Raw genomic sequence first — 121,896 nt, 5'->3', positions numbered from 1 at the left:
ACAACAACAAGACATAATAATGACAGAGCTGACAGTGTAGCTGAGCTGGGGACAACATTATATAGTTAGTGAAATTCTATTGCACCAATGCCCGTACAGTTATAAAGTGCATGTGCTGAAAATTCATATTAGGAAGTCCATAAAAAAAAATCCACAAAAATTATTTTTGAAGGCAGTTTTACATCACTTCCTGTTTTAATCCAGTTTACTTGACAGAACAGCTGGTTTTGGTTCTGTTTCCGTTTGGACCAAAATATTCAGTTGTCCACACACTCGTCTCTTTATCTGAAGGATTTCCTGAACAAACACTTGATATCAAAAGAGTCCAACTCAAGATAAAGTGAAATAAACAAACATTAATTCTAAAACGGTCACATTTTTTTTCATCATGTGTGATTGCTTGGTTATTTTTATTTTTTGCTTTTCATTCAAACCTAAATCAATAAAAAATATTCTGAAATATATCCCAGTAAAATATTAGTAATTGTACACTCCATATCATGTCACAATTAACTTCCATTATGTTTTATTAAAGACTAACCTACATCACAATATATCATCTCTATGTTTCTATTAGGCTATGTCAATTATTACCTAATTACATGCATATTCAAATATTATATACACTAGGACTATTCCACAATAATATAATGCCTGTAATTGATGAAATGTGATATCAGTTTTCCGTTTTAATAATTCAAACCAGATGAAGAAATTCTGAAACTGACAACGTGAAGGAAGTGGAGACAGAGCGCCTCCCAGTGACGGACAAAGGAAATGACAGATGAGAAGAAAGGAGGGATATGAGAAGGGAGGGAAAGGGAATGTAAAATAAAGGAACAGGGGTGTGGAGATGAAGGCTGAATCCAAATGTTCGTACTTCACCACACTTACAGACTCGCAGACTTTGCAGGCGCGTTACCGTGAAGTAGTGCTTAGGGCTGTCCAAATCCACAATTCAACCAGTCCACAAGGGGACTTAAGCAGACTTTGTGCAGAGTCCCAGAGAGTCTGCTTGGGGTGCAGACTTCAGCAGACTTCACTGATTTAATAATCCACAATTCATTGCAACATGGAGGTGATGTTGTGGGTTTTTCAACTGCCGAAAAAACCTCAACATATCTTCTTCTTTCGGCTGTTCCCTTTAGGGGTCGTCACAGCCAATCATCTGCCCCCATCTAACCCTATCCTCTGCATTCTCCTCTCTCACACCAACTGACTTCACATCCTCTTTCACTGCATCCATAAATCTCCTCTTTGATCTTCCTCTAGGACTCTTGCCTGGCAGTTCCAACCTCAGCATCCTTCTATCGATATATTCACTATCCCTCCTCTGAACATGTCCAAACCATCTCAGTCTGGCCTCTCTGACCTTATCTCCAAAACATCTAACATGAGCTGTCCCTCTGATGTACTCATTCCTGATCGTGTCCATCCTCGTCACTCCCAAAGAGAACCTCAACATCTTCATCTCTGCTACCTTCAGATCTGCCTCCTGTCTTTTCCTCAGTGCCACTGTCTCTAAACCAAACGACATCGCTGGTCTCACCTCCTTCTTGCACACCTTTCCTTTTAATCTTGCTGGTACTCTTCTATCACACATCACACCTGACACTTTTCTCCACCCGATCCAACCTGCTTACACACGTTTCTTCACCTCTTTTCCACACTCTCCGTTGCTCTGGACTGTTGACTCTAAGTACTTATAATCCTCAACCTTATTTATTTCTACTCCCTATAACCTCACCGTTCCACTTGGGTCCTTCTCATTCACACACATGTATTCTGTCTTACTACGACTAACCTTCATTCCTATCCTTTCCAGGGCATACCTCCTCCACCTCTCTAGATTTTCCTCCACCAGCTCCCTGCTCTCACTACAAATCACAATGTCATCTGCAAACATCATAGTCCATGGACATTCCTGTCTAACCTCATCTGTCAACCTGTCCATCACCATAGCAAACAAGAAGGGGCTCAGAGCTGATCCTTGATGCAGTCCCACTTCCACCTTAAACTCCTCTGTCACACCTACAGCACACCTCACCACTGTCCTACAGCTCTCATACATGTCCTCCACCACTCTAACATACTTCTCTGCCACTCCAGACTTCCTCATACAATACCACGGCTCCTCTCTCAGCATCTTGTCATATACTTTCTCTAGATCTACAAAGACACAATGTAGTTCCCTCTGACCTTCTCTGTACTTCACCATCAGCATCCTCAAAGCAAATACTGCATCTGCAGTACTTTTTCTTGGCATGAAACCACAATGCTGCTCACAGATGCTCACTTCTGCTCTTAGTCTAGTTTCCACTACTCTTTCCAATAGCTTCATTGTATGGCTCATCAACTTTGTCCCTCTGTAGTTGCCACAACTCTGCACGTCTCCCTTGTTCTTAAAAATCAGCACCAGCACACTTCTCCTCCATTCCTCAGGCATCCTCTCACTGTCTAAGACCTTGTTCAAAAACATAGTCAAAAACTGCCACCTCTCCTAGACACTTCCATGCCTCCACAGGTATATCATCGGGACCAACTGCCTTGCTGCTCTTCATCCTCTTCAATGCCCTCCTCACTTCATCCTCACTAATCTCTGCTACTTCCTGCTCCACAATGGTCCCCTCTTCTGCTCTTTGTTCTCTATCATTTTCCTCATTCATCAACTCTTCGAAGTACTCTTTCCATCTTCCCATCACACTTGTGGCACCTGTCAATACATTTCCATCTCTATCCTTAATCACCCTAACCTGCTGCATGTCCTTCCCATCTCTATCTCTTTGCCTTGCCAACCTGTATAAATCAGTCTTTCCCTCCTTACTGTCCAACCTATCATACAAGTCGTCGTGCCGTATGCCCTTTTTTGGTCTTTGCCACCTCTACCTAAACTTATGAATGTGTAAAATAGTTATTGATAGTTAGGCTTATTAAAAAGTTACTTCAATTGTGTAGGCCAGAAATAAAATTCAACCACATCATGATACAGAGATACGTGGAAGTATAGGCTGTAGATGGACTAAAAATGCCTTTTATTATTGCGGCCTATCAGGCTGTGCAGTGTAATAGCCCAAAAAATTGGCCAAAAAAACAAAACAAAAACAAAAGAAGATTTCCAATGTAATTAATACCCAATTTATTGAATTATAGTCCTGTCTTATTTACAAACATTTATGTTTCTGAACGCGTGTAGCCTGTTATATAGAAATGTATTAATACATTTTTGTTTGGTCACAAAAAATGCTATACATGGGATTTATATCTTGTTATCCCCAGGAACAGATGAGTAGGCACGGTAAATCTTGTATGAATATGATTGCAGCGATAGTTGAACGTTTCCATGGCAACGGGTAAAACGGTCTCGAGGGCTGTCTATCAGCCGCTTGCAGTCTCTGCCCACACAGACTTTATGTGATAACAGTAAATACGTCACACTGCGTAAACCTGAAGTCGGCGAGGGCTCAGTCTGCAAGTCCAGAGGGTGGACATTTGGATGCAGCTGAAGGGAGAGAAAAAAAAGAAAGAGATGGAAAAGGAAGGAAAGAAAAAACAAGAAGTAACAGAAGGAAAGGAAAACAAGAAATGCTGAGAAAGAAAAAAGGAAAGAGGGAAATAAAAAAAGGGAAAAGGAAGAAAAAAGAAAAATAAAGTGGGAAATGACAGATGAAACTAAAAGGAAAGGAGAAGGAAGGCAAAAGAAAAAAGGACAGGGAAAGAAGTAAATACAAGGAAACAGTCAAGAAGTGAAGGGAAAGGAGGTGACAGGAGAAGGAAGGAACTACATGAAAGGAAATTAAAGTAAGGAAAGGAAGTGACAAAAGGAAAGGACATGAAAAGAAATAAAGACAATCAGTGAATAGAAATGAAGAGAAAGAACAAATGAAAACAAGAAGAAAAGACAGGGGAAAGAAGTAAAGAGGAAAGTAAGAGAAAGAAATATAAGAAATTGAAGAAAAACAAAAACAAGGAAATGAAGTGACAGAAGGAAGGGAAAACAAGAAAAGCTGAGAAGAGAAAAAATGAAAAAAGGGAAATAAAAAAATAAAGTGGGAAATGGCAAATGAAAAAAGGAGAGGAGGAACGCAAAGGAAAAAAGACAAGGAAAAATGTTAATAAAAGGAAAGGAAGACAAGAAGCGAAGGGAAAGGAAGTGACAGAAGGAAGAAACTACATGAAAGCAAATAAAAGTAAGGAAGGAGTTACAAAAGGAAAGAAAGCCACAGAAGGGCATGAACAGAAATGAAGACAATCAATGAAAGGAAATGAGAAAAAAGAAACTAACAAAACACAAAATGATGAAGAAAAGAAATGAAACAAAAAAGAAGTAAAGAAGAAAGTAAGAGAGGCAAAAACCAAGGAAAAGAAGGAAAGCAAAACATGGAAATGAAGCAACAGAAAGAAAGGAAAGGAAAACAAGACAAGAAAAGCAGAAGAAAATGGAAGAAAGTAAAAAAAGAGAGGGAAATATATAAAACATAAAGGAAGAGAGATTAAACTGAAAATAAAAAGAGGAGGAAGGCAAAGGAAAAGGGGACATAGAAAGGAAGGAAATGACAGAAAAGGAAAAGAAGCAAAGGGAGGAGAAGAAAAAAGGAGGAAGAAAAGGAAGTGACAGGAGAAGAAAGAAACTACAAGAAAGGAAAGAAAAGGAGGCGACAAAAGGAAGGAATGAATGAAAATAAGGAAAATGAGTGAAGGAAAAGGAAGAAAAAGAAAAAAGAAAATGACATGAAATAAAACAAAAGGAAGAAAAAGGAGGAAATAAGAGAAGGAAAAGAGGACAAGGAAGGCAAGAAAGACAAAAACAAGGAAAGGAAGCAACAGAAGTAAAAGAAGAAAGGAAAAGCAGAAAGGAGACAGAAAAGGTAGGACTGAAAGAAAAGAAGCGTCAGAAAAAGACTCTGTTTTCTGCCAGTGAACATCACTTCCTTTATTCCAGTCAGTCAGCGTAGGAAAATAGATTCACATTAATGTTCTGGCTTCTGTCCTCCATCACTTTACTGTTTCTCTTCAGAACAAACAAACAAACAAATAAATGAAACAGGCTCCAGGAAAACAAAGTGGGGTTGAAGCAGTAACTCACACAGGTAAAGTAAAGGTGCATTTCACTAATTATTATTGCGGCTTCCAAACCAAAAGGCAAACAGGGGAGGTTTTTTTTTTTTTTGGACTGATGTTGACGCCCCAGCCTTTAATTTAATTGAGTAAAGTGCCAAAAAAACAAAAAACAAAGTAAAAACAAAAACAAAAAACACAAACGCCAGCTGACAAAAATGAACTTTTAGCGTTAGTAATATACAAAAATAGACAGTCACAGGGAAAACCATGCAGGAAGCTGACAACGTCTTTGAAAAAGCAAAGATACTCTGAAAAAATCTTCATAGCAACAGTAAGAATAATAATAATAAAAAATCTGCACAACAACAAGCCGTACAACTGTATGAAAGAGCAAAGGCAGACGAGAACAAAAAAAATTATCAATATGAAAATCTTTTTTTTTAGATTTAGTAGAAACGATGGATAAACTACTTGATTGTGATTCTCTTATTTGCACAAAGGGAACATAAAATGGCAGCATGAATGCTGCTGTTTGATGTCTGAATCCCACTCCGGTTCGCATCTAGGGACTGCTGAGAGGACTTCATTACCGAGAGTTCCCGAGTCCGAGAGGTAGCAAAAAAAAGGTCAGGGCTAAATAAATCTAATGATTCCTTCTCATCTCAACATAATCTGGTGTATTCTGTTGAATACTCTGAACAGGGATGTCAACGGTTAACTGTCAGTTGGTTAACCACCAAGAAATTTTTTGAGAAGCTTCTGCATGCCTGTCTGTAGGTTAATTCTGCTACTCTTTAGTTTACTGCACTTTGCTCCACCCGGATCTGGTGGGAGACAGACAGTCAGCTGCCCACTTCCCACTCTCCGGTCTCCACTGGTTAGGTAGCCTTGGCTGCTCCGCACTGCGCACCAGGTGGTTCAGGTGGGAGTTAACTATCGGAAACGCTCATTCTGCAATTACTAATGTGGTCCCAACCCAACAGCGGTGCCATGGAAACATTGTGCTCACCCTCCAGATTTTGAGCCACAACCCCCGTTTAACATCACTCTAAGATTCACGATGAGATGAGTTGAAACAAGCAACTACTTGCAATCAGCCGTTCTGCAACATTGTAAAAACCTGCTGGTTCACACCATGGCAACTAAATGAGACGGTATATGATCTCTATGCAACAACTCTCTGTACTTGTTAGGATTTACAGCTTTTCAGGCTTATTTTGTGGCTGAATATAATTTGTGACTTCTTAAAATATGAATGAGAATAGTGATAGTAAGATAGTGGCTACAGTTGCATTTGTAACAGTGATGAAACGATAAAAAACAGACACAAAACCGGCATCAGATGGACTGAATTCATAATTAATACTCCACATAAATATAAATAACCAGCGCCAATTAATAAGTCAGTAAATGTGTGTGTGTGGGCGCGGCATAAACACATACAGTGAGATGCTGCAGCGACCCACCATCCAACACCGGCACATCGTGAGGATGGAAGCAGAGGGCTAGGCAGGGATGAAGCACCTGCTGCAGCAAGCGAACATGCCATCAGCGATCATTTTGACTTGACCAACAGACTTCACTACAAGCTGACTGGCTGTTCAAACAGGTGACGTGCTTTACATTCTAAAACCAGCTGCCGGCGATTTGACCAGCTGAGTTGCAGGTAAAATCATCAGTGTCGAGCTCAGACCTGCCAGTTAACACTGCTGCAACTTTTCTCTGCAGCGTTCTAAAACACTTTTGTCTCATTGCAAATCTTTGATCTGAACTGGGCTTAAGCTCTGTTAGCATAGTTAGCAGCATCAACACAGTTAGTGGAGCTAACATAGTCAACAATGCTAAAGGGGTTTCGCGGCTCAAAATGATGCTGCTACCTGGGGGGAGACCGGAGGCTGACCACAATATTTCCACAACAATGTCATCCCACTACAGGATGGCATTACAAGTGGTAATCAAGAGTGAGCAGTGGAACTCGCTAACTTGGCCCCCACCCAATTCGGGTAGTGCGCAGTGTAGAGCAGTCAAGGCTAATGTTAGCTAAGCAGTAAAGACCTGAGGGTGGGCAGTTTCTGCATGTTTACACAGCTAGCCAGTTGTCAGTCAGCAAAGCCAACAGAAAATAAAAGGCCAGACATTTAAATTACATAACATTAAAATTTCATCACCTCTAAATGGTTAGCGCTTTAAACTAAAGCACTAAAGCTCACTGAGTCAATGGAGCACTGTAATAAAAGGAAATTAACTGGTAGTTGCCGGTTAATAGATATCGGGCTGGCACAAAATGAACCAAAACTGACATCCCTGATTCAGAACATCAAATGTCTCAAAATCAGTTTGAAAATGAGAATTTAGTAACTGAAGTCAGGAAATTAAATAAACACTTTGAGTGGGTTTCTGACAGGAAACAAAGCTACTTTCAGTTTAGACTGGGAGTTAACCATCATCGCACATCGCACTCACTGCTGTGTTTGACCAGGATCAGCTCGGTCGTACAAATGTCTCGTCATCACGTCACCAGAACTGTTGATTCTTTAAACAGCTCATCAGACTTCATCAACTCATTTAATTAATTTGTTTTGGGTTTTTTTTAGAACAACAGAAGTGCTTAAAAATGTTTTTTTTTTAATTTTACTTTGCGAACAATAAAATTAAATCAAAGGGTACTGAACTGAATCTATTTTATTCTCTAAATCTGATGTGTTAGTGAGTGCTCTGCACTTTCAACCCGTCTGGGTCATTCACATGTTGACTTCATCTGAGGCTCAATCAGGTCACATGACAGTCAAGTGAGAGTCATAACAGCTAAGTCAATCAAGTTGATTTGATTAATGTGACTGTAAAGACTCTGTTGACCTCAATGACCCTCAGCCAAAAAGAGGTTAAAATGTCTGAGAGCCTGTTGACACCTGGTAATAATACATGTTTTGGGTGATCCGATCACAAGTGGACGACGCTAAATACAAGCATAAACAACCACCAAGAGGTCTTATGATCAGATCACTCAAACTACTTGCCGAGGTTGTCAGAAGCATTTGACCACATATCTTTTTTGAAGTAAATGCTAATGCTTCCAAAGTGTTGCATTACCATCCATCGTTTTGTCCTATGGAAGGAGACATGCTGGATTCTGCTGACAGCAATATCTCCAGCTGCACCCACACAAATGCTAACGTGTCTTGTCAGACTGTGGATGTAAATGTTTGCAGGGGCTTATGACTTTCTAGTGTAAATGATGTAGCCACTAACAAAATCTGAATACAAGTTGGAAATGCATGATAGATAAGAGGTGAATGCTTGTTAATACCAGGTGGAAAAAGGCTCTCTGACTCCCCACCAGTCAGTACAGAAGAGCTAAGAGGCGTCTTACAGAATAAAACAAATCTTTGTACGCTCAGAGATCTCTTGACCTGGACGACTGAACCTACATGTTTACAAGCTGAATAAAAACATTTGCAGTAAACTGTTTTGTTGAAATAATCTTTGATGAGTCCTGTGGTTGAATTAAAAGGAAATGAACGACACTTAAGGCTGGTCTGCGCATCATTTTAAAATCAGCAAATCATGTTTATGTAACTTAAAGATGAAGTGAGATCAAACAAACAAATCAGTAAAAGTGATGTATGTAGCACCCTTAAAAACCACAGCACAGGAAGTGACATCAGAGGACGCTGTGTCATCGAGTCTGATCCTTTAAGGTCAAAACACCGCTACCCGAATCCCGATCCTTTAATCTTTGATTATCTGACCCGTTTCTGGTTTTGTTTTTGAGCAACATTGCTCCACAGTGAAAGATTCCCACCACCACCTTTGCTTTCAAACCAGGGTTCCTACTGCAGGTCCAAACTGGGCCGAACTGGAGTTTTCCCGCCTTCACTGGCTGGATCTGAACCATTTCCCAACTCTTTTTAGATTTGGACTTTCAGAGTGCTGTGAAACACTCTGCATGGAACTCCACATGCCCAGTTCATCCACTTAAAGCAAGCCAAACTAGGCTTTCTTGTTTTCACATTGACTGGTTTTACTTTAAGATCTGGACTTTCATAAGTGCTGCTGACCTTCCAAGCTTCTTCCAAATATTCCCACTGATTCTGAAGCAACTGCTTCGGAATGCCCAACTGGCCCTGTCAGTCCAGTTTAAGGTATACACTGGGGCTCTCAAATTCATTTTAGATGTTGACTTTTAAATTTAAGTTGCTACATGAGCATATAGCCCAGGACGTAAGACAACCTGGGGCTTCATGCCATCTCCGACTGCCCATGAACCATTTCCTGGTCTTTTTTTAAATTATTATTCTGACATCCACTATGCTGATGAACTTCCAAGCTTCTTCCAAATATTCCCACTGATTCTGAAGCAACTGCTTCGGAATGCCCAACTGGCCCTGTCAGTCCAGTTTAAGGTATACACTGGGGCTCTCAAATTCATTTTAGATGTTGACTTTTAAATTTAAGTTGCTACATGAGCATATAGCCCAGGACGTAAGACAACCTGGGGCTTCATGCCATCTCCGACTGCCCATGAACCATTTCCTGGTCTTTTTTTAAATTATTATTCTGACATCCACTATGCTGATGAACTTCCAAGCCTCTTTGAAAGTTCACACAGATTCCAAAGAAAATTCCAACTGGCCCAGTCAGTCCAGTTTAAGGGCCAAACTGGGGCTACTTGCGATCATGGATTTTCTCTAACCTCAAACTTATTTTACAACTTAACTTTTTCAGTGCTGCTGAACTAACAGACTTCTTCCAAACCCTGTTCTGCAGGGAACATCCACTTAGCCCAGTCCTGCCCATTAGTGGACCAGGGTCCCATCTTTGACTTTCCAGATCTAGATTGGATCTTAACTTCAACAGTGTTGCTCATCTTTCAAGTTCCTTCCAAACATCTGCACAGTACAAGTAGCCCAGTTTACCCAGTTCAAGAGCCAGACTGGGCCAAACTACGGTTTCATGCCAATTACGACTTCCCTTTAAGAATTTTTTGAAACTCCTTTTGAATGTAGATTCCCACAAAGCTGCCGGACTTCAAGTCCCTGTTCAAACTTCCCAAACCTCCATTGTCCCCAGGAAATAGAACATGTCCAGTTATCCCGTTAAGTGGTCCAAACTGAGGCTTCCTATTGCTGACTTGCACTGAAGCCTTTCTTGAGTTTGTTTTAGATCGCTCTCACAACTTTTTATGCCCAATATATTTCCAGTTTGCAGTTTGCCCAGCTTAGCACAGCAGATCCTGCAGAAGTAACCTCAGGTTTCACTCTGAACTTTTTCTATCAACTCTAGATTTCTAACAAGACGCTGAAAGCATTACTTCACTTTGATATCAGGGCTGAGATACACTGCATCTGTGTTATGTCTTAGGTTTCCGTAATGTCACACCTCACTGCAACTTTTCAAACAAATTGTGGAAGTCTGATGTTAAAAAGCCAATCTGACCGTTAGAAATTAGAAATCCAGTCAGAAAGTGAGGACTGCAACCTGTTGGACAACATGACAGATAATTTTGCTCTCATTTCTTTGACCGTGCAAGGGTAAGGCTTCAGTGTGTTTCAAATGAAGTTCTTATCAGCTCATCAAGTCAACAAATCTGAGATAAAGACCGGTGTCAGGACCAACAAGTCCCACATTAAAAACAAGTTCTAAGTCAAAACCAACACGTCCCAAATCAAAGCAAGTGAGTCAAGATTCAGAGTCAAGGGTCAAGTTCAAATAGAGTGGCTGTCGTATTATCCAACAGCATCTGAGACCACCTTTCCAATGTCAGAATGAAGTCAACTCCAAAGTCAAGATCAAGTTTCTTACCAAGTTCCTTGTCAAGACCAACAAGTCCCACATCAAAACCACCAAGTTCCAAGCCAAAAATATGTTAAGACAAACAAGTCCAGTCTAGAGTCAAGATCATCAACCTCCAAGTAAAGTTCAAAGTGCTTTTTGTCTGGCGAATGGAGCGGGAAAAATTGTCCAGATTTACTACAAGCTATAACAACATCCAAGAGCTGTATCGAGCCCTGAGCAAACCTCAGAAGCAGCTTGCTGTTGCTCTGAAAATAGGTTGGAGGAGTGTGAAGCTTTGCTAAAATAGAGCCAGGGTGAGCTGTTTTTCAAACAAATGACAAATTGCTTGGCCTACTTGCTGACACACGGAGCAGCTTAGGACATCTTCAGTGCGAAAAACGGAACAACCTGATGTTCACTCACTTGTTTGTTTGCATCTCGTACAGTTAGGAGGAGCTGACCAACTTTCCCCAGTCAGAATTAATTATGAAGTCAAAACCAACAAGCTTAATGCGAACAAGACAAGATTCAGTCAAGAGTCATATTCAGATAAAGTGATTGTCATATTACCCAACAGCACCAAAGAACACCTTTCTAATTTCAGAATTATATATACAGTCAACTCCCAAGTCAAGAACAAGTCCCTAATTGAGTCCCAAGTCAAGACCAATAAGTCAAGATTCAACACCGAAAGTTACATTAAAAAAGTGCTTGGATCATCCAACAGCACCATCGACCACCTTTCCCATGTCAGAAGTATGAATAAAGTCGACTCCCATGTCAAGAACAAGTCCCTTACTAAGTCCCAAGTCAATACAACTAAGTCAATATCAACAAGTCCAGAGTCAAACCAACAAGTTCCAAGTCAAAACCAACAAGTCAAGATGCAGAGTCAAGTTCAAATGAAGTGCTGTTTGTATCACCCAACAGTCCTATGATCACCTTTCCCATGTCAGAATTAATAATAAAATCAACTCCCAAGTCAAGAGCAAGTCCCGTACCCAGTCCAAAGTCACTACCAACAAGTCAAAAATACAGAGTCAAGTTCAAATTAAGTGCTTTTTGTATCACGCAACAGTCCTGAGACCACCATTTCCATGTCAGAATTAATAAAATCAACTCCCAAGTCAAGAACAAGACCCTTACCAAGTCCCAAGTCAATACCAACAAGTCCAGAGTCAAAACCAACAAATTTTAAGTCAAGACTAACAAGTCAAGACACAGAGTCAAGTTCAAATGAAGTGCTTTTTGTCTCATCCAACAGTCCTAAGACCACTTTTCCCATATCAAGTCAAGAACAAGTCCCAAGTAAAGACAACAGGTCCACAGTCAAAACCAACAAGTCCCAAGTCAAGACCAACTAGTCCAGTCTAGTTCTCATACGAATTAGTTAAGTAGAGGTGTACTGATGCCTTTACAGAAGTGCTTCTTGTTGCAGTTGCCCATCAAGTGAATTGTTGCTTTAAACGTCTAGTTCAGTCTCTCCAAATCCCTCCAGTTACTACAACTTTAATATAACAGAGTGTTTCTCTCTTTATTCATAAACTCTCTGTTGAATACTTTAAACAAGAATTATTATTCTGACCAATAAAAATAAATCTGACACTACTGAGTCAGCCTCCAGCCAAGTGCAAGGATGAAGCAGAAAGTTACAGAAATATTTGTCAATGTATTTTCTCAACACATATCACAATAATTTCATAACATACAAAGACTTCCTCTTTCTCTTTTTAAATTTTAACAGTGCAACTTTTCATTTGTTTCAGTTCTGTCTGAAAAGGGCTGAGGCTTGGCGGTTAAAGGGAGACCAAGACATCTTAGTTGAGATGTTTTTCTACATTTTCGCACTTCACTTAAGTGATAAAAAATGACTTATTAGCATCATTAGTGCTCCTTTTAATTATTAACTACAAGTAGTGCTGTAAGCTAGGCTGCACTCACGTGGCAAAAGACAAGTGGTTAGACTCACTTTCCCATCATGCAACAGATATTGTTTTAACAGTCAATTTTTTTTCTGGCCACCCTTTAAACGACCTGAAGCTCTCGTTGTCACAGGACGGAGGGAAACGCACACACACACACACACACACACACACACGCACATATTCACACCTTGATGTGTGAGCATTGACAGAAAAAACGCTTTTTTTTTTTTTTTTGTATAGATCTGCGATCACAGGATGGAAAACAGTGAGGGCCGAGCCCTGCAGTTTGTAGCACCAACAATGAAGAAGATGCCCTCGGACGGAACGAGAGGCAGTTTGGCAGAAGGTGAAGAACAAATGTCAGCAATGTGACGTTACCATGAAGATAGAGGGTCAAACTCCACCAATGAAGAAGAAAAAAGGAGGAGAAAATGATTTAAACAGTTGGAAAAGTTAATTTTTCAGAATATTCCTGGTTGACGAAGGAGGTTAGGAATTAAAATTTAAGGTGGTTTTGTGGTGGTGGTTCTGTTGGTTCTGTGCTTCAGTTTTCTTAGTGTGTTCTTTACTGTTTGTTTCATGTTTCATGTTGTGTCTTTATGCTGTCTTGCTGCAAAAAGAATTTACTTTTGTGGGACAATCACAAGATCTGATCAAGATTTTATTGAAGCTGCAACAATTATCTTTTAATTTGTACTTTTATTTTAAAAAACTCATCATGTTTTATTGGTTGGACGTTGGATGCCACTTTCTGGTACAGAAATAAATGAACTCTGCAGATGTTTAGTCAGTTAAAGTTACAGGAAACTTATGAATGTGTTTTTATTTCACCACAATCTATACAAAGAGCTTATTCCAAATGGAACAGAAGAAGCAAATTTGTGTGTAAATAAAAAACAGGTAACCATTTAAACTCCTGTTTTTCTGTAACTTTAAATGGTTGTAATAATGAATCATATGTATAACAACACACATTTATGGATGGAGCACAGATCTAAAAGATTTAACGCAAAATATTTTTCCTAAAGAAACAGCAATTTGGTTGAGATGGAAATAAATGCATTAAATTCTAATAAAAATGTAATTTTTTCAGTCTTTGTTGCTTTCGGGTCATTTATTCACCCAAAACATTCCATCACAAACCTGTCCCAGCCAGACTGAAATTCCTGCTTTGCAGGGGAAAAATTGTGATGTTATGACTACGATACTACATTTTATCTTTTATAAGGAGCTGTTTTTGTTTCATATTCTGAGGATGGGTCACTAAGGTATAGCTCCATCGTTGTTAAAAGTCAAGAACCATACTTTATGTCAGTTTTAATAAATAAATGAATTAAAATAACAAAATAAAAAAAATAAAACCTTTTAAAAATCAAACAAGTTTCTCTTGCATATCTGCTTTTTTGGACTATAATAAGTCTACAAAACCTACTCTGATCACTGCTCTCAACTCTGTCAACGTCATCTAGACAACAAAAATCAGTCCTTCACCACAGTGAAAAGTGAGTGTCTTTGAGCTTGAACTAAACATTAACGTCACATTCCAAAAATGACTTCAAGGTGAGCAGAAAGGTGAAAGGAAAGTCCGAAAGACCGAAATCAGAAATGAACATCTTAGATCTTCAGACATGGTAACGTCACACTGCTAACCCAGACAGTGCTTCAGTGGTGAGTGAGAGAAGGTGGTCAAAGAGTTAGTGCAAAGTGTGCATGGCAACATACAATAACAGTTAAGCTAGGCTAGCAGGCTAATCCTGTCCACTCAGTGCTACAGAAGCTATTTTTCTGCAAATATTCCTCATCATTAACACATACTGGAATTCTACTGCATGTCTGTGCAGATGACTTTGTGCTTTGCTCTCTGTGCCTGAGCTGAAGCCATTTTCTTCAGAAGGAGATGACAAACTTCTGCATTTCTGGGTTTGTACCTCAGACATTTGTGTCCTAGGGGTGGATAAAGCTGGAGGCATTTTGTGGACAAGTAAGTGCTAATGTCAGACATTTAAGTTTGGCATCTTGGGAGATGAGGAAAATGAAAAATTATAAAAACACTGTCGGTTCTTGCTGTGGTCGGTGGGGCTGGGTATCAAACCCCAATGCATGAGTCACAATGAGTATTAAAGACTGTAAAAGTACCTGGTCAGATTTATAATCTTGTTGATGAAGCTGTTGATCAGATAGTTCCTTATTTGTTTATCCAGCTTGAGACTGCATTTAATTCAAGGGTTTTTTTTGTATTGACACAAAATTCAACATTTGAGAGTTCTGGCTTTCTTTAGGTGCAGGTAATACGATGATGTACATGTTTTCTGTCATCTGAGATTATGTGGGAAATGTACAGTACAGGCCAAAAGTTTGGACACACCTTCTCATTCAATGCGTTTTCTTTATTTTCATGACTACTTACATTGTAGATTCTCACTGAAGGCATCAAAACTATGAATGAACACATGTGGAGTTATGTACTTAACAAAAAAAGGTGAAATAACTGAAAACATGTTTTATATTCTAGTTTCTTCAAAATAGCCACCCTTTGCTCTGATTACTGCTTTGCACACTCTTGGCATTCTCTCCATGAGCTTCAAGAGGTAGTCACCTGAAATGGTTTCCACTTCACAGGTGTGCCTTATCAGGGTTAATTAGTGGAATTTCTTGCTTTATCAATGGGGTTGGGACCATCAGTTGTGTTGTGCAGAAGTCAAGTTAATACACAGCCGACAGCCCTATTGGACAACTGTTAAAATTCATATTATGGCAAGAACCAATCAGCTAACTACAGAAAAACGAGTGGCCATCATTACTTTAAGAAATGAAGGTCAGTCAGTCCGGAAAATTGCAAAAACTTTAAATGTGTCCCCAAGTGGAGTCGCAAAAACCATCAAGCGCTACAACGAAACTGGCACACATGAGGACCGACCCAGGAAAGGAAGACCAAGAGTCACCTCTGCTTCTGAGGATAAGTTCATCCGAGTCACCAGCCTCAGAAATCGCAAGTTAACAGCAGCTCAGATCAGAGACCAGATGAATGCCACACAGAGTTCTAGCAGCAGACCCATCTCTAGAACAACTGTTAAGAGGAGACTGCGCGAATCAGGCCTTCATGGTCAAATAGCTGCTAGGAAACCACTGCTAAGGAGAGGCAACAAGCAGAAGAGATTTGTTTGGGCCAAGAAACACAAGGAATGGACATTAGACCAGTGGAAATCTGTGCTTTGGTCTGATGAGTCCAAATTTGAGATCTTTGGTTCCAACCGCCGTGTCTTTGTGAGACGCAGAAAAGGTGAACGGATGGATTCCACATGCCTGGTTCCCACTGTGAAGCATGGAGGAGGTGTGATGGTGTGGGGGTGTTTTGCTGGTGACACTGTTGGGGATTTATTCAAAATTGAAGGCACACTGAACCAGCATGGCTACCACAGCATCCTGCAGCGACATGCCATCCCATCCGGTTTACGTTTAGTTGGACGGTCATTTATTTTTCAACAGGACAATGACCCCAAACACACCTCCAGGCTATTTGACCAAGAAGGAGAGTGATGGAGTGCTGCGGCAGATGACCTGGCCTCCACAGTCACCGGAGCTGAACCCAGTCGAGATGGTTTGGGGTGAGCTGGACCGCAGAGTGAAGGCAAAGGGGCCAACAAGTGCTAAACACCTCTGGGAACTCCTTCAAGACTGTTGGAAAACCATTTCAGGTGACTACCTCTTGAAGCTCATGGAGAGAATGCCAAGAGTGTGCAAAGCAGTAATCAGAGCAAAGGGTGGCTATTCTGAAGAAACTAGAATATAAAACATGTTTTCAGTTATTTCACCTTTTTTTGTTAAGTACATAACTCCACGTGTTCATTCATAGTTTTGATGCCTTCAGTGAGAATCTACAATGTAAATAGTCATGAAAATAAAGAAAACGCATTGAATGAGAAGGTGTGTCCAAACTTTTGGCCTGTACTGTATATATTACTTTGCAGGATTTGCTTATACAACCACGTGTTAAAGTACTTCAATTTGTCAGGTATTTTAGAACAAACATTTCTGTCTGGTTTGTCTTTCAAAAAGTGTCTTATATCACAATATACTAAAAAAAATTACAACAGATTTTATCCATGTGCCTGACCTCAAGCTTCCCTCATAGATAAAGTCTTTTACAGTAAAATATGAGAGTAAAATAGCAGAAAAAGTTTTGTTTTAGTTGCACGAATCCAATTCTGCTTGCATGCCCTCAAATGTTGCAGATGGAGTGATGCTCAAACTTGTTTTGTGTTTTTCAAGATCTTTCATCGTCAATAATCTTCCACACACTCCTGATTGTACAGTTTCTCAAGAATTTCTGGGGCTGTTTTTTGGAATTGTTGCGGCCTGGAATGCCTGATTTCATGACAGCTTCAAATAAATGTTGTTGTTTTTTGTGATGAAATTGCAGGGGCAAGGGAAAATTTCAAAAACAGTTGTACACTCTGGGGCATTGGTGGCTTAGTGGTAGAGCAGGTGCCCCATGTACAAGGCTGTTGCCGCAGCGGCCCAGGTTCGAATCCAGCTTGTGGCCCTTTGCTGCATGTTATCCCCCCCCCTCTGTTTCCCCTTTTCATACTTACCTGTCCTGTGCGTTAAAGGCAAAAATGCCCCAAAAAATATCTTCCAAAAAAAAAAAAAGAAATTGTTGTACACTCCACTCTGTCATTAAACCTGTTAATATCTGGTAGTGTTAGCTAGTTAGCCATCTCCTTGTATGTGTGACTCTGTGTTAGGCACAGAGCTCTGGTCGGCAGCAGCAGTCTCATGATAAAGAGAGAGAGGGTTGCTAACTTTCCGATAATCTTCCTCTTCCTTGCCTGTGTGCCCCTTGTGTTTGTAACCTCTCTAAATTCAGATTTTTTGCAGTACCATGAATGCACACTTATTGTGTGCACGCTCTGACATTGTGGAGCACTAAACGGTTTATATATTCCAAAAAGTCTCCAAATAAACAGTCCAGCTCGGAAAATTAAAAAATCAAAATGTGGGGCAGGTGTTTTAATCGCATGCGGGGGAGCTGGGTGAATCGATGCACTGCACACAGCTCTACAATGAAGTGAGATTTTAGCCGTTTCAAATAGTGAAATTTGCTGTAAAGTTACTGTAAAGTTAAACTTTTAAAGCAACAATAAAAGGTTTGATAAGAGACTGAGGTAAATAAGAACCAGGCTGAAGGTGCCTTTTTAGGAAAACAGGCCTTTAAACTACAAACATGACTGCCCCCCACCACAGACTTGAACCCGACATTAAGTGTTTTTCATTAGTTTTAAACGATTTCATTAACGACCTCACTAAAATACAAAAAAACAAGTCTGAATTAAGGTTTTGATAATTAGCCTCGACTAAACAAATGATTGACTTTCATGTGAACGTTTTTCTGTAGCTGATGAGGGCCTTGAAACTCTCCCTGTCTCACACAGACGCAGACACAGACAGACAGACAGACAGACAGACAGACAGACAGACAGACACGCAATCAGAAACATCTACTAAACCAACACAAACACAACAAACCAAAGCTGTTTAGAACAGAGGAACTCTTTAAAGAGGAGAGCGGAGCCGAGCTTCAATTCACATTCAATCCAGGACTTTGTTTTCATTTCCACTTACTCTTTGTTGACTTAATTAACTTTTACAGGCTTGAAAACATCCAGATTTATTGTCCAACAGTTGCAGCACAGCATCCTAAAATCTTATTTTGTTTTATTTGTATGAAGTGAAGTGAAGGTGAATTGAGGCAGAGCTCCGTTAAAGAGGTCATTTTTTCATATTTAGCACAAAGAACCTTTACAAGGTTCTGACCCGTAGTACCTTCTGTGTCTATCCACTCCAGGCTGAACTTCATCTGGGGCTTGATTCAATCCTGGAGACATGTCTCCTTCCCCTCTTCCTCTTCTCTCCTTCCTTTACATCACTCTGTTCTTTTATCTGTGTTTTTTTTTTTTTTTTTTTTTTTTTTTTAATAAATCGACTGATCTGAAGCAACGCAGCAGACGACCAAACCTCAGCACAGAAAATGACAAGTCTGGAGATAAAGGATACAAGGAGGCAAGGAAGGAAGAAAGGAAGGGAAGATGGGAGAGGAAGAGGTTTGATTTCAGGTCAGGCCACCTGAGGAGTCGTTCTGCTGGTTTCAGTCGACACACAGACAGACACACAGACAGACAGACATGCAGATAAAGATTCACTGGTTTCTAACAGCATCCAGTCTGTTTACAAGTGCAATGAGAGCCGATGGAAGGACAGAGTGTTGAGGTTTGGCTTCATTTATCCTCCTCGATTGGCTCTCTGCTGTTGCCAATCTGGGATTTCCACCAATAAGGGAAGAGGGGATGTAAGGGGGTGGGGTTTTGTCGCAGGTGAGGTAAAAGCTGAGTGAGGGCTGATACAAAGGATGAGGAAGAAGAGTGATGACAGCTAGTGTCCCTCTTTCTTTGAGGAGGTGCTGCTGCCCTCTCCTGCCTCCTCTTCCTCACTCTTCCCTGCTGTGATGGAGCAGATGGAGGAAGAGGAGGCAAGAGCAGAGGAAGAGGTGGAAGGCAGCGGCGGGTTGACGTGCAGCTCCACCGGCGTCAACGTTATCTCAACCTCACCCCGCTCCTCGTGCAGTGTGGGCAGAGGAAGAGGGGGAGGAGGAGGAGGAGGAGGAGGAGGAGGAGGGTGGAGGTGTGCTGCAGGTAGAGGAGCGGTGCTGCTGCTGTTATTGCTTGGCCTAGGAGCTTTTTGGATGACCTCCACCATTGGGGTCCGTCCCGACGCCGCGAGCTCCCAGCTGGGGTTCCCTGGACTCTGGAACAGCAGCAGCGGCCTGCTGTGGCGGTCAGCCTCCACTGCGCCACCTGGCTGACACTGCACCACTACCCCGCGGTGCTCCACCAGCTGGTGAGCAGGGTCCGACACTGCTGGTAGCTGACTGACAACTAGCCCCGGCTGGTCCTGGATCACCAGCTCCAGCACCTGCTGCGAGGAGGAGGAGGAAGAGGTGGAGGAGGAGGAGGAAGCTTTCTGGATGACGCCACCGGTGAGGGAAGTGATGATGGGAGGATGGGAGGGAGGGGCAGGAGGGGGAGGCTTCGGAGAAAGAGCAGCAGGAGGAGGAGGAGGAGGCAGGGTGTCTTCCGGTCGAGGTTTTCTTGGTCTGCCACGTTTCCGTTTCACTGGAGGAGCAGCAGAACCACCAGACACACCCACAGGGCCACCGCTTGATGCCACCACCTCCAGGGGGCGCTTGCTGGCGTTCCCTCGTGCTTTCTGGACCACTGAGGTGGGGGCTGCAGGGGTGTGCTGCTGCTGCTGCTGCTGAGGAGGAGGAGGAGGTGGAGGAGGTTGTGGCGGGGGCGCAACCTTCTCCCGCTCGTACGACAGACAGCCCTGAGGCAGGATCATCACTGGGACGGGCCCGCCCTGCTGCTGGGGCAGCGTCGCCATGGCAATGACCTTCACCCCACCACCACTAGCGGCAGCAGCAGCAGCTGGGCCTCCGGGTCCAGAAGCCCCCCCGACACCTGAGGCGTCTTTGGGAGCCAGTGAGGGGGGAGAGGAGCGGACCGATAGCTGGGTCTTATCAGGGATGGAGCTCCGAGGGAGGATTCTGGGTAACTGCTTCATGAATGCCTCCACCTGTATCACATCATATCACAGGTAATCATATTACTAAACGAACTGTTTATTGATAACTGTGGAGAAAAAACAGAGTAATAAAGTCTGAATGGTGCTTTCTGATAATTCTACCTACAAAGATTGAAATTAAACAGCACACAAACACTTAATTACAGCTGCAAGCAGTGATGGACGCACCCATAAGCCTTCCAGCATGTCAGGGTTACTTGTGGGACGCCAGCCGACGTGGCTGTGGGACACTGCATGCATGGCATGATTTAAGGCCCATTTATACTCTCATTATGTACAAAAATAGATATGTCCATTTCAAAGCTTGTAAACATCACTGCCCTCATACTTCCACGTGTCCTAGAAGTTGGCATTGATACAGCCAATAGATGGCTTTAGAGAGCGGAGTCAAAAATTTCACACAACAGCAAACGAGTCGACAGTGGAGGAGGTGGCAATAATGAACCTTTAACCTTGTTAACTCCATTTGGACGCCGCCGTCCGTGCTGCCTCCCTCCTCTGTTAAATGAGATCTCACAGGCGCACTACGTCATCAAACCATGTGATGTTTGGTATCACCAGATTCAGGGAGCTCTCGGCTTCCTGAATCCGGCATCGTTTTTCTTTTATTCCTTATGGTTTTCGCACCAGAGCAGCCTAAATACACAAAGTCCAAAATCGTGATGAGTGGTGACAAGCCATGTCATGCCGTTTTTCGCGGGGAAAAGTTAAAGGATTACTCGCGATCTCATGCCAAGCCGTCTAGGAATACATAGCTGGTTTATAAAAGGTGAGATCTCAATCCTACCACTAATTTTTGGCTGAGATATACCGCCTAGAAAGTTTGATCACAACTTTCACATTTCAAATGGCTTTATTTGGTGATATTTTGTGGTGTTTTTGTCATAAACAACATCAGCTATCATAATCACACCTGATTTCAATAAGTTACGATGTTTGAAGCTGGCTGAGTATTGTTTGATCACTGACAGTACTGTTTTGAAGCGGAGTGAGCGCTCTGTCATTTGGAGCTCCGCCTGGATCTTTTCATGGAAAAAACACTGTAGAATGGTCATACTTGGAGCAATCTTCTTCAAACTTAAACAAATGTCCATTTATAGTGTGCCTACAGCCTCACAGTGTCATTTACCTGCTCAGATGAAGCCACAGACAGTTATTCATCCTGAAAATCATTTTTTATTTTAGGCAAAATCTTCATCTTTTTACTGACTTCAGAGGCCCATTACTCTGTCTCTGTATCACCTAGAGTGTTTCTAACACTTTCACAAGAAACTTCAGAGAGTTTACTTTCTGGCAAGATCTCATGCATGCATGTAGTCAGAGCGGTTCAGAGGCTACAGTCATTTTAATTTGGGTATGTCATTTTAGGCGTTATCGCTAAAAAATGGGGGTGGAGTGCAAGAGGTTTTAAACGGGGACAGCGTTGTAGACAGCAGTATGTGGATGGAGAATTCTTTTCACTATATTATGGATTCATTCTGTTAAATTTCTTTGTCGTCTCCTACAGTTGTGTCTGGCTTGAACTACACTACTCTGCCTACAGGATCTGCGGTGGTACTGCTACATTTTGTCTGTATCTTTAAGCTCTCAGAAAACGTATACAAATACAGACGAAATGAATGCAGAGTATGAACACAAGGCTTCATCCATCTGTATAACTAACATTAAATGGGCCCTTAACTGTGTGGAGTATGTGGCACTGGCAATGAGGTATTGCAAATTGTGTACACTTCCACTTCCACTACATATCGCTAGAAAACACACACTGATTATATGTCATGTTGCTGTACATCATGTGTTGACCACACCATGTAAATCAGATGATCTTCACATTACACTGACATATAAAATTTTCTGTTGCGAGTTGGTGGCACTCTGACTATAAATAAATAGGCATGCAGATGTCTTCAGACCAGGACTCCTATCGAACATGTTTGTTCTTTATTCTGCGTAACATTGCAAATATTAGGACCTATCCTGTCCCAAAAAGATGCAGAAAAATTGGTCCACGCTTTTGTTACCTCTAGGCTAGTTTACTGCAATTCCCTATTATCAGGTAGCTCTAACAAGTCTTTAAAGACTCTCCAGCTGATGCAGAATGTGGCGACACATATACTGCCAGAAACTAAGAAACGCGATCATATTTATCCTGTTTTAGCTTCTCTGCACTGGCTCCCTGTTAAATCCAGAATTGAATTTAAATTCTTCTCCTAACTTACAAAGCTCTACATGGGCAGGCTCCATCATTCCTTAGAGAGCTCATAGTGCCCTATTATCCCACAAGAACAAGAGCGCTGTGAGAATGCAGGGTCACTCGAGGTTCCTCAAGTCTCCAAAACTAAACACAGGAGCCAGAGCCTTCAGCTATCAGGCTCCTCTTCTTTGGAATCATCTTCCTGTTTCAGTCTGGGAGGCAGACACCATCTCCACATTAACACTAGACTTAAGACTTTCCTTTTTCATAAAGCTAATAGTTAGGGCTGGCTCAGGCTTGTTTTGGACCAGCCCCTAGTTAGGCTGACATAGGTCTTGTCTGCTGGGGGACCTCCCATAATACACAGCGCCCCCCCCCCCCCCTTTCAGTTTCTGAAAAGTTGGTTCTTCCTCATATGTTAACATCCACATCCTATTACTGCATATCGCTAACTCGGCTTAACTGCATGTCACTAACTCGGCCTCTGCTCCGGAGCCTTTGTGCTCCACTGACTGGCAGGTTACCTCGTATCGCAGCTACGCCTGGATGGTGTGACATGGTTGGGCTGCTGCCGTGGTCCTGCCAGATGCCTCCCACTGCTGCTGTTATTATTAGTCATACTTATACCATTATTATACACATGATTATTATTATCATACATATACTATCATATATTAATATATAATAACAACATATGATACCGCAATTACTGTTATTATTATAATATTATTGCTAAAATTAATGTTATTGTAAGTTATTGTCATTACTGTCTGTCCTGCATCTCTCTCTCTGGCTCTGTCTTTCTCTGTCTCAATTTCTCTCTGTCTCTGTCTCTCTTTCTGTCTCATTTTGTCATATGGATTATTGTAAATTTATTATGTTGATCTGTTCTGTATGACATCTATTGCACATCTGTCAGTCCTGGAAGAGGGATCCCTCCTCAGTTGCTCTTCCTGAGGTTTCTACCATTTTTTTCCCCGTTAAAAGGGTTTTTTTTGGGGAGTTTTTCCTTATCTGCTGTGAGGGTCTTAAGGACAGAGGGATGTCGTATGCTGTAAAGCCCTGTGGGGCAAATTGTGATTTGTGATATTGGGCTTTATAAATAAAACTGAATTGAACTGAATGAATTGGGGCAGACTGGAGCATGTACACTGGAGTTACAATTCACTTCCTGTTTGGTGGCAAGACATGGAAATTTGACGCCTCGACACATGGGTCAACCAGGACTCAAGCCAATCGTAACTTTTCATCTCGAAGGTCTTTAGATGGCACAGACAAAATTAGATAGGGTTCCTTAAAGCATAACAAAAGCATAACAAAAAATACACTAAAATTGCAGAGTCAATATAAATTGGCTGACTTCCTTTTGGGTTCAGGGTATGGCTTCATGAGACTTTTTCTCAAGTCCTGGGATGTTACGTGTGCCTCCTAATTGACGTACATCTAGGTGAAAGGTATTATGGGGACTACTGAGCCACTTAGTCAAACCCGATCATGAGACCTGTAAAATATTATATTTTTCACCAGCGCTGATGTACGTGCAAAGTTTCATGAGTTTTTGAGCACCTCTAGAAAATAAGACACACACACACATATATATATAAATACATATATAAAATAAAAAATTAAATTAAATTAAATTTAAAAGTAAGATTCACTGCACGAAATAATAATAATTCCTTCACTTTCAAGAGGGTCCTACAGTTATCAACCTACCGCAGGACGCAGAGAGGAGGAAGAGGACGAGGTGGGAGGAAGAGGAGGAGCATCCAAGGAGGAAGGTTTGGCTGCTGCAGCTGATTTATCTCCAGGCAGGGGCTTTAGTGAAGAGGAGGAGGAAGATTCAGTGTGTTCCTTCTACAGACAGACAGACAGACAGACAGACAGACCAACAGGAAGTAGTGAGCAGCAGTGACAAATTATCAATAAGTGATCAGTGTTTGAACAGAAACACATGATCACCTTCTGATCAGCAGCTAGGTCGCTCTCAGCTTTGGAGATGACGGGTGTTTTCTTGATGACCTTGTGGGGTTTGGCTGGACCTCCTGCAGACAGACAAACAGACGACTCAGCCGTCAATCATCCCTGAACAAACATCAGTTTTACAACGATTCTCTTCTAATGCTATTTATTAAACTACCTTTTAAAACAACAACAACAAAAAAAAACTTGTAACACAGTCTTCTTTACAGTGTCAGTGTTTCCCCATTCCCCATTTCCCCATACCATTATATCAGGGGAGCACCCCGCCCCCCCTTGAAGGTCAAGTTAATTTTATCTAATTAAATTTTCTAAATAGCGCCAGGTCACAACATAAGTCATTTAAGGTTACCTTTCCTATAGAACAGGTCCATACTAGTGCTGCACGATTCGATAAAAATGTGCGACTGCGATTTTAGTGGGCAATATTGCGATTTGAGATTACGATTACAGTAATAATAAATAAATGCTATCATGAGTCTTGCTTGATGCAGTCAATCAATCAATCAATCAATTTTATTTATAAAGCCCAATATCACAAATCACAATTTGCCTCACAGGGCTTTACAGCATACGACATCCTTCTGTCCTTAAGACCCTCACAGCGGATAAGGAAAAACTCCCCAAAAAAAACCCCTTTAACGGGGAAAAAAAACGGTAGAAACCTCAGAAAGAGCAACTGAGGAGGGATCCCTCTTCCAGGACGGACAGACGTGCAATAGATGTCGTACAGAACAGATCAGCATAATAAATTAACAGTAATCCATATGACACAGAGAGAGAGAGAGAGAGAGAGAGAGAGAGAGATGCAGGTAATGACAGTAGCTTACAACAACATTAATGAAAGTAATAATATTATAGTTATAATTCTGGTTACTGCGGTACAATATGTTGAAAGTATGTATTAATACCTGGCAGTATACATGTGTGACAATAATCATATGTGTATAATAACAGAAGAAGTATGACTAATGACTAATGATGGCAGCAGCAGCAGGAGGCATCTGGCGGGACCACGGCAGCAGCACAACCACACACGTCACGCTGTCCAGGCACCGCTGCGATATGAGTTAATCTGAGAGACAGTGGAGCACAAAGGCTCCGGAGAAGAAGCCGAGTTAGTGACATCCAGAATGGCCGGGTTAGCTAGATGCAGTAATAGGATACGAGAGAGAGAGAGAGAGAGAAGGAGAGAAGGGGCCCGGTGTATTAAGAAGGGTCCTCCGGCAGACTAGGCCTAAGTCAGCCTAACTAAGGGCTGGTACAGGACAAGCCTGAGCCAGCCCTAACTATAAGCTTTATCAAAGAGGAAAGTCTTAAGTCTAGTCTTAAATGTGGAGACGGTGTCTGCCTCCCGGACCGTAACAGGAAGATGATTCCACAGGAGAGGAGCCTGATAGCTGAAGGCTCTGGCTCCTTATCTACTTTTGGAGACTTTAGGGACCACGAGTAACCCTGCGTTCTCAGAGCTCAGTGTTCTGGTGGGATAATATGGCACTATGAGCTCTCTAAGATATGACGGAGCTTGACCATTTAGAGCTTTATAAGTTAACAGTAGGATTTTAAATTCAATTCTGGATTTTACAGGGAGCCAGTGCAGAGAAGCTAAAACAGGAGAGATATGATCTTGTTTCTTAGTTCCTGTTAGTACACGTGCTGCTGCATTCTGAATTAGCTGGAGAGTTTTTAAGGACTTACTAGAGCTACCTGATAATAGAGAGTTACAGTAATCCAGCCTTGAGGTAACAAAAGCGTGGACCAATTATTCTGCATCTTTTCGGGTCAGGATAGGCCTAATTTTCGCAATATTACGCAGATGAAAAAATGCAGTCCGTGAGGTTTGCTTTAAATGAGAATTAAAAGACAAATCTTGATCAAATGTTACTCCGAGGTTTCTTACGGTAGTGGCAGGGGCCAGAGCAATGCCATCTAGAGAAACTATGTCATCAGATAAAGAGTCTCTGAGTTGTTTGGGGCCAAGAACAATAACTTCAGTTTTGTCTGAATTTAACATCAGGAAATTGGTGCTCATCCAAGTTTTTATGTCTTTAAGGCAATTATGGAGTTTAGTTAATTGATTGCTTTCTTCTGGCTTCATCGATAAATACAACTGAGTATCATCCGCATAACAATGGAAATTTATAGAGTGATTTCTAATGATGTTACCTAAAGGAAGCATATATAGAGTAAACAGGATTGGTCGAGCACAGAACCTTGTGGAACTCCAAAACAAACTTTAGTACGTAAGGATGGTTCATTGCGAACGTCAACAAATTGAAAACGATCAGATAAATAAGATTTAAACCAGCTTAGTGCTGAACCTTTTAAGCCAATTAAGTGATCCAGTCTCTGCAGTAGAATTTGATGGTTAATTGTGTCAAACGCCGCACTAAGATCTAATAAAACAAGTACAGAGACGAGTCCTTTGTCTGAAGCAATCAGAAGGTCATTTGTAATTTTAACTAGAGCTGTCTCAGTGCTATGATGCACTCTAAATCCTGACTGAAATTCCTCAAATAAATTATTATCCTGGAGAAAATCACACAGCTGGTCTGCGACTACTTTCTCAAGGATCTTTGACATAAAGGGAAGATTAGATATTGGTCTATAATTGGCTAACACCTCTGGATCCAGGGTGGGCTTTTTAGTAGAGGTTTAATTACAGCTATCTTAAAAGACTGTGGTACATAGCCTGTTAATAAGGATATATTGATCATATCTAATATATGAGTGTGAACTAAAGGAAAGACCTCCTTAAGTAGCCTAGTTGGGATGGGGTCTAAGAGACACGTTGATGATTTGGATGAAGAAATCACTGCAGTCAATTCTTGGAGAGAAATTGGGGAGAAGCAATCTAAATATATATTAGGTTTTACAGCTGTGTTTGAGGTTAGATAGGTACTATCTGAGGGCAGGAGGTCATGAATTTTGCCTCTAATAGTTAGAATTTTGTCATTAAAAAAGCTCATAAAATCATTACTGCTAAGGGCTAAGGGAATACAAGGCTCAATAGAGCTTTGACTCTCAGTCAGCCTGGCTACAGTGCTGAAAAGAAACCTGGGGTTGTTCTTATTGTATTCTATTAGAGCTGAGTAATAGTTTGCTCTGGCATTGCGGAGGCCCCTCTTATAAGTTTTGAGACTGTCTGTCCAGATTAAACGAGATTCTTCCAGTTTGGTTAATCGCCAATTCCTTTCAAATTTTCGCGATATTTGTTTTAACTTACGGGTTTGACAGTTATACCAAGGAGCGAACTTTCTTTGCTTTTTTAACTTCTTTTTAAGAGAAGCTACAGAGTCGAGCGTTGTTCGTAGCGAGCCTACGGTGCTATCAACAAAATGATCAATTCGGGAGAGGTTAAAGTCGGCACGGGAAACCTCTTTTACTGAAGGTATTGGTATTGAATTTAACGACGAAGTAATCTTTTCCTTAAGTTTGCGACAGCACTATCTGATAAACATCTAGTATAGTAACTGTTGCTGAGTGGCGTGTAATCGAGTAAAAAGAAATCAAAAGTAATCAGATAATGATCCGATAGCGAGGGATTCTGTGGAAAGACTTTTAGGTTATCAATTTCAATTCCATACGTCAGAACTAGATCGAGGGTATGGTTAAAACAGTGAGTAGGTTCATGTACACCCTGACTGAAGCCAATGGAGTCTAATAATGAGATAAACGCGGTAGCCAGGGAGTCATTATCAACGTCGACATGAATGTTAAAATCGTCTACAATAATAACTTTATCTGATTTAAGAACTAAACTGGATAAAAACTCTGAGAATTCAGATAAAAATTCAGAATACGGGCCAGGAGCACGGTACACTATAACAAATAAAAGTGGCTGCGAGGTTTTCCAGGTCGGATGTAAAAGACTAAGAACGAGGCTTTCAAATGAATTATAATCTAGTTTAGGTTTAGGACTGATTAACAGGCTACAGTTAAAAATGGCTGTAACTCCCCCTCCTCGGCCGCTGCCTCGAGGAATGTGGGTATTATTATGTGAACTCATTTAGACTGACATATTCATCTTGACACAGCCAGGTTTCAGTGAGACTGAGTAAATCAATATGATTATCTGATATTAATTCGTTTACTAACACTGCTTTAGACGATAGAGACCTGATATTCAACAGTCCGCATTTAATTCTCCTGTTTTGTCTTTCTGTCACAGAAGAAGTTTTAATTTTTATGAGGTTGTTACGCACAACTCCTCTTTGTTTAATTTTAGATTTAATTTAGGCGGTCGGGGGACAGACACCGTTTGTATAAAACTATTAAAACTATGGCTGGGTAACATGTCATCACTGGTCAGATTTGGGAGGGGTCCAGAGAAAACTACAGAGTCCGACATCGTTTTTGCGTATTCACACACCGAAGCAATATTAATTTTAGTGACCTCCGATTGGCGTAACCGGGTGTCATTGCCGCCGACGTGAATAACAATCTTACTGAATCTACGTTTAGCTTTAGCCAGCAGCTTTAAATTTGATTCAATGTCGCCCGCTCTGGCCCCGGGGATACATTTGACTATAGCCGCTGGTGTTGCTAACTTCACGTTTCTCAGAATAGAGCTGCCAATAACCAGAGTTTTATCCTCAGCGGGTGTGTCGCTGAGTGGGGAAAAGCGGTTGGAAACATGAACAGGCTGGTGGTGAGCCGTGGGCTTCGGCTTGGAGCTGTGCTTCTGGCGGACCGTGACCCAACCTCCCGGCTGAACGGGAGTTACCGGAGGACAGTTAGCAGAGGCTAAGGCTATGCTATGTGGCTCCGCACCGGCTACAGGGGACTGGCTAACTACCGCAGCTGCTGAATGGTTTTCCATGGTGCGGAGCCGCGCTTCTAATTCACTAAGCCTCGCCTCCAACGCAGCAAATAAGCTACACTTGTTACAATTACCACTGTCGCTAAAGGAGGCAGAGGCATAACTGAACATTTGACACACCGGGCAAGAAAGAGCAGGAGAAGGAAAGGCCATGGCTAAGCTAATGTAGCTAACAAGGCTAAGAGCGTGCAAACAACAGCTAAGAGATTAGCGAGAAAGTCGTAGAAAGGAGGAGAGCTATAGGTGCTTAAACAGAACCAGTGTGGGTTATGACTTGAAGTAGACGTAAAAGCAGCGTTAAAGCAACTGAGGTGAGAAAGCAGGCAAGTGGAATTCACCAGAGCAGTACAGAGATGCTGTCACAGAAACAGCGGAAATGACACAACTCGCTTACCGCAATACGTCAGCACGTCATGCAATAGACAAGAGATAGTGGAAGTAGCATTAAGCTAGTTAGTCCTACAGACTCAGTGTTTCCCCTACCATTATATTAGGGGGTAGTAGGGATGGGTATCGTTAGGATTATAACAAAACTACTACTCTTATCGGTACTGCTTATCGATCCAGTATTTTAATGGTACTCTTATCGATACTTTTTAAGAAGAAAAAAACAAATCAAGAACATAAATTGCTTTATTTTCTCAATTCTCATTATGCAACAAAATAGTTTTTTAACAAAACATTTTACTTTTTACAACTTGAAATGTAAAATACATAAAATAATAGTGTTGTCACAGTACAAAAATTGGGACCCACAATACGATACCAGTGAAAGTATCACGGTTCTGAGTAGTATCACAATACCACAGCAAAAATTAGGCAGATGTGCCTTTGTTATTTATAAAAAGATAAATCACTTTTCTATAATACATCACTGATATTTCAATGGAATAAATTACTTACTGACTTATTCATATTTCAAAAACAGCATCAATAAGTGATTAACATAGGGGGGATCGAAATAAAATAAATAAATAAATAAAATAAAAATCATCCAAAAATCAACCAGCCACCCTCATCCCCTGACAAGTTAAGAACAGTCCCTTAAGTGCGGTGAGGTTTGTGTGCCGTTACCTGCCACAAAGAGAGAAACGTAAACGGCTCGTTTCTCCTCTGACATGTCACATACCAGTGTGCCGCCACGGCTCGGCTGTCCAGGTACTTTTGGACAGTCATGACATCAACAAAGAGGAAAATATTGGACCTGGAGCCAGGCTTCTCCGTCGCTGGTAAGCCGTACTTGCACCGCGGAGCACTATGGCTGCCGTATTTGACAGGAATATGTATTCCTGTCTGTGTCTGTGACCCCCGTTCAACCCACAACCAACAGGATTTGCCTGCTGCTGGTTGAAATCTGTACTTGCACAGCGTGCTCCTGAATGATTTCTTTTACTTGCACAACACTATTTGTAGTCGCAAATGCAGTAAAATGCTCCCACCGTACAGCTCTCTCGAAAACAAATCACTGTAGCATATATAAAGAAATCTAGCCTACAAGTAAAAATATTAGGTATTCTAGGTATGTTAGGTATTAGGTATATGGGGGGTGGGGCGATCCCACGCACCCAGCCCAGGCTATAATTGTGGTTATATTCATGCATTTAGAAGTATCTGAAAAATACACAAATAAAATCCCAAATTTGAAACCCTATTAAGCAAATATGGTCGCAAAATAGCTAATTGTTATTAACTCCACGTGTTGGCTGCTAGCATAATGTTACAAACCTGGACTGGACGTAGATGAACTAGCTGTGCTAGGGCAGTCAAACCCTGTACAACTTTATGTCTGAATATGATGCACTTTCGCAAGGTGTTTTGACAAATTACTAGTGTTGCCGCCCTTACAAGCAAAACATTTGTCACACTTGTGACAACGCGCTGTGTCTGCATCAACTCTGGTAATGTAAAGCCACACTTTTGACCGTTTGGCTCTCTCTGCCATCGTTATCAATCTAAAAGTAGGATACGATCTTGAGTTGGTGTATGCGCTGTCTTGTGTGTGTGTGTGTGTGTGTGTGTGTGCGTGTGTGTGTGTGTGTGAGAGTGCGTGTGTCACTGGAACAACAGCCCCGCCCCCTGCTCTCCACTCACACACAGCAGGCAGCCAGGGTGAGCGAGACAGATCTCTTGTCTTCAGGGAGAATAGCGAAAATCATGATACAATGACAGATAATTGACGAGTTGGTGAGATAAATGTGCAAGATAAGGTTTAACTTGTTAAAAAAAAACAAAAAAAAAACGCGACTGCTCCAGTACCAATAGCAGAACGGTTAACGTCAGAGCTTATCAATACTACGGTCTTGAAGAATGTAGCCCCAGGGCTCGTTCAATACCGGGGTTCGGTACCCATCCCTAGGGGGTAGTGTTGCATGGCTGGTACCAACGATAGACCGCGGTACTAAAACACCACGGTACATATGATACCATAATGTTGGAGTACCGTAGTACCACGGTACCTCATGGTACCACTACTGTGGGATAAGTTCAAACAGAGATACTGGATAAAGCGAGATACCCCACTCAGCTCACTTCTTGATCCAGTGACGTCAGCACCACGCCCCCGTAGGAGACTTGCGGCAGCTCTGAATGTATTGTCGTCAATGAGGAAAATGAACGTGATCACAATTTATGGTCAATTCTTTCGCCCTAAAATCACTAAAGTAAATATTGGATTCATTTTCCACAAGCCACACATCTTACCAACATTCTGACACTAAAGCTGCATTTTTCATCCGCACAGATCAAGAGAAAGTTAACTTTGCTTGAGTCTCAGAAAACAAGTTCTCGCGAGATCTCGTGATCTTGATGAACAGGCAGTAAAATAACAGTTAGCTTATAAACAGTTACTTACTGCTAGTAATAAATAAAAAAATGCCCAAGCTTTGTGCAGCAACAGGCTGCAATAATAGGAAGAATGTATTTTCATTACACCTGCTTCTCGATCCGCATACACAGACATCCACAGATCCTCTGTTCAACACGGTGGTTGTGGTGGTGGGGAGGGGGGGAGGCTCTGATTGGAGGGAGAGCTAACCACGCCCACTTAGGAGACAGGAAGAGTAACTGTTTTCTTAACATTGGATAAGCCTACGGCGGGGTATCTCCTTTATCCAGTATCTCTGGTTCAACGTCCAATCGCAAGAGGGTGGGTGTCCATGCGCCGTCCAATAACAGCGCGCGCTGGCCACCTGGCACTCAATATGCTGCTGCAGTGGTTTGTTTTCCAGTGACATTTCAGGTATTAGCTGAGCTATTGAGAATCTTTAAGCAGTGAAAGTTATTATTTATTTCTTTTTACTTGTAGGCTAGATTTGGTTATATGATACAGTGATTTCTTTTCCACTACAGAGCTCTATGGTGCGAGTATTTTACTTGCATTTGCAACTAAAAATAGCTTTGTGCGAGCAAAAGAAATCATTCAGGAGCACGCTGTGCGAGTACAGATTTCAACCAGCAGCAGAAACGAAAGGCGAATCCTGCTGGTTGTGGGTTGAACAGGGGCCAATACGGTGGAGCACTATAGCCACCACAAGATAACGGCTTACTGGCGACCGAGAAGCCCAGCTCCAGGTCCAATAATTTCCTCTTTGTTGATGTCATGACTGCCCAAAAGAACCTGAACAGCCGAGCCGTGGCGGCACACAGGTATGTGGCTTGTCAGAGGAGAAATGAGTTCGGTTGAATTCGGTTCGGTACTCTGTCTTGGACCGGGTTTTTTTTTGTGTGAGACCGACCGGACCGCAAATGTCATTTTACAGCCTGTGTCTGCCTCTTCGCCAAGCGCACAGCCAGCAGGAGAGAAAGGGGGGTGGGGGTGGGGCGGGGACTGAGCTAGGGGGTGCGAGTGCGCATGCGCCAAGGCCTCTACTGTAGCCTGGAGTTTGTTTAACAGTGAAGGGGAATCGGACAATTTAGTCTCTAAGAAATCAAAGAATGCACCAATATGGCAACACTTTGGCTTTGAGCCAGACGAAGGAGGCAACCCTTGTTTGCACTGACTGAGTAAGCTAAACCTGCAAATTTATTTGTAAGGATTAAAAAAAAAAACGTGTTACCGTCACTCTGTTGTCCTATGGTCGTTTTTTATTTTAAATGAGTCAATTGCGCCTCAAAGTTGCGAAAATTGGGTATTACCGACTTGATGTGGCTTTTCACAAAAACCTGACCATTTTTTTTCCCCTCATACTGACCCAACCCTGCTGTTCACATTTCTCTCTTTGTGGCAGGTAACGGTCCACAAAACTCACCGCACTTAAGGGACTGTTCTTAACTTATCAGAGGAGGAGGGTGGCTGGTTGATTTTTATTTTATTTAGTTATTTTATTTTGATCCCCCCTATGTTAATCACTTATTGATGCTGTTTTTGAAGTATGAATAAATCAATAAGTAATTTATTCCATTGAAATATCAGTGATGTATTACAGAAAAGCGATTTATCTTTTTATAAATGACAAAAGGCACATCTGCCTCATTTTTGCTGTGGTATCGTGATACTGCTCAGAACCGTGATACTTTCACTGGTATCGTACTGTGGTCCCAATTTTGGTACCGTGACAACACTATTGGGGGAGCTAATGCCGGCCGCATTTTTCTGACCAAACCTGATCCGAGTACGAGACAATTATGACTGAGCCCGGCCCGAACACGACAGGAAAGACTTTCTGATTTTTAAGTCCAAACCTGTCCCAAACCCAACGCAGTTTGTTATCTGACATAGTTATTGTTATGGACAGTGTGTAAATGACCATCAAAAGGCTACTGTTACCCACAGTCATACACGCTGCTCACACAGCAGCACAGCACGGCACTGTACACACACTCAGTTGGAGCGGAGCCTGTGTTGCATTCAGGATCTGTCACGTAAATAACAAATTCTACCACTTGAATAGGCCATAGCACAACACAGCAGCATGTCAAGTGGGCCAGCCACATTTTCCAGACCGAACCTGACCCGAGTCCGAGACAATTATGACCAAGCCTGGCCCCACCCCGACAGACTTTCTGATTTTTAAGTCTGAACCCAACGCAGTTTGTTACCTGACATAGTTAGTGTTATGGACAGTGTGTAAATGACCATCCAAAGGCTTATAATTACAGTCTACTGATGTATAAGACTCTCCACAGTATGAACAGTGGTTACATACAAGCCTCAAAACTAGCCACAACTCAGCCCTGAGCAGAGTGACTGTCCACTATTAACCAATCAACAGACTGCAGTGTTCACAGCTCCACCTTTAAGTACCAGATCTGTGTGCTAGGTACCCCAACAGAGGGGGGGGACCAAAAATCGGTACGATACGGAATGGTTCCATGGGTACCATCCACAACTTTTCACAGTGGAAACAGAAAAAAAGCATACCGAACTGAACCGTACGATACTGCTCGGTGGAAACGGGGCTATATACGCACCAATGGCACTTTATAAACAAAAACAATGACATGAACATGTCACTAACAATCATTTACCGTCCCTGTTATATAGCAGCTGATATTGTCCTCTGCTCTAAAGGTACGGAACTCCTGGACCTCATTGTTTTCACTATTTGTGGATACTATGGTCGCTGTTCTTCTTCTTTGAGTTAGCTGCTAACTGCTGCTAATCTCCTATGATGGGTCGCACACATAACACATCACCAAAACGTCACACTGTCCATGGTTGCATCCTGCTAGGTGTCCTTTTTACAGAGACATTGATTTGCTGCTGTAACTACCTCTGCTGCCAGCTTGAAGTTAGGACGACTCTGTTGCCCCATTTCGCAATCACACCTTTACATAGAATGACAAGGCGGAATAATGGTGAGACATTCCTGCCATGAAGAAGCAGTGGAAAAGGGGCTGAAAACACACACACACACACACACACACACACACACACACACACACACACACACACATTCTTTCACTTCTATCTTTGTGAGGACCCTCATTGACATCATTTATTCCGTAATCCCCTCACCTACAAATTGTTACCTGAAACCCTAAAACCAAGTTTTAATCCTCAAACAGGTCTTTAAAGAGGTGAGGGTGGGCTAAAATGTCCTCAATTTTCCAAAAAATTTCCCCACTCAAAATACATATTTTGGCCCTCATTATGTGGCATGTACAAGTACAAACACACACACACACACACACACACACACACACCCCCCCACACCCACACATACAGACTCACCTGCCAGCGCTGCGGAGGTCACCAGCTCGGCCTGGCTGCAGCGAGGGTTGACAATGTGCTCCTGGATCAGGTAACGAGCGATCTCCACCACTGTGTCGAATGAACGCTTTAAGATCTTCTGCGCCCAATCACAGATCAGCTCACATGCCGCCTCTGTCACTTCCTGCTTGTACGTCTGGACCAGCTCAGTCAGCTCTGCCTGGAAACGAAGAGAAGGAAATGTTAACTGTGTTGTTACATATGTGTGAGGAACAGTTTCTACAGGTGAAGCTCTTTTCTTTGTCTGTTCAGCCATTACGGCCAATCTGTAGTCCAGTTTAAATCTCTTCAGCCGAACCTCTGATTCGAGACGAGACACTGCAAAGAACTACCTCAATACATAGAGCCTAGTCACTCCACTGTGGTTTAATAATGATCGGTGGACAATGAAAACAAATTAAACATCCAAGTTTACACAGCATTCTCCAGTCAAGAGAAACTGTGGGACATCCACTCATTTCATTCTTCTTCTCTTGTTCAAATAGTTAAAATTGAAGGAAAAAAGAAGAACATCAATATAACAGCTGATTATAAACTTTTGAGGTGCGTGTTAAAAAAGTATCAGAGAAAGTGTGTGTGTGTACCGGGTCATTCTTCAGGTCCAGGTTGGGCAGCAGAGGCATGTTGAGAACTGTCTTTCTCCTGATACCGCTGTAACAGTATGTATTAGCTGGACAGGTCAGGGAATTCAACCAGCAACCTGGACAGACTCATAAACCACATCACCACCACGAGTCTCATATGATTCTATATTAATACACACAAACACTCAGTATCATCACTTAAAGGTCCAGTGAGTAGGATTTGGTGGCAGTGAGGGTGCGGAACTGAAACTCTCCAAGCGTGTGGGAGAGCTACGTTGGCCAACACAAAAACATGAATGGCCCTTTCTAGAGCCAGTCTTTGGTTTGTCTGTTCTGGGCTACTGAAGAAACCCCCTTGGCGGACTCCATGGAAGAGGACCCACTCTGTATGTTGGCTCATTCTAAGCTAAACAAAACATAAAGATTGTTATTTTCAGGTGATTTTACAATTAAGAAAAAACACTATATTCCATTTCTGCCATTATAGCCCCCTAAAATCCACACACTGGACCTTTAATCATATTATATATTACTCTTTTATTACTTGATGCCCCGCCCGCACTGCCCCGGGTGATTTTGTGGATCTCTCCTCTGTCTCTTTCCTGTCAACACGGCTTTGACATCCCTTTTGAGAAAAAAAATGCAATGACATTCTGGATACTTATTGAGCAACATCGAATGAGACGATGCATACATCACCAGTGGGGGGTTTGATTCAAGCCTGGCATGAACTGCTCGGACAGGCTATAATGATAGTTTGACACCAGTCTCTCACCGGCCAACCAGGAGACTTCATCAAACGCCCGGGCAGGGATCGGTACCGAGATCTGGTATTAAACAACCCAAGGTAAATTTAATCAACACCGTAATAACAGTAAGCTCTGCCATTACTGGCGTTACTTTTTAAAGTTTCAGTTTCAGATGAAGGGAATATAACTTCAAGATTGCTCTAGTTAACGACAGCTGCGCTTGTTACTGTGGGTAAGTGCGATAAAACCTCTGTCAGCCAAGCCAATACTTTATCAATACATGTGATCAGCATGTAGAAAGACATAGGACCCTATTTCAGTCTACTCTGTCCACAGTCTCTCATTCGTGCTTGCGGGGCTAACAGCAAAGTGTTAAAGACAAACTAAAATGAAAACTGTCTGTATGTAGGCTAACACTTTATCTGAACATGTACCCGAGGCAGCCGACCTGCAGACAGTGAGTGTCCTCAGTAGAACAGGGACAGAGAGCAGGATGAATGACTGATACTGATGTTTGTCTTCATGCTGAGATAACGTGACTTTCTTCACTCAGTATTGTGATGTCAGGAGGAATATTTATATTCCAGTGAGGTATTATTGAGTTTATATTGTGACTTTGTTGTTGTAAACATGACTGTTACTGCCATGGACTGTATAAAACTATATCCTGTGTATCTGACCTATAAGGAAAACGTCAGGAGGTGGGGTGTGTGCATGTGTGTGTGTGGAGGAGAGGAGAGAGGGAGATGCTGGTAGAGAGATAGTGTGTGTTATTAGATACTGTTAATGTCACTTATTACGCTTCTGTGCATTGATAGCTCTTTTTAGTCTGTTTCTGCATCATGCTGAGGAGGACCATGCCTGTATATAAATATATATATATGTATATGTATGAAAAAAAAGGTGGATCGCTTGCTTGCTGCTAAAAATGTGGCCCATCGACATGATCTGGTTTTGAAATGCGGCCCAGTTGAAATAGTAATTGAATAGCCCTGCTGTAGTTTGTTTGTTTGTTAGCTATCTAACAACACATCAAAAATAATTGTAAGCCAGTCTTGTTCAGTGAATCAGTTTATCATGTACACTCAAAAAATATTTAGGCCTAATATTTAAGATTGTTTGCTTATAAATACATAAACCTGGTTGTTCTATATTTAAAACACATTGGGTTTATTAATGCTATTAAATAAATAACATTACTACTTATTATACTCATTATTATTTCTTGAGTTGGTTTATTTATTCATTTCACAGCTAGTTATACATCCTTAGTCCTTAAATTAAATTCATTATGGACGTGGACTTGATAAATCATTGCTTTATTTTATGGCCTTGCTGCCCTGGCTTTTGGCCTTTGTGCCCTCAAAAAATTGACAACAGGAAAGGCCTAGTGGCCTTGCCCCTAAAATGATGAAATTCCAGGCCTGCACAGCACGTAAAAAAGAAGCAAAAATAGCCGGGCAAAAACCAAACAAGAGTGAATCTGGAGTTAGCTTTTACTCGCTGGCAAACATGTTTACAAACAGTAACCGAAAATCCTGCAAACTTTACCTTTGTGCTTGCAGTGGAGGTGACAGCAATGAATCAGCATCTGTGTAAAAGTTGGCAGGACTGCAAGGTTGAGACGTTTGACAACATGTTATGCATGTGACCCACTGAGGGAGACTTAAAAAAACATTAATAGCAGTTAGCAGCTAATTTAAAGAAAAAGAACATGGGCCGAAAATGTCCGCAAACTGAAAAGACAGTAAGGTACAGGAGCTCCTTACCCTCTGAGCAAAGGATGAGATCAGCTGCCATATAAGAGGGATGGTAAATAAATGTATAAATGTTATCGACATGTTATACTGGTGTTATTGCTTATAAAGTTCTGCCAATACTTATGGTAGTTATATATACATATATATACATACATACATACATACATATATACATACATTGATTTTTTTGTTTTTTTTTGTTTGTATTGTAAATTGTTTGCTTTTGTATTATTATTATTTATTTATTTATAGATTATTTTTCTAATTCAGTGGCTTTACACTTGTTCTTGTTACAAATAGTTTTTGTTTTGTTTTCTTCTGCTATTTATTTATTCATTCATTTCTTTGCGTGTTCAAAATAAAGATTACTAAACTAAACTAAACTAAAACTAGAAGCTGACACTGTTGTGTTACCAGAGAGTACTTTGATTACTTTTTGCAGTAATGAGTAACCTAACATGTTAGTTTGCTGTTTGAGTAATCAAATACCTAAGTACATTTTCTACAAGCCATCAGTTATTTCCATTACTTGTAGAACACGGGTCCTACAGTTCCGAAACAGCAACGACTGTCTTTTGGTTCTAATAACGGAGATAATGTTAAACCTATCAGTCTGAAAGAAGCCACAAAGCTTGTGGCTCGCTACGTGGTAGAAGAAATACTGCAATTGTCTATGGTGGAGTCTAAAAACAGGTGGAGGAGGACTCGCTGACAGACAGGTCAGACTCAGGACTTGCATTATGCCTGGTACAGACTACACGACTTTTCTGCCCGTTCTGACAGTCACTATGTCACATTACACAATTGTGGAGTCATAAAATCGTCCCGTGACTTGGCCGACAGACATGACACACTACACGATAGTACTCACCAATTATCCCCGGTCATCTTTGACAGCGTGTGTGATGTCATTGGGTTATTCTTGTCCTGTTTTTATTATTTTGACTATTATTTCAGTCACTGTGTCTGTTCATGTGCCAGCTGAAATGTTGTTGTAGTCACCTAAAAGCGTCAGCAGATGGCAGGAGCTACATTTGAAGCACCATACGTAAACATTCAAGCTACTGTATCCGCCACAACCAAGTTCTTACATATATTTCACAATAAAAGCCTATTTAGAAAATTGAGGGATTCTCTCAGCCAAGGTTATAAGGGGCTTTTAATTTGAAGGAAAATCAGGAAGTGTTGAGTTTGAAATGACGATGCAACGCGTTAACTTTATGAAGACAACGCAAGCCGATAAAAAGTAAGAACACAAAGATACAGAGGGATTAATAAATAACGGACCGTCTATAATGTAGTTTGTTTCAAATGAAGCTGGGAGCCTCTGCAGTTGTGGTGAGTAAAAGCCCCGCCGCTATTTGTTAATGTTATTACTTTATGTCTGGCATGAGGATGTACCATTGTTTGCTAGATGGATACTAATGACAGTAACATTAACTCAGCGGGTTGACAAAGTGCCTCTGCTGTTTCACACCATCATTTCCCCTTTTTACTCTGTGTGGTAACATCCCTAGAGGAAATATTAAAAATGCTGGGGTGTTGTTGTCATACAGTTGTCTATGGCAGCAGATCGTTCTGTGTTTCTACTGGTCAAAGTGACGGCTGTGATGGGAGAACTGGATCTCAGTGAAGGGCAAGTGGTCCATAACTTTAATTTTGGAGACAAAAATGTAGGCTTAGCGCCCTGTGGTCCATTGCCCAATAGGAAATGTAGAATACTCAAAAGTACTTTAAAAGTGCTTGAGTTATTTTTCTCAGGGAGTAACATTGAAAGTACTTTTAAAGTAACTGAGTTACTTCACTCAGGGAGTAACGCAGTAAAGTAAGTGGTTACTTTTTTAAAAAGTAACGCAGTAAAGTACTTTGATTACTTTTAAAGTAACCCTTACCCAACTCTGTGTGTTACACGGTATGCTTGTCATGCCTGTTTTGCTTTGAGAACACCAGCGACACACTAGGGCAACATGACACCGCTATTATTTGGTTCTGTATAAAAAAGCAAAGCTGGCATGAAGGAGGGACTCCATCATGTCCCTATTGCATAATCTCTGTGTATTTGTACTTCTATTCTTATTTTAGTTGTATGAAAACTCATTGGCAGCACAATGGTGTGGTGGTTAGCACTGTCGCCACACAGCAAGAGGGTTCCTGGATCGATCCCAGGAGGGAGACCTTCTGTGCAGAGTTTGCATGTTCTCCCCGTGTCAGCGTGGGTTCTCTCCGGGTACTCCAGCTTCCTACCACAGTCCAAAGACATGCAGATTGGGGATAGGCTAATTGGTGGCTCTAAATTGTCAAGAGGTGTGAATGGTTGTCTGTGTCTTTGTGTTAGCCCTGTGATACTCTGGCGCCCTTTCCAGGGTGTACCTGCCTCTTGCCCAATGTTAGCTGGGATAGGCTCCAGCCCCCCACCCCCACCCCACCCTCAAGAGGATAAGCAGTTACAAAAATGGATGGATAGAAACCCTTATTTTACTTTTATTTACTTCTTTGTTTTAAGGGGTCATGGTATATCTTGTGCGTCCGTCCAGCAGGTAAAAGGATATTTGGACTGTCCTCTGCCGCCGAGCCGTCGGGCCTTGATGTTGGGGAAAATGTCTCTGATGATTTTCCCAAAGTTGGCGGCGCTCAGAGGGCGATGCTGCAGGTTCTCACAATATCTCCTGACATAGACAGGAAGACAGTCAGAGATTACATGACCCAACCAAAAAACTCTGATCTGATGATGATCTGAATGTGTGTGTCTCTGACTTGTATGTCTCGTAGACATCCTGTTTAGGCAGGCAGGTGTCTGAATGCTCCTCCAGGTGACTGCGGATCCAGTTACAGGTGTGAAGCTGATCAGCTGTGTTGAAGGAGCTGGAGTCGCCACCACTACACACACACACACACACACACACACACACACACACACACACACACACACACACACACACACACTCAGTATGACACACACTTCAGTATTCATGTCCTTTAGTTAAGCCTTTGAACTCTGCAACAGAAATGGTCCACCAGTGCCTGGTGCCAGTGATTATTCTAACGCTTGGAGAATTAATATTTAGCACTACAAATGAGTAAGTAGTCTTTGTCTGCTTTGTATTACTAGCCTTAGCACAATAAGCCCATTAGTCTCGGTGTCTATGGTGGTCGAGAGAGGTCACAACACATGCAAACACAAGTTTTTTGTTGAATACAGCGACTCACGCAAAAAATTGGCATCTCTTCTATTTTCAAGCTTGCTTGCCAAAGCAGCGTGACTCGAGCAGCACGTAGAACGGATGTGGTGTGAATGCTCTAACCTGTCAACATGCTCGCCAAAATGAAAATGCTGGTAAACAGCGACTGTTTGCCATTGCTATGCAAAGCATCGCTTGCAGTGTAAATAAGGCCTCAGTACGCCACAGTTTATTCCACACTTCTGAAGCTGCTCCTCTTTTTGTAACCACGGTGGAGTCAGTAAAAAATTTGCTTTCATCCATACTTGTTGTTGCCGTGGGCAGGGGCGAAAATCCCATTTCATAGTTGGGGGGGAACACTAAACAGTAAACTTTTAGAGAATAATTCCAGGGGGGGACAAGGAAAAAAAGTTGTAGCCTGCCTGTCTTTTATACAGCATCTTTTCAGGTGTGTGGAATGGATCCTTCCTCTCTGGCTGGCTACAGGAGCAAACCGTTTTTTTTTTTTGTTTGTTTGTTTTTTTACCGACTGTGAGATCATAACTTTATTAGTAATTTACCAGCCCTTAGTTAGGCTGACTTAGGCCTAGTCTGCCGGAGGACCCCTCTATAATACACCGGGCCCCTTCTCTCCTTCTCTCTCTCTCTCGTATCCTATTACTGCATCTAGCTAACCCGGCCATTCTGGATGTCACTAACTCGGCTTCTTCTCCGGAGCCTTTGTGCTCCACTGTCTCTCAGATTAACTCATATCACAGCAGTGCCTGGACAGCGTGACGTGTATGGTTGTGCTGCTGCCGTGGTCCCGCCAGATGCCTCCTGCTGCTGCTGCCATCATTAGTCATTAGTCATACTTCTTCTCTTATTATACACATATGATTATTGTCACACATGTATACTGCCAGGTATTAATACATACTTTCAACATATTGTACCGCAGTAACCAGAACTATAACTATAATATTATTACTTTCATTAATGTTGTTGTAAGCTACTGTCATTACCTGCATCTCTCTCTCTCTCTCTCTCTCTCTGTCATATGGATTACTGTTAATTTATTATGCTGATCTGTTCTGTACGACATCTATTGCACGTCTGTCTGTCCTGGAAGAGGGATCCCTCCTCAGTTGCTCTTCCTGAGGTTTCTACCGTTTTTTTTCCCCGTTAAAGGGGTTTTGTTTGGGGAGTTTTTCCTTATCCGCTGTGAGGGTCTTAAGGACAGAGGGATGTCGTATGCTGTAAAGCCCTGTGAGGCAAATTGTGATTTGTGATATTGGGCTTTATAAATAAAATTGATTGATTGATTGATTGATTGATTGATAACTTTGAAAAACGCTTGAAAGAAAAGTAACCAAAGAAAATGTGTAACACTGAGTATTTCGTTTGTTTACAAGGTTTTTTGAATTTTGAAACCTGTTTGATTGACCTGTTCGTAATAAATTACTTTTTTTGGACTTTAAACATTTATCTCAGCATTGCAAGTTATTGATAATGAGAGAGTCAAGACTCAAGCCAGCAGCAGCCACATGTGGAAAAGTGGATATACAGTGAATGTCTATACTTATGAGAAATGGCTTAACAACTAAACATTTCCTGCAATTAAACTTGTAAACTGGTTTATAAACAGTGTGCTGTGAGATCTGCCGCTGCGCACCTCACAACCATGCGTAATAGTCACGCGTAATGACCGCTTCTCGTCGGTTAAACTGCATGTCTTTCATGTTTGTCTCACTAACAGGTGGAGAGCCTACAGACAGGTACCCATTGGCTACGAGCCGCTCCGTCACAACCGTGCGTAATAGTCGCACGTTATGACCGCTCCTCATGGGTTAAACTGCACGTCTTTCATGTTTGTCTCACTAACAGGTGGAGAGCCTACAGACAGGTACCCATTAGCTACAAGCCGCTCCGTCACAACCGTGTGTAATAGTCACGCATAATGACCGCTCCTCGTCGGTTAAACTGCACGTCTTTCATGTTTGTCTCACTGACAGGTGGAGAGCCTACAGACAGGTACCCATTAGCTTCGAGCCGCTCCGCCACTGACTGCTCTTGTCCTGTCCTCTCCCTCTTCTTTCTCTCCTGTCCTCTCTGACTATCACTAAACTCTGGCTTTTGAACAATGCAGGAGAAATGTTGCAGACATTTTATATTATCAGCCTGGGCCTGGGGCTTGTTGTAACAGTAAATGGGATGTGTTGTAACTTGTGTAAGTTAAACTATGTCTGCGTGAGTGTACATCTTACCCTGCGATGCGCGATGTGGGCAACCGGGTCCAGCCACACGCTGCTACTGCTGCAGTTGCTAGCCCCGCTTGTTGGAAAGAGTGTGGGATATACCACTACTAGGAATGAGAGGGGGGGACTAAATCTTTTAAGATTTAAATAGCACTTGCGTGATTATAATGAGCACTGCTTACATTGTGCTTTTAATAAATACTACTGCATTGTTCAAAAATTATTAATTGTGTCTCAAATTATTCTAGGGGGGTACAGCTTTACTTGTGATGGGGTCATGTCCCCTGTTCCCCCTGGGATTTCCGCCCCTGGCCGTGGGTAATAGTATGACGTCAATATGTCAACAAGTTGAAATATTATGAGTATCACAATATTAATTTTTCATATAATATTAAAAATTACACCGGTATTATTGTGAGTGAGATGATGGCACACTCCTAGCTCTTACATATCAGCGTATCATGCATCCGTACTTCTAGGAACAGGAATTTCCTGAGGCTACTAATAGAAATCCCAGCATAATTACTGCAAATGACATTTGCACGGCACAGGTAACAAGGCACAAGGTAATGAAAGATCATGGCATGACAGGGAAGAGAGAAGCCTTAGGCTTTTGCTGTAAAAAGAATGAATGTTCTGGCTACTATGGTTCTTATTTTAGATTGATATATACAGAATTACGCAAACAGCAATCTCCTCTGGCTATTACGGGGAAATTCCTGGCAAAATTCTGCTGCAATTATGGCAAAATTGCACAACACGTAAGGTAAGGTAACGAATTAATGACTTGATAATGTTGGAGAAGACAGAAGTCTTTGCTTTCTGCTGCTAAAAGAATAAATGCTCCATCTGTTATGGTTCTTATTTTATATCTATTTAAACAGGATCATGCAAACGACGATCTCCCAGTCCATTTTTAAAGGGTTAACCAGCAGTAGGTCTGACCTTTTGTCTCCAGAGCTGGGTCCAGAGGGCAACTGGAGGTACAGGTACAGCTTGTCATTGTCGGAGAAACGCTGAACATCTTGCTGTTTAAACAGAACAGAACAAATCAGACCTGTGCTCTGATGTGCTTCCTCTGCACACCTCTCCACTGCACACGTCACTGATGTCATGCTTAATCATCAACTGTTGGCTCTTACCAGGATCTGATCCACTTTGGTCTGAACACTCTTCCTGCAACACAGAGAACACAGCAGTCATCCACACAGCGAGGGCGTACAGAACAAATCTTACATCTGTGACAAAGGTCATGATCTGATGGACTCTGAAACATCCTTAGCAAATTTACACTTCTTGTCCTGAAGCAAAAACATCATTCAGTTTTAGTCAGAGCCTACTGACAATTCATGTAAATCAGGAAGTTTCCACAAGACAGCAGCCAAAAACAGGAATTTATTCATTTTAAAAATCCATTCGTTTCTTTAAGACTTTGAATTTTTTATGTCAAGGGTAGCGGTGCTGCTTTGTCAGGTGTTGCTGCCCTCTCCATAGACAAACAATGGGACAGCCAGCGCAAAGCGGTTTTACAGCTGATCACATGTAGAGGCCTTTAGGGACCGTTCGCCACGGTACCCCTGCTGGGCAGGGTGGAAATAAAGCACTTTTCACACAGAGCGTGCAAAGCACAGACCTCCGCCAACGAACCCATTCATTGTGTATGTGCTACTGCGGTGCAAGAGCACACTGCTCTGCCGCCGAGCTGAGTGGCACGCGCCGCCAGCCTGTGCTCGAATTGAAATTTTTTTAATTTCACCACAACGCGCTGTGACGACACCTCGGCGCCGCGCGTCCAATAGCAGAGAAGAGCCTGACGTAGACCTGAAAGCAGTCACCATGGAGCTGTAGCTCCTGAACGAGCCTGTTCTCGCCCAAATCCTGTCCTCTGCGCCCCCGCGCCGCGAAAGCTCTGTGTGAAAGAGGCTTAAGCTTAAGTCCTGGAGAGTTTCAGAGGACCTGGAGAATGTTTTAGGATAGTAATAACATTATATAAGATAATCATATTACAAAGATAATATATATAAGATAATAACATTAAACACAAAATTAAATTGCAATACTTCTAACTTGATGATTTTACCTTTCTGTACATTTTGTATACAAATTCATTAAATAATTTTGCTTGTAGATGTCTATTTGCATCACATTTATTACGGAAAACACATTATTTGATCAAATTACATTGTGCCCCTGAAGTTCTTTGTGCGCTCCTTACTTTTTCAACTTAGGAGCACATGTGCTCCTTGGGAAAAAAGTTAGCGTCAAGCCCTACCCAGGGGTGTTTTTGGAGGCCACATCAACATCAGAAACATGGTGTCTAAATCTGAACAACTTGTAAAACTCCTTGTTGATTCCAATCTTGATTACCTGGGGCTCTCAGAAACATGGTTGGCTCAACTACATCCGCAGGCATTATGAATGTTGCAGGCTATAACACATTTTGGAGGGATCACACACAGGGTAAGGGAGGGGGGTATGTTAAGAATACTCTTAAATGCAAACAAATTGAGTTTTACAATAATGCCCTGGAATGTGTTGGAGTAACCATTACACTCTCTCCACAGATGTTCTTCAATGTTATTGTATTTTATACAACAGTTAGTTCCGACCGAGTGTGATTGGATGAGAGGCATTCCGTGAGTGCTGATATAGAGTATAACATCACTGGGACTTGTAACAGTAAAATCACTCTGGTCACAGGTGTTATAAATATAAATACAACCGTTAATTAACCAACTGTCACATTCGCTACACTGACGCAAACTTACACTATAGCGTTACACCAAGAAGATGGATGTTTTCCCCAGGCTGGCTGGTAAGTGAAATTTTTTACCAGCCAGGCAGATATTTTACCAGCCAACCAAATAATTAATAATTTAAAGGGAAAAAAGTCAAGTCACTTAATGCTGCCGGTGGATGAGACTGGGGGATGGCAGCAGCGGGAGCAGCAGCAGCAGCAACATTAACCTCCGTCTCTTGGTTGTCGGTCGGTAAAATCTCAGCCTCAGCAGGTTCTTTTGCTTTAGTTTTTTTGTGGGAGGCTCCGCAATACCTGGCCAGCATTGCCACATTATACTTTTTCTTACTTCTTCTTCTTCTACGAGGGTTCAGAGCATGGATGAGCCAGGCCTGCGCAGATTCGATCACTGGCGATTGGCGCACAATGCATGCTGGTTAGTTTTGTGTCCGACTTCATCCCGACTTGCTCTGACGTATTACAAAAGCCGACGGCGATAAAACCGCAAGAGCAAGGGACGCAGTTTTTAGAGCCAGGCGCTGCAGTTGCTCTCCACCGACTGCACCGCCTGGCTCTCACCTGATCTAACAGCTGATTGTTTCAGATGTCTACTGTATAATAATATTGGACTTTTTTAATTATTTAAGTATTTAGCAACACAGAGACTGGTGGTCAGTGGGATGTGAGGATTCTTAAACTAACATCTGTACAGATGTGAAGCCCTGACTGTATCTAACTGATCTTTAATGTAAGCTGTTGTCTTGTATTTTTTTTCCTCTGAAAATATGAACCTCATCCACCTTATTTTTCACGGAAACACGGAGGCAAAACAGAACGCAGCCAGCTTCCGTTTTTTTGTGCAACACTTCCGGTCCAGCACTCTGACCACTGTGTAAATGGGAATCGCCTTGTTGTTTACCTTGCTGAGTTTAGCTATATATATGTATATATCACATTTTTCACGTCACTATATCACCGTTTAGATTAATCTGTTTGTAAAGTCTATAAACACAATGACTGACCAAACATTAGTATTTTCTCTGTCTATAATTAATAACATGGTTATCGTAGATTAGCTGGGCTAACCGTTAGCTGTTAGCCGTTAGCCGTGTCTGTAATAACTCACTAAACTCACAAAGTGGCCCGTGAAAAAAATATTTTCTCCAGCGGATGTCTTAGTTACAACATGATTGAGCTAACTGGAGTAGTTTCATGTCGTGTCCGACAACGGGAGGCTTTTAACGGATGACGATCCTGATGTTAGCTTTGCTGCTAGTGTTAACGTTAGCTGTCCCTGTCAGCTGCAGCCACTGATGCTTTCTAGACATCGTCATTTCCCAAAAATGAATAAATACCACACATAGCAACACAAAACTGCTTTGCTAGCTCAATCATGTTGTAACGGCTGGATGGTTGATGCGTACATGCTGATTCAGGTGCTATCAGAGCCGATCCGCGCATCACTATGGCTTAATGATCAACTCAGTCAATTAAAACAACCCGTCCTGTGTTAGGAGTGTATGTCGCTGACAGAAAGAAAGAAAGAAAGAAAGAAAGGGAAAAAAAAATAGAAAAGCAGCGTACACCTCACATATTTATTTCTCACAGTTGCGTTTGGCTGGCATGCAGAAGCACCGTCTGTATGTCTGTGTGTCGAGGGCGCGAGCCGCAGCTTCAGCTGCTCAGATAGAGAGGCTGTGTAGCCCGGTGTGTTTTTTCACTGATTCGGTTCTGCAGGTTCTCTGCTGGTACACTGGAGACGGGGATCAAGCAGTTTGTCTCACTCGGGATAGATTGTGCTTTTTTGGTTCATAGTTTATGATTGACGTGCGATTTATTCGCGTTTAGAGGGAATAAATTTCCGTTATAACAGAAACGTGGGCACAGTTATCTAACGTTATACAAAATGCACAGCCTGACTAACTAACTAACTAACTAACTAACTAACTGATTGACTAACATAAACAACTGAAAATTGAAAAAAAATTAGCTTGCACTGTTAGCTCCGGTAAGGGAAAGCATGAGGGAAAGCGGCTGACCAGAAGTCATGCACAAAAAAACGGAAGTTGATCACTATTTACTTCCGTGTTTGAAAATAAGGTGGATAGTCAAACACAGTTTATTTAGCCTGTGTAGTTGGGGGGACAGGTCAAACTGATATGATGCTGATTTACAGGAGAATTCATATCAAATAGAGTATAAACCATGAACATAAACTACAGATCACCTGTAAAGCATTTTAATAAATTAATCTATCATAATTAAAACAACTGGAGACTGAGAACAAACTGATATATGGGTCTGATCACTTTTTTAATGAACTGACATCATTCCAGACAGGATGTAAGTGTGTCTGTGACTTCCTGTACAGACTGAAGGCTGCTGGAAACGGTCAGGAAACTGTACAACTTCACCATGGTTTTTTGTCACCACCCCCCACTGCGGCTGCCTGCTCTCATCTACTTTGCAGGCGAGGCGCAGTTCATCTCGAATGAGCCTATTAACAAAGTAGCGGAGTGAGAGAGTGGTACATCCTGTCAGCCAAGGGGTTTCCTATCTGTGCAGCTGAGCACCACAGCACCTCCACGGACTATTACATCCAGACGGTCCCGGTGTTTCCTCTGCAGCCTCCACTTCACCCAGCTGCCCAACAAACCTGCTGCTTCTTCCCACTTTAACCTGAATAACAAACCGGGGCTTGGTGCTCTGGCTGGATTCAAACGGAGAGCCGGGGCTAGCTGGGAAGCTAGCGGCGGCTAATTGGCTGTGCCTCCCTCCGGTCATGCTGCGGCTAACGCTCTGCTAGCCTTACAGCTGCGCCTTGCCAATGTGCCTAACAACAGCTATCCACCTCGGCGCGCTGTGTTAATGTCATGACTGACGCATTTACATGACCAAATATCGTCTCTGCCTGAAATACACATTACTCTGCCAGGAAACCAGCTGATACCAGCATCGTTCTCCAGTAACAAAAAATGCATTTTTCACTGGTAAAAAAATAACTCGCCAGAGTGCCGAGTGGTCTTAAAAATTTACCAGCCAGAGACAAACTCTACCTGTAATTGGCGAGTGGCGAGTGTTAGTTTTGGACCCTGGGTCTAGAGATATATGAGGGCTTGATCAGATTTTTCTTTAAAAAACATTGTGATCAACTAACTGTGCCTTTAACTTATATCATAAACGTATTGCTGGACGAATGTATGTTTCCATCTGCCCTGAAGTCAGCTATCATCACTCCAGTTTTTAAGTCTGGTGACAGTCAGGGGGTAACTAACTACAGACCTATTAGCATACTGCCTGTCATCTCCAAAGTGTTTGAAAAAGTAATAGCAGAACAACTGAAATTCCACTTTGATAGTGAGACGTTAATAAATCCTATGCAGTTTGGTTTTCGAACACACTACTCCACCGAAACGGCTTGTTGTTATTTCCAGGGGGGTGTTATGGGGGCTGTTTTTCTGGATTTACATAAGGCACTCGATACCGTTAACCACTCCATCTTGCTCTCAATACCTGCCAATTTCAACTTCCTGTGAATACACTTAAATGGCTAACATTATATCTGTCTACCCGCTCCCAAAGTGTTATAGTTAAAGATAAAATATCCACCTTTCAAAACTGCAATATAGGAGTGCCTCAAGGATCAATAGTTGGCCCACTCTTATTTTGTACGTACATTAATGATCTCCCTCAGGTATCTGATGAGGTTGAGATAATAATGTACACAGATGATACAGTCTTACTCACACATGGGAAAAATGCAGATGCAGTAGTGGCTAAACTATCTGATGTAATAAGTAAAGTAGCGAAGTGGCTCGGCCAATCATGCCTTACCTTAAACACAGATAAAACTGTGTCCAGGTACTTTACTAAACAGCATAAACATAGATTATGGCCCAGTGTATACATAAACGGGCAAAAATTAAAAAAATGTTGAGGAATTTAAATAGTTGGGAGTCATTCTTGATCCTAATCTAACCTTCACTAAGTATATAAAAAAAAACAGCTCAAGTAATGAGGCTAAATAATTCAAACTTCCACCATATAAGAAATTCACTAACAACTGAAGCTGCCAAAACTTACATGAAGGCTATGATCTTGTCTTATATGAGGTATTGCATGCCATGCTGGTCCCAGGCAAGTCAAACTGCCCAAAACTCAATTAAATCATTATACAGTCAGGCTCTCAAAATCCTAGACAAGAAATCATGACAGTATCACCACTGTAATATTCTCACTAAATACAATATGCTAAGCTTCTACAATCTAATCACCTTTTCTGATCTGCACTTGGTTTGCAAAATAATTAACAGTGCTGCCCCTCCTCCCTTGAAATCCTATGTGCAGCCTTGCTCTGAGCTGAGAACTAGAGCTCTCAGGTCCACATCTAGAGGAGACTGTAATATCCCACAGCGCAGTTCTGCATTTGCACAAACTGCCTTTTCTTACAAGGCTATCAAGGAGAGGAATAGGCTTCCTACCAACTTAAAAAACATCCCTGGTTATAATCGTTTTTGTCTTGAAGCTAAAAAATGCTTCTATCTACCCAATCTTGGCAGCATTAACTTGAACCTGGTGACACTGTCTACGATTTCTAACTGGGCCAACATGGGGTATATCTAATGTGCAGACATCTAGGGTTAACTTCATTTTATTTCTTAATTGGATGTCTTGTAGTACCATTATTGCTAGACTTGCACCTATTACAAGTTTTTGGGCCGATACCGATTTCCGATTTGCAGAGTGCTTGGATGGCCTTTTCCGATTTGGCCAATTATGATTTAATTTTTTTCAGCACACAAGATATTGCAATATTTTCTATCTTTGCTTTATTAGAACATTTTAACCCAGATACAACCAGCTTTTCAATAATCATCTCAAACAAACAAACAAAAACAGTGGTTAAGAAACATTTTCCTTTTTGCTCAGATATAACTTCAGGTACAGTATTAAAATAAATAAGTAAAAAAGGCATACATAAAAAAACATGGAGAAATAAAATAATAATTCTTAGTGTATAGCATTTGTGGGTCATTTCACAAAAAAAAGTAAAAATATCTCCTGTGGAAAATTCACAAAGGTCTTCAGGACGCGCCCACCAGTAGCGCAGACATGCGCATCTTTGGCACGCGGACACGTGCATCTTCGACACGCAGGCACACGCCTCGTCAGTTTCAAGCGGCACAGTGCAGCAGGGAGAGCTCCGCAATTCAGTTTAACATGGACAATTAACGACTTTCTCCTTTTCTCTTTTGATGTGTGTGCGTGAATGATTAAGGTGAGATGTTTCACTTCCTCACATCGCTCAAGCCGTGACTTGCACATGTGCATGTGTGCGCTGCTGATGTTACACAATGTCAATCATGTGGTGCGCCGGGAGGTTGACCGGCATTTTAAATCAGCATATTTTAGACTGACCGGCTGGTTACAGGTCATGGTGGATTACGTGAAAACCGGCCTGATTCAAAGCACTGCCGATAAATCGGTGTCTAATTATTGCTGTATAGAACTGTCTCTGTAACTTTTCTGTATCACATACAGTACAGGCCAAAAGTTTGGACACACCTTCTCATTCAATGCGTTTTCTTTATTTTCATGACTATTTACATTGTAGATTCTCACTGAAGGCATCAAAACTATGAATGAACACATGTGGAGTTATGTACTTAACAAAAAAAGGTGAAATAACTGAAAACATGTTTTATATTCTAGTTTCTTCAAAATAGCCACCCTTTGCTCTGATTACTGCTTTGCACACTCTTGGCATTCTCTCCATGAGCTTCAAGAGGTAGTCACCTGAAATGGTTTCCACTTCACAGGTGTGCCCATTTTCTAAATAGGCTTTTATTCTGAAACATTTGTCAGAACTTCCTGTGGAAGATACAGTAGCTTGATAGTTTACTTGTGGCGCTTCAAATGTAGCTCCTGCCATCTGCTGACTACAACAACATGTCGGCTGGCACATGAACAGACACAGTGACTCAAATAATAGTAAAAGTAATTAAAATAGGACAAGAATAACCCGATGACATAACACCCGCCGTAAAAGACGACCAGGGATAATTGGTGAGTACCAGCGTGTAGTGTGTACCAGGCATAATGCAAGTCCTGAGTCTGAAATATGTCTGTCAGCGAGTCCTACTCCACCTATTTAGACTCCGCCATAGACGGCAGCATAAACAAACTGAAAAAGTGCATTCAGTAACAAAAAAATAAGTTTAAAGAATTTTGGCTTATGGTTTCATTCAAATGTATATATATCTCAAATTAGAAGAGAGAGAGGGAGAGAGAACGCGCGTCTGTGTGTGTTGTCACGGTACCAAAATTGGGACCCACAGTACGATACCAGTGACAGTATCACGGTTCTGAGTAGTATCACGATACCACAGCAAAAATGAGGCAGATGTGCCTTTTGTCATTTATAAAAAGATAAATCACTTTTTTATAATTCATCACTGATATTTCAGTGGAATAAATTACTTATTGACTTATTCATACTTCAAAAACAGCATCAATAAGTGATTAACATAGGGGGGATCAAAATAAAATAAATTAATAAAATAAAACTCAACCAGCCATCCTCCTTCCCTGACAAGTAAAGAACAGTCCCTTCATAAGTAAATAACAGTCCCTAAAGTGCGGTGAGATTTGTGGACCGTTTACTGCCACAAAGAGTAATGTGATCGGCCCGTTTCTCCTCTGACACGTCACATACCTGTGTGCCGCCACAGCTCGGCTTTTCAGGTACTTCTGGGCAGTCATGATGTCAACAAGAGGACATTATTGGACCTGGAGCTGGACTTATCCATCTTGCGCCCCGGAGCACATGGCCGCCGTATTTGATAGGAATATGTATTCCTGTCTGTGTCTGTGACCCCCGTTCAACCCACAACTGGCAGGATTTGCCGTTATTGGACGGCGCATGGACACTCACCCTCTTGCGACTGGACTTTGAACTTATCCCACAGTAGTGGTACTGTGAGGTACCATAGTACTACAGTACTCCAACATTATGGTATCATATGTACTGTGGAGTTTTAGTGCCGCGGTCTACCGTTGGTACCAGTATACCGTGCAAAACTAGTGTGAGAGAGAGTGTGCGCGTCTGTTTGTGTGTGTGTGAGAGAGAGTGTGCGTGTCTGTGTGTGTGTGTGTGTGTGTGTGTGTGTGTGAGTGTGTGAGAGAGAGAGAGAGTGTGCGCGCGTCTGTGTGAAATTATGACCGAGTTAACAAGTTGTTTTCCGACATGAGGGGGTATTCTTGAATTCTCCCAGTCAGAAAGAGTTTTTCTGAGTATGCCGACGTCACTTGAACGCAGCATTCACTGCAGGCCATTCAGGTCTCATAGTGGGAGCGGGGCACTGCCGTGCTGACAAAATTATATATGTTATCGGGGCTATTCATCATGATATCGGACTTACCGGAATGACGTAATAATTTCCTGTTATCAGCCCGATAGTTATAGTGCACCCCTAATAAGAACCATGATGATGGGACATTCTGTCACTTCACAGTTGTCCAAAACATGTGGTTTGTGCCAGGCGGACATGATTGCCAGTACTTTTTCATTATTGCAAGAAATTCCATTGACTCATTCACAAGTCAAAAATGTGTTTTATCTGAAAGAAACATGCAATATTTACATCTAAGATCATAGAAAAATAGTCAACCAAGTGCAATGATGTCCTCTAAGATAAGATTTGCCACTTTGTTTGCAGTAAACAAAGTTTGTTGTTGTTTTTCAGTTTCAGTTATATATTGGGGGGACATTTTGGGCATGGGGGGGGGGGACTATACGGTGACTACGGCCCTGTCATGCATGCATAATTAAGGCCCATTTATGCTCCTTTTACGTATGAAAATGTATACGTCCATTTCAAACGATGTTACCGTCACAGCCCACATACTTCCATGCGCCCTTTACGTTGGCATGGCATAGTCTGATACTAAGGTTGTGTATTGCCATGACAGTAAGCAATCCTCAAGTTAAAAGACCTGCAGACATGTGTAGGCCTGGTTAAATTAAACTAATAATACATGAGCTAAATTTTTACTTTAGTCTAATATTGATGATGGTGGGGCCTCATATTCATTAACACACCAAAATTATTACATGATGCCTGCTAGATTGATGCTTGGCTTTAGAGGCTAGGCTAAGCCAAGCTAAGCACAGTGTGCTAAAGTGACAGAAGATGTTTTATTCCATAGCCTAGCTTAATTAAGCTATCGTTGGGTTATAATAGACAGTTACACACATTGCTATTTATAATTGGGAGAAATAAAAATACCACTCTGTTGCAGACTGAGAGGACCGAGGTCCACTCTCATGGGGGTTAGTGTCCTCTGGCTCAGAGCTGCATCCTGGCACTGGTGGCTCGAACATGTAGGTCTGCGGTTGCAGAAGACAGTTCGGAGATGCATCCATTTTCCTGGTAGCGGTGGTGACTTTGATTGACAGGTGACACTTGGTAGGGGGCGGGGTTTTCGCGCATTCGGCGGACACGCCCACAGCATTTGGGAGCAGAGACAGAGGCTGATTTTTACACAACTTTGAAGCCTAATTTCATATATTTGCCGATTTTTTTAATCGTTCAAATTTGACAGGGTAGCTTACAACACCTTTTACTGTGGTATGTCAAACTCAGATGATATTTATTCTCACTTTACACGGACTTTAACCAATATATCCACCAGGAGGCAGCCCAGCTTCAAACGTTTATGACAACAACAAACTCAAAAACAAACATGGCAACTGTGGAGGAGATATTGATAATGTACCTCGTGCAAAAAAGACAAAAACAGAGGCAGCGTTGTAGGAGGCGGTGGCTGGTGAGGCTGTTAAATACGTCGCAACTGGAGGACGGAGAATTCTTTTCTCTAGTACTGCCGATAAGAGAAATTGAATTGTTATTTCTTCTTAGTGTCTCACGAGAGCTACGTATCGGGTAGTGACAGCAACACTGCCTCCGCAGTTCCCGATGGTACTGCTCCGTTTGGCCCGTATCCCTAAGCTTTATGGAAACGTGCAGAAATACAGACGAAATGAACGCGGAGCACGGACAGAAGGCTCCGTCCGTATCCGTATTTAACATTGAGCATAAATGGGCCTTTAGGCTACAGTTGTCTGGGTGCGCAAAGGTGAAGTACGCTGGTCTTGTCATACAAAGTTTGACGAGTGTCAACTGGACAATATGGAGATGTTTGCATCTTGAAAGCCGGACTACAAATGTGGATAGACAGGGAGAAACACACGCAAGCCTAAGACGTGGTAAGATACGATATTCCACACTATATGAAGTGACTGATAACAAGATCTGTATAATGGATTGTAAAGAAATTTGTCAGGTTTTTATTTGGTAGACAATCAATCTGTATTTATAGCATGATGGGATGACAGCACAATGATGTGTGTGGTATCACTGGAAAGCTCTAGTCCTGCGCTTTCATGTGATATGCGTGGCATTTCTGTGTGAGCCTGCATTCGCGAGTAATCCATCTAAGAGTAACGTGTGTGCAAAGCTGTATGAAAGCTCTGTTATACATCATTTTAGTGTAAATTTATCATTTTTTTCCGCTGTGAAAACATTGGACTACTGACAAGTGCTTGGTCTTGTTGGAAAGCTACAATGCCGCACGTGATATGCGTGGCTTCTCGCTAAGATGCACGGTCGCGAAGAAAATCAATAGAGAAGAACAGGTATGAATTTGGACGCACTATTCGTCGTTTGGGCCCATAGGGTTAACAATGTTAGCATCAGAAACCGTGCTTACATTGCTAACAGAGCTAACACTGAAGGGCTCAAACTGAGCAGCACCAAGGTGACCTCTGGGAAGACCGAAGGGTAGGCACAATTTTTCAACAGCAATGCATTAACCGACAACTAACCGGTTAAAAAAAATGCAAAATAATGTGAAATAGGCTCTAGTCTGGCGCTCCCTTATCTCAGTGAGCTCTACGGCATTTTGAAGCACTGTCCTTTGATGTTTTTTGTTGTAAATATTTACCCTTTATCTTTTTCTGTCTTGCTCTCTCTCTCTCTCTCTCACACACACACACACATTTCAGAGTTTTCAGTTTTGGCAAGATCTCGGCCATGATTTGCCAGTACTTGTAGTTCTAGGGTCCTGGCGTCTGGAAATTAAGTGATCGTCTGGTCAGACAAAACAGCTGTCACAGCCCATCTCTGCTCCACCAACCTCTCGAACATGTCGTAAACAGAGTTCCACCATGTTTTTGTTGACTGGAGCAGAGTGTGCTGTGGCAGTTACACCTGGGCCTGTTTTGTTTTAAGTCCCATGGTGGCGGTGTGGCTGTGGTTAAAGTGCTTTACCAGCCTCGCTGCAGCAACGATTATGTGACTGATGTGTGCGCTGAAGCCATCATTGATAGCGAGTTGCAGCATGTGTGCGAAGCATGGTCCAGAGTGCCTGGGGACACGTGCTGGGGAGTTGGCTGCCACAGTGTTTCTGGCATTGTCATGGATTGTCATGGAATGCATTATTTCCTGTGAGACAACAAAATGAACTTACGAGATGTTGCTCTTGAGTTTCTGCAACAGCATGCTGGGCTCCGTGTCGCCCTCACCTGCCTCCAGACTGCCATCCCCCCGCCGGGAGGCTTCGGCTTGCTGGTGCCGCTCTGCCTCCGACATCTAGACCAACTAACCAGTGCTAAGTCCCACCATCTAAGGAGACAAAAACACACTCTCAACTACACTGCTGTTGTGACAAATATACTTTATATCATAGCTTGTAGAACTGAAATACATTACTTGATTAATCAGTTCACAAAAATTCATTATCAGCAATTTAAATAATCAAATTACGGTCATTGTTTTAGGCTGGAATGAGCCCAGCTTGTCAAATGTCAGTTTTCTTCCATATTTGAGAACTGAAAATCTTTTTGGACTTTTAATTGGAAAAATCAGAAGACATTTGAAGGCATCAACCTGAGGACTAAGAACTTGCACTGGCTCCTTTTTTTTTTACAACTTTCTTACAGTTTGATGATTAATGAGTCAATAAATAAATAATTGTAAATTGCAGCTTGATAATGTGCTTATAAATTTTGTTCAAATCCACACAATTTTATTTCTGATTCTAGTGGAGAACTCAAAGTTTCCACAGATACCAGACTTGTCAGGATGAATTTTGGGATAATGACCATATATGTAAATTGAATATTTAGCTGCTTTTTGCACACTGTATTGTATTATACATTTTGTTTAAAACATATTCCATTTAAAAAGAGTGGAGAAAATATCTTTTACTTAAGTAAACGTGTTAAATGTTAATTGGTGAAGTAACTAAATCTGTCAGATAAATGCTGTTCAGTAAAAGATACAATAATTCCATCTAGAATGTAATGAAGTGGATGTATAACGTGGCATTAAAAGACTCAAATATAAAGTACAAGTACCTCGATGTTGTACGTAAGTACAGTACTTGTGTAAATGTTCATATTTACGTTTCACCACTTGATTTGCACAACCAGGACGCTACTTCAGGAACAGGTGAATTGGGTTTTGAAGGATTGATTTGATGTAAAATAGGTAATATAGATGCTGGAAAGAGAAGCTGACTTAAATGCACGAGTTAGTTGGGTCGTTGGTTTCAACATTGAGACAGTAACACTGGTGTCAGACAACAGACAGACAGACAGCCGGGTCACTCCCACCTGTCTCCAGTCACTGCAGCACCTGAGCGGCGCAATGAATTTTAACATAAGACGACATTTTAAAGCTCAGGTTTCAGCCCAACACGCGCTGTCAGCCGGTAAAAATAGGCCCGCTGGCTGCCGGGTAGTGACACATGCCGGCTGTCACGGCGCAGTTAAACGTTACGACTACTACCGGAGCGGGAGGCATGTTTCTGGGGAGGAAAACACAGCTCGTCGCCGGCCATACTCGGTACACACACGGCAGCTACTGTTAGCCGGAGATGTTAATGTGCCAGCGGCCGAAATGTGACAGCCGTTCCCCGTATGACATGTTCGATTGCCGTGTTTACAGCGCGCAGAGAGCCGGTGGTCATGTGCCTGCCATTTACTATTTCAACACGCACACACACTCGCGCGCATACTGTGACCCAGCTCAACATGTTCCTGCCGAGCTAACTGGCTAACGGACAACACAGACACCCTCTGCATTAGCTGACCGAGGAGGTGACACTTCAGCGCGTTACCTGGAATTAAAACAAACAGGGTTAACAGCGCTTATACGCCGTAACCGAGAAAACTGGTTCACACGGAAAAACACCACATTGGTCTGGCTAACATTTTCCGCGTTCCTGTGTGGCTAGCTAGAAGGTCGCTGCTATCCCTGAGAGGCTAACTAGCTAACTAGCCTAGCTGGTTGCTATCAGATAGCATTAGCTAGCAAGCAATGAAACACCCCTTAAATGTGTTTTTACACGCTATTCGTAATTTCAAAATAGTTCCCGATAAAAGTTTATTTATTCTGTTACTACTGTATGAACAGTTCGGCTAGTCCCATTTGAGTATTTATTTTAAAAAAGAAAAAGAAAGTACCTGAGCCAAGATACAGCAAAAATCCCCTTTCAGATTTTTTTGTGATTGGACGGCTTTGTTATGTCTGCCTGACTACAAAGCCAACGTCTATTCCGACTGGTTGACTGTTACAAATCTACCCGGATACCAAAAGCGGGTGAAATTTCATTCGTCGATCAGAATTATTTTTCTGACAGGGATTTTTCTGATTGGACGCCTTTTCCTGGTCTGCCCAGTTACAAAACAGATGAATTTATTTCGCTAAATCTGCATAGCAACAGCGGCCTGTTTGGACAGCGAAAGCGAAAGTATTCAAATACATGTTTTATAAATACGTAGTTAACATTTCTGTCTATTAAATATGTATGATTATTATACAGTCTAGATAAGAACAAACATTTTTAGAGGCTCTGCAGAAGTAATTATATTTTTATGTTGTTTTTTTTTGTACAGTTTTTATTTTTATCAATGTAAAGCAAATTTCTTAAATCGTATGTTGTCAAAGAAACTTCTGATATACAGTTTTGTTTTTGGTTAATATTTTAAAGACTTGTTAAATCAAACACACTTTGTGAGGAAAAACTGACAACTATTTTTGACAGGAATCTGAGAATTTATTGTGGACTGCAATTAAAAACAAATTTAATTGAAAAAAGTTATTTGAAAAAAATATTGTTCTAAAAAATGTCCGGTTTCTAGAAGACACCATCAGCCTGAAATGGTTAAAATGTACACATTACCACAGGATGTTCATGTGAGAGGAACAGTAATGTCCAACTGAAAGTAAAATACACTGCTAAAAAAAAATAAAGGGAACACATAATCATCACAGTGTAACTCAAAGTCAATCATACTCCTGATATCAACCTGTCAAGTTAGGAAGCAATACTGATTGTGAATCAGTTTCACCTGCTGTTGTGCAAATTGGACAGACAATAGGAGGACGGGAGATGCAATTACCAAGACGACCCCTAATTAGGAATGGTTTTGCAGGTGGTGGCCACAGACCATTTCCCTCTCTGTGTCCTTTCTGGTTGATTCTTGGATAGTCTGCATTTTTCCAGTGCCTTCACCACTTGTGGTATCATGAGGTGGTATCTGCAGCCCACAGAAGATGCTCAGCAGGGCTGGACTGGGACAAAAAATCGGCCCGGGCATTTTGAGCCTAGTCCGGCCCACCAGGTATTGATGGAAAGACAATGAAGCCTATGAATGAAAACAAACTTTCTTGTGACACCGCTTGTACACTGTCTTGTTGGTGTATATGTACTTGTCTAATAAATTTAAACCTACACCATCCTCCCAGTCCCATTATTCTATACAGTACTTACTTAGAAGAACCCAAAAGGCTGCTTAGTCTAGTGAACCTCCTGAACAATGAACGTATGGTGGGATCCTGAAATTGGACAGTGAGGAATAGAGGTGAGACATGATCATTGATGAATATTAAAATGAATAAATGACAGATTTAGTCATATTTTCATAGACTGTGTACTCACCACATCAATAAATAGCACAGCAACACATAATACTTCCTCAAACATGGCAACCTTTAAAAAGTGAAGGGATATTTTAAATTGAATGGAAACATGCCCACAATAAAAAAAAAATACAGGTAATTATTATCCATAAGAGTTTGCTGTTACATGTCAGTAAAAAAACAACAACAATAAGATAAAAACACAACTTATCTAGAATAAAGAGGATATTTATGTGTAAAAGACAAGTAGTTACTTTTAACTCCAAGCCACTTTTATGTTAATGAGCAGCATCACATCTCCTGGCAAATCCTAATTTGATTCAATCTAAATTATATTTGCAAGTGGGTTTATGATGAATACTAGCCTCATCATTTGGTTTTACATGAACATTTTTGCTCTGTTGAGCTTTAGCTGTTTCAGAGTAAAGAATTACTGCATAGTGCACTTATATCAATTAATAGACATTGAAATATTTTACTACCTAACTAATAAAGACCATACTTAACTAACTAAATGAATAAAATAAAGTTACTGAAGCACTAAGATCACCATCACTAGTATAACATCACAGAAACAGCCCAGCAGTAGAGAAACCCCATCATGCTGCTCAACAGCCAGCTAAATTGTTAAATGGCCTACTCATAACTATGCTGTGTTAAGAGTTAGCAAGCACAACGAAAATAAACTATTAGGGCTGTCACTAATGATTATTTTCATTGTCGACTAATCTGTCGATTATTTCTTCGATTAGTCGACTAATCATTTCATCGAAAAATGTGTTAAAATGTTGGAAAATATTGACCTGTCTCGCCCAAACCCCAAAATTACGTCATCTAATGTCTTGTTTCATACTCATGCCAAAGGGTTTTAGTTCACGGTCATGGGAGAGTGTGTAAAGCTGCCAATAACTGAACGTAAGAAGCTGCAGTAAGAGTATTTTGGGTACTTTTATAGTACTTATCTACGAAAAATGACTCAAACTGATTAGTCGACTACTAAAATAGTCACCGATTATTTTAATAGTCGATTAGTCATCGATTAGTCGACTAATCGTGTCAGCCCTATAGACTATCAACCAAACTTGATTCATATCTGACCCAGGCAGACTGCAGTTCATCACTTCTTACCTGAAGTTCAAATTCCCCTCCAGTCGCACCGACTGTGCCGTCGTCAAAAATGCGGCGGCTGCGGGTCTCTCCTCCTCCTGCCTCCCCTTCGCCTCATCCACCTGCTGATGGCCACCTCCGCCATCATTACCTGCTGCGGCTGCTTTGGATGCCAGTGCGGGTGCGGTCACTGATGCTGCCGCTCAAGAAGCTCCGCCATAGCCAGCAAACATCTGTGTTATTTTAACACATTTGGCAGCATCTTCCTAAAGGGCTTGTCTCTTTTTCTCTCTTATTTTTTCCACACCTCCTTTGAGTTTCTTCTCAATTTTGTCAATCTCCTCTCTCTCTGTATGATTGACTGGCAGCCGAGGCCCATGTGGGAGGGGGCATCGGCCCTCGGCTGTAATTGGTCCAGCCCAGAATCAATCATGACTAATAGGCTGATCTACCAGGTTTGTGTACCAATAGGTATCATGACACGACTAAACAAAAAAAAAAAAAGGCCCGGCCCAAAATTACCATCGGCCCACCGGGCAAATGCCCGGTATGCCCGATGGCCAGTCCAGCACTGTTGCTCAGGTAGTGCAGCTACTCCAGGATGGCACATCCATACGCACAGTGGCCAGAAGGTTTGCTGTGTCTCCCAGCACAGTGTCAAGAGCATGGAGGAGATACCAGGAGACAGGCCAGTACACCAGGAGAGGTGGAGGTGGCCGTAGGAGGGCAACAACCCAGCAGCAGGACCACTATCTGCTTGTTTGTGCAAGGAGGAACAGTAAGGAGCACTGCAAGGAGCACTGCCAGAGCCCTCCAAAATGACCTCCAGCAGGCCACTGGTGTGCATGTTTCTGCCCTTACTGTCAGAAACAGACTCCATGAGGGTGGCATGAGGGCCCGACGTCCACAAGTGGGGCCTGTGCTCACACCCTGGCACCGTGCAGCCCGATTGACATTTGCAAGAGAACACCAAAATTGTCAGATTCGCCACTGGCGCCCTGTTCTCTTAAGAGATGAGAGCAGGTTCACACTGAGCACATGTGACAGACGTGACAGAGTCTGAAGATGCCATGGAGAACGTTCTGCTGCCTGCAACATCCTCCAGTATGACCGGTTTGGTGGTGGGTCAGTGATGGTCTGGGGAGGCATATCTTTGGAGGGCCGCACAGACCTCCGCGTGCTAGCCAGAGGTACCCTGACTGCTGTTAGGTACCGGGATGAGATCCTCAGACCATTGTCAGACCATATGTTGGTGCAGTGGGCCCTGGGTTCATTCTGATGCATGACAGTGCCCGGCCTCATGTGGCTGGAGTGTGTCAGCAGTTCCTGGATGACGAAGGCATTGATGCTATTGCCTGCCATTACCCAGACCAGATCTGAATCCAATCGAGCACCTTTGGGACATCATGTATGGTAGCATCCACCGCCACCATATTGCACCACAGACTGTCCAGGAGCTGACTGATGCCCTGATCCAGGTCTGGGAGAAGATCCCCCAGGAGACCATCCGTCGTCTCATCAGGAGCATGCCCAGACATTGTAGGGAATGTATACAGGCACGTGGAGGCCATACACACTACTGAGCCACATTATGAGTTGTCCTGAGGAAATTCACAGAAGTTGGATCAGCCTGTGATCTGATTTTTTCACTTTGATTTTGGGTATGATTCTGAATCCAGTCCTAAATGAGTTAATGATTTTGGTTTCCATGAATTGGTCTAAACGAATTACACTATGTAATCAATAAAAAATTTTTTCTGAAATATTTAATTCATCGAGATCTGGGATGTGTGATTGAAGTGTTCCCTTCATTTTTTTTGAGCAGTGTATAATATGGTGTGATGTGCATGATTTAATAAGCAAAACTTTAAATGATTTATCTGGGGGAAAAAGGAACATTTGATTTCCAGTTTAAAGTTTTTAAATGTCAACCACATTTGTTTAAAACACAAATGAAACCAAAAAAACAATGCAATTCCTTTTTTATTTATTACATTTATTTTCCATCATACAAAAGTTAGAATAAACATCAGAAAAAAACTAAACTGGGTTAGATAAGTTGCAATTGTTTTTGATGGAAGGCTTCATCAGTCACACCTCATCCTCATTCAAACCCACTGCAGAAAAAAAAACATGATTACAATTACAACTTTTATCACCTTAAGGTTCATTAATGACACTTGAAAAGCAGAAATATATATAATTTTTTCAGACTGCATTTCATCGCTAATCCTCTTGAGAAGCTCTGTCTTGTAAGTCTTCATCAATGACTGTGACCAGTTCAACAGAAAGATTTGTTTTCTCTGTTGATTTCAATAAGTTTAGGAGGAATCAGCAGATATAATTTTTTAGTATTTCACACAAAGAAACTAAATTTTATTATGAGGCAAGTCTGGAAAAAAATAGCAAACTGTTTCTGATAATGTAAATTTTATTTTGATTTGTTATATGAAAGGATAAAACTGTTCAATGACTTTAAAATTCAAATTTAATTTTAAAAATCAACAGCAAACAGTTAATATTTGCTTCAACATCAGTATCAGGTTTGTCTCTGCTAACAGAGTGCCAAATCCTCCACCTGCTTCTCAGTTAAATTCCTCCAGTCTCTCCTTGTTACATGTTGCCCTTCTTTCATCAGATTCTGTACAGCTGGAGGGTTTTTACTGTTAAGAAGCTGCACACTCTGAGAGCAAACTCTCAGCTGGACTTAAAGTTGTTCTACATCCGTACTTGAATATCACTGACACTTTGCAAAACGACCAACTATTTCATTTTATTTGACTGTTATCATGGGGAACCTTATGGGGACCATCCTGCGACCTTTGATCTTACCTGACCATGTGAGCGATGTCCCAGTTGGTTTCTGATGACAGAGGTCCAATAATCTCCACGCCCTCTTCTGTTACTATGGCGATCTCATGCTAAAACAAAAACATCACGTAACTCATTAAACTTCACGGCAGTATACGTGTGAAAAGGAGACCGATAATATTAAATGATATGGTCAAACCAGTCAAGAAGTGAAATATAAACTATATAACATTAGCAGTTACCAACAGTACTGCTTTAAAACAGCTGACTCAGGATCAGTCTACAGGTTAAGTGAACTCACCCTGTTGTAGGAGCGAGCGTCTCTGTAGTAGAGGACTTTTAGGCAGCGCTCCACCAGCTCCCGGGCCTCCTGCTTAGTGATTTCCACCTTGTTCTCCACCACCTCCCTCATCAGAGGCTAAAACAGAGGCCAAACACTATTTTGAGTGTTGTTTCTTTTTTGTTAATATTCTATATTTAAATGTAATAACAGTTAAATGATAAAATAAACTTTAACTGATCACCAGAGGGGACTGTTGCAGCAGCACACTAAACAGTTCAGGTAAACAGAGAAACTACAATAAATAAATAAATATAAGAATAGAATAAAAAATAGAAAATTACACAGAGCATATGGAGATAAAATTAAAAGGTAAGGTGACAGTGGTGTGTTGTAGTATGATATAAAAGCCTACGTTAACAGTGTACACAAGACAGATGGTACGATTAAATACTGTTACTTGGTGTTTAAGTGTATTAATGTGGAGGTGTTATATAAATAGAAAATAGAATATGATGCAAAAAACTGTGCTAACATATGAGCATGTAACAGCATATTAGTTTCAGATATGAGTATACAGTGAAAGGCAGTAATATAATATATAACAGTACAAGAACATACCTTTAAACAGAGTATCAATTAAAAGAACAATGTGCAAACAACACAACATGGAAATAACACAGTGAAGTGTAGTGTGATGAAATGAAAGCTAATTGACATACGTTGACATTGTCATACAGATTACTGTTAGTTTATCATGTTGATCTGTTCTGTACGATATCTATTGCACGTCTATCCGTCCTGGAAGAGGGATCCCTCCTCAGTTGCTCTTCCTGAGGTTTCTAGGGCTGACCCAAAAAATTCGAAGCTTCGTTCAATGGCACGGGATTCGATTGTGAAAAAAACAAAAAAACAAACAAAAAAAAACACCAAAAAAAAAGAATATTCGGCCTTTTTTTTCCCTCCCGTTTTTTTGGGGGACCTTGAACGCAACACTAACCCCATTAGGCCCTGTAAAGAAGTCATCTAGTCTGATTGTTGCATGAATTGCCTAATAAAGTTTCACAGTAAATCAGAGAACAGGGATATTATTATTGCCACGGGTTATTTGAAATGGACAAAGGTAATCTTTACTGGTGAGTTAAGGGAGAATAGCTATCATGTAATTAAGAAAGAAAGAAAACATCTCCGACAAGGAAATAGAAAGCCTGACGTGCAATGAATGGAGACCTATTATCCTGCTTGAACACAGACGACTAAATTCTTTCAACAATGTGACTCAAAATAATGATAAAATAGATTTTATTGATGTAAAATAATATGCTGATGGTGACATTTTCCACTGGTCCGTTGCGCTCTGAGTCTGGTGTCAGTGACACATGCTGCACATCTGTCTGCTTGCGCTGCAGTGCGCGCAGAGGGTTTTAATTTTTAGTGTTAAATCAAAAGTTAAACACTACTTATCAGCAACCAGAAGTGTTTTTTCATTTGTGAATATTTTTATCTTAATTCTAGGGTTGCAAGAAACTACCTTTTCACCATAACTCTTAAGTTATTAACTTTTTTGGACTTTTTTTCGCCTACTGAATGTATACACATGCTGCTTTTGCTATTTAATGACAACTGTGAAAAAAGACTGACCCTGCTGTACAGGAACCAGTGAAGGGAAGCAGGGAAACTTTGCAGATATTCAACCAGCTGTATGTCATCGCACTGTGCGCAGACAAAGCCAAACACTGTTCATCTGCACACACTGTGATGCCACACAGCTGGATCAATATCGACGAAGTTTCCCTTTATATTCATTGTCTTCTGTCACGATCACCAGTGATGTGGTGATTCAATTTTACATTGTGATCTGTAACCTATAGTTTGGCTTTGGCTTCTATCTTGGTCTTTTTAGCCTGTTGTTGCTGCTCAGTCAGTTTGACATCCTGGATATATCCTTCAAGCACATTTTGTAGACCCCTCTGTCTTGCTTCTTTCTGGAATCACTATTTCACTTTCCAAAAATATGATAATATTTCCTCGGGGGAGTGCAGTTAGCTCTGTCCATCACAAAGGGGCGGAGCTTAGCAAAAGGTCAATTACTGCTTGGATGCCTACAGATGGAATTATTAAGAGGGTTTAGCCAGATAAGCTGTTCGCTAATTCATGTTAATTCAATGAGTAAACCAACAAAATGTAAATTGCCTGTTTGTCTGTAACTCGACGAAAAATATTCAGTGAGGTAACACGCTCCACTCTGTTACACCACTGTACAGCTCTTTTTCTCTGCTTCTATGGCAGCTCGACTCCTCTCCCCACCATGGATGTATAAAGAACACTGTGTTGCTGTCTCTTGTGTGTGCTGACAAATGGATGAGGAGAGACTAATTGCTGAGGTTGAAAAATATCCAGAGCCACAAACCTTGACCCACAATCCTGTCATTATAAAGACAATGACAAAAAAAGATACTGCCTGGCAAGCCATGGCTCCTGAGATCACTGCTGCGGCAACAGCCTTGAACATGGGGCGCCTGCTCTATCCACTAAGCCACCGACACCCCATGAGATCAGTAGCTCGTGAAAAATGAGATGTCAGATTTGTGTCTACAGGTGTTATTTCCATGTGTCATATTTTAATTTAATGTTTGTTAAGTATAAATCTAAAGGCCCTGACACACCAAGCTGACGATCGGCCGTCATTCAATGTTAATGCATCTGTTGCTCTAGTCTTTGCAGTGTCCTGTACTGTTGCCCCTCGTCAGCCACTGAGCATTTTTTGACACGTTTCCTGATAGTTTGTGTTATTGTTCACTGGCGCAAGGTAAATATGCTCTGTTCTCTGAAAATTGGATTGTTTTGTTAAAGTGCTGACTGGCTAACTAGCATCAAGATGCTCTTCCTGTTTCCCTTTTTGAATGACGAATACAGCTGACCGCCATCTGCTGGCATGGAGAGGTATTTCCTCTTATGCAGGCGCCAATCCTACATGCAGGTTGGCCGTCAGCTGTAGTCTTTGAGGTCTGTTCATGTGCGACTTTTTGGCTGAGACACTGATACAGCAGTCAGCTCTCATTGCCACTAGTTCTTTGATGTCGGTTTGGTGTGTCTGTCGGACTGTGTATCAACAAACTTTCAGCTGCAGTGTTAACAGGGCTTTAGTTTACTGACTCACCCACCTGAGCCAAGTACGCTCCAAAGCCTGTGGCCACTGTTGGAGCCTCATAGGCCACACCCAGCTTGTCCACGTAACCTAGGAAACTAGAGGGAGGCAAGATGGCCGACTGGTTAACTGCAGCTCACAAGATGCTGTTTGTAATAATAATAATAATGATAATGATAATAGTAATAATAATAATAATAATAATAATAATAATGATAAACTTTATTTATCTTTTTCATATTAAAGTCACAAAGTGCTTTATGGGGTTGAAACAGGAACAAAAATGTTCCAGGACAGCAGTGAAATAGTGCGACAATTACAACACAAATTCATTTACAGAGCACTGACCTCTCTCCGTTGTAGAAACCTCCGATCACCACGGTGTTCCACAGAGGATTCATCCTGCTGCGACGGTTGTACATCACTCTGGTCAGCCAGGAGTGGACTGCCTTCGGACTGTAGCTGTGACCATCACCAAGCAACTCCTCGTCAATGCTGACAGACAAAAAAAAAAAAACGAAGTTCATATCTGAGCACGGAGCAGCTCTACATGCAGGAGGTTACATTTCTGTCAACTTACACCATCTGCTCGATGATCTGCTTCAGATGCTGGTAGTCAGCGTAGTCTCCTGAAGCTCCCAGGATGGTGCTGTTGTTAACCTGAAGTAGAGACACATCCAAAACTGTCAACCCCACTTTTTGGACCGCCTGCCTGAACAACAAGGAGCTAATGATTTCATTAATTCATATGTTATAATATATAAAAATATGAGTGTTAAGTACGGATGTCCCGATCCGATATCAAAGATCGGTATCAAGGCTGATGAAGGCTTTTTGCCATAGCCCACAGGAACGGCACTCCATTATGTTTCTCTCTCCAAGTGAGGATTATAACATATGACGCTCACATAATCCGGTCCAAATTAATGTGTATTTTTAAGTGCTTGTAGATCCACTCATTACTTAAAGTATATGTCATATAAAAACATTGAAATTTAAGGTGTTTTGATGGATTCAAATCGTCACCTCATGCACTGAGTAACATTTCTAGTTAACATTCCACCTTAAAAGTTGCCAGCAGTCTGCCCAATTAATTTAATTATTTTTTCACAGACTACAGCTGCTGTAAGAGGCAGCAAAACATCCCTTCATTTTATAGTTAAAGTTTACTAATATACAGTGGTGGACAGTAACGAAGTAAATTTACTTGAGTATCCGTACTTTACTTGAGTATTATTTTTGGGGGATACTTTTACTTTTTCTCCACTACATTTGAAGGACAAATATTGTACTTTTTTCTCCACTACATTTCTATTGATGCTCTCGTTACTCGCTACTTTTGCTCTTACGTCAGCTGATGAATTTTCTTTTCTGTCTTAGCCGTACTGCCGTACCTGTACTACGTCATGCTTAAAACGAAACTTAACTTTGGCAGTTCACATCCACATCATGTGATAGTGGTGTCAATGGCTTCAGCAGCGCTGGATGAAGAAACCAACGGAGAAACTTCCCCCAGCCCCTAGCATCCGTGGCCATATCTCAAGCCCATGTTCGAGGTTTTTGATACAAAGAATGATTCGTATCAGTTGAAGGGTTTGCTGTGTTTACCGCAAACAACTATATCACGGCCTACAAAAACTCGTCTTCCAACTTGAAAAAGTATGTTGCAGTATGTAACTTAGCTAAAAGCAAATTTTCACTTGAAATACATAGAAAAATCTGCCAGTGGAGCAAGGCTTTTGTTCTTATTACAAGCAAAAAAGATCTTGCTCCACCGGTAGATTTCTCTACCTGTTTCAAGTGAAAACTTGCTTGAAACAAATGAAAACTGGTTAAAAACAAAAAACAAAAAAACAAAAACAACACCTAGTGAATTGAACTGAACCATACCGGACCGCTTGGTGGAAACAGGGCTTTATTCATGTATGTCATGGTGTTATATTCATTAGATTTCTCATATATTCACAGCTGTAAATCTGTTAAAGACCAAAGCATTATTCTCTGCAGTTGCAGCTAGACACATTTTTAGAACCGAACAATGGCTGACAAAAAAAACTAAGGCAGTCAGAAACTATTACAGTTCTTTGAAAGAGACAAACGCCAATGCAGAAACATCAGCTGCTGCTCTGGACCACCAGAGAAGAACTGATTATTGTAATTACTTCTCTTAAATGGTCATCTTCCTTATCTACAATTATTCAATTCAAATGTGTATCTAGTTGATCTATGGCAGAGATTATCAAGGTGTTTCTGTAGCACAAATTATTATTTTCTATTTATGTAACAAAAGACCTCATTGTTCAACGAATAATATTTTAATTGTTAAATCTAAGATGGTAGATTACTGTTCTAATCTAACAGATCTAAAACTCCTCTCTTGTGCTGATTTTTCACGAGTGTAAAAAACAGGCTGCATTAGATTATTCCAAGGGACATAAATTAATGGGTCCCCTCATAGTGTATTCTTATAAGGAAGGGGTCCTTGGTTGAAGAGCAATCGATAACCTCTGATCTAGGGGAAATGCTAAAATGTGTTTGCTACAGTTATGTTGTGTCTGCAGAGACCATCACCTTCATGAGACGTGAGATGTTCCTAAAGCGGGCCAGAGAGCCGTACGAGCCCAACATGTCTGCAGCAATGATGACGCCCCCGGTGAACTTCACTCCGAGCACCGACGTCCCGGTTACCATGGGGTTACTGCAGGGAGACAGGGAGGAGGTTCAGTCTCAGAAGGGCTTTCCTGATATCTCATCAATTTACAGCTTAAGACCAACACATTGGCAGACAAGCTCGCAATTACACTGTATCTGTTCATAGAAACCGTTTTCCTCTGGAGATTAAAGAAGTTTTAATAACTTGAACATGAGTTTTCTGGTAAATTATATACAAAATAAGAAGATGTTGAAAAAAAGGTGGATTTTTATCACCTGAAATATATTGCTGGCAGTGTGGCCTATCACACAAGGATATACAATTTACAGAAAATAAAACCCCAAAGGTAAATACAAATGTAAGATGACAAGTAAGCGAATTTTTCATTGTGTAATCCAACATTTCTGATGACCCAGTGTTTCTAAAGTTAAAGCTGCAGCCATGTTTGCAGTTCCAAAATCTGATAAAACAATCTTTATATCATACACTGGATGCTTGGGTTAAACAGTGCTTTAGAAGTATAATGATTTGTTCTGTTATCAAATTTTGACAGTTTAACTAAATTATGTCACTAATCACATTCAAGTAAGATTGAAAGATTACCTGAACAATCAAACAATTGTTTGTATTAAAGTAATACCTTACATTAACGCACATCCTGGATTATTATATTTACACATTGCACCTATTTGCTCTACTGTGAACTTTCATACATCCCCTGCTTGATATTTTGGCACATACTGCACAAAACTGTATCGCCTATTCTGTAACAGCAATATTGTGCATATTTATTATGTTATTGTACTTTTTACATGTATCTCTCAATTTTATTATAATTTTCCTATTCTACATTTATGTTCTGGAGTGTTGCAGCATTATTTATATTCCTCTTAATATGATTTTGTGTGTTTAATGTACGCACTGAAAAAAAAAAAGAAAAGAAAAAAGCAAATTCCTTGTAAGTGAAAAATGTTCTGAAAGCAATGAACGTTGTCCATCATATTTATGTCTGTCTGTCTGTCTGTCTGTCTGTCTATCTATCTATCGAAATTCCTGTGCACCTGTCTACTACAAATTTATATTATTTAATTTATATTCTAATTTTTGCATAATGTTAAGTCTTCTTTTTCTTTAAATGCACATTTTTCAAGGTTTTACCTATAAAGCCCAATATCACAAATCACAATTTGCCTAGGAGGGCTTTACAGCATAGGACATCTCTCTGTGCTTTGGATAAGGAAAACCCCCAAAAAACCCTTTAATGGGGGGAAAAAAACAGGAGGAAAAATGGTAGAAACCTCAGGAAGTAACTGAGGAGAGATCCCTCTTGCAGGATGGACAGACGTGCAATAGATGCCTTGTGTACAACTATGTTCAACTAAAGCAGGGCTGGCCAAAGTTTTTTTTTGTTTTAATGGGGGCCCAATTAGATGATTAAATCATGTGAAAAAACCCAGGAGTTATTTCTAAAAATCCCGTACACATGAGACAAACGACTATTTCACCTTCTTAATTTTTCTTTGCTGGTTTAGTGATTGAATGCAACCTTTCAGTTTCACTCTTCAAAGAGAACTCATTTTGAGGAAACAACAACAACCTTCATTAATAAACTCAATAAGATAGAGAAAACATTTTAAAAAATAAAAGTAGTGAACAATAATGTTATACAACAAATTAGAAATATTATCTTAAACTGCAGAGGAAAAATGATGTTCAGATGCTTTACAGGTCTAGAAACTCAAATAAATCTACAAAAGAATTTATCTGTTGAACTCAAATCGCACGTAGATGTATGTATGAACTGGAACATCTGCTGATTACCACAATTCTTGTAAGGCAAGATATAATATACATTTAAACGACACAGATGCATTAAATATATGAATTTGCAAAAGATCTGCTAAGAGGTATAAGATTATACAAATTATTGTTTGAATGTACTTACCTTTAATTTAAATTCTCTATATTTATTACATTGTTTATTTCAATTATTTATTTATTATTATTCATTTATTATTTGCCGATATCCAATATGACAATATCTTACAACTCATTTGACAGATAACCAAAATCGATCATCACGTGTCTTCTGTAGTGGAATTAACATCATATTATGCATGCATAATCTTATCGTGGTGGCCCACCAGCAGATGGAGACATGAAATACAGTGCTTTTCAATGTATGTAGTATTTATCAATTGGGCAAAACGAGAAAACGCATGCTGGCTGATTCATTTTAGAGCAAATATTGGTCAATACCACTGACATACCGATATTATAGTGCAACCCTAATTATTTAGTACTTATGTAATATAATCATTGTCTTATCCCTCAATTTTTGTTTTAGATATTTTATGTTTTAACTAACATATCTATCTATAGCCACCTTATTCCTGTAGAAATGATTTTGAGTGCAACTAGCAGTAAACTAGTTAGTCCTATAGACTGTCTGAGGTTAGTCCCAGTGGCTACTCTTGGTGGCTGACTGCCAACACTGGCTCTTTTCTAAAGTAATTTGCCTTCAGTTAAGCACATACCGATTTATTTTTTAACAAATAATTAACTAATGTTAACTTGGCATTTTCTAAAATGTCTTTGCAGAGCTCTGGTCATGCACTGTCCATGTCTGTAGTGACTAACGACCTGTCTAAGCTAAATTTTTGTCTTCAGCAACTGTGTGTTGTAACCAGAACAAAAAGGGATTGTTCCTGTCGCAAAAGGTACAACTGATATGAGAAATAAAATCCCAAGAGTTTCATGAGTAGTGAAAAAGTATTAAATCAGAATTTGCAGAAGAGAATGACACCTAGACTGACAGGTCCGTCACTCAACGTCAGTACATGATATCCCCGCCTTTACCCATCTGACTTCATTCTCAACCTACATTAGAAAACTGCTCAGCAACATACCTTGAAATATGTATTTAGTCATTAGGGCTGTGAATGTGTTACTGATTTACCGTACTTCCTTTATATCATATAAAAAGATTGATGCCAAAAGTCTTTTACAACTACTTTATATTACTATTACTGAAGTCTGCTGCTAAATTCAGAAGATAAAAACATGTAAACTGCGTCGTTAAAGCAGACGAAGGGAGGATTAGCTGGGAAACATCACATTTATTCACTTTACATGGAGCTACAGTTAATACTAAATTATATTGAATGTTAGCTGAATGTGTTAGCATCTCTTAACAAGCAATCAGAAAAAATAAATAATCTTCAGAGGGAGCAGATGTTTACCTTAAGCTAGCTTGGACCATGTCAAAGTTAACAATATTTTAACGGAGAGAGCGAACTAATTGCTGTCGTGCTCAGTTAAAAAGGAAGAAAAAACTATGCTTTGAGATGGCTCTCGGAGGTGGCAGAGGTATGATCACATAATCCCGTTAGAGCTGTAACAGGTGTTGTGTTCCACGTATCTATCTATCTACATATATAGATACTTATATAGATAGAGAAATAAATGTGTCCATCCTGCTTTGCTGATTGTAAATTGTGTTCAATAGTTATTGGCTGTGTTTCCCAGTTAAGAGCGATCTTAAGACTTAAGAGCACAGTTAAGAAACGTCCTAGCTAAGAAGGGTTGCTAAGATACCAAGTTTCCCAGATGTGTTCTTAATTCCCTTCTTAGGATCGCTCTTAAGATCGCTCTTTAAGAAGCTCTTAACAGGAGTTGTCCACTACTACAGCGCTGAAATTAAATCAATCGATGTCAGGCAAATCGATCACCCACCACTTAATCAAGTAACACAGCACTGCTACCTAACGCACTAACTCCCTGCTGCTTGTGTGTATGTGTGTTCTAATGATTCTAATAAAAAACTAAGACGATAAATATTTGACCTATTTCATGATGAAAACAAGACTACTAAATAAGAAGTAATCTTGGTAAGAGAATCATGAGGAAATGTATTATATTTAAACAAAAAACACACAGACGCCTTGCTGAGGCCAGTGATGTCTCCCACCACCTCCAGGAAGCTCCCCACTGCGTAAAAACGCAGCGCAGCCAGGCACTGCACCTCTGAGGGCCAAACTGCACCGGGTTGCCCTCCGGATGTGTGGAGACACTAGTTGATGAGGCCTTGTATCTCAGCATGGGGCAGCCGGTACTTCATTTGGACAGCCCAGTCTGACAGCACATCGAGTGGGCTGAAGCGCTGACGCACAAATACATTTACATATACGGTTTGGCTTCGCACACGACGATGCTGTTGGTTAGCAGCGAGAATATACTGTAAAGCAGCCATGGTATCTCACACGTGTGATGTGGCAACGCCTTTATATAGAGTAGCGGGTGGAGCATCACTTGATGAGGTTCCAGCTGTGCTCAATTACACCTGTCAGTTGCCTGATATCTGAATGCGGCAGCTTTGGAGGGTGGATGTGTTTCTGTTGTGCCCTGACGCATTTTTTGGATGCGGTAAACTATCTCATGTGTGCGTACAGATGTGGAATATGTGCGGACAAATTATAATAAATGATAGTTATGATTCATTTTAGTGTCCCTGATGTGCACAGCACATAGCCTACAGGAACACACTTGTTATTCATCATACTTATTTTTCTTCTGCCAGATTTCGGTGCGTAACTTGTGCCACAGCTTTGAGCGCACATAGGGTCTTAATAAAACATATAGATTCAAGATTCAGAGTGTTTATTGTCATATGCAAAGTAAGGACACGCGTTTCCCTGCAGAATGAGATTCGTTCTTTTCTGTCACCAAATAATGCTAAACAATATAAATCTGAAGTATAAAACAGATCTAAATACTTTAAAGTAGGGATGCACCGAATATTCGGTAACCAAATATATTCGGCCGAATATTGCAAAAAAACACACATTCGGTATTCGGTGGAATAAGTTAAAAGCAAGGCCGAATAATAGTGGCGTGTTTTGATAATGCAATCAAACAGCGTGCTGTGACGGGCTGAGTAAAATGATGGCAGTGTGGCGATCCGTCTGTCACCGCACTCGCATTTGTGACTAAAAATAGTTTTGAGCGAGCACAATAGGCTTAAATCACTCAGCACGCTGTGCGAGCAGCCTACAGATTTCAACCAGCAGTAGAAACAAAAGGCAAATCCCACCGATTGTGGGTTGAACGGGGATCACAGACACAGACAGTAATGTATTCCTGTCAAATACGGCGGCCATAGGCTTACCACGACGGAGAAGTCGGCTCCAATAATATCCTCTTCTTGGTGTCATGACTGCCCCAAAGTACCTGAACAGCCGAACACAGGTATGTGGCATGTCAGAGGAGAAACGAGCCGTTCACGGCCCACAAACCTCACCGCACTTTAGGGACTGTTCTTTACTTATGAAGGGGAGGAGGGTGGCTGGTTGATTCTTATTTTATTAATTTATTTTGATCCCCCCTATGTTAATCACTTATTGATGCTGTTTTTGAAGTATGAATAAGTCAATAAGTAATTTATTCCACTGAAACATCAGTGATGTATTACAGAAAAGTGATTTATCTTTTTATAAATGACAAAAGGCACATCTGCCTCATTTTCACTGTGGTATAGTGATACTACTCAGAACCGTGATACTTTCACTGGTATCGTACTGTGGTCCCAATTTTGGTACCGTGACAACACTAATCTGGAGGGGGTTCATCTGCAAAAACTAATGAAAAACTAAACAACAATATTTGGTATTCCGTACTCGGTATTCGGCCAAGCGTTTAATATTATTCGGCTTCGGCCACAAATTTTCATTTCGGTGCATCCCTACTTTAAAGCGGTATAAATATATACGGTGCGCACTGTTTTAACATCTCCTTGCAAAGTGTAATATCAATTTGCCTGACGCAGCTGGATCTGTGAGCGTTTGGTCTAAGAAGACTGTTAAGAGTGGGTCAGCTCGATCTTACAACTCCTTCTTAGTTAAAGATCTTCTTAAGCTAAGAGCGATCTGGGAAACGCGTTTTTCTTTCACGGGCAGCTTAAGCGTTCTTAAGAAGCTCTTAGCGCTAAGAGCGATCGGGGAAACGCGGCCATTATAATTTTAGTAAACCTGAGTTTCCTCCAATGTATTAGCCGTCAGTGGCTAGCTAACACAGCTAACAGTTAGTCAGCAAAACAAAGACAATAAGAACAAAATACGATTTTGTTTTTCCAGTTTTAAAATGATCAATATTGGTCCTTCCCTACTGTTTTAGTTTATCAAATATGTTCTTAAGTATCTTTATTTAACTGTAAAAGTGTTAAAACGGTGTAAACCATCAGTTAGCTTAGCATCAGTTAGCTATGGTTTCTCCATGATGATACAGCACAGCGGCGGAGCACAAACCGAAACCGACAGGGGAGTTCAGGCTGAAATTAACGGCACGCAGTCTCGGTTCTGTCTGAGTAGATCACTCACAGTGTGTGTCTGACCGGCCCGCATGATGTGCCCGGTCCGCTGTTGCTGTCGCCCCCGGGAAAAGAGTAAAACTGTCCGGGCTTGGGTCCGTTCTCCCAGAAATTTAGCTTCAAACCGCTTGACTCCATGTTGGAAATACTTTCAGGAAGTGACGACACAGTGTCTTCTTCTTTCGTTTAATGGCGGATCGCAAGCAACGTTCAGGTGCATACCTCCACCTACTGTACAAGAGTGTGTAGCGTCATATCCCCACCTCTAGATTCTACCCATCAACTGGGTCTCTTTCAGAAAGCTGAATAATGCTTTCCTTACAACTTGGATCTTTTCTCTTTCCCCTTCAGTTCCAGCCATTCATTGTGATTGTTATGGTGAGGCAAATTATGATTTGTGATATTGGGCTTTATAAATAAAATTGATTGAAATTGATTGATTGATTTTTTTTTCAGAGCCCTTTTCAGCTACCTCATTTCCCTTCACCCCTGTATGAGCTGGCACCCAGCAGAACTGTACCTCAATTCCACCCCTGTGAAGTCTGAACAAACTGTGCTGTACTTCAATGAACAAATCTTCCCTGATTATGCTTTTTGACTGTAGGCTTTCCAAAATAGCAACTGAATCTGTACATATCACCACCCTATCTGGTCTGACCTCCTCCACCCACTGTAGACTGATAATTGCAGGCACCATTTCTGCTGTGAATACTGACAAGTGGTCTGACAGGCGTTTTGAAATGTTCACTCCAAATAATGGTATGTACACCCCTGCTCCCACACACTCCTTTGTGTTCTCAGATTCATCTGTAAATATTTTGAGGTAGATGTAATACCTAGTTCTTAGGTATTCACTAGTTCTTTCACCCACTTCACTCAGTCGCCATTCTTTCTTCATATTACAAACATTCATGTCCACCTTTGCTTCAGGGTAGATCCAGGGAGGGACCATACTGACTGGACTGGGCTGTGTGAATTCTAAATGATCTAACCCATACTTTTTGGCCCATTCATTTCCTGTCCACCTAAACCCTTTCCTCTGAAACCTGGAATATTCCCAGCAGCTTTGTAGAACTTGTGCAGTTGGATTCTTTGCCCCACTTCCCTTAAGCTTGATCCAATAAGCTAATGATACCCAGCAGGGCTGGACTGGGACAAAAAATCGGCCCGGGCATTTTGAGCCTAGTCCAGCCCACCAGGTATTGATGGAAAGACAATGAAGCCTATGAATGAAAACAAACTTTCTTGTGACACCGCTTGTACACTGTCTTGTTGGTGTATATGTACTTGTCTAATAAATTTAAACCTACACCATCCTCCCAGTCCCATTATTCTATACAGTACTTACTTAGAAGAACCCAAAAGGCTGCTTAGTCTAGTGAACCTCCTGAACAATGAACGTATGGTGGGATCCTGAAATTGGACAGTGAGGAATAGAGGTGAGACATGATCATTGATGAATATTAAAATGAATAAATGACAGATTTAGTCATATTTTCATAGACTGTGTACTCACCACATCAATAAATAACACAGCAACACATAATACTTCCTCAAACATGGCAACCTTTAAAAAGTGAAGGGATATTTTAAATTGAATGGAAACATGCCCACAATAAAAAAAAAAAAATACAGGTAATTATTATCCATAAGAGTTTGCTGTTACATGTCAGTAAAAAAAAAACAAAACAATAAGATAAAAACACAACTTATCTAGAATAAAGAGGATATTTATGTGTAAAAGACAAGTAGTTACTTTTAACTCCAAGCCACTTTTATGTTAATGAGCAGCATCACATCTCCTGGCAAATCCTAATTTGATTCAATCTAAATTATATTTGCAAGTGGGTTTATGATGAATACTAGCCTCATCATTTGGTTTTACATGAACATTTTTGCTCTGTTGAGCTTTAGCTGTTTCAGAGTAAAGAATTACTGCATAGTGCACTTATATCAATTAATAGACATTGAAATATTTTACTACCTAACTAATAAAGACCATACTTAACTAACTAAATGAATAAAATAAAGTTACTGAAGCACTAAGATCACCATCACTAGTATAACATCACAGAAACAGCCCAGCAGTAGAGAAACCCCATCATGCTGCTCAGCAGCCAGCTAAATTGTTAAATGGCCTACTCATAACTATGCTGTGTTAAGAGTTAGCAAGCACAACGAAAATAAACTATTAGGGCTGTCACTAATGATTATTTTCATTGTCGACTAATCTGTCGATTATTTCTTCGATTAGTCGACTAATCATTTCATCGAAAAATGTGTTAAAATGTTGGAAAACGTTGGCCTGTCTCGCCCAAACCCCAAAATTACGCCAAAGGGTTTTAGTTCACGGTCATGGGAGAGTGTGTAAAGCTGCCAATAACTGAACGTAAGAAGCTGCAGTAAGAGTATTTTGGGTACTTTTATAGTGCTTATCTATGAAAAATGACTCAAACTGATTAGTCGACTACTAAAATAGTCACCGATTATTTTAATAGTCGATTAGTCATCGATTAGTCGACTAATCGTGTCAGCCCTATAGACTACCAACCAAACTTGATTCATATCTGACCCAGGTAGACTGCAGTTCATCACTTCTTACCTGAAGTTCAAATTCCCCTCCAGTCGCACCGACTGTGCCGTCGTCAAAAATGCGGCGGCTGCGGGTCTCTCCTCCTCCTGCCTCCCCTTCGCCTCATCCACCTGCTGATGGCCACCTCCGCCATCATTACCTGCTGCGGCTGCTTTGGATGCCAGTGCGGGTGCGGTCACTGATGCTGCCGCTCAAGAAGCTCCGCCATAGCCAGCAAACATCTGTGTTATTTTAACACATTTGGCAGCATCTTCCTAAAGGGCTTGTCTCTTTTTCTCTCTTATTTTTTTCCACACCTCCTTTGAGTTTCTTCTCAATTTTGTCAATCTCCTCTCTCTCTGTATGATTGACTGGCAGCCGAGGCCCAAGTGGGAGGGGGCATCGGCCCTCGGCTGTAATTGGTCCAGCCCAGAATCAATCATGGCTAATAGGCTGATCTACCAGGTTTGTGTACCAATAGGTATCATGACATGACTAAAAAAAAAAAAAAAAAAAGGCCCGGCCCAAAATTACCATCGGCCCACCGGGCAAATGCCGGTATGCCCGATGGCCAGTCCAGCACTGGGCTCCTCTTGACATGTATAGGGCACTCATGAGGTCGATACTTGACTATGGATGCATAGTGTATGGTGTAGCAGGTCGAACATCATTACATAGATTGGACAGATTACAGTACAGAGCATTACGTGTATGCACGGGAGCCATGAAGACTACCCCCGCTAATGCTCTGTTAATGGAAGCAGGAGAGATGCCTCTGGAGTTACGGAGAGAAAGGGTAACTCCAGAGGCATCTCTCCTGCGAGAGAAACATTTCTCCCCCTCATCCAGACGGCCCCATCATCCGCATACAAAGCTGATCTAATACCTCCTTCTACATTTGCAAAAATATCATTTATCATTATGTTGAACTACACTGGGCTAACAGCACTCCCTTGTGGGGTACCGTTTTCCACTTTAAACTCTTTTGAAAGTTCTGCCCCAACTTTCACTCTTATTCTCCTGTCTGAGAGAAAGCTCATTATCCAATTATACATTCTTCCATTAATGCCCATTTGATTTAACTTAATAAACCTTCCCTCCACATTGAATCATATACTTTTTCTATGTTGAAAAATACAATTTCTTTCATCTTTAATGCTTTTTCAATATCATGACTTACCCTAACTAGTGCTTCTGTAGTGGATTGACTCTTTCTAAACCCACACTGATATCCTTTATTAATTCTCTCTGTTCCAATACATACGAAAGTCTGTGTACAAGAATCTTTTCCATCTATTTACACAGGTGGGACATGAGTGCTATTGGTCTATAGTTACTAGGGTTAATGTGATCTTTCCCTGGCTTGTTAAATGGCAATATAATTGCCCTTTTCCAACTACTTGGAACATCTCCATCTCTCCAGATTTTATTAAAGAACTTCAACACTTTATTTAATGACACTTCAGGGAGCTGCCGGAACATGGCATAACAGAGCTGATCTTCCCCTGGGGCTGTGTACCCAGTACCTTTAAGCACTACGTTAAGTTCTTGCATTGTTAATTCCATGTCTAGTGTTGTTGTAAAGCTTTCTTTCTTCTTCCTTACCTCTCCAAGTTCTCTGAATATCCTCTCCTTTTTCTGTAGGCCAACCCATCTTTGATAAATGTGGCACAACCTCCTCCACTATGCTTATCATCTCTGTCTTGTCTAACTACGCTGAATCCAGGGATCCTAAAATCTATCTGTGGTCTCAACCAAGTTTCCTGAACACAAACAACATCTGGAACTACTTCCAGATCATAAATATATCTTTTAAGCTCCTGACCATTAGCTAACAAACTTCTGGCATTCTATTGCAGAATGTGTATAACCATAAATAGTGCATCAATCACATCTTTGGTGTTTTCTGCAGCTTCTGCTACTGTCAACAGTGTATGTATTTGATCAGCTTCAATTTCTTTCATGTTGAGGGATTTTCCTGCTGCCTCTACAATTGTCTTAATTTTATCACTTTTCTTCTTCATGTTTACTGCTACATTGATGGCATGGCAGATAAAAGCCACAAAGTTTTCTTTTTTCACTACCATGGTACTGTCATCCACTTTACATTTATGTGAGCATGTCCTTTGCTCTGGTACAGAGGGCCCTCGTATTTGGGTCTGATTTCCTTGAGTGCTTACTCTCTCCACTGTATCCCTCTGTCCCTTTTCACTGACATCCATACTGTGAGCTCCCTCCTTTCTTATTCTCTTTAGAGCTTCTGCATATGAGACATTCTCCGTTATTTTGACTCTCTGAGCTTCCCTTGCTTCTCTCTGAACTATGCATCCTCCGTATGCAGCACTATGATCTCCTCCACAGTTACAGCATTTCACTTGAGCGTCTTTTCCACATTTTCCATACTCATGCTGCCCTCCACATCGTGCACACCGTAGTTTCCCTTTGCATTCTTTAGCACTATGTTCCATTCTTTAACATACAAAGCACCTGATTGGTTTAGGTATATACTCTCTCACATTGTAATTCATGTACCCAATCTGCACTGATTTTGGGATGCTGTTCTCAAACTGTAGAATCACTGACATTGAGTCTTTCAGAATACCATCCCTTTTGCTCTTAATCCTGGTCGCATCAATCACTTTCCTTTGACTTCTTTTTTAATATCATCCATAGACACACTTAGTGGTATCCCTAAGATTACTCCCTTCAACCTAGCAAGTGCTCCAGGTACATAGGCCTTTATCTTTTCCCCTACTAGCGATGTCATTTTAATGATCTTATCCTGCTGTTGTTTGCTCACTGCATGAATTAGCACTCTCTTTTTATTCAGCAGCTTTGCTAACTTGATCTTACCAATTTCCTGTTCAATTGCTCTTGTTAGTTTGATCGGGTGGAAATGACCCCCCTCCCGATCAAATTCAATCATTACTTTCATCTCATCTGTCTGTTTTTGCTCCTCATGCGCTGTTTTTATTGGAGAGGTCTGCGTCTTCTTGTTATGACTTTTCGAGTTTTCACTTTCTTCTGACCAACTCCTTGCTCTTTCTTGCCTATCTCTAAGCACTCTTTTCATTCTAGCAGATCTAGAGATCATCCACTCCATTTCATTCTCACTGTTTCCCCCTGAGGACGAGGACATGGCGCTACAGCTACAAGTACAGTTTATGCGAAACCGCCAAACAATTTTCAATCCTACCGCCAACCGAGTCTCCGAGGTCCACTTCCTCTATCTTAAGTCCTGACCACGACACAGTGTCTTCTTGTTGAGGGAACTAGACTGACGTCAAGGAGCAGTGTGGTACCGCCGCCTGCTGTTGGGAGCAACATGAATCCTTGAATAAATTTAGTATATTCATCTTGGGAGACCAAAAACTGATTTTAAAATTACCTATTATTAGGGTCCGGGCAGCTAAGCTGCCAGGACACTATTGTAATCCTAGTTCTTCTTCTTCTTCTTTTTCTTCCGAGGAAATCATACTTCCCATGGGTGAAAACTCACCAAACTTTGCACAAAGGTCCAGCCTCATGCCAGATACCCTCAGCTGTAAACTCAAGCCAATAGTCCTGATGGTGGCGCTACAGCAAGTGTCTAAAGTTCAAAACTTTAAAAACCATACGTGCTACAGCTTCACAACTTTCATCAAACTGTAGCCCCAATACTGAAGAAACTTTTGTACATTTAAACCTATTAAAGATTAAGAAGTTCATCACTCTGTTTTTTTTTTCAAAAACTGTAAAACTTATTAAACCTATCTCCTCCCACAATTCTTGCTCAATTGACACCAAACTTGCTACAGAGCATCTTCAGACTGTCCTACAAAAAGATTAGAGATTTTTGATTTATCAAAAATTGAGCCTACAGTGCATCAAAATTTTTGACTGTAAACGGTACTGTAAACATATACATGCAAATTCTTGCTAAATAAATCTTCAATGTTCATGGAAAAAATGACAAAATTCTAGAGTCATGGTAGATGATGTGTGGCAAATATCAGAATTTTATCTCAAAAACTGATTTTTTTTTTTTTTTTTACAGCATTTTGAATTTTGCTCTAATGTGAACAATTGGAGTCAATGTAAAAATGGCAATTTTAAACATAAGTTTTTCGCTTATGGAGCAAATCAATCATTGTTAAAATAAATTACCAACATCGCCATGCTGTCTAGATGCAATATGTGTATTTTCAGATTTTTTTGTTTTGTTAACTGAATTTTTTTTACAGTGGTTTGAAATCTGCTTTTCCATGCATGGACAGCTGCTAAACCTGCACATCTGGCTTAGTCAATTTGTGAAGCTACACATGAACTGTCACTGACTAATTAGCTCAGTGAGATAGAAATTGATTTTTCGTCTCAGAGGTTGTGAGTTCAAGCCTCAGCTGATGCAAAAGGCAGATTGTGTTGCTAAATTCCTAAATGTCTTCCAGTTCTTCTGCTTTTTTCTCAGAATTGCCTAAAAATGCCTGGACCCACCCATCGCCCAGCAGCTATAATTTAATATTAATGTTTTCCATCCACAGGTAGTTTTTTACCTTTACTTGAGTAGGTTTCTCAAAGGGTCATTTTCACTATTACTGGAGTCATTGTTTATATATATATAAAATTTATATTTGAGAATTAACTTGATTAACTTGAGAATAGATTTTGTACTCTTATGGTAAGCTGTTTTAATGTTTAATGGCTAAGCTTGACTATCCGTAATTAACATTATAGATATCAACAACACCATTTTGACTAGTCATAATGTCATTGTGACTAGTATGAATTTTAATAGAAGATATCTATAACGTCATTCTGACTAGTCAAAACTACAGTTACAGATATCTGTAATTAGATTTTGCCTAGTCAAAACTCTAATTACAGATATCTGTAATTCAGTTTTGACTAGTAAGATTCAAACTACTTTTGCCATTCATGTGTATGGGGTTTGTCATTATAGATATCTCCAATGTAGTTGCGGATATCTGCAACTGAATTGGAGATATCTCTAATTCCAGTTTGAGATATCTACAATTTAATTTTGACTAGTCATAATTCAAGTTCAAGATATCTTTAATTATCATCAACTGAGATATCTACATGGTCCTTTCTAGATATCTTGAATTAAGTTTCAGAGAGTCAGAATGAAGTTGTAGATATCTTGCCCCCAGGGAATCGCCTTGTTGTTTACAAATACTTCCAGGTAGAAAACCAGGGGCCTGTATCACGAAGCGAGATCAACCTTTCCTGGGTTACCCAGACCTATCCTGGGTTGACTAACCCTAACAATGGCAATCAGGATAATCGGTATCACGACGCTGGATATCAACTCGGTAACTCAACCCAGGGTTGCTTTATCAAGAGCCGTGAACGCGCACGCAGCGGACCAATCACAATCATGAGAGAAGCGCAGCGTCACTGAGCATCACTGAGCGTCACAGAGCGCTGTGTGTGAGGAAAAAAAGTATTTCTCGTGAGGATCAGAGATTAATTCCACTAAAATATGAGGAGGAGAAAAGCAACTTTACAGAAAAGGCCAACACCATGGCAGCTGCAGGAGGAGGAAACATGCGTGGCAACACATAACGGGATGAATAATGTTTAGTTTTAGTTTAGATTAGTTTATTTGCACATAATGTTAAAAACTGACAGTATAACTTTTACAAGATTAAAAAAAGAAAAGTGCTGGAGAGGTTAGAAGCCACTAAAGGCTTATCAAAGAAATTCCCCTGTCAAAACATCAATGAAATCACATAATAGAGAAGAAAAAAAATGGGTCAGGAAAGAAGAAATAGAGGAGGAGAGAGGGAAAAATCAAGACAAAACAAGATAGCAAATAAAATTATGTGTAGGTTAAATGACTCATCACTGGTTCAAGTAGCTGCAGTACCTGTACCTGTACATCTGACACTGATCACACCCTTGAATCCCATGAAATCAATGCTGCGCAGATGAATTGCGTGTATTACAATTATTGTCTAACATCATTGCGTCTGATAAATTGGTCTTCTTTGTCATAACGTTATATATGTGTAGTGGTATGAGATACCACTGCCACACTGAACGCAAGCCGTGGCTTCACCACGCCCTTTTTGGGCTATTAGCCTATCATCGTTCAGGCGAAGGGGATAAAGGAAGGCCGTGTCGCTCCTCCTGACCTCCTGACCTCTCGCTTCCTGCCTCTTCGCCCCGCCCACTTCCAGGTCGTTGTAGTCGCCGCTCGCTGCAGAACACAGGTCTAGCGTTCTACCCAGCCGGCTACCAGAACACACGGACGCTAAGGTAAGTAGGAGCATTGCTGTTTAATTATGGTCTTTTAGCCACGGTTACTGCTACCGTTGCTACCGCTGCTACTACTGTTACCGCGGCTACCGCTGCTTCGCTGTTTCGCTGCTGCTGCTGCTTCGCCTGCTTGGACTGGGCTTCCTGTCGGCTGTGTGTGTCAATCTGCTTCCTGCTGTCGGCTCGCTCTCCTGCTTCTGCGAGTGTGGTGCTGCTGGATGTGTGTGGCTGCCGCTCGTGCTGACCGGGCTCCCGATCAGTGGGACGCCACGAGCTCCATCAGAACTTTCAGCCACCCATCTGGACTGGGCTGTGTGTGTATGTGCGTGTGTATGTGCGAATGTTAATCAAGGTTTGGCTTAATTGTTTTGTTTATTTTCTTAAATTATTGGTCGATTCTCCTTCTTAGTTTAGTTCCTTGTTTTGTTTTGGGGAATTTATTGTAATTAAGTTTCATTTGGGAGGGGAACTCCTCAGTTTGAGTCCTCAGTTATTTTTGTATATCAGCTATGATGATTAACTGTTGAGTTGATATCTCTGGCCAGAGACTCCTTAGTTTCCTTTGTGGTTCTTTTGTTGATTGATTTATTATTGATCCAAATCCATATTTGTCAGTTTATTAATTCATTACAATTTGTTTCCTTATGTTATGGGAGATTGTTTGGTTTTTTTTCTTTTTTATCCTTGAGCCTTGACTCTGTCTCCTTTTTCCCCTACAGGTGAAGGCCGACGGTGGTGGTGGTGGTTTCCCTGGGTGGTGGGGATCCCCTGTGTGCTGTGTGACCCCTGTTCAAGATTTGCTTTGTGTGCACTTCACGTTTTTGTTGTGTGTTTAGGGTGTTCTCCCTTTTCTTTTGGACTTCACTCCCCCTTGTCACCCCCTCCTCCAGCCAGTAAGCCTCAGTCTGTGTCCCCTTCCTTTAGTTGGGCTCTCTTTTCCTTTTTGGTTATTGTGCCAAACCCTGTTGTTTTAATTAATAAAATATTTTTTTTATGATCATTGAACTCCGTCTCCTGCCCTCCCTGAGTGAACAAACCTGAGTGTCTTTCTGGTGATAGTTCACCTTTTAATATGGGTCCTTGGGCCCTACCCCAAGGTAGCGTTGTTGGTAAAGAGATCCTCTAATATATAAATTAATAATCACCCCCTCGTGTTGCCACGTATGCTACAATAAAGCTTAAAGCTGACGCCACAATAAAATCATATCAACACCAAATTGATAGTCTGAATAAAATCATCCTGATATTGAGCTGTGTTAGAAATTAACAGCTGTGGAAAAATATACCTAGTCTCCCTCTTTAAAAAAAACAAAAAGGAAAATCCCTCAAACACCATGAAGTGTAGACATGAGAGGCTACTTTCCACATTTCCAGCAGCAAAGCTGTCAATTAGGCCCATTATCTTTAACAGGGATCATTTCCTCCAACAAAACAAAACATTGGCACTAATTAATGGTGCTATTAAGTGTCAGCAATGATCAGTTTCTTTCTTATGAAGGGGTGGGATGAAATTTCGACTTCTTTCCACTCCTTTTTAAACAATCTTTTCATTGTCTGTTGTTGTTGCTTTCTTTTCTTTTTTAATGTTCAAAATAAACTTTCAAATCAAAATCAATCAAATGAATTAAACTTCCCGTCATGACTGGGCTGCATTTCTGTCAGTGGAGTCATTTTTTTCCGAACAGCTGATTGGCCAGTGGGTGGTGCTTTTTATAGGATCTACTGTTCACTCTGAATTTTGTCTGGATTCTGGTTCCGGTCTAGGGAGCGGATGCGGTATTCACCAAATTCACCAAACTAAAAGTGTTCACCATAGTAAAACTTTAAATTCTGGCGCACCATCGATTTGGGGTGATGAGGGGTGTAAGAAAATTGATTAACTTAATGGCTTGGGGCTTTTCTTGTAAATTATATTCTTTAAATTAAAAGTTTCACCGCATTTTTATTAGCTTGGTGCTTTTATTTTTACGGAAAGGCACATCCATTGAATTCTGGATCCTGTCTCACTCACCCTGGTTCCATTTCCTTACCAAAACGGTCACTAACGGCCCCAGACTAATAGGATCAGATTCAACCCTGAACTTACCTTGCTCCGGAGCAGGATAGCTGTTCAGAGTAAGTTACCATGATGATCTACCCCGATAAGAACTGAACCGGCTTCGTGAGACCGAAAACCCAGGGTTAACCCTGAAGTTACCTCGCGAAGACATTAACCCTGCTTTGTGATACAGGCCCCAGAGCAGACCACTTGCGGGCCAGGCCACCGGGGAACTCCCCGGTTCTCCCGTGGGCCAGTCCGAGCCTGCATATACACGACATTCCACGCACAGCAACACATCATAAAGCATTCCCATAAGGCATTGTAATGTATACGAGTAATTAAATTGAAGACTCAAATTTGCTAAACAGTAAAAATAATAGTAAAGAGCACAGCCACTTATGGTAAATATAGGGTGCAGCCTTCTTTGCTTTCGTCAGTCTTTTGAAACTTGCCCTGCATTCCAGTATCCATACTACCATACTATTTAGTATGCCAGAAAAAGAATTAGTGTGTCCCAATACATAGTATGTTAGATGCAGTATGCCAAAAGTACCAGGATGTTCTACTACATCCGGCCATATTTCGCAGTATGCATGTCAGCAGAGATATTGGATGAAGCGAGATACCCCACTCAGCTCACTTCTTGATCCAGTGACGTCAGCACCACGCCCACGTAGGAGACTTGTGGCAGCTCTGAATGTATTGTCGTCAATGAGGAAAATGAACATGATCACAATTTATGGTCAATTCTTTCGCCTTATAGTCACTAAGGTAAATTTTGGGTTCGTTTCCACAAGCCACACATCTTACCAACATTCTGACACTAAAGCTGCATTTTTCATCCGCACAGATCAAGAGAAAGTTAACTTTGTTTGAGCCCTGTCCGTCTCAGAAAACACGTTCTGGTGAGATCTTGATAAACAGGCGGTAAAATCACAGTTAGCTTACAAACAGTTATTTACCGCTAGTAATAAATAAATGCCCAAGCTTTGTGCAACAATAGGCTGGCTCTGATTGGAGGGAGAGCTAACCACGCCCACTTAGGAGACAGGAAGAGTAACCATTTTCTCAACATTGCTGGGGTATCTCGCTTCATCCAATATCTCGGATGTCAACATGCTTCTTTGGCCATTCTGACCCACAATCCTTTGCGCAGCGGAAGTTACGTCGCACTGACTGAGCTGCGTGTACAACCAGCGCCCACACTTCCTTTCAGACGTGGTTTATTTAATTTGAGATACTAAGACACTACATATTAGGACTGCAATGATCTGATTATATACTGTCACATATCATACAGTTTTGCCAGAACACGGTTACAACATTCAACTTTATTGTGATAGTATAATTATAGTATAATCAATGTTAGGATTCAACTATGACTACAATATAGAAGATTCTACCAGTATAGGCAGTGGTGTAAGTGTGGTATAAATAATGAATGAATATGACTAAATATGAATACACTATGGGTCAGGTATGAGCCGTACAGACTAGTAAATATATAAATAGTAAAAGTCAAGTACATATTAAGTAATGTAGTAAGAATGTGCAAGTATGTTACACTACAAATAAAAGTAATGTGAATGTAAGGCTGCTTCACGTGCAGACAGAATATAGTGCCAACAGCTGCATAGCTGTCAATATATTTAACATCAAACATCTGCCAGCAATAGAGAGCTATGTGTGAAGGGGGTTAATATGCCTACTGGTGACTAGTAGACAGGTCACTAATAATAGGCTTGGGACTGTTTACGTGAACACGTCAGTTTATTAGAAACAACAACATACATTACGACATAACAGCAACAGAGCTCTCCGGCACCTCTGACGGTATGCACGACTCTGGCGAGCTCGACGAGCTCGACAAGAGGAGATTTGCTGCATCTCCGAAGTACAACAAAACAAAATATTCAAATGTGGCGCTACGGACGGCAGCAGAAGTGAGCAAGAGGGTCGGAGTTCAGGGAGCGACGTGATGGCGGATGTAGTGTGTCCCAATAGTATGCATACTGCATGCATACTGCATACTACACTACATACTTTTTAAGGGCAGCTGCAGTACCTACTAAAAGTATATAGTAGAAGTATGCGATTTGGAACGCAGGGTCGTAGTCCTCTGAGTTCATACAAGGCCGCTACTGGTAGAACCGCCTCAAAGAGGCATGTCATGACGTGTCGCTGTGTAATTTTGGCGCAGCTTCCTGTCTTTCCTACCATCTTACTAGCGATAAGATCTATATGGAATGGCCCATACGTCAGACTCGCTTCTCCCCCTCTCTGCAGCGTTTTAGTGGTTTTATTGGTTTTATCCCGCAATTTGAAGTTGCTTTAGTGGCTTTTAATATTTCTTAAACACATTACTGCACTGCCGCTGCCTTTTCTGGTCATCAAAGGTTGTTTTATCTACTTTTTAATTTTATTCGCACTGGAGGTGGACTGTTTGTAGCCGGTGGCTAGGCTAGTTAGCTCAGCCGGCTAAGCTAACCACTACAACCGGGAACTGCCCATTGGTTCGACATCCCATTGTTCCGACCATATTAAACTCATTGTTCCGAAGTCCGTTCCGAAATCATCATGATGCCCTGTGGTTAAGGTCTGGTTAGGTTTCGGCACAAAAACCACTTGGTTAGGGTCAGGAAAAGATCATGGTGTGGGTTAAAATGAAATAGAAAGTGACAAATACATAAGCCGTAAGCCTGCTTCGCCTCAAGCCGGTCGCGGCGCACCATACGCCCGCCGCGAGCCGTTCAGCACAGCGGACAGTCGGACTAATGGGATGTCGAACCAATGGGCTGTCGAACCAATGACAACACCCCTACAACCATGGCTACCTCCAGTCTCCACAAAGATGATCTACAAATCGTAGAAACAAACAAAGATTGCTTACCTCAGACATGTTATCTGTCGGCTCTCGGATGAACTGAAGAGCAAATCCGTCATGTTGCCCGCCCTGCAGGACGTAGCTCATGAACAGTTTCTGCAGATCTTCTCACTGACAGTGGCTAAGCTATCTGCTACAGTGACGTTATCGGACACACTGCCCTCGGATCAAGCCGCTTGCCCTCGGCTGTCCGCCTCTTCAACACCCAGCCATAAGTTGTCCTGGGCTGAGGTAGTCTGTGGTAGAAGACCAGAAAACACCATTTTGCCTCCTCACCTCACCCTCTCCAACAGGTTGGAGGCACTATAACAACCCGGTTAGAATCCGGAGCCTGGTGATGCTGATGTAGTGAACCACAGTGAAGTGTTGTGAACGCAACGCAGGTAGTCCAGTAAAACTCCTCCCTTAGCTCCTCCCCCTGCCCAGGTGCAGTATAAAAGGCCTCAGCTGGCTCAGTTCAGCCTTTTGCTGGTCCCTGGTGGTGGTTGCCCGCTGAAGGTGGCTCACTTGCTGCTGTTCTGTTTTGCTCTTGTTTTTGTTAAGTTTGCCTTTTCTTTTCCCTATTTCTTTTCCTTTTGGACCAGCTTCATCTGTTTTGGCCTTATTTACTTACTTTGCTCATTTTGTATGGTTTTGATTTGTTCTTTTGGTCCAGATTTATTAGGTTTACTTACTTTCAATACCTTTGTGTTTGACATCTTTCTTTGAGTATATGTTTTGAGATATTGTTTAATTATCAATTGGGTTGTTGGTGTTGTTGATTTTGTTAACTTTTGATTCTCTTTGTTTCAGGAAGTGTCTTTTTTTAGTGCTGACTGGGTGTCCTCAGGTGGGAGGCTAGGCACCGTGGTGAGAACCTCACTCCTGTTGCATACAAATAGGCACTGGGGCTCTTTTAGTGCATGTTTTGTTGTAGTGTTTGTAGTGTTGCCCCCCCAGATTAGTGAGATGGGGTACTTTTCCAGTAGTCTGCCCCCACTGAGGCCTCAGCCCACTGATTTTAGTTTATTATACTTTTCATTAGAGTTTTAGTATTGTTATAGTTGGCTTCTTTTAGATTGTTTCTGTTAATAAAATATATTTTCTTGTACTTACCTGGTTTGCAATTTTTTCTTTCAGCAGTTCCAGTTTCCTTTTTTTTAGGTTTCCTTTACAGCATTATAAATAAAAATATTTGTTTTATTTAACTGTCTCTGCCTCATCAGTCTCGACCCTGTGCCCTTACAGAATTCAGTTTTCATATCCTGGGGTGCAAGTCCCCGGGGGGCGTTGTCGGTCCCTAAGTTAGTTTCCTTCCCTCCTTAGTCATTTCTAATTTTCCCCCCTTATTTACATTTATAAAACTCCACTCCTTGCCACACTGGCCCCCCCCCCCCCCCCCCATTGCCTGGTGGTGCCCCCACGGCTCCCAGCCCTGTAAGTTTGGCGCCCCCCGCGTTACTGCTTGAGGACATCTGGAGCCACTCTGCCGCAGGTCTGAAACACCAACGCCGCTCCCAGTATTCATCTTCATCTTCCTTCCGTCTCAGGCCATCACATCCCATCCTGAACATCAGTAACATCTTCGCGACTGAAACTACTCAGGGAGGCGATGCGCAGACACACCGGGGATCCCTGCTACCCTGACCGGGAACGTGACCCTCCCCCTCCTGGGGATTTTGCTCCCATCGTGCCGGTGTCCTGCAGCGGTGCTCCTTGCCAGGACACCCAGAAGCTCCCTCCCCATCTGCTTTTTCCTCCAACCACGGCCATCTTTGGAGATTCTGTAATAAGAAATATCAGGTTTTTTAATGCAGTAACACATTGCTTTCCTGGAGCTACTGTAGTCGTCCTGTTACAGAAGCTTCCAGGTCTGTTTCTGTCACTCCCCCCCTCCATCAAACGAGTGATTATCCATGTTGGAACAATTGATACAGCTTACAAATGGTCCAAACACACCAGAACAGTCTTCAGTGATCTTTTTAAGCTCCTATTGAACTCAGGACTGTCCGTGTTCATCTCTGGTCCAATTCCCACACTTGGCCATGGGTCAGAGAGCTTCAGCAGGATCCTTAGCCTACACACTTATCTCCTGTCGCCTGCAGGGCTCACAACGTAGGCTTCATTGACAACTTTAATTTGTTTTGGGGACGACATTCCTTTTTTAAGCCGGACGGGCTCCATGCTAATACACTGGGCAGCCGCATGCTAGCAGCTAATTTATAGCATCTTGTGCAATCCTGTCCATGTACCCGACTATTTACCTCCAACACACCTGCCCCTCCCTTCCCCCTTCTTCTATGTAGCCTACTCAGAGTACTGTCCACAGTGAGAACTTCGGCAGAACTGGATCTGACATCATCAGATTTGGATTAATAAATGCCAGATCCATAGCAAAAAAATCGTTCATTTTGAATGATTTCTTTGTATCCAATAACCTGGGCCCTATTCCAGAATTCAAATAAACACAAGAAGTTTGTGCTCTAGAAAAGGATCAGCACTCAGTGAATAACCTCCTAAGCCCTATGATAAGCTATTATGGCAAGGCTTAACTATACAGACCAATGAGCAGTGATAACTAACATGTCTTTGGGGTCATCGGGTGGGAACCTCCTTTCACCAGCGTTTCGTCTAGTTGGTCCCACTACACCACACCTCCAGGAGACTAGACAGTGATCTCTGGTGTCCCAGAGACACTCCCCTAATGCCAGGTCTCACTGCTCCCCACACCAACCCAATAACTTCCTTTACCTTACTTACACATGGCTTTCTCAGCCCAAACAGCACCACCACCTTCAACCAAACCTAGGCTCCGTACATGCCAGCTCCAGGTAGAAGCAGTGCTGATACTACCTTTCCTAGCACATTCACCATATTCTATTTCACAAGCTACATAGCATAACTACAATATAAGCTAAAGTTAAAAGAGATAAATAAACTCACAGGATCAGCAAAGACACTCACCTTGCAGCATGGTCTCAAACAAAAGGGATTTAAATAGGCCACTCCCACACTTAAATAACCTTCCTCTTCCTGGATTTCCTCCTGAGAGGAAGTGGATCTCTCCACCTGATCTCAACGAGTTATGTACCCTGCTTAGCAGTTCCCCCTGCTGGCCCCCAACTGACATTATTTCTTCTCTTATAGATAAACTGGCTGGCTCTGGCTGCTTCATCTGACATTTCCCTCACTGTCTTCCTCAAACTCTGTCCCCGCACTCCGAGTTCCCCCAGGAGGGCGACAGCTGATCTTGCTATGAATCCCCTACACCCCACTTCCACTGGACAAATCCTGGTTTTCCATCCTTGCTGCTCAGCTTCTGCTACTAAATCTGCATATCTGAGCTTTTTTCTTTCATAGGCTTCTTCCACTGAGTCTTCCCAAGGAACTGTCAGCTCAATGAAATAAACTATCTATTGACTCACTGACCACAACACTAAGTCAGGCCTCTGCCTGGTACAAACTATTTTCTGGGGAACAACAAGCTTTCCGCCTAAATCTACTTGCATTTCCCAATCACAAGCACCTTCTAGGCGGCCACACCCTTGCCTCCTCACTAACTTATCCCTTCTGTATTTCTCTCTCTCACGGGACAAACTGAATTGCTAAACTCCTATCCTTAACACCATCTGAATTCACCTGTCTTCGTTTCCCTTCGATGCCTGCAGCTAAATATTTCAACACCTGGTTATGTCGCCATGTATATCGGCCTTGTGGCAAGCTAACTTTACAGCCTGACAAAATATGCTTTAAGGTTGCGGTACCTGAACACAATGGGCATGATGGGTCCTCATTTACCCACAGTTTTAGGTTCTGGGGGGTTGGTAACACATCGTATGTAGCCCCTACCAGTAATCTAATACGATTCTCCTCCATACTCCACAGGTCCCTCCAACTAAGCTTCCTCTTCTTTACACTTTCCCAATTCAACCACTGTCCCTGTTTAGCCTGGGCCACTACCTTTGCACCCCTTAACATTTCTTCCTGTCTACGTATCTGTTCTACAACCAGCTTTCTTTTATCTTTGAGACCTGCTTTATTCCATACCGGTTTGCCTGAGCCAAGCCCCAGGCCTCCCCGGCCAAACTGAACATTACCTACGATCTCTGCATGCCTAAGAGTTGCCTCTGCCTCCTGAACTGCCGATCTTGGGTTCCACTTCCTCCCCTTGGTTGGATTTGGATCCACACTCCTAACTACCACATCCTTATTCCCAGATAACAAGAGCTCTGTCCTGACCTTGGTACATTTAAATCCCTCTGTTAAACTAGATACTGGCAGCTGAAGTATCCCTTTTCCATACAATGCAACACTACTTAGGCACCTAGGAGCACCCAACCACTTCCTAATATAGGAGCTAACCAACCTTTCAATTCTCTCCACAACGGATATTGGAATTTCATAAATTGACAATGGCCACATTAACCTAGGATATAGCCCAAACTGCAAACACCACAACTTCAGCTTTCCTGGAAGTTCTGATTTATCTATTCTATCCAATCCTTCTGCCACATCTTTCCTAAATTTCACCACCTGTTCCTCATCATTCAACTCCACATTGTACCACCTACCTAAGCTCTTTACTGACTTTTCCCTAATTGTTGGGATTTCCTCATCATCTATGATAAATTTCCTATCATTTAACTTCCCTCTACGTATCGAGATGCTTCTAGATTTACTAGGCTTGATCTTCATGCTAATATTATCTGGTTAGTCGGTAGTTAGCTAACTTTAGCTTGATACAATATGGGGGTGGGTCGGTTTGGTGGAACTTGGTGGAAAACGTGAGCAAACATTCCGACCGGTTCATCACAAGACCAGCTGTACGTTTCATGAACGAGCAACACAGGGTTAAATGAGCTAAATGGGTGATTTTGGCCGCTGCCTTGGTTAGTGTGTGTGCACGCATGCATGGGGGTCGTCCCTGCAAAGTAAACATTGCAGCGATGTAGTCAATGTTTACTGACAGTTACTTATATCTTGTCTTTTCACTTTATTAAGATCAGATTCTGCAGGTAAAATTACAATAATAAGGTGACAACTTGGACTTGACTTGACCTATTACGGGACTTGACTTGACTTGACATAACCTGTGACTTGACTTGACTTGACTTGCCCAAGAAAAAATGACTTGGGACTTACTTGAGACTTGAAGGTTAAGACTTGAGACTTACTTGAGACTTGCACATGTGTGACTTGGTCCCATCTCTGCCATCAACACTATTGTCAGCCCCCCTCTTGCCTCTGTTCCTGTGTTTTCAAACGAAGACTGCAACTGTTTTCTCTTGACTTTTGTAAAAAAGGTTGCTGATGTTAGGGCAAGCATCACTCCCTCCCCCTCCATCTTTCTCATCAGTCCAGTCATCCAGTCATCATTGCGCAGCTTTTCGCCCATCTCCCTGAATGATCTGTTTGACATAGTGAGCACTATAAAGACCTCCTCAAGCTCCCTAGACATCCTCCCTACCTCTATGCTCACGGAAGTAATTAGCTCTGTAGGCCATAGTATAGTCACCATCATCAACAATCTCTAGTATCTGGCTCTGTCTCTTCCTACTTCAAGCAGGCGGTTGTCCACCCTCTCCTTAAAAAGCCTAATTTGGACCCCTCTGTTACGAAAAATTATAGACCCATCTCCAAGCTGCCTTTTGTCTCTAAGGTCTTAGAGAAAATTGTGGCCAACCAGCTCACTAGCTATATCATATATATAAATCATAACCTTGCAGACAAATTTCCACTCCACTGAAACCACCCTCCTCAGAGTCTCAAATGACCTCATGATGCCAGCTGATAATGGTGAATGTTCTGTCCTAGTCCTATTAGAACTCAGCACGGAGCTTGATACGGTGGACCATGGCATCCTGCTGGACATACTCAGGGAGTGGGTGGGCATATCCGGAAGCGCTTTAAATTGGTGCGTCTCCTACCTTAGGGAGAGACGCATCGCTGTGGCTGTGGGCCCTTTTAAGTCCGACCCCTCTGCACTTTTGTGTGCCGTGCCTCAAGGTTCCGTCCTCGTGCCATTTGTCTTCGCCCTGTATATGCTCCCTCTGGCCTCCTTCATCAGTAAATTCACAGGAATTTCTTACCACTGGTACACAGATTACATCCAGCTGTACTGTTCTTTTAAGCCCGCACACAAAAACCTAAGAGTAGCCTTCCCTCTTTACCTGATGGCAATTATAAACTATAATTATATATATATATCTATAATATATATCCACTTTAAACAGGCTAATCATCCAATTACAGCCTTTAGCTACTGTGGTATAGAAAACGTTGTCCTGCCTAGACATGGGGGTGATCTAAAGGAGACACTCCTTAGGCGAGAAGCCTTCTGGATCACAGAACTCCAGACTTTTGTGACTAACTTTGGTCTTAATGATGAATTGGACTAGAGTGTGTGTCTGTAGAGAATGTTCTTATAATCAATCTGACTTATTGAATTGTTGCTTAAATATTTGTAACTTTATTGAAGTTTTTAATGATTTTCTATAAAGAAAGATTGTTGTCTGTATTTTATGACATGTATATTCATCATATCTCACTCCAAATTAGAAATGTCTGTACATGCCTTTATCTCATCAAGGCTTGATTACTGTAATTCTCTGTTCACCTGCCTCAACAAATCATCTGTCAGCCAACTCCAACTAGTTCAACGCCGCTGCTAGACTGCTCACCAGGTCCAAGAAATCATGCCACATCACCCCCATCCTTGCTGCTCTGCATTGGCTCCCAGTCCAATTCAGAATTCATTTCAAGGTCATGGTATTTACCCACAGAGCCCTCCATTGTCAAGCCTCCTCCTACATATCTGATCTCATCCTCACCATATTCCTCCAGCCGCTCACTGAGATCAGCTGACCAGGAGCTTCTGGTGGTCCCCAAGACCAGACTATAGACCAAAGGGGACCGACCCTTTGGGGTAGTGGCCCCAAGGCTCTGGAATGCCCTCCCCCTAGCCCTGTGTTCAGTTTCATCCTAGAGCACTTATGTACAGGCAGGCTTTCGCCCACCTGTAGCCAACCACCGTCCTCTTCTTGTGGTACTGGTTGTCTTATTCTATGCTTTTACCTTGTTAATTTCTAATTCCTTATTTTATTTTATTAACTTGTATTTTATTGTATTGTTTACTGATGTAAAGCACTCTGCATTCATGCTGTGAAGGGTGCTATATTATTTACTTACTCAAATTGGCTGAGGCGTTCTGCACATGCACCTGGGCATTGACCCAGAAGTCCATCCATCCATCCAACTTCTTCTGCTTATCCAGGGTCAGGTCGCGGGGGCAGCAGGCCAAGCAAAGCACCCCAGATGTCCCTCTCCCCAGTGACGCTTTGCAGCTCCTCCTGGGCGAGCCCAAGGTGTTCCCAGGCCAGACGAGACAGGTAATCCCTCTAGTGTGTTCTGGGCTCCCTACCAGTTGGATGTGGCCAGACAACCTCTAACATAAGGCACGCAGGAGGATTCTGATCCCAACCACCTCAACTGACACTTTTTAAATGCAAAGGAGCAGCGGCTCTACTCCGAGCTCCCTCTGGATGTCTGAACCCAAGGCTGAACCCAGTCACTCCAAAGAAGAAACTCATTTCGGCTGCTTGCATCCTGAGAGTCAAGTAGCATTAAATGTGTAACAGAAGAAGAAGCCGGTAACAACATGATAAAATCTACATCCAGAGCTGTGCATTTTTGGGTGGACAAGGAGACACAGTTCATGCTTTGTCAGCTGAGAGAGTTATTTATTTTATTCATTTCATAAAACCATAGTCATAAAACATAGAAATGGTAAAATACAAACAGTCCAAATTGCCAATACATTTTAAATACTAGAATTGAGAAAAATTTACACAGTAAGTACACAGTTAAAATTTAAATATAAAGTAACTGTTATAGTAACAGCATGAACAACAGTTAGTAACAATGATCAGTACTATTGTAAATCCAATTATTTTGAAAGCTGAAGATTTTGACATTTCTTTTTGTACAAATACAGAAGAATCGAGTTAATTGAACATTTTAACCCTTTCACCTATAGTGGTCACCACGGTGGACAGCAATTTAAAAGCCATTTTCCTGTATATGCATGGATTCTGATACTATAGTTGCATTTACTGTAAGCCACTACAGTCGACCCTACTGTGTGATGCCATACACTGCCACCCACTGGGCAAGTGATGTAAGTGCAACAAACATCTCTCAAAATCAAGATGGCTGAAGGAATGCAGCAAATATTGTGCAGCTGAGGGATATCTTGCCAGTCCTTCTTTAAAGGGGAGCTAATGTTTTTTTTCAACCTGGGCCCTATTTTCCGATCTACTTTTGTCTAAATGAGTGATAGGATGTTCAATATGTGACATCTCTCCAGGACGAAGCTAGGGCGGACCTGCCTGCAGCTTGTGAGCGCGCGCTATATTAAATAATAGGGCACTCAGACAGCGTCAAACAACGACAAAATTCTAACTATTAGTGGCAAAATTCATGACCTCCTGTCCTCAGATAGTACCTATCTAACCTCAAACACAGCTGTAAGACCTAATATATATTTAGATTGCTTCTCCCCATTTCTCTTCAAGAATTGACCGCAGTGATTTCTTCATCCAAATCATCAACGTGTCTCTTAGACCCCATCCCAACTAGACTACTTAAGGAGGTCTTACCTTTAGTTAACACTCATATATTAGATATGATCAATATATCTCTATTAACAGGCTATGTACCACAGTCTTTTAAGGTAGCTGTAATTAAACCTTTACTAAAAAAGCCCACCTTGGATCCAGAGGTGTTAGCCAACTATAGACCAATATCTAATCTTCCCTTTATGTCAAAGATCCTTGAGAAAGTAGTCGCAGACCAGCTGTGTGATTTTCTCCATGATAATAATTTATTTGAGGAATTTCAGTCAGGATTTAGAGTGCATCATAGCACTGAGACAGCACTAGTTAAAATTACAAATGACCTTCTGATTGCTTCAGACAAAGGACTCGATTCTGTACTTGTTTTATTAGATCTTAGTGCGGCGTTTGACACTATCAAATTCTACTGCAGAGACTGGATCACTTAACTGGCCTAAAAGGTTCTGCACTGAGCTGGTTTAAATCTTATTTATCTGATCGTTTTCAGTTTGTTGACGTTCATAATGAATCATCCTCACGTACTGAAGTTTGTTTTTGAGTTCCGCAAGGTTCTGTGCTCGGACCAATCCTATTTACTCTATATATGCTTCCTTTAGGTAACATCATTAGAAATCACTCTATAAATTTCTATTGTTATGCGGATGATACACAGCTGTATTTATCGATGAAGCCAGAAGAAAGTAATCAATTAACTAAACTCCACAACTGCCTTAAAGACATAAAAACCTGGATGAGCACCAATTTCCTGATGTTAAATTCAGACAAAACTGAAGTTATTGTTCTTAGCCCCAAACAACTCAGAGACTCTTTATCTGATGACATAGTTTCTCTAGATGGCATTGCTCTGGCCTCTAGCACTACTGTAAGAAACCTCGGAGTAACATTTGATCAAGATTTGTCTTTTAATTCTCATTTAAAACAAACCTCACGGACTGCATTTTTTCATCTGCGTAATATTGCGAAAATTAGGCCTATCCTGACTCGAAAAGATGCAGAAAAATTGGTCCACGCTTTTGTTACCTCAAGGCTGGATTACTGTAACTCTCTATTATCAGGTAGCTCTAGTAAGTCCTTAAAAACTCTCCAGCTAATTCAGAATGCAGCAGCACGTGTACTAACAGGAACTAAGAAACGAGATCATATTTCTCCTGTTTTAGCTTCTCTGCACTGGCTCCCTGTAAAATCCAGAATTGAATTTAAAATCCTACTGTTAACTTATAAAGCTCTAAATGGTCAAGCTCCGTCATATCTTAGAGAGCTCATAGTGCCATATTATCCCACCAGAACACTGCGCTCTGAGAACGTAGGGTTACTCGTGGTCCCTAAAGTCTCCAAAAGTAGATCAGGAGCCAGAGCCTCCAGCTATCAGGCTCCTCTCCTGTGGAATCATCTTCCTGTTACGGTCCGGGAGGCAGACACTGTCTCCACATTTAAGACTAGACTTAAGACTTTCCTCTTTGATAAAGCTTATAGTTAGGGCTGGCTCAGGCTTGCCCTGTACCAGCCCCTAGTTAGGCTGACTTAGGCCTAGTCTGCCGGAGGACCCCCCTATAATACACCGGGCACCTTCTCTCCTTCTCTCTCTCTCTCTCTCTCTCTCTCTCTCTCTCTCTCTCCTCCTATTACTGCATCTTGCTAACTCGGCCATTCTGGATGTCACTAACTCGGCTTCTTCTCCGGAGCTCCACTGTCTCTCAGATTAACTCATATCGCAGCAGTGCCTGGATAGCGTGATGTGTGTCATTGTGCTGCTGCCGTGGTCCTGCCAGATGCCTCCTGCTGCTGCTGCCATCATTAGTCATTAGTCATACTTCTTGTTATTCTTCTTCTGTTATTATACACATATGATTATTGTCACACATGTATACTGCCAGATATTAATATATACTTTCAACATATTGTACCACAGTAGCCAGAACTATAACTACAGTACAGGCCAAAAGTTTGGACACACCTTCTCATTCAATGCGTTTTCTTTATTTTCATGACTATTTACATTGTAGATTCTCACTGAAGGCATCAAAACTATGAATGAACACGTGGAGTTATGTACTTAACAAAAAAAGGTGAAATAACTGAAAACATGTTTTATATTCTAGTTTCTTCAAAATAGCCACCCTTTGCTCTGATTACTGCTTTGCACACTCTTTGCACACTCTTGGCATTCTCTCTCTGAGCTTCAAGAGGGAGTCACCTGAAATGGTTTTCCAACAGTCTTGAAGGAGTTCCCAGAGGTGTTTAGCACTTGTTGGCCCCTTTGCCTTCACTCTGCGGTCCAGCTCACCCCAAACCATCTCGATTGGGTTCAGGTGACTGTGGAGGCCAGGTCATCTGCCGCAGCACTCCATCACTCTCCTTCTTGGTCAAATAGCCCTTACACAGCCTGGAGGTGTGTTTGGGGTCATTGTCCTGTTGAAAAATAAATGATCGTCCAACTAAACGCAAACCGGATGGGATGGCATGTCGCTGCAGGATGCTGTGGTAGCCATGCTGGTTCAGTGTGCCTTCAATTTTGAATAAATCCCCAACAGTGTCACCAGCAAAACAACCCACACCATCACACCTCCTCCTCCTCCATGCTTCACAGTGGGAACCAGGCATGTGGAATCCATCCGCTCACCTTTTCTGCGCCTCACAAAGACACGGCGGTTGGAACCAAAGATCTCAAATTTGGACTCATCAGACCAAAGCACAGATTTCCACTGGTCTAATGTCCATTCCTTGTGTTTCTTGGCCCAAACAAATCTCTTCTGCTTGTTGCTTCTCCTTAGCAGTGGTTTCCTAGCAGCTATTTGACCATGAAGGCCTGATTCGCGCAGTCTCCTCTTAACAGTTGTTCTAGAGATGGGTCTGCTGCTAGAACTCTGTGTGGCATTCATCTGGTCTCTGATCTGAGCTGCTGTTAACTTGCGATTTCTGAGGCTGGTGACTCAGATGAACTTATCTTCAGAAGCAGAGGTGACTCTTGGTCTTCCTTTCCTGGGTCGGTCCTCATGTGTGCCAGTTTCGTTGTAGCGCTTGATGGTTTTTGCGACTCCACTTGGGGACACATTTAAAGTTTTTGCAATTTTCCGGACTGACTGACCTTCATTTCTTAAAGTAATGATGGTCACTCGTTTTTCTTTAGTTAGCTGATTGGTTCTTGCCATAATATGAATTTTAACAGTTGTCCAATAGGGCTGTCGGCTGTGTATTAACCTGACTTCTGCACAACACAACTGATGGTCCCAACCCCACTGATAAAGCAAGAAATTCCACTAATTAACCCTGATAAGGCACACCTGTGAAGTGGAAACCATTTCAGGTGACTACCTCTTGAAGCTCATGGAGAGAATGCCAAGAGTGTGCAAAGCAGTAATCAGAGCAAAGGGTGGCTATTTTGAAGAAACTAGAACATAAAACATGTTTTCAGTTATTTCACCTTTTTTTGTTAAGTACATAACTCCACATGTGTTCATTCATAGTTTTGATGCCTTCAGTGAGAATCTACAATGTAAATAGTCATGAAAATAAAGAAAACGCATTGAATGAGAAGGTGTGTCCAAACTTTTGGCCTGTACTGTATATTATTACTTTCATTAATGTTGTTGTAAGCTACTGTCATTACCATCTGTTCTGCATCTCTCTCTCTCTCTCTCTCTCTCTCTCTCTCTCTCTTTCTGTCTCATTGTCATACGGATTACTCTTAATTTATTATGCTGATCTGTTCTGTACGACATCTATTGCACGTCTGTCCGTCCTGGAAGAGCGATCCCTCCTCAGTTGCTCTTCCTGAGGTTTCTACCGTTTTTTTCCCCCGTTAAATGGTTTGTTTTGGGGAGTTTTTCCTTATCCGTTGTAAGGGTCCTAAGGACAGAGGGATGTTGTATGCTGTAAAGCCCTGTGAGGCAAATTGTGATTTGTGATATTGGGCTTTATAAATAAAATTGAAAATTGAAAATTTAATTTAGACAAAAGTAGATCGGAAAATAGGGCCCAAGTTGAAAAAAAACATTAGGTCCCCTTTAATTGGAAACCCTTGCAGATAGTTCAAATTTGGTTACATTATGTAATATCTAAAGAGTAATACAGTTGTTCAAATTTCCAAGTTCTGATTTCATGCTGGGAGGAGATTTCAATTATTCATCTGTCCACCAAACTAGACATCATACATCGCTGGTTATATTCAAACTACAATTAATACTAATACTGCAGTTTTTTTTTAAATTTTAAAATGCTTAATCTGTAGTCACTTTTTGGGATGTAAGTAATTTATGTTATGACAGTGTAACTTGCAGTTTTTGTAACAAAAACAATATTTTCACAATATTTTTGTAGAAAATGTTAATTGAAGAAAATATACAGTTCAACCACTGAATGGCATTAGCATGGGTGCAGATCCTGGGGGGGACGGGGGGACATGTCCCCCCCAAATTCTGAAAAACACAAATTGTCCCCCCTAATTCTAAATAGCTTAAATGATTGAAATTGAACAAATGTATACAGTAGTCCTATATACTGGGAGAAAGGGAAGATGATGAGGAGAAATGGGAATCTGTGAGAGGTGAGAGATGAGAACATGAGTGGACATAACATGCCTGAGACCCTGAAACTAGAAGTAGCATTAACTAACAGCGAAGCAGTGAAAAGGAGGGTGATGGCTGGTTCCATGTACTTCTGGCTGTTTAAGAGAAATAAATAGTAAAGGTAAGCGTATGATTCTCTTTGTAGTGCTTTTTGAATGACTTGGTGATGGTGATGAGCCTCTATGAAATCGTGAAATATGCTGGCAATCTCAAGCGCTCTGTGGGCATGATTTGCACGAGTGCAATTAAAAAAAAATCATAACTGATTGTGTCCCCCCCAAACTTGTCATCAGATCTGCACCCATGGGCATTAGAATATGTTAAAATATGTAAACACACTAGTTTGACAGAATAAACAATTTTATTTTTATAGTTTCACACAATAATTTTTTTTCATTGTTTTTTTATTTCTTCAGTTCAAAACTTCAATTCATGCTGTCCACCCGAATAGAAAAATAAATAACTCCTTGAAAAATGCATGTTTAAAACTAGAAAAGCACTCAGAGAGTGCAGACCTCCGCCAAGTAGGTAATATTCCCTCCCCCTCTGCATCAGATTTTGCAGCCTGCATCACAATTAGGTTATTTGCTTCACTATCATTATTAGGTTATGTATGCCTCCACCATGGAGACACTGTGGTGTATTCATTTAGTTTTTATTTTGTACCAACACAGAATATAAATTTTTTTTTTGTATTTTTCACTTTATTTTTTTCCAACACAGAAAATTAATTTCAACTTAACTTTTTCAACTTCAACTTAGAACAATATTTAGCAAGTAGAACGAGACGTGCTTTCCGGCCACCAGATGGCGCTATTGTCACCATCTCATTATTAGAAATCGAATTGCTGCTGAGGCTGTCAGATTATAGGCTTTTTTTTATTATTTTATCCACTTTGCTTCAACCGATCACCACCAAAATTTTATCATCTGTTCCTTGTCCCATTATCCACCTTTCCACCTTTCATTATCCAAATTTCATCAAAATCCGTTCATAACTTTTTGAGTTATTTTGCAGACAAACAAACTGATAAGGCAGTTATACGAACCAATCTTGCTGCCTTCTGGCTTCAGGTATGCTGCTTGCAGTCAGACACGCTTGAATTGACAAAAAAAGGGAGAAAAAAAGGGAGGGATCCCACGAGAATTGTATAAAAATGAACTTATTTATTCTAGAAGAAATGTGAAAATATTCTCATACAACAGCCCCAATTGACTATATAAAAAATAAACGAAAAAACGGCTTCAAGCCTCTAAGACAACCTATTTAAGGACAAATCAAATGCAGTCAAAAAACTGTGTAGTGCCGCTCTACCTGAGCCAACCTGAGTCCCAAATTACCTGACAAGATAAAGGTGTGGAAAGGAAACAAGAGTAACATGGGAAAAGAAGGCGTGAAATCAGGCAGGTCACCATAACCGATTGTTCTAATATTAATAATAGTTAATATTTATGAACACAAAGAATAAACCTTTAATGGGGCAAAAAAGATACACTTCTCACAAAGCAAAAAGATGAATTTGGCTCTTACACAAACAAACAAAGAAACAGACAAACGCCGACAAAAACATAACCTCCTTGGCGGAGGTAAAAATGATTTTTTTTTTCTTTTTTTCATAACTAAAGAGGAATAAAAACAATATGGGAAAAAATATTGACTGAGGTATTCATAATTGATGCATGAAGGGGTTAATTCTAAAAAATAACTCCAACTCCAATAGAAAACTGACCACGGAATGTTTTATACAAAGGAAGATGAAGATTCCCAGCCTATTTAGTTGAATGTTTTAAAATACAAGGATGGGAGGAAAACACGGAAGGGTGATTGTTTGGTCTGTGATGTAATAGACTGACTGTAATAGATTGTCAACAGCCAATGCACCCAGAGTACCTTGCACGCTGTATATGGATGTGGAGAACCCATGACCAAACGTCAAAATGCGACGAGGTCGGAGTGAGAATGTGTTCGATAACCCTCTTTTTTACAGATAACTGTCGCAGAGGATGCCGTAGTAGAAAATAGTGTTTCGTCTCCAGTTAATGATAATATGAATATTCAGGCTCTAATTGCTGCTGGATACTCCGTAGAAGAGTGTGTGTTGGGCTTACATGAATAGAATTACTGACGTGGTGAAAGATAATTCATCATCAGGAACTGTGAAAACTCGCATTTGTCAAGCATGGATTTTATTGTCCTTGGTTAAAACTTGTGGAGATTCATTCATTCATTCATTCATTCATTCATCTTCTAACCGCTTCATCCTCTTGAGGGTCGCGGGGGGGGGGGGGCTGGAGCCTGTCCCAGCTGACATCGGGCGAGAGGCAGGGTACACCCTGGACAGGTCGCCAGACTATCGCAGGGCTGACACATAGAGACAAACAACCATTCACGCTCACATTCACACCTATGGACAATTTAGAGTTATCAATTAACCTAGTCCCCAATCTGCATGTCTTTGGACTGTGGGAGGAAGCCGGAGTGCCTGGAGAGAACCCACGCTGACACAGGGAGAACATGCAAACTCCGCACAGAAGGGCTCCCACGCCCGGGATCGAGCCGGCAACCCTCTTGCTGTGAGGCGAGAGTGTTAACCACCACACCACCGTGCCGCCCCACTTGTGGAGATGTCCCCATGTAATATAATTTAATGTGGAAGTAATAGACAACTTTTGAACTAGCTAGCTGACGCTGTGTGCTTATTAACTTCTTGATCATAACACAATATAGTACTATCACCGCTGCTCATTTTAGAAAGGACACCGCAAGAAAATGTTCTTTGTTTAGATTAGTATACAAACAATGGATACTTGTTTGTTTAGCTGTCATAATCAGCCATAGGTAACTCACTATCTACATCAGCCACATCGCTAATGTTAGCAGGCCTTTAATTTTCCCTGCCTGGATGCAGATTGGAGCCCATAAGTTTACATGAACAACGAGTGTGTTTTCTTTTGGTGTCCTCTCTAAAATGAGTAGTGATGAAAGTTCATATACTTTTTTATGATCAAGGTTGATAAGATAAGTTGTACTTCCACATTAAATTATATTATATGGGGACGTCTCCACAACTATTAATCAAGGACATTAAGCCAAATCTTTGACAAACGGATGGTTACGGAAGGTAACCGTGGTTCTATGAATAAAGGTCAACACGCCACCGTATGGGTCACTCTCTCCGAGGGTGAGCTGTTTCAGGAGACAATGTAGCAAATTAATCACATTAACACCTCCGATCTGCAGGTGCAATCAGAGCCTATATATACAGCTGTGTGATCGCCTGTTCAGTCTCTTTTCTCCGACTGAGGCCGAACCAGCGTTCTGAATGACACTGCAAGCTGGCGTGTTGACCTTTATTCGTAGAACCACAGTTACCTTCCGTAACCATCCGTTCTATTTCATATCAGGTCAACACGCCACCATACGGGTCATCAGTATACCAAATAACGTCAGGCAGGAGGTGTAGTGAGGCCAAAAACACTCAGAACAACAGTTCGGTTTAGAACATAGTTTATTGAGGAAAGCCTCAAGTTGTGATAAAACAGTCAAAGGCCGATGAAGGCCACCTGTTGTGAAATAAAACATTTTCAACTGAGAAGGAAAAAGTCCCCATAAACAGAACCTCCTTAATCAATGAAACACAACCACCAGGTGAATACCAACCCTGAAGCCATGGTCCAGCATGGCAGGGACCACACAATTTACTGGCCTGAAGCCATGGTCCAGTACGGCAGGGACCACACACACTTCCCTGGCCTGAAGCCACGGTCCAGCATGGCAGGGACTGCACAGTTCACTGGCCTGCTTCCAGAACGGCAGAGGCCATTGATGAAGCAAAATTTAGTCTGTAAAACCTTGTGAAGGTCCCAGAAGAGGCCCAACCGGCCACCGCACAAATGTCCTCCAAGGGAGCCCCCTTGAAGAGCGCCCAAGAGGCAGCCATCCCTCTGGTGGAGTGGGTCACCACTCCCCTAGGCGGGCGCCGGAAAATTTCCCTTATTTTCAATTCCAAAACTTGACAGGTATGGGCTGGCCTGCTCACATCATGCAGCCCAAAGGGCGCCGAGCATGAACAAGCTCCTGCAGGGTATCTTGCATTGCCTGCACCTGCAGCTGCCCAAACTCCGCCTCCGGGTGCTTCCTCTTCCGCGCGCGCCGTCTTTCCACTAGCGGCGGGCCGCGCGCCGCCTCTGTTTCCAGCTCATCCTCTGCCTGCTGACCGCCTTGGCTAGGGGGAACTGAGGGAGGGGGGAAAATGTCGCCATCGCCGTCCTGTGACATGGTCTGTCACGCCAAGACAGTCACTCGGAGGAAAATACAGGTGTAGATAAAACCTCAGGCAGCGTACGACCTCGCGGCCGCAGCGGCTCCTCTCAGCTCGAAAAAGTAAGTCTTTTTTTCTCTCTCTCTCTGATTGCACCCGCAGGGCGGAGGTGTTAATGTGATTAATTTGCTACATTGTCTTCTGAAACAGCTCACCCTCGGAGAGAGTGACCCATATGGTGGCGTGTTGACCTGATATGAAATAGAACTTGAGTTTTTACAGTTCTTATAATCATTCATCTCTCACCATGTAAATAAAAAAGTAATTCAAATAAGCCAAACACACACTCCTCCACTGAGTACTGAGCAGCAGTAATTAGCCTAAATATCCGGATTCTAATTTACTGGAGACAAAACTATTTTTTTCCACTACATGAAAGTCATGAAGTCATGGATATAAAAACGACTCATTGCAATTGGTTAAGAAATATAAATATGAGAGTGCTTTTTACGTTTTATTTGGTGCGCACACCTAAGCCTACACCACTACTGTCCCTTTCTGCCACGAGTTCGGCTCCACCCACAAAATACATCAATACTGTTTACAAACACAAAAAGGGTCTATAGGTCAACTGGAAAAAGGTCCAATACTATCAAGCTGAAAGAAGCTGAAAGGGGACATTTCACCACCTATTGTAGTGGTGTCGGACACACTTTGGTCAATGTATTGATTCCCCTCCAGTGCTTGTAAACTGGAACAAGGACCCGAGTCCAATTAAATGGCATAGTAGAGCTGTAACTGTTGCCCCCCCCCCCCCCCCCCAAAAAAAAAGCAAATACACACATCCAGGTTTTAGTACTTGATTTTATTCTATTGGTGGAGGATATGTCTGATATATTGCCTCTCCAATGTTTGTCACTCAGGACTCTGCAGCCTCCACAGTTGGTTCAGCCTTCTCAGCCTTGTTATGGTGGTCAGCCTCCACATCTGCAGACGATTTCTTATGACAAAAATCTGCAAGGAGACGAGAAGATAAATCATTTAAATGTATCTGTTGTTTCATCTATTTATTTGCAGTTTTTACTCAAACTATCTGTCGGATTAAAAACATGCAGACCGCACACAGAAACTGACCTGCAACTCCGTCATAGCTGAACGGTTTGTCATGAGGGAATCCCAGACACTCAGCCTGTTTCTTGTGATTGTCATGCGCTGCGTTCAACACCTCAACATCCCGATGATGCCCATCCCTCCCTGAAACACATCCTCTCACATGAATTTGTTTTCCAAAATGTTGAAGTATTTCTTTATGTTTCTGAATATAAAGATAGTAATATGGACGTGTGTGTGTGTGTGTGTGTGTGTGTGTGTGTGTGTGTGTGTGTGGTGAGTTTACTGTAGCTCAACAGGTATCGGCCGCTAGGGCTAAAATAGACCATCACCAGACAGTCGGGGCAGCTCTCATAGAAATCCACATGGCCTGACTCATTGTACAGCTCAACAATGCCGTTCCTCTCCACCGCTAACACACACAAACACAACACACATCACCACTGTCAGTAACAACAACAACAACAACAACAACAACAGTAATACAGTAACAGCAAGAAGAAGAGACATTGCAGCAACAGCAGCAACAGTTTAACTGAAACTATTTCAGGCTGATATATACTTGTGTGTCAGCTCTATGCAGAGCCTACGTACGTGCCTACGTTGTTGTGAGCATTTATACTTATGCTGTAGAGTTGGCAGTGGAGTTTCTTTGAAGTGCTGTCAAGTTTAGTTGATTCAAAACACACATTAAACATGGATTAATGGTGACAATATCAAACACCGATAAACAAATTGGCTCCATTGCAACTTGAAAGATTCACTGATAAAACAATTTCCTAGTGGGGGTCCCCACTAGGGGTCACCAGAGCTTCACAGGGGGTTGTGAGGCCTTCTTGATTTTAAGGGGTGAAGAAAACTTTATTTAGAAATACACAGTTGGCCTACAGTACATCCCCATGCCATCATTTCTGTGAAGAAAACTAATTCATTAAGTTTATGTTATTATTAGGGCTGTCTTAATAATGTGTTAATTTTCAATTATTTAATCACAGAAAAAAATAACGCATTATGCTGATTAATGGCACTCCATGGTGCCCTTTGACCCGGTGTGTCATTGAAGGCCACAGTGGCTTTGTTACATGATGGAGGCAGACGACGCTGCTTGGCCCCATTTACATTTAGAAAAAAATGCCAAAATGGAACTGTTGATAGGAGCATTGTTCTCTGCAGTTTCTGCAGTAAGGAATTTTTGTACCATCTGAGAACTTCAAGCCTGAACTATCACCTCAATACAAAGAACTTAGCAGCGAACCTGGAAGTCCAAGCTAGCACAGCCTCTGATGCTAGTGCTAGCAGCCAGCCTTGTCAAGCCACACTCAACCAGGAATTTAAACTGAGTCAGTCTACCTGTGACCGGCTCACTAACTCCCTTATAAAATGGACTGTAGACCACTTTAGACGGCAGAGGACAGGCGGACAACTGTATCCAAATTCCAGCAGCTTTACTACGACATATCTGCCAAAATTCATTTAAATAGATTTTTTTAATACTTTCACAGCAAAACTTGATATATGCAATTAATTTAGATTACTTAATCACAGAGCATGTACAGTAATTAATCAAATTATTTTTTTAATCTCCTGACAGCCCTAATTATTATTGAAGATATAATCTCACAGGATAATGACACAGTGAAGACCTGAACACAAGTTATATTTACAGAGCCTTCACTGAACAGCCTCGTCCTGCATTAGAAAAGTACACAAAATATACAGTCAGGCAGAAGAAAACACTGAAGAAGAAAGCGCATTAAGTTTGTATGACTGTTCAAGAAAAACCAAAAGAACAATACCAAAAAAAACCCCAATATTGACAGAAAATTGTATTAAACATTACTGAAATATCAGGGGAACTCTGATGAATATTTATAGTAAATAACCTGCTCAAAAGTCTTCCTTTGTTTTTCTTTTTTTTTTTCTTTTTTACACAAATGTCCTGCAGTTATTGCAGTCAGTATTTGGGCTAGTTGTACAGTTAATAAGTTGTTCTGTACAGTCATTGTTATGCATTTAATATATTGTAAAATATTGTAAAACTTCAATTAGAAGCCTAGTCTCAATAAAACAAGTAAATGCTCCGTCTGTCTGAGCTAAATCAAATGAATGATTATTAACTGATATACTGTATTATCTGAGGCCTCATATTTGAACAAGTGATTTTCATACTGGTTTGAATAAACATTTTGATTGTATTTCCCATCTTTGCTGAGCAACAGTTTTGTGTGAAAGGAATTAAAGGCCTGTCCCAAATATAGGTCTCTTGATTTGCTGTGAAGTCCTGTAAAGTTTGATTGATTCAAAACACACCCAGACATAAACTTGTGTTACAGAGCCAATATTAAACACAGGTACACAAATTGGCTTCATTACAACTCCCAAGATTCTTTTCCTGGACACATTTTCCCCACAAACACAACATGTTCACGTTATTAGTGTTTTACATCACATAAATTAGCCTAGCAACTGAGCAATGAGTTTTTCTCTACTCATAAAGCCAGGAACAACAGCAACATTTAACAAAGGTTAACGTTACAAAATTTGGCTCCATTTTCAGAATCAGAAATACTTTATTGATCCCCAAGGGAAAATTGTGATTCATTACATTTGCTCCAATGTAAAGCATAGAAGATTACAAGAAAGTAAGAATAAGGGTATGAAATAAGATACATGTAAATATAAAGTAAAAAAAATAGAAATAAAAACAAAATGTGCAGTACGCTGAAATATTTAACATTTAAATGCAAAATATCAAGTATATAAATATGTTCAATGTGCTGGGTCTGTAAAGTGTATAAAGTTATACTGTGCAGTGTGCTATGTTACACTGTATAAACTAAAATGTTATGTTACAGAAATATAAAATATGTACTATGCTGCAGTGTTCAATACAATACATACATCAATTGAATATAAATAAGAAAAAGAATAAAATAAAAGTAAGAAAATGTAGAATTATGTGCTTTACATGTTAAATAAATATACATTCAAGAGGTGTTGGTAAGAATAAATTAGTATACTGAAGTACATTGCAGAGTTGAATAATTAAGCATATACAACATGCTAACGTTATTAGCATGAGCCTTTGATATTTTACATTGCATAAATTAGTGGCCAGTAGAGTTTTTTTTCTCTACTCATATGAAGCCCTTCATGATTTATTGTTTCTCATCTGTGAGATTAAAGTAAATAAAAGCTTTGTTTCCACAGAGGGAAACAAAATAGACAGGACGTCTGTGTTGCCACGACATGTAGTCAGATTTCTGGGAAGATGCGCGTCAGGCTATGGCGTAGAGTACCTGTCTATGCAGAGCCTATGGGGTGGCTACAATATCGATACGACAAAGAAGTTTAAATCCCACTTAGTTGTCTATCATCAGGAATTAATGGACACCCTGCAACCAATCAGAAGTGAGTACTCACCCAGACCACACTCATACTATAGGCCCTACTATACTCCTTTACCATACTACGTTATGGGGGGTGGAAGTAGCTCAGTCCATAGGGACTTGGGGACTTGGGTTGGGAACCAGAGGCTTGCCTGTTCAAGTCCCCATCTGGACCAAATATGGACTGGTAGCTGGAGAGGTGCCATTTCACCTCCTGGGCACTGCCGAGGCACCCTTGAGCAAGGCACCGAACCCCCTAAACCACTCCGGGCGCCTGTCATGGGCAGCCCCACTCTGACATCACATATATAGTGGGGCATTGGTGACTTAGTGGTAGAGCAGGCACCCCATGTACAAGGCTGTTGCCACAGCGGCCCAGGTTTGACTCCAGCCTGTGGCCCTTTGCTGCATGCCACTCCCTCTCTCTCTCCCCCTTTCACACTTGTCTGTCCTATCCATTAAAGGCTGAAAATGCCCCCAAAAAATATCTTAAAAAAAAAAAGTATATAGAATTAAATTTAAAAAAAATTATGTCAGTGAGGGACCCAGACAGACAAATGTGTGTGTGTGTGTGTGTGTGTGTGTGTGTGTGTGTAAATGCAACTCACTGGCACCGCGATTGTGCAGCATGTGGTCATCAGAGCCTTCTGTCGACATGTTGATGATGTAGTTAGCACACAACTTGTCACTGGAAACGACACGAACAAGTTAGACAACAAAACATAAAGACACAACAAACTAACTGCACAATCACGCGCTAAGTTTTGTAACCATCTCTAATGTAAACACTCACATGTACATGTTCCTCTCGTTAAACATGTAGGTGTGGTTGTCAGGGAGGAGTCGGAACTCAGCATGGGAGCTGGTGACGTTTGGAAGCAGGTCCCAGCCTTGTTGATGGTCGGAGACGGACCAGACCAGAACCCAGTCCCCAACAATCTGCAGGAGGAGGAGGACAGAGTCAGACAAAGCTAAAGCTACCACCAAGGGCACTGAGGACACATCTGTTATATTCAACATTTATATTTACTCAACTACTGTACTTAAAGGGGTACTTCACTGCTTTAAAGATGGCCTTTTAATAAAACTGGGCTGTCTCTGCAGTAAAAAGACACAAATACTTTTTAAACTGGAGCTGGATGCTTTTGGTCAAGAGGGGGACTGCCCCGCAGCAGACCAATAAACAATCCCGCTGGTGGGTGACGTAATGCAAACACATCTGTTTGGCCTGCTGGTAACAAATGATCTAGTATTACAATTAAACGGTAAGTTGACACATGCCTCTGAAAACATTTGAGGTGGGAAATATGCAACTCAATAACACAATCTTGATTTATATTTGATCAGCGCTGTTTAGTTTAACTGTTTGTTCTCAGTTTTCATTGTGCAGGAAACAGTATGACGCCCACTTCCTGTTCACAATGTCCCATTATTACAGCTAAAAAGGGAACTAAAGTACATTTCTTAAAACACTGTAGGTGAGGAAAAGGCAGTGCAGTAACATAATCTTGATTTATATTTGCACCACATGGTTTTACTGTTTGATGGGATTTCAGAGAAAGAGGTGGCTCTGTCTCTTCATCTGCATCTATAGGTCTTTTTGTGCATTCCAATCCCCATGCTACCAGACTATATAGTACACCAGAAAAAGATGTAATATGTCTCAATACATAGTATGTGAAATGCAGTAGGGCTGACCCCTAAAAGTCAACCAAACTTTAGTCGACCAGAATGGTCAGCAAGATTTCATTGGTCGCTTAGGTGCAGAACCCCCCCAGATAAAAACAAACAAACAAACAAATGTGAAACTCTATTAGGAGCTGCACTTTGTCAAAATAAATCAAAACCAATATGACTGGACCATGTGGGAATTTAATTTGAAAGGAAAGACACAGGAAGAGGCCACGCTCAGCAGTCAGACAGGAGTCGGGTTACAAACCAATCACAGCCGACAGATATCTACCCTTCTTCTGTAAATATTCAGTCTGATAAATACAGAAAAGTTGATCATGTTAGTGCAGGGCTACCCAGAGCTTTACATCTGTCCCACAGTCGATAGGCCTACACACTTATAAACAGCACCTGGAAGAAGATCAGCTCTGCTCTCAGGATTTCAGGTAACTAGGCTATAAGATGCTTGTTAAGGTTGCTTAGCAACCTCAGATGAAACCTGCTGCTGACAAAAAAAAGGCACAAGAGTAGTACCCAGCGCCTGACCTCGCATTTTCCAGGCAGTCAAAGATGCAGTCTGTGTACGGCCCCTAATTTCCAGGGCTGGTACCTGTGGTTATTCCACAGGCTAGTTAATAACATGTCGAGCAGGAAATCCAAAGTGTGGGATTATTTTGAGATGATGAAGGACAAACCCAAGGTGATATGTAAACTCATCTTCATTGGTCAACTACAGACATGACACATATGTGTTTGAAACATCATTTGAAACATGGAAGTAGCTACATGCCCATTAGCAACTTAGCACAATCATTACTGCTTTGCTGACAGCATCATTAACAGGCGGCTCGCTCAGTTTGTGACGTGCACTTGTGACTGTGACAGCTGTCAGAAGTTGCAATGATGGCTGATGGTTAATTCGAGTAACTGATGACCAGTTGAATAGAAATAATACAGTTATAACTTAAAAGTTAATCTACATACATCGCAAAGTAACAACAACAGCAGATCTCTCCGGGTTGACCTCTGTCTTGCAAACTCAGTGAACAACATTTTGTTTCATCTTCAAAGTAAGAAATATATGAGCAAGAGGGTCAAAGTTCAGGGTGTAATGTTATGAGAGAATATTACATCCCAATTTTGTGCATACTGCATGCAGCAGTACGTACTTTTTAAGGGCAGCTGCAGTACCTATTGAAAGTAAAAAGATGAGTAAACAATCCGGAACGCACCTTTTGTGTCCGCAGTGGCGACATGGGTGGCGGGCAATACCAAAATGCGGAAGTACAGCCTGTAATTTGACTATATTTGGCTATAATCGGGCTGATATAGTGAAGTGTGAACCCGGCATTAGTTTGATTTGATTTGATTACACTTTATCATCATAATATTTACTGAAATTTCACGTGTCCCAGGACGTACGCTATTTTACATAAATACACATGAGTACAAAACTACAAAATAGTTATTTTTGCCTAAAAACAAACAAACAGCAAAAACAAATACGTTTATATGATATAACGCAGTACTATAGTACTAATCTACCTAGTAGTATACAAACTATCTAAACTGGCTCCACGAACTACAGCATTAGAATGCTCTTACATGAATTCATTAGTGATAAAAACAGATTAAAATAATAAAACACAGTGAAAGGAGACATTCTGCATAATGAGGCAGGGTAAGGTTGGGTAAGGGCTACTTTAAAAGTAATCAAAGTACTTTACTGCCTTACTTTTTTTTTTTAAATAACCAGTTACTTTACTGCGTTACTCCTTGAGTAAAGTAACTCAAGTACTTTTAAAGTACTTCCACCTTGACTCCCTGAGAAAAGTAACTCAATTACTTTAAAAGTACTTCCAACGTTACTCCCTGAGAAAAGTAACTCAAGCTCTTTTTAAGTACTTTTGAGTATTCTACATTTCCTATTGGGCAATGGACCACAGGGTGCTAAGCCTACATTTTTTTGTCTCCAAAATTAAAGTTATGGACCACTTGCCCTTCACTGAGATCCAATTCTCAGAAACACAGAACGATCTGCTGCTGTAGTCAACTGTATGACAACAACACCCCAGCATTTTTAATATTTCCTCTAGGGATGTTACCACACAGAGTAAAAGGGGGAAATGATGGTGTGAAACAGCAGAGGCACTTTGTCAACCCGCTGAGTTAACGTTACTGTCATTAGCATCAAGCTAGCAAACAATGGTACATCCTCACGGTCGGACATAAAGTAATAACATTAACAAATAGCGGCGGGACTTTTACTCACCACAACTGCAGAGGCTCCCAGCTTCATTTGACACAGACTACATTATAGACGGTCCGTTATTTATTAATCCCTCTGTATCTTGATATTTTTACTTTTTATCTGCTCTGTTGTCTTTGTATAGTTAACATATCGCGTCGTCATTTCAAACTCAACACTTCCTGATTTTCCTTCAAATTAAAAGCCCCTTATAACCTTGGCTGAGAGAATCCCTCCATTTTCTAAATAGGCTTTTATTGTGAAACATTTAGGAACTTGTGGAGGATACAGTCGCTTGAATGTTTGCGTACGGTACTTCAAATGGAGCTCTGCCACCTGGTTGCGCTTTTTACATTACTACAACAACATTTCAGCTGGCACATGAACAGACACAGTGACTGAAATAATAGTCAAAATAATAAAAACAGGACAAAAATAACCCAATGACATCACACATGCTGTCAAAGACGACCGGGGATAATTGGTGAGTACTATCGTGTAGTGTGTCATGTCTGTCGGCCAAGACACGGCACGATTTTATGACTCCACAATCGTGTAATGTGACATAGTGACTTTCAGAACGGGCAGAAAAGTCGTGTAGTGTGTACCAGGCATAATGCAAGTCCTGAGTCTGACCCGTCTGTCAGCGAGTCCTACTCCACCTGTTTTTAGACTCCACCGTAGACAACTGCAGCATTTCTTCTACCACGTAGCGAGCCACAAACATGATGACTTCTTTTGGACTGAAAGGTATAACGTTATCTCCGTTACTAGAACCAAAAGACAGTCGTTGCTGTTTCGGAGCTGAAGGACCCGTGTTCTAAAAGTAACGGAAGTAACTGATGGCTTGTTTGAAAATGTACTGAAGTATTTGATTACTCAAGTACTCTAACACGATACTTTGTAATGCGTTATACCCAACCCTGATAATGAGTACTTCTATTTTAAATATTTCTGTACTTTTATTTCAGTGACATTTTGAATTCATTTACTGGAGTATTTTTAGAATGCCATTTCTACTTTTACCTAAGTAAAGGATCTGAGTACCTCTCCCCCACCTCTGCGTATTAATGTAAACATACCTGCTGGCAGACCAGGCTGACAGGACATACCAAAGGTTAAATGAACTTGTATAAAGTTCAATTGAATTTAAAAAATGAATTGTGTGAGTATGAAAAGCTCACTCACCTCAGAAGTGATGGATGTCTGGTCTCAGACTCACCTTATGCAGGTCTGTTGCTGGCAGCGTTGTGTTCAGACCGTGACAGTCATCGTGGTCTGCACTGGTGCCAATCACCGCCAGCAGCAGCAGCAGCAGCGTTCCTTGCTTCACAACACTCATCCTGTTCTGAGACACAAATCAAACACCTTCTGTTATGTGATGTGTCAGGACAGCACAGTGAGAGGAGGAAAGCAGGTTGGTTTATAACCACCCCTGAGCCCCCCCAGGAGGACCCTGAGCCGGTCCAAAGTGTGTGTGTACTCAGTGTGTTATTCAACTTTGACTGAACCTTTGATTCGCTCTGTTTACGCTCAGTTTGCTGTGTTTGTGTGTAAAAGGTTAAAAGAAGAAAAGGTCCCTGCTAACATGTTTTAGATTTGCGGTCACTTTCTTTATCTCGTAAAACCCATTTTATAATTTCATCAGCAGTTTACAGTTCTGAATGGTTTGGCACCTCCACACTTAATCAGCTGTCTCTCCCTGTGTACTGCCAGCTGAGGTCTTCATGGGTTCAACTTCTGAAACAGGCCCATGGAAATCCTACCCAAACCAAACGTACAAAGTCATTAGCAAAAAAAAAGGGAGCTGATCCAGAATTCTGTTGACTGGAAGCGAATTTGCGAATTCTGGGATAGTGAAGGAATGAAAACAGACTGGAACCATTGAGGTGCAGCACGTCATGTGACACCTCATGTCAAGTCCCGCTCCTCACTGGATGTGTCACGCTGCAGCTCGTCAACAGACGACCACTCAAAGTTCTTACTACTTTTACTGAAAGATCTGTACTTCCCCCACCTTGGCATTAGCTTAAGATCACGTGCGAGCACGCTTAATATTTCACCTGGAGAGGCAATCTTTTTGGCCTTTGTCTTAATGCTGTCAGGATTGTGGGTTGTTTAGCTCAGGATATTTCTCTAACTCAACAGTGAGTCTCTTTTCATCAATTCTTCATCACACATGAAACAAAACAGCTACAGTGTTCTCTTTATACATCCATGATGAGGAGAGGAGTCAAGCTGGCACGGGAGCAGAGAAAAAGAGCTGCTACGGATGCTGGTATGTACAAGCAGAGAGCGAGTGGGGGAAAAATGCACTTAATTCAGGGGGCGGCGAGGCTGGAAATAGGACAGTGGTGTGAAGTGCCACAAGGCGGCGCATCCAGGAGCACTGAAGCACATTTAGCTACCGCTGGTGGGGGGTTGTACATTGAAAATAATGAGGGCAGGGTGTATTTTGGCCTTCACTCTGCCTCTGATAGGCTTACACTGACATCCTTAGCCTAAACCTAACCAACCCCTATCCTCTTGCCTAAACCTAACCAATCCAACCTTTGAAGGCAACGAGTACTAGCCCCTCCAGTCTGTTCCCATTCTGATGCATTTTTGATGATCGCCTCCGTCCAGTCCTTTCGTCTTATCACATTTAACCATAGATGTCTTTCTTTTTGTTGACGGGCAGTGGAGCCTGGTTTTGAGCCATGACTCTTTCTATTCTGTATTCTGGCTCCGAATAACACAACAAGACCACAGTTTAAGACTATTTTGAAGCCTACAGCCCTGTGGTGGAGAGGCAGGTTTTAAGAGTTCCATTAGTTGAAGTTCTCTTATTTTTTATTCAACCAAAGCCCCCCATCCACGCTGAGCTGGTCCAAAGTGTTTGTGCTCAGTGTGTTATTGAAATCTGATTGACCCTTTGATTCACTCTGTTTACATTCAAAAATGAGCACATCACACTCGTGTCCCACGACCCGGTCAGACCACCTCGACGAATCAGAAAACTGTTGGATGGAAATCAACAGTAATAGACTGCTGACTAAAGAAAGTAAAGTTTGTATGTAATGTAGAAAGTTTGTGGTTGCTTTAAATATCTGAATGTTAGAATTAATTATAGCTGCTGCGCAGCAATGGTCGGGGCCGGGCAATTTTAGGCAAAATTAGGCAATTCTGAGCAACACACGCACTAAAACAAAGCATATCACAACATAGAAGTTACATCATATAATAATAAATAATAATAATATAATATACAAAGAAAAGAAAAAACTCAAGAACAAGAAAGTAAGAATAACATTAACTGCTAGCAATTATGATCAACTGGCCTGATCTAGCTTAAAGCTAAACATTATCCATGGTGACAAAGATGAAAACATTTTTTAAAATGTAAAAGTAGCTATTGGATAGACTCTGCATATTGACTGATAGCTAAGCCAAATAAACAGGGAAAAGTGTTGATAAAGAGTATTTGTCTCTCCGCAAAACTGCCTGGATCATAATTATTTTAACCTTAGTAGTCTCTAATCCACATAGCATGATGCCTGAACATAGGACTTTTACCTGAGAACGTCCGTTCTGCCTTAGCTGAAGCTTGAACTCACAACTTCTGAGACTGAGGTCCGTCTTCTATCTCCCTAGGCTAATTGGCAAGTGACAGTTCATGTGTGGCTTCACAAATTGACTAAGCCAAGCATCAGGGTGCCAGACAGTAGCCATCCATGCGATGGAAAAGCAAATTTCAAAGTGAAAGTTCCAAAGCTGTAGCACATATGGTTGATTTGTTATGAATTTTCAAAGTTTTGGAATTTAAAGGCTTGCTGTAGCACCACCATCAGGACTATTGTCTTGTGTTTCCAGTTGAGGACATCTGGCATGGGACTGGACCTTTGTGAAAAGTCTGGGTAAATTTCTCATATGGAAATGTTGCATGAGCTGAGGCTTGAACTCACAATCTTCAACACCAAGAACCATCCTCTATCTCACTGAGCTAATTGGCAAACGGAAATGTCCCATGTAGCTTCACAAATTGACTAAGCCAGTCACCTGTGTGCAAGACAGCAGCTGTTAGTGTGTAAAGGCAGATTTCAAACGGCTGTCAAAAATTCAGTTATTAAGACAAAAATCCGAAAATACAAGTATATGTTTACAATACCGTTTACAGTCAAACATTTTGATGCACTGTAGGCTCAATTTTCGATAAATCAAAAATCTGTGTGGATTGTTTGTGTAGGACAGTCTGAAGATGCTCTGTAGCAAGTTTTGTGTCAATTGAGCAAGAATTGTGGGAGGAGATAGGTTTAAGAAGTTTTACAGTTTTTGAAAAAAAAAACAGAGTGATGAACTTCATAATTTGCAATAGGTTTAAATGTACAAAAGTTTCTTCAGTATTGGGGCTACAGTTTGCTTAAAGTTGTGAATCTGTAGCACATATGGTTGATTTGTTGTGAAATTTTCAAAATTTTGAACTTTAGAGGCTCGCTGTAGCGCCACCATCAGGACTGTTGGCCTGTTTTTGCAGCTGAGGTAATCTGGCATGGGACTGGACCTTTGTGCAAAGTTTGTTGATTTTTCGCACATGGGAAGTAGGATTTCCTCGGAAGAATAAGAAAGAAGAAGAACATGCAGGATAACAACAGGGTCCTGGCAGCTTAGGCATGAGCAGGCCTCCAGAGGGCTGTCTGCCCTCATTAGTTAATGTAGGAAATTAGATTTATCTGTAGTTACACCATGGTCTGGGTGCATACTTGATTCTGATTAGCTGCAACGTTAATTCCTGATAACCGACACCTACTAAGTAGTTCCAGTGAAACTGTGTGTTTACCATTCTGTTGGGATCACTCCGCAGATGATTTGTTTTATCTGTGTAACTATAAATGGAAACTGTAAAGGCATTTTCTGTGACCTCAGCCCACTCAAAATGGCAGCTGAAGTCTTTTGTTCTCAAAATAAAAACCTGACGAATTTCTTTACAATCCATCTTGTTATCAGTCACTTCATATAGTGAGGAATATCGTATCTTACCACGTCTTAGGCTTGCGTGTGTTTTTCCCTGTCTATCCACATTTGTAGTCCGGCTTTCGAGA

General features: G+C 41.4%; 3 protein-coding genes and 2 long non-coding RNA genes across 7 annotated transcripts; all 5 read right to left on the bottom strand.

The window, feature by feature from the left end:
* Positions 1-4,900: 4,900 nt before the first annotated feature.
* LOC125904352 (uncharacterized) lies at positions 4,901-15,133 on the bottom strand. Its single transcript, XR_007451444.1, has 2 exons — positions 11,574-15,133; positions 4,901-11,423 (listed from the first exon to the last, which is right to left on the bottom strand). It is a non-coding gene; the product is annotated as an uncharacterized LOC125904352 (long non-coding RNA).
* Positions 15,134-16,664: 1,531 nt separating this feature from the next.
* Positions 16,665-59,427, bottom strand: rfx5 (regulatory factor X, 5). Of its 2 annotated transcripts, none has more exons than XM_049601567.1 (11): positions 59,382-59,427; positions 57,383-57,537; positions 45,258-45,291; positions 45,061-45,143; positions 41,454-41,576; positions 41,249-41,365; positions 36,191-36,269; positions 35,568-35,766; positions 24,556-24,638; positions 24,310-24,450; positions 16,665-20,390 (listed from the first exon to the last, which is right to left on the bottom strand). In XM_049601567.1, exons 2-11 carry the CDS (start codon positions 57,502-57,504, stop codon positions 19,188-19,190), a joined length of 2,184 nt encoding a protein of 727 aa, XP_049457524.1. In that variant the 5' UTR covers positions 57,505-57,537; positions 59,382-59,427; the 3' UTR covers positions 16,665-19,187. The 2 variants fall into 2 exon arrangements, with proteins under 2 accessions (XP_049457524.1, XP_049457523.1); XM_049601566.1 differs by lacking the exon at positions 59,382-59,427 and adding an exon at positions 59,036-59,343.
* Positions 59,428-59,905: 478 nt separating this feature from the next.
* LOC125904345 (uncharacterized) lies at positions 59,906-60,912 on the bottom strand. The gene is made up of 3 exons (XR_007451437.1): positions 60,860-60,912; positions 60,692-60,756; positions 59,906-60,566 (listed from the first exon to the last, which is right to left on the bottom strand). It is a non-coding gene; the product is annotated as an uncharacterized LOC125904345 (long non-coding RNA).
* Positions 60,913-63,912: 3,000 nt separating this feature from the next.
* Positions 63,913-77,373, bottom strand: psmb4 (proteasome 20S subunit beta 4). Its single transcript, XM_049601637.1, has 8 exons — positions 77,214-77,373; positions 70,758-70,884; positions 68,767-68,846; positions 68,535-68,681; positions 68,203-68,284; positions 65,060-65,176; positions 64,780-64,868; positions 63,913-64,064 (listed from the first exon to the last, which is right to left on the bottom strand). The coding sequence occupies exons 1-8, from the start codon at positions 77,339-77,341 to the stop codon at positions 64,052-64,054; spliced, it is 783 nt and encodes a 260-aa protein (XP_049457594.1). The 5' UTR covers positions 77,342-77,373; the 3' UTR covers positions 63,913-64,051.
* Positions 77,374-109,246: 31,873 nt separating this feature from the next.
* Positions 109,247-118,227, bottom strand: LOC125904312 (saxitoxin and tetrodotoxin-binding protein 2-like). Of its 2 annotated transcripts, XM_049601651.1 has the most exons (6): positions 118,041-118,226; positions 113,693-113,838; positions 113,508-113,587; positions 109,797-109,922; positions 109,535-109,654; positions 109,247-109,414 (listed from the first exon to the last, which is right to left on the bottom strand). In XM_049601651.1, the coding sequence occupies exons 1-6, from the start codon at positions 118,158-118,160 to the stop codon at positions 109,320-109,322; spliced, it is 687 nt and encodes a 228-aa protein (XP_049457608.1). In that variant the 5' UTR covers positions 118,161-118,226; the 3' UTR covers positions 109,247-109,319. The 2 variants fall into 2 exon arrangements, with proteins under 2 accessions (XP_049457608.1, XP_049457609.1); XM_049601652.1 differs by lacking the exon at positions 109,797-109,922 and having other exon boundaries at positions 118,041-118,227.
* Between the last annotated feature and the right edge of the window lie 3,669 nt (positions 118,228-121,896).

This window comes from Epinephelus fuscoguttatus, linkage group LG17 (genome assembly GCF_011397635.1).
Source record: "Epinephelus fuscoguttatus linkage group LG17, E.fuscoguttatus.final_Chr_v1".
Lineage (NCBI taxonomy): Eukaryota > Metazoa > Chordata > Actinopteri > Perciformes > Serranidae > Epinephelus > Epinephelus fuscoguttatus.
This window is presented reverse-complemented; position numbering and strand designations above follow the sequence as displayed.

Bases quoted from the DNA above. Each gene is read 5' to 3' on its own strand.
- rfx5 (XM_049601567.1), bottom strand. From the start codon at position 57,504: ATGTCGGAGGCAGAGCGGCACCAGCAAGCCGAAGCCTCCCGGCGGGGG. The intron at 41,577-45,060 runs GTCAGACCTACT...GTGTGTGTGTAG, and splicing joins CCCAGCTCTGGAGACAAAAG to TGGTGGCGACTCCAGCTCCT. The intron at 35,767-36,190 runs GTACACACACAC...CTTCGTTTCCAG, and splicing joins TGGACCTGAAGAATGACCCG to GCAGAGCTGACTGAGCTGGT.
- psmb4 (XM_049601637.1), bottom strand. From the start codon at position 77,341: ATGGAGTCAAGCGGTTTGAAGCTAAATTTCTGGGAGAACGGACCCAAG. The intron at 70,885-77,213 runs GTGAGTGATCTA...GTCTCCCTGCAG, and splicing joins GGGCCGGTCAGACACACACT to TAACCCCATGGTAACCGGGA. The intron at 68,285-68,534 runs GTCAGTGCTCTG...GCCTCCCTCTAG, and splicing joins GGTTTCTACAACGGAGAGAG to TTTCCTAGGTTACGTGGACA.
- LOC125904312 (XM_049601651.1), bottom strand. From the start codon at position 118,160: ATGAGTGTTGTGAAGCAAGGAACGCTGCTGCTGCTGCTGCTGGCGGTG. The intron at 109,923-113,507 runs GTGAGTTGCATT...TGTGTGTGTTAG, and splicing joins GCTGCACAATCGCGGTGCCA to CGGTGGAGAGGAACGGCATT. The intron at 109,655-109,796 runs GTAAACTCACCA...GATGTGTTTCAG, and splicing joins CCGATACCTGTTGAGCTACA to GGAGGGATGGGCATCATCGG.